The 144179-nt window shown below is 41.0% G+C and overlaps 1 protein-coding gene and 1 pseudogene across 2 annotated transcripts; both read left to right on the top strand.

The window, feature by feature from the left end:
- Positions 1 to 26189: 26189 nt before the first annotated feature.
- On the top strand, positions 26190 to 107408 carry CLCC1 (chloride channel CLIC like 1). 2 transcript variants are annotated; one of them, XM_075182604.1, is made up of 12 exons: positions 26190 to 26639; positions 37086 to 37226; positions 43155 to 43265; positions 44066 to 44176; positions 64511 to 64732; positions 66531 to 66671; positions 73213 to 73306; positions 73950 to 74047; positions 77991 to 78137; positions 88111 to 88380; positions 88559 to 88670; positions 88879 to 89128. In XM_075182604.1, exons 1-12 carry the CDS (start codon positions 26583 to 26585, stop codon positions 89028 to 89030), a joined length of 1656 nt encoding a protein of 551 aa, XP_075038705.1. In that variant the 5' UTR covers positions 26190 to 26582; the 3' UTR covers positions 89031 to 89128. The 2 variants fall into 2 exon arrangements, with proteins under 2 accessions (XP_075038705.1, XP_075038704.1); XM_075182603.1 differs by lacking the exon at positions 88559 to 88670 and adding an exon at positions 105016 to 107408 and having other exon boundaries at positions 26216 to 26639; positions 88879 to 89247.
- Positions 107409 to 115731: 8323 nt separating this feature from the next.
- LOC142100488 (U2 spliceosomal RNA) lies at positions 115732 to 115840 on the top strand (annotated as a pseudogene).
- Positions 115841 to 144179: the final 28339 nt, after the last annotated feature.

The following is a 144179-nucleotide window of genomic DNA, read 5'->3' on the forward strand; positions in this document are numbered from 1 at the left end:
TGTGCACTAACACTTTTCCAACATCTCTGTAAATAAAGAGTTAAATTGGCATTTTGTATGTGGTTTGTACTTCAATTCCCAGAATGACCAGTGAAAAATGGAAATAAAACTCATATACTGAGTTTCCACTTTCTTTAATTGAAATAAAAATCTCCCCTGTGTCACCTTCTTTATTTGCTCACCTGGGTCTGGGCTGGCTATATGATGTAAAAATCCTGGGTTTAGTAAAACAACAAACCATAATAGATGCTGCTAGACTAGCTCCGGTACGAACTCTTGTCGCAAATGAGCTCTTACCAGATATGCTGTCATAGTTTTAAACAAGGGATTTCCCGCACCCTGATGGCTATGAGAATTGAATTAATTTGTTAAGTCTATTCAAATCCAGAACAGTGTGAAAAAGCACCTACGAGGACAAATCTGGACTACACCCCTGTGCCCTCTTGACCAACAGGAGCAAAAGTAATTGCTTGAGCCTTTTGTAAACTGTTATGAAAGACTTGATGAAGATTCCCTAGAATACTGATGGAACTCTATCTTGTATCCATTTCTTACAATGTCATCATCATCTATTTATATAGCGCCACTAATTCCTCAGCCCTGTAAAGAGAACTCACTCATATCAGTCCCTACCCCATTGGAGCTTACAGTCTAAATTATCTAAGACACACTCAGACAAAGAGAGAGACAAGTCAATTTGAAAGTAGCCAATTAACCTATTAGTATATTTTTGAAGTGTGGGAGGAAACCCACGCAAACACGGGGAGAACATACAAACTCCACACAGATAAGGTCATGGTCGAGAATCAAACGCATGAACCCAACACTGTGAGGCAGGAGTGCTAACCACTAAGCCACCATGCTGCCCATGTCCAAATTCTATTGACCTGTGATAGTTGTCCCATATTTCTGCATATTGTGTGATTCTGCCCTTCACCATGATAATGGGGGCTGGTCCTGGCAAAAATCAATAATTCTCTGATTAGTCTTTCCTTCTTTAAGTCTAAGCGCTTGAAAGGACTCTGGGTGTAGTATGAATATTCTGCCTGGTGTACTGTCTTTGTGACCTATAACTTCTCACTTCTGTGAGGTGCTGATGAGACAGGAAGTCTTCAGATTACAATACTCTCCGTGTTTCCTGCTTCAGTTCTACCAACCCTAGGCCTGGTTTTGGCAATTTTGTGGGGACCTCTTGATTTTTTTCCCCCCCAGTACCAGTGTAAGCAGGCTGGTTTAGAGTTCCATCGTGATAGGGTTACACTTAGTGTACTTCTCCTTACACCAGCCCACAACTTCCCTCCTTTGAGTAGAAATGTGCAACAATGCAATATTATTATTATTATTATTATTATTATTATTAATTTTTATTTATAGGGCGCCACTAGGTGTCCGTAGCGCCGTACAGGGACAGACAGAAACACGCTATCATTTTCATGTTAAGTATCTGATCCTTTTTTCTTTTCTTCTTTTTTTAAACCAGTAAGTTTGCTGCAGCATATGTTATTGCTAATGGTATTTATTGATTCAGCACAAAAAATGTCTGAGTGATGTTTACATTTTTCAATAAGTTGCCATTTGTTTTTGTTTTTTTGCTTTTGTTTTTTTTAATACAAGCAGTGAAGCTTGAAAAATGGGCCCTCACTCTTGTTTACATACACTATCTATGTTTACCTTTCGTGCAACTTCTCAGTCTGCATTAATAATATAAGAAAATAGAAAAAGGGATGGATTGAACTAACGGCAATTGATTGATCATGGTTTTCTCTCACAAGTAAATTTAATAACTTGTTACATCTTGAAAATGCTACTGTTAATACAAGTACAATGAAAAAACATCAGTCACACTTATGAATATCTTTGAATCTTTACTACAACCACAAATTGTAATTGATGCTAAGAGATAAATAACCAAGGGTGTTATAGTGGCGAAAGAAAATTGCTTAACGACGCAATTTATCAAAATATTTCTGGGGCAGCTGCATGATAATAACTTACTGATGCGTAGGGCTGGTCTCAGGGGTGACCCATTCATGCATTGAAAGTTCAGACTTAGGATTTCAGTTTCATTAGTGGAAAAAAAGTCATTAAAATAGCTCAAACATCCATTATTGTTACCCATGAGGCTTTTCACCATCTGTTAAATAAATCCCAAAGTGTTAGTTACATCTTTACAACATATGCTGCATATTGAGAGTCTATAGGTATGATTCATTAAGGAAATAAAGCGAAAAAAGGACTAACTTTGCTCCTAGACAAACCATTTTACAATGCAATGGGTGCAAATTAGTTTATTATTTTGCACATAGGCAAAATATTGGATGTTTTTTATGTAGCACACAAATACTTGATAGCTTAGTATAACACTGAACTTAAATTTAAAGTTGATCTAGGACATGCTTTACCCCAACTATAAATCTGTCCCCATATTTTACATTTGCCTCCCCCTCCAATGCAACTTGGTTTTGCCAAGGTGCAAAGTTACTCCTTTCTTTGCTTTACTTTCTGTAGTGAATCACTCCCTTTAAGTGTCAGGAATCCTGCATTTAGATGCAGGATTCCACATTCAACTTTTACCTCACAGCATGGCAAGTTTATTGAGGTGCATTCAGGTGATCGCTGACATCACAGAGCCGAAAAGTTAGCCTCCCAAACAGTATTTAAATCTGCTCTGATTGTCAATTCCTGCAACAGTATCGGCTTGCTGTTCTGAGCTTCCCTAGGGTAGGGTGTGTGTACCTACTGTTGTTACCTGAGATGCACGCCATTTCAGAGTACATTAAAGTAAACCCTGATGAAGCCTCTCTGGAGATGTCCACATGAGCAGGTGGAGCTGGATTTTTCTTTGTCAAGAAAATAAGATGGTTGTCTTCACCCATATATTATAGGGGTTTAAACACCATTGCTATCAAGAACATATACCCCACTCCTCTGATCTCTTATTAAGTTATTTGATAGATATTTACCAAGCTGGATTTATGAGTGGAAAACTGCGTTTAATACTCAAGATGGGTACTTTGAGTACCTAGTTATGCCCTTTGGATTATATAATGCCTCAGCAGTATTTCAATAATTAATTAAATTTTCTGTGACATCCTACCATTTGTAGTGGTCTACTTGGGTGATATTCTTATATTCTTAGGAGACATTTTCTCCCATAGACGTCATGAGAAGGAGGTCGTTGGTCGGCTGAGAGATACTCATTTTGCAAGCTAAAGAGGTGTTGATTAAATACCCTTCTTGGTACACAATTTCGTCTTCCAGTCTCTATATGGATCCAGTCAAATTACATGTCATTCTGAAATAGTCTCAAATAATGGGCCTTAAGGAGGTTTTTGGGTGATGCCAATTATTACTAGCAATTCATAAGGAACTATTCCAACCTGATAGCTCCCATTACAGCTCTCACTATCAAGAGTGCTAGTGCTAAACAGTGGCCTCTGGAAGCCATTCTTGCTTTTGAGCAGTTATAACAAGCCTTTACATCAGCCCCCATCCTGCAACAGCCAGACTTGTCTCAACCCTTTTTACTGGAGGTTGATGCATTCTCTATGGGAGTTTGAGCTGTACTTCCCCAAAAGCAGCTTCTGGGAAACTGTGTGGGATTTTCTGGCATAAGATTCTCCCTGCTATGATTAGTCAGGTTTGCGTCTTCTTTTTTGCATTATATTACTTCAATTTTATATGAGGTGCAGCATTATTTAGACCATTTGAGAGTGCCTTAGTCCCAGTTTTTATTTTATCATTAATTATGGATGGCAGCACTCAACGCCTTAAATATATAACTCATCGATTGAGGAATATTGATGTTAATTATCTATCTGAGAAGGAGAATAGTCCAATTGACGAATATCAAAATGATGATTTTTGCTCACAATATCTGCAATTTGAGAAGTTATGCATAATAGAAACAAGACAATAGTGGGAGGTAACTTCTATCACTAAATACTTGGAAAAGAATATCACTCCAAGGGGATTAAGGATACAAAAAAAAACACTTTTGTAACATATCAGAAAGATTTCTATACTAAATGGACTACTATTTTGGACAATTGCTCAAAGCAACTTATGACTCTAATTATTGAGGATAGGTCTGTACCTCTTGATGGTATAGAAACACAGATTAATACCTTGGACTCTAATTTTCGGTGGTAGTCAGAATATCGATGCTGACTACCCGACATAATGACTCCAAAGGGCTCCTTTCCGACGAGGATTGATGACGACTGCTGTGGGAAGCAACTGCAACCAATCCTTATGCCTGAAGAATCCATTTCGACTTGATGACATCACTTACATCCGCGAAGCTGTCATCGCTGCTTTTACGGAGGTAATGTAAGTATGCGGCCATGGACAATATACAACTCTTTGTAAAGTACATTGTCCATGGCCGCATACTTACATTAACCCCTTAACAGCAGCGATAACTGTGTCGCAGATGTAAGTGATGTCATCAAGTCGTGCTGGATTCTTCAGGCACAGGGATTGGTTGCAGTCGCTTCCCACAGCAGTCGTCATCCATCCTTGTCAGAAAGGAGCCCTTCAGAGAGTCATCATGTCGGGGTAAGTGTTGTTGGATTAATCAGTGTACTTTTAACGTACCCCACCCCTAATTTTGAACCACTTAAAAATATGGAAGATTCTAAAACATTAAGTACTTTGACCCAAGACAGGATTGATAAATTGGAAAAACATATTATTACTAGAAAACAATGGAAATTCAAGAGAGATTTAGAAGAGACTAAGAATGACAATATCACTAACATGAGACAGAAACATTTACCAAATCAGGGTTATATGTCCAAAAAAGGAAAAATAAGGGAGCCTTCAAAGCTATATAAATGATGATGATGATGATGATGAAAGAAACCTCTCATTGAGCACATCCCTAAGAAAGATGCGAAAGAAAAAGTTTATCCCCCATATAATGAAAAGCATTTTAGTTATTCCCCACGGAAAACAGAAAAGAGAAGAGAATCTGTTATAAGGGGATCATATCTAAAAGCTGAAATTTTTGCAAGAAAGGAGAAGGAAGATACCTCTAAATCTCTAATGGAAAAAAATCAGTATCCAATTACCAAAAAACAAAAAGAGAATTTTATCTGGAGAATCAGAGGATTTTTTAGAGTTCCTATTTGGGCCAGAAATTCCTCCGTCCCAAACACAAGTGACAATCACTCCCCGAATAAAAAGAATGAGAAACATACAGCCCCAAGGAGAGGAAAGAAAAAACTTTTAAAGGCAATAGAGGATGATCATACTTCTCAGACTGGGATCTTCAACATTAGCTCGAAGATTCTTTCTAGAGATCAAGTCAGTCTCCTTAAGAAAGGATTAAAATTTGCCCCATAATCAAAACCAAATAAATTCAATGTCTACATTGATTTACATAAGTTTATCAGAAAAATATGTTTAAAGAAATATTTCTTAAGTAACCCTATTATGAGTGGACAATATAATAATAATTGCTTTATTCACACAGATTTGAAAAAGAAAAGTAACTTTTATCCCAGTTTTTCTAAAGGACACGTAATAGAGACATTTCAAAGACTGGTGGAAAATGACTTGGAGAGCCTCCCAGAAAAAAATAACATCAAACAAAATATTTCTGAAGAAGAGTGCCAAGCATTACAAGATTTGAAGTATGATGACATCGTAATTAAGCCCGCCGATAAGGGAGGTGGCATTGTCATTATGGACAAAATCAAATATCTAGAGGAAACTAAACATCTTTTATCAGACAGTAACACTTACCATGTATTAGATAAAGCACATTGCATTATCAAAATGAACTCCACAATTTGCTGGAAGAAGGATTAAATATAGGAATTTTGACAAGAAAAGAATTTGACTATAAGTTGCGAATCCCAGGATACCAGTATTTTATCATCTGCCCAAGGTTCCCAAAAACATTGAGAAACCACCAGGGCAACCGACTGTGTCAGGGATTAGATCAGTAACGTCCAATTTGTCGGGATATATTGATTTTTTTTCTGCAGAATTTAATGACCAAACAAAGGAGTTATTTAAAAGACACTACAACCATTCTACAACTTTTGGAAAACATAGAATGGAAAAGTTCCTATATATTGGGTACATGTGATGTTAAATCACTTTACACCTGTATCCAACATGCAGATGGCTGTTCGCACGCTTATCATTATTTGTGCACAGACAGAGACTTGAAGAATGAATAAGTAAATTTCATCATAAGTCCAATAGAGCTTATTTTTCAAAGAATTATATTTGGTATGGGGGAACATTCTTCTATCAAGTAACAGGAACTGCAATGGGGACTCATTTTGCACCGAGTTATGCAAACCTATTTGTAGCTAAATGGGAAGATGACCAAATATGGGCCAGTAATCCCTTTGAATCAAAGTTAAAATGTTGGACAAGGTACATAGATGATGTGTTTTTCATCTGGGATGGAGATAAGGAAGAACTGTTTGCTTTTATTGAATATAGCAATATGAATACATTTAATATGGAATTCACTGCCAAATTCAGTCCCACCCAGGTCAATATCTTGGACCTTACCATTTATGTTGAAAATGAGACTATAAAGACCAGAAACTACACAAAGGAAGTGGACTGTAACAATTTCATATTAGCAACAAGTAATCATCACCGTAAGCGGATACGTAACATCTCCATGGGTCAATTCAAAAGGTTAAAAAGGAATTGTACAGATTCCTGTATATTCGAGATACAAAGCAAAGAGTTGAAATCAAGATTTCTAGAGAGGAATTATGATGAAGTTAATTAGTCAATACCGCATTAGAAAATGTTAAACAGACTGAAAGGAAACAACTTCTGCAATATAGCAAAAGAGAACAAAGATCCAGATAAAACATTAATTTTATAACACAATTTAACAGCAATTCAAGTTTGCTGGAAAATATCATCGCCAAACATTGGCATATATTGGAGTTAGATGAGGAGTTAAAGAATTTTCTTCCGAACAAACCGAGGATTATATACAAGAAAGCCAGCAATTTAAGAAAAATGCTGAGGAGTAGTTATGTTATGTATCTAAAAGCAGGAGAGATGGGGGTGGAACACCTGGATTCTATTTTTGTCTGAACTGTAAGGCTTGTAAGAATATGAGACTGAACACCACCAAATCTGTAACGAGATTTAGATCCAATTCTAAAGGAAAAGACTTTAAGATTAACCAGTTCATTACCTGCAGCACAGAAGGTGTTATTTATATGTTAGAATGTGAATGCAGCTTGCAATATATAGGCCGGACTAAACGTACTTTAAAGATAAGAATAGTGGAACACATGACTAATATTAGGAAAGGCTTGAAAATACATAGTGTTCCTAACCATTTCCTCAATTCACATAATTGTGACCCTAGCAAACTTAAAGTTGTGGGGATCCAGCATATAGAAAAGTTTTGGAGAGTTGGTAATTATCTGTAAAATATTTCACGGATTGAAGCCAAATGGATCTATACCATGAAAACCTTAATGCCATACGGTTTAAATACAGATTTCGATCTAGGATCATTCCTTAATGTATAAATCTCATTAAGTATATATCTGGAAGATATCTCAATTGATTTTATTTCCCTCTTTGTTTTTATATTTGATATTTATTTTAGTAATAGTCTCTCTGTAGACAGAGAACACTGCACTTCTATCTTTTTAATGGACCATTTTTTAAAGTATTGTATTTTAAAGTATTTATTAATAAAGTCTATTGAGGCTGAGTTTTTATAGCCCCACTTGGATAGGAGATCCTTTACCATGACAAAGTCCGAACTGAGCAGATGAAACGCGTTGGTGATTTGATACACTACAGCCACCATATGTTTGCGTTCCATGAATCACTTCCGCATTTCATATGCGGTAGGATGCCAACTTCAGTAGCGTGAACTTAGCTTGCTGGGATACAACTATCCGGACCACCGAGTAGAGACAAGTAGGATAAGATTAAGTATTTTTATTGTGGATTTCCCTCTGTGCTTCCTTTTCTCAGCCAGTACACCGACGACTACTGTGTTCTTTAAAAGGGCTGTAAACATTATGTACGGCATTTTCCTTTTGTTGTCTGTCTATTACACATTTTTATCTGTCATTTATTATGATTTTGGAAACCTTCATTCTATGATTAGTCAGGTTTGCGCCCTCTTTTATTGCATTATATTTCTTCAATTTTATATGAGCTGCAGTATTATTTAGATCATTTGCGAGTGCCTTAGTCCCAGTTTTAATTTTACAGTTAGCACATTGTCTGACTCCAAGCCAAGCTAGGTGGTCATTGTTTTTCTCTCAATTCATCTTTGAGATTACTTTCCGCTTTGGTACTCAACACTAAAGTCGACACTCTCTAGATCCTTTAATTCAGATAATGTTGAGGAGTCGAACAAATCCGAACTCACACTGGTGCCCGATTGCATTTGGGGTATTACTATCATAACCAAAGAAGTTCTACGGGGAAGACTTTAATTGTGCCCAAATTAAGACCTAGGCTATTACAGTGGGTGCATTAGTCTAAATTTTCTAGTCATCCAGGTGTCAGGAAGATGTTATTATTATTATTATCATTTATTTGTTAGGCGCCACAAGGTATCCTCAGCGCCGCACACAGTACTAACAGTAGACTATACAGGGTGAAACCATACAGAACAATGAACAAAAAGTACCAATACTTCAGAAACTCCGGCCAGTCATATGCAGTAAAGACGGAGCAGAAGAACAGGTATGGAGACTGGAGGGGAGGGGGCCCTGCTCATACAAGCTTACATCCTAAGGGAAGGGATGTTATGATTTGTTTCTGGAAGCTATTGATGGCCTACTCTCTGCAAAGATATCCTAGGTTTTGTGGCTTTCTGCGACACTTGTGCTCAACATAGAGTGGTCAACTAAAAAGTGTGAGACTATAGTAACCCCAACCTAGACCTAAAAGACCATGGACTCACATCCCTATGGACGTTGTGGTTGAGCTCCCATTATAAGCAGGATTATGAGAATTCACAACTCTAGCTCCAGATGTCAGCTGTCAGAAAACAATTAGTGTAAGGATTCACACACTAGCTCCAGAAGCTACAAACACATTTTCTAAATTCCTGTTATCCAGCTAGTCCCCTCACCAGGACTACTGCTCACAATTCATCTCACCTGTTTGTGGCCTTTATAAGTCCAGTACTGCCAAAGCTTTGCAGAAGCAAACTTTTGTTTTGGATCTCTCTACTTGGGCATGAAGAAGACTTGTTTTGTTGCACTGGACAGCATGATTTTACCTTCTCCAATCCCTTGACTTTGGCCTCATCCATCACTATCCTACCTTCTGCAATACATTGACTTCAGCTGGTACCTCACTACCACCTCTCTTAGGACTAAGCAGCTTAGCTTGATGTAGTGTGTCTCTGATAGCTACCTCAGCCAAGTGGTTCTTTCCTGGGAGCTGCCAGCACTGTGACAATGATGCAATACTATATGGGTTGTGGTAGACAGATTCTCTAATATGGCCAATTTTAGTTAGTCCATATGTTAATGAGATCTTTCGGTTTCATGGATGCCCAGTGGAGATCATTTCAGACCGAGGAACACAATTTACATCTAACTTTTAGTGAGCTCTATGCAACAATATGGGTATTAAGCTTAAATTCTCTTCAACCTATCACCCTCAGACCAATGGGCAAACCTAGAGAGTAAACCAAGATCTTGAGAAATAACTTATGATGTACAGTATGTCTCAGCTAATCAGGATAACTGGGTAGAGTGTTCTCATATTTTTCATACTCATGGTAGTACCACTAGGTCCCTTTTCTTTACTCTTTATGGGTATCATCCGTGCCCACTCATACTAACTTTCCTCCCAAAATCTGAGGTTCCTCAAAGCAGCAAATGCAAATTGCTTTATGCAAATTTGCAGATATTTAATCTCAAGTCAGGAAGGAATTGGAAAAGACTTTGAGAAAGTATAGTAGCTGCTGATAATAACAGGCATGCTGCACCATGTTTGTCTCCTGAAGATAGGGTATGGGTATCCATCTTAGACTTGGGATACCTTCAATGAATTTGCACCTAGATTCATAGGACCCTTTAAGATACTTCAAAAGATAAATCTAGTAGCATATAAATTGGATTTACCTGCAGCTCTGAGGATACCAAACTCCTTTCATGTTTAGTTGTTGAAACCGTTAGTTATCAACAGTTATTCATCCTCCGGTAATTGTTCAGCAACAGGAAAAGTATGAGGTAAGAAAATACTGGATTCCCGCATCTCTAGGGGAGTCTTGCAGTTTTTGGTGGATCTGCAAGTATACAGTCCTGAGGATCATTACTGGGTCACGACCTGCATCTAAAGCCTTGAAAACATTTCATGAGAAATATCCAGGGAAACTTTGTATTGGGTGTTGTTAGAAATCCTGCATTTAGGTAGACACAGTATTTAACTTTCACTTACCAACATGGAAAACACAAGCAGATGCAAGTTTACTGATGTCAGGCGCCGTCCCCGCTGATCCCCTGTCAGAAGGGGACGGACGCCTGTCTTCCGGGCCATAGCGCTGCGGCTTCCGCTTGGCTGCCTGTCGGGCGCATGCGCCCTGCTCCGTCCCGTTGCCTAGCAATGGGACTCTACCTTCTCCCCTGTAGTGCCACCTCCTGGCTCCTCCAATCACTGCCAATTCCTGCTCTATTTAAACCTGGCTCTGGTGCCATTAGGGTGTCAGAATAACAGGTTCTACACCTAGTGTTCCTGGTTCTTCCTGCTCCATTTCCCTGTACTTGCTCCCAGTGTTCCTGCTCTCTCGTTGTGACCCGGCTTGGCGCCCATTCCTTTATCTGTATGACCCATATTGTTCATGCGACCTTGGCTTGTTGACTATTCCTCTAGATTATCCCTGTTACCTTACATTCCCGATTGGCTTGACCCGGACCATCTGACCCTTCTACACTACACCGGCAACTGGCTAGTAGGACCGTGACTTGCGTGCCCTGTGCAGCGAAGTCCAAACTTCCTTGTGGGGGTCCCTGGCGAATACCAGGGGTACGTTAGACTCCGCACCTGCTAGTTCAGTAGTGCTAATACCGGTTAGTGTTCTGCTGATTTATTATAGTCCTCAGTAGGCCTACGGCCTGACAGTTTACTCTGGCCATGACAGACGGTGCTGGGGAACCTTCTGCTCGAGACCTCCTCCTCCATTTAGGACAGCAAATGGAACAGCCAGAGTCTAACCAGGCCCAATTCCTGCAGTGCATACAAGGTGTGATGTCCCGCCTGGATTCCCTGAATCTTTCCCAGGCAGCTTCTCCGATTACTCCTTCTCCTCCTAGCGTGAATGTCGCTACCTCCAGGACTCTACGGATTCCCATTCCTGAAAAATATGATGGTAATCCCAAGGGATGTCGAGGATTTCTCAATCAATGCTCCATCCAATTCGAACTTGCACTGGAGAATTTCTCTTCTGAGAGAGCCAAGGTAGCCTACATTATTTCTCTCCTCACCGGACAAGCCCTGGTCTGGGCCTCCCCGCTTTGGGAACGTAATGATGTATCTCTGTATAATACTGCTATATTCATTGAAAATTTTCGGAAAGTGTTTGAGCCCTGCCGGGTGTCTTCTGCCGCCTCTAGTCTTCTTGCCCTTTGACAAGGATCCCTCTCGGCTGGTCAGTATGCAGTACAATTCCGTACCTTCGCCTCTGGACTAGGGTGGAACGATGAGGCCCTGACAGCTACCTACTGGCAAGGGTTGTCTGATCCTATTAAGGACGCCTTTGTTTCCCGGGATCTCCCCACTAAACTTAACGAGCTGGTATCACTTAGCATCAAAGTGGACATCCATCATCAGGAACGCTCTTTGGAAAGAAATCAGGACCGCCGCCTTGTTCGTTTGGCTTCTCACTTTCAGTCTCCGGCTCCTCCGGCCGAAGAGCCTATGCAGATTGGGCGTTCTCGTCTGTCTTGGGATGAAAGGGAGTGCCGGATTAGGAACCGCCTTTGTCTGTATTACGGTGAACCCGGTCATCTACTATCAAGCTGCCCAAAGAGGCTGGGAAACTCCACCTCCTAGGCAATAAAAGGGAGGTTGTCCTAGGATCCAGTCTCCATACTCCCTACTCCCTTAAGGATACCAACTTTCTGATGCCAGTCACCCTCAAGTCTACAGATTTCTCCCTGGAATGCTCCACCTTTGTGGATACTGGATCCGCAGGGAACTTCATCTCCGCCACTCTGGTGTCCAAACTTCGCATACACTTTCATCTATTGCCGCAGCCATTGGTTTTCACCGCAGTGGATGGTAACCGAGTCAGCAATGGTTCCATCACCTGTCCAGTTCGGTTGCAGGTAGGGGTTCTTCACCACAAGTGGATTAAGTTCCTGGTCATTCCTCAGTCCTTAACTCCATCATCTTGGGTTTACCCTGGCTCAGGACGCATTCACCACAATTCGATTGGCTTCATGCTCAGGTATCCTCCTGGGGTACTTCTTGTTTCAACAGATGTCTTTCTAAGGTGCACCCACCCACCCACCTTCCTTGTCTCTCCCTTGCCTCCCAAGTCAAGCTTCCAGAACCGTACTTAGAGTTCCTTGATGTATTCAGCAAGACTGCCGCTGAGAGTCTACCTCCACATCGTGCGTGGGATTGTCCCATTGAACTCATGCCCGGTAAAACTATCCCCAAGGGTAGAGTTTACCCGCTATCTCTACCTGAGACAAAGGCAATGTCACTGTATGTCTCTGACAATCTTCGGCGAGGATTCATCAGGAAATCCTCCTCTCCTGCGGGGGCTGGATTCTTTTTTGTGAAAAAGAAGGATGGCTCCTTAAGACCCTGTATAGATTACCGTCATCTGAATGCAATCACTATCAAAAACCACTATCCTCTTCCCCTTATTACGGAACTATTCGCCCGCATCCGGGGTGCCAAGATCTTCTCCAAATTGGATCTCAGAGGAGCCTACAATCTGATACGCATTCGGAAGGGCAATGAGTGGAAGACGGCATTTAACATCCGCGATGGGCACTACAAGTACCTAATGATGCCCTTCGGGCTCTGTAATGCTCCTGCTGTTTTACAGGATTACATCAACAAGATCTTCAGGGATCTTCTGTACCAATCCGTGATTGTCTACCTGGACGATATCCTAGTATTCTCACCTGATCTATGCTCTCATCGTCTTCATGTTAAGACGGTCCTCTCTCGTCTCAGAGAACATTCTCTGTATTGTAAGCTGGACAAATGCCTCTTTGAATGTTCCCAGGTTCCCTTCCTCGGTTATCTGGTCTCTGGTCTCCAAATGGACCCGGAGAAGGTAGAAGCTATCCTCAACTGGCCACTACCCGCTGGTACCAAAGCTACGCAACGCTTCATCGGGTTTGCCAATTATTACCGTCAATTCATTAAAGTTTTCTCTTCCATCATCTGTCCCATTACGGCCTTGACTCGCAAAGAAGCCTGCTGTAGACCATGACCTGCAGATGCAATAACGGCTTTATTGATTTCTGCTCCCATCCTCAAACAACCAGACCAAGGGAGACCTTTTCTTCTTGAGGTAGAGAACCTCCTCTGTAGGAATAGGGGCTGTCTTGTCCCAAAGATCTTCATCCGACTCTCTGGAGACATGTGGATTCCTTTCTAAAAAAAAATCCGGTTGCGAGTTAACTTATGGGATCGGAGATAAGGAGCTCCTGGCTCTGGAAGAATGGCGCTACCTCCTTGAAGGGGCATTACACCCCGTGACTGTAATGACTGACAAAAAGAACCTTACTTACCTCCAGGAGGCACAATGTCTCAACCCCCGCCAGGCTCGCTGGTCTCTTTGTTTTTCTCGGTTTCAACTTACCCTTACCTTTCGTTCTGGTTCCAAGACTGGCAAAGCCGATGCATTATCTAGATCATTTGATAATACGGATTCCCTGCCCTCCTTGGACAACAAGACCATTCTTAACCCTATTCAAGTAGTGGCAATTACTAACTCCTCCTCCGTCTCTCCTCCTCCTGGACGTTCCTTCATAGATCCACATCTCCATCTCAAATTACTGTGCTGGGCACACAAATCTAAATTTGCAGGTCATGCCGGCTACGAGAGGACTAAAGAATTCCTTTCCAGATACTACTGGTGGCCTTCACTTGGTTCTGATGTTCGTAAGTTCGTGTCAGCATGCTGTATATGTGCGTGCCACAAGACTCTTAGACAAAGTCCTTCTGGTCTTCTACTTCCTCTTCCCATTCCCGACTCTCCCTGGAGCAGTATCACAATGGATTTTATCACCGATCTTCCTCTTTCTCCAAGATGTCCCACGTCATCCCTTGTAAAGGCCTTCCTTCAGCTCCTGAGCTCGCAAATCTGTTTTTAAGAAATGTATTCCGTCTCCACGGGTGTCCCCAAGAGATCATCTCCGATCGGGGAGTACAATTTGTGGCTAAGTTCTGGAGAGCCTTCTGCACCAAGATTGGGGTCAAACTCAAATTCTCTTCCGGGTACCACCCTCAGACTAATGGACAGACGGAACGAGTGAATCAGGACCTGGAGTGTTTCCTGTGATGCTTTTCTTCTGAATATCAGTGACCTCCTTTACTGGGCTGAATTTGCTCATAATAACCTCTTACACGCTTCCTCAAGCTATTCTCCTTTCTTCATTATCTATGGTAGACATCCTACTCCTCCCTTCTCATCAGAGGCTCCAGCATCTCCTGTGCCTGCAGCCGACTCCCTCATCCACGATTTGTCACAAATCTGAACCAAAACTAAAGCGACACTTTCTACTTCTGTGCAACGACATAAGACAGCTGCCGATCGCCATCGAAGAAATCTTCCAGTATTGAAGGTGGGAGACTGTGTGTGGCTGGCAACTCGCAACCTCCGACTCTGAGTTCCGTCTATGAAATTGGCTCCCCGGTTTATCGGCCCTTTCTCTATATCTCAAGTCATTAATCCTGTTTCCTACAAACTCTCTTTACCTCCTTCCCTCAGAATCCACGACACCTTCCACATCTCCCTGCTGAAACCTCTAGTCCTCAACGAATTCTTCAAAGAACCTGTCTCTCCTCCACCCATCAAGACCTCTCTGGGGGACGAATTCGAAGTACAGAGAATTCTGAAGACCCGCTTTGTTCGAGGCAAACCCCAGTATCTAGTACATTGGAAAGGCTATGGCCCTGAGGAGAGATCCTGGGTTCCGGAGGCTAATCTTCATGCTCCTCGTCTCCTTGCTAAATTTCTAATCCTTCTTTGAGGTAGAGTAAGAGAGCGGGTACTGTCAGGTGCCATCCCCACTGATCCCCTGTCAGACAGGGACAGACGCCTGTCTTCTGGGCCGTAGCGCTCTGTTGCCTAGTAGTAGTAGATATAGAAGTTTAATAGTAAATATTTTTTATTTTCTTGTTTCCTAGATACCATCATCATATCTGATGAAAGTTCAGAGGGAGAAAAAAATGTTTCTAAAGCTCCAGGATAATTTTAAAGAAATGAAAGGGAATATAACTGAAATCAAAAACCTTGAGAATACCTTTGTTGAAATGTATATGCTGTTTAGAACTGTTCTGCCACAAACCAGTAGCACCTTTGAAGTGTAATACTATTTTTTTGCCTTGTCATATTCAACAATAAAACTGTTTGTACTTTTTCCTGAAAATAAACTGTTGCATTAACACTGTCTGGTTTATTCTGGGTATTTTACAAATATTAATCAATAAAAGTTAATATGACTTTATAAGTTTAATAGTTTACGAAGGTATAAGTTTATAAAGGGTAAATATGAATAGGTTCCCAATATAGATGCAAAGGGTAATAACACACATGCTTTACACAAGTGTAATGGTCTACAACCAGACAGGTGCAATATACATGTATACAAAACACAGGTGAGTGATGTGTGAATATCGCACCACATGGGACTGGTACAGGCATCACAAATTTACATACACACGCCCCCAATGGAGCCCCAGGTCGAGGAAGTATCGGAGGATTGTCGTGGATCGGTCGGAAATTTATACACACTACACAACGGAAAGGAGATTGGAACGAAAATATTGAACGTAACAACCACCAAATGAGGCAACAATCGTCCATTTGGGCAGACTTTCGACCATTGTGTCAATACACACACTGACCCGACTTTCGAACGAGCGGTCGTATGTCGGCTGGTTGAGCCGATTATTGGCCGAAAACCCTGTACTGTATACCCAGCTTAACTGTTAATATTTTTTTTTTTTTTAAACATATTTTATTAAGGAGATTTTTCAGTTTTCAAAACAGTGTAAAGGTTAAGTTACATTGATTAAACAACAAGTACCTTGCAAATGAGAAGAACAATGTGAACTTTGTCAATCAAAGTAAAAACATAGAAAGGGAATGAGAAGAGAGAAAGCAGGGAACAGGGGGGGGGGGGAAGGAAAAAGGGGGAGGAAAAAGGGGGAGGAAAAGAAGAAATGTTAGTGTGGTAAGAGGGGGAAGGAAAAGGGGCACCTGAACTGGCATCTAGATGTATTACATGTATATATCATATATTGAACATCTTCTAACTCTATATTCAATAGTTTCCATTCTAATCAGGCTTTGGTTGTTCTGAACCATAGGAGGCGAGCCAAGGATCCCAAATCGCACGAAATTTATTGGGACGGTAATTGAGAATGCTTGTAATGTGTTCACATCTATATGTCTGCCAAATTCTGTTGATAATTTCAGGCAGCGATGGGGATTCTGGATGTTTCCTATTTGCTGCTATTGCGCATTTAGCCGCATTAAGTATATGGCCTATGAGCGCCATTGTATATTTGTTAACATCCGGTATAGGCCTATGCAATAGCGAATATGAGGGGCAGGGGGGGAGTTTTACTGCGGTGACTCTATTAATTAAATTGTGAATTTTCCGCCAGAATTCCACAAGTCTCGGACAGGACCACCAAACATGTTGGAATGAGCCTTCCTGCCCACATAGTCTCCAGCATTGACTAGAGGAGTCAGGATATATGGCTTTCAAGCGGGTTGGGACCAAATACCATCTATATAAGAGCTTATACGAGTTCTCCTTGGTACGGACACAGATAGAGCTCTTGGCGACTCGTGACCTGATCTTAGCCCATTCTTCTATCTCTAGCTCAACGCCAAGGTCTTCTTCCCACTTCAGCTCGTAACGATCTTTGGCAGGTTGACGAAATGCCACCATGATACTGTAAAAAGTAGATATTAAACCAGTAGGAAGGGATTTACGTCTGCAAAAAGTTTCTAAAGGTGTACGTTGGTATATAAGCTTGAGCGTTGGGAGCGATTGATATAAGTGTCTCAACTGAAGGTATTGATAGAAACGGTCATGGGGAATGCCATATCGTCAGTGTAAGTCCGCAAATTCGGGGAATATCCGCATGGGCGCTATGGCAGTAATAAATCTTAGACCTTGTCGGGACCAGTGGTGAAAAGAGGATTGTTGTTGCCCTGGTGGAAAAGCTGGATTGTTCCACAGTGGGAACATAGCTTCCGAGTTTTTTATTAGCTGAAACGTGCGGGTACTGTAGTCCCACATCTGGAGGGAGAAACGGGTGGTGGATAAGAGTAACGGGAGTGGTGGTCTATGTTTGATTGATATCCAAAGTAGTGTATAGGGCGAGAGTAATTGCAAAAAGGTAGCCTCAATGTCAACCCATAACCTAGTGGAAGATGGAGAGTGAAATAAGACTAGCTGGGTCAAGTGTGCAGCATTATAGTATTTGGAGATGTTTGGGAGGCCTACTCCTCCTTCTGAATTTCGTCGGAAGAGCGTGCAGGCCCTTACTCTGGGTCGTTTGCCTGCCCAAACAAATCTAGTAATTTGCTTCTGGAGGGTCTGTAGCACAAGAGAGGGTACTCGAACAGGTAGGGTTTGAAACAAATAAAGAATTTGTGGCAAGAGGTTCATTTTTACCGCCGCCATGCGGCCGAGCCAAGGGATATATAGTTTATCCCATTTTTCAAGATCACGCTTGAGTGAGTCTAAAAGCCTGGGGAAGTTAGCTGCATATATCTGATTATAATGGGTCGTTAAGTGAATTCCCAGGTATTTAAGTTTATCTCGTTGCCATCGGAAGTTTGTTTGGTTCTTCAGGGTATCTAATAGGCGGGGAAGTAGATTAAGAGGGAGAATTTCTGATTTGTCCATGTTGATCTTGAAGTTAGACACTGCGCCATACTCATTGAGTTCTTTTTGAAGGGATGGGATGGAGGCAAGGGGGTTTGTAACCGTAAGAAGAATATCATCTGCGTACATAGATATATTATAATTAGTCGTCCCCATTTGAATTCCAGAAATTGTCGGGTTCCTGCGTATACGCGACGCCAGTGGTTCCATCGTGAGAGCGAACAGCAAGGGGGAGAGTGGGCAGCCCTGTCGAGTACCATTTGTAATGTGAAAGGGAGACGATGCGGCGCCATTAGCTATAACCGTAGCTGAGGGATTGTGATAGAGGGACGCTAGTCCGCATAGGAAACGGCAACTGTTAATATTTTATTTAGGTCCACACCATGACAAACTTTAAATAAAAATATAGAAAGAGAGGAAAAGGTTGAAAGATGTTAAGTTAATTTGTTCAGGGCTACCTTTACTTTCTGTCTCAAGTCATTGTATGTTATTTGTTTGTATAATGATTCCCTCCATGTACAGTGCAATGTAATTTGCTGTCGCTTCATAAAGGATAATAACAAAAATGAGGAACAGCATGCAGTATAGAAAAGGTAAACAAGGAAAGGAAACAGTGGAAAGTGACATAAAGTAAAAAGGAAACATAGGATTAGAACAAGACCCCACTGGGCCTCCAGCAATGCACCCTCATAAAAGAATCTGGTGTACTAACTGCACCCAAGGTCTCCAAGCTCTTAAGAATTTGAAATATTTTCTTTGAGCATGAACCAGTTTAGCCTGTTCATCTCACATAAAATCTAATGTTGGGAACTTCCAAGTCTGGTTTATTACGTGAAGAAAAACAAAAATTATGAGTTTCACTCCAAATTTGTTTGTTCTATTTTTCTCAGTGGACATGGGCTTCCAGATGGTTCTTCCTAAAGTCTGTATTTAAAGTAATTGTCCATCTTCTGATGACTAATGTATTGCTTTATGCATACACACCTGAGACTTGTGCTAAATACATTGCTTCATCTTTCTGACTTCCTGCAGTCCTTCAAAAGCTGGACACATGCAGGCTAATCCTGCCAGTCTGCCCGAGTGCCAAACCACCGGATCACTAGCCTCACATGGAAAAAGATCTGGTTGATAAAGATCTGGTTGTTTAGCATTGGGGATTTATTTCTGACTTACAAGGGCCTGTTTGTGTTATCAGAAGATGACTGCACACAAAGGCAACACCTATCATCTCTCAACTGTATTGTCTTACATCCTGAAGGATGTACTCATTTTGGGGGAGATGCCATGCAATATTGTTACAATATAGCCAGTGATGTTACAACATGTGTGGCCAGTTAAAGCTATGTGTGCACATTATTTGGCAGAGTTGTATATTTTTGTATGACACAGTTCTGCTGTGTCCCTGCACTAAATGCAACCATATCCAGAGACCAGCTATGAGACACATAGCAGGGAAATTAATAAAAAACTATGCCTAATTGTAGATGTTAGTGAAATAATACTGGATGACACTTGTTGTGGTTGAATTAATTTTTTACTTTCCTCTACACGCTGGGTAGAGAACAGAAAACGTTGTGCGAGGTCACCTCCTTGCAGGTCCATGACCACTGCATGACATTGTGAAATGCATAACTCTACAACCCTCTTCTCAAAGAAAAGATGCAACAGTGTTGCAAACAACAATAAATAACAATGGATAAACAAGACATAATATGCATGAGAAAACATAAATATAGTGGTATACAGTGCTAAGCTATAAATTCTTGAAATAGGTTTAGACACTGTCCCAGATCTAGTGATAACAGGTAATTGTGATGGCTCATGATCCATAGTCCCGGCGGATTGGCTGGTGGGGCAATTATCACTGGGGTAGGGGTTGTAGTGGATCAATCAGGAACTTGTTGGAGATGGCCTTTGGTACCCACATATGTGTTTTTGGCTGTTTGGTTGTATAACCTTCCATTGTACAGTTGCCAGCTGGTCATACCAGCAGGGAGTCAGCATCTGCTTAGTCTGACCTTGTGAGAGAGGCATTAGTCTCCTTGCAGACTGATTGTACAATGCATTTTCTTGTTGTCTTTTGTTTATTAGTGCCATTTGTAGATCAGTTTCCACCTTTGGTTTTAGTGAGACTTGATAATGGAGATAATAGTTCTAATGCATTTTGATAACAGTAATTGTGCTAGTGATGAAAGCCATTTCTGAGCAGGATTAAGGTTGAGAAGGGCTGCATATATGTCCATGCCATTACATGAACATCTCTCCGGTATGTGCTTGGTGGAGAACACAGCCTTCTCTGCTAGGCTGTTGGATTGGTGATATAGTGGACTAGTAGTCCCATGTTCAAAATCTCATTTGTGTGCAAATTTTCAGAATTATCTGATCATAAATTGCATGACTTGTTATGGATGCCATTTTTGAGGTTTGTAATACTGTACTGGTGCGGTTGGGTAAGTAGTCAAATTCAAATCAGCCTGAATATGAGTCCAATAGAACTATGTGTTATTTTCCGCTCTATTCGAAAATGTCCACCACAGTGAGTACCCACAGCATGTCAGGGATCTTACGCAAAATGCATCTAGTCCGTGCTGAGAAGCATCTACATACAGTACTGCTGGCTGGTGTACATTGAAGTGTTCAAGCACAGGGAGGCTTGTGAGTAGTACCTTTAGCTTGGCAAATGAAGCATCTTGATACTCTTGCCAACACCACTGTACATCTTGGTGAAGTAACTGGGTAGCTGGTAGTGTGGTCAATTCACTGTAGTTGGGTATGAATTTGAATAGGTAGTTGGTCCCTCTAAGGAAGCGCTGGAGCCATGTTTGACCTCAAGGGGTGGCATTATACATATTGCTTCTGTCTTACTAGGGTCAGGTTAAACTCCTTTGACAGTTAGCAAGTGGCCCACTTATGGAACCTCTAAATTTGCATCCAGTGTTAGGTGGATTGCCCTTTTCCATTCCAGGCTCTGGCATAAGTGTTCATCGTGATCTTCAATGAAACGACCCCATGCCATATGTTCACCGATAATGATATTACATGTCTCTCCAGCAAAGGGTGCTCCATGTATCTCTGGAATACCTCGCTGCCTATTAAAAATCCATAGGGCATACACAGCAAAGAATATATATCTGCCTGCCAAAGGGGCATGAATGTGGCTAGTTTAGATAATTCCTCAACCAAAGTAATTTGCCAAGTATCCAGTGTGTCGAATACCTTTGTGTCAGGCATGTATGCTATCACCAGCTGTATCATTCCCATAGGATGGTGAGGTTGTAAAAGAGCCTTATTTAGCTGTACCGGGTCAATGAAGATCCTCACCATGCCATCTTTGCTGCAGCTACCATGGCTGAGACACATGTGTTTCTTCTTCAGTGAGGTCAATAACCCCAAGTTTTGTAATTCTGTCAAGTTCTGCAATGGCCTTACCTTTAATGGTAAGTGGTATTCTTCTGTGCACACAGACCATAGATGGGAATGAGTCTTTAATCACATATGATATAAGACTGGGAGTTTTCCTGTTTTGTTGCAGTCAAATAGGTCTTTAAATTTGTTGAGCTCTGGAGGTTTATGCTGGAAATTACGTACCTCTGCTACAAGCTGTATTATGCCCAGCTTGATGCCCGACCAACTTCTGACGTCTAGATGTGGGTGAAAGAACGCTGAACGACACTTGTTTTGATTGAATCTATTATCTTTTATTATCCTCTGCATGCCAGGTGTGATGGTACCAGAAACTCTATAACCGTCACTAACTGTGAGGGGTCATTTCCCAGATTTACCTTGTAGGCCCTGCAACCACTGCATTGCATTGCACGATACATGGGCAGTGTTCTCCTCAGCATCTATTTCCGGGTGCTCCACCTGACTGTTTTTAGTTGCCACCCAGCTCTTGGAGCCCAACAGAGTCCTATTATAATTAGAGATGTTCACTGACCCCCGTGTTCTGGTTTTGGATCTGGATTAACTTTGTGTTTTGGTTTTAGCAAAACCGCCTTTGCGTGTTTTAGTTTTGGATCCCTATTTTTTTCTAAAATCCCTATATTTTTGTTGCTAAAATCACATTTTTTCTTCTACCTCCCCCCCTTCCCTGATTCAGCCTCCGTTCCCCCCTTCTCTGCCACTCACCCTTGTGTCTCTCTGTCTGCCTACCCCTCCCCTTAGATTGTACGCTCCTTTGAGCAGGGCCATCTCTCCTCCTGTTTCCACCACTTCTAACTGCTCTCCAGCAACTTAGCCCTCCTCCTCGAGGACCTTCTGCCCTCCGACCCCTCTCGCTTTTCTCTTCACCCCTCTGGGACTCTTCCTGTCATCCGCGCCCTCCCTCTTAGGCTCAGGCGTATGCTAATCTTTCCTTTCCCCCTCCCCCCTGCCCCACTCTAGCTGTGTTTTGAGCTTCCTGAGTTACTGTGCTTATTGTTAATTGTACCGTGCTTTCTCACCTCACACTGTGATATTGTGTGTCCCTGTACGGCGCTACAGACACCTTGTAGCGCCCTATAAATACAAATTAATAATAATAATAATTTTGCTTTTTTTCCCCCTACAATATTATTAACCTCAATAACACTAATTTCAAGTAATTTGCAGTCAATTGTGACCACCTCACAAGTCACAATATTATTTTCATACACTTTCAAACAAAGACTGCAGAATTTCTTGCCAGTGATAAGAAGAAGGCCATTGTCATGCCTGGGCGTAAGACCAAAAAATCCACCTCTTATGTGTGGAATCATTTTTACCCAAATTCTGACAACAGTTGTCTAGACATTTGTAGCATTGTAAAGCCACAGTCGGTAGAGGTATGGACCTTAACCACCTAGGAACCTCATCCATGTTACGCCATTTGAAGCGAGTTCATGGAAAGCTTTTGTGAAACTCAGAAACTTATGCTAAAAAATAACAACAAGCAGTCCAGCATTAGCTACCACCCTTCTCTCAGCTAGATCCGGGCACCTGTAATCTACACCCCCAACACCATACAATTAAATTACTCAGATAATGTCAATACTATGTGGATCATGTCTCCTTGTTTCCTTCACATTCTAAAACAGCTACTAGTTAGCAAGAGTAAGTTATGTCAGTTGGCGATACCAGAGCCGTAACTAGGCAGGTGCGTGTGGTGCCGTCGCCAAGGGCGCAAGCCCAAGGGGGCGCAGCAGCCGGTCGCTACCTGCCTCTGTACATTTAGCCTTTTCCTTTCGCAGTGGAACGTATGTGCGTTCCACTGACAGGAAATTCGGCATCTGGAACGCAAACATGCGTTCCATTGCGAAAGGAAAAGGCTAAAGAATAATAAATAGTAGAAGAGGGGAGAAGAAATGTTGCAATGACACGTGATACCTTTTACCTATCCTTTTACTTTTGCTTGTTTGCGCACTCTTACTGTTTTATCTGATTTTATTATATATGAGGTGCTGCATTACATTTATCCAGTGAGAGCGCCTGTGTCCTTTGCTGTTTTATCTTAACAATCCATCTGGGTTTAGGCCCCTTTTCTTTATTACAAGGGTCCCTCATACAGCCAGCAATGTCTCTGATGCAGAGCCGTAACTAGGGTGGTGCGGGCGGTGCCGTCGCCCCGAGCGCAAGCCCGAGGGGGCGCAGCAACCGCCCGCTACCTTCCCCTCTATGGCACAAAGTAAAAAAAAAATATATAAAAAAAATAAAATAAAAAAATATTGGGGCCCCCGCCCGACCCCCCCGCCCGCGACTCATGCAGGTGGGGGGTGCCGCGAGTCGGGGGAGGGGGGGTCGATTGCCGCGAGTCGGGGGAGGGGGGTCGGGTGCCGCGAGTCGGGGGAGGGGCTAGTGTGGTGGCTGGTCAAAGAATGATCACACTGTCTCTCAGACAGTGTGTATAAAGTTATTTGTCAGGACCCGCCCCCTCCCCTTCCAGGATGCTGTGCTCCGCTCCACCCCCCCTCTGAAAAGAAAGTGAGGAGCGGCCATTGCTGAGCAGAGAGAGTGAGTACCCTGCATCTACTGCTGACTGCTATGCTGACCATCCAGGAGGGAAGAAAAATAGGTAAGTAAATGTTATATTGTAATTAAAATTTATATTTAAAAAAAAAAAAAATAGGAAATAGGGTGCTCCATCCAGGAGCAAAAACTGAGGGAGTGTAGTGGGGAAGCAAAAGCTATGGGGGCAGGGGACATGAAAATGTATAATGATTATTTTTTGGTATTGTATTTTTTGGTATTTTGCATTTATGTATTCTCCCCTGTCCCTCTCATCTACCCCACCTGTGCCACCTTCTCCCCAGTCCCTCTCATCTACCCCCTTGTGCCACCTTCTCCCCAGTCCCTCTCATCTACCCCCCTGTCCCACCTTCTCCACAGTCCCTCTCATCTACCCCCCTGTGCCACCTTCTCCCCAGTCCCTCTCATCTACCCCCCTGTCCCACCTTCTCCACAGTCCCTCTCATCTACCCCCCTGTGCCACCTTCTCCCCAGTCCCTCTCATCTACCCCCCTGTCCCACTTTCTCCTCAGTCCCTCTCATCTACTCACCTGTCCCACCTTCTCCACAGTCCCTCTCATCTACCCCCCTGTGCCACCTTCTCCCCAGTTCCTCTCATCTACTCCCCCCCATGTGCCACCTTGTCCCCAGGCCCTCTCATCTACTACCCCCTCTGTGCCACCTTGTCCCCAGGCCTTCTCATCTACTACCCCCCTCTGTGCCACCTTGTCCCCAGGCCCTCTCATCTACTACACCCTCTCATCTACTACCCCCTCTGTGCCACCTTGTCCCCAGGCCCTCTCATCTACTACCCCCCTCTGTGCCACCTTGTCCCCAGGCCCTCTCATCTACTACACCCTCTGTGCCACCTTGTCCCCAGGCCTTCTCATCTACTACCCCCTCTCATCTACTACCCCCTCTGTGCCACCTTGTCCCCAGGCCCTCTCATCTACTACCCCCCTCTGTGCCACCTTGTCCCCAGGCCCTCTCATCTACTACACCCTCTGTGCCACCTTGTCCCCAGGCCCACCTTCTCCCCTGTCCCTCTCATCTACCCCCTTGCACCATCTTCTCCCTTATTCCTCCTACTTGTCATCCTGCAGCCCACTTCCAGCACTGGGTTTATATGTATTTAAAAATCCAAATTTATATAGTGTATGTCGTGTAAAGTACAGGAAATAGAAAATTTGTCATTTTCATATTCATAATCTATGATTTCTATTTTCCTCCACATAGTGTCTATTGCAAAAAATACAGGTGTAGCCAAGGGCTCTTATATTTCTTCCCTATAGTGAGAGAAATTTGTATAGGTTACACCTGTATTTTTGAGGCTACCAACTACACAGCAATACAAAAGAATTCATTTAGTAAAGTGCTAACCACACCCCCACATTAGGTTGGCCACACCCACTTGGCAAATGTCACTCCCACTTAGATGGGGGGCGCCGGTCCCCTGTCTCGCCCAGGGCACTAAAATGTCTAGTTACGGCACTGCTCTGATGTATAGACCTACAGTGCCGTAAGTAGACATTTTAGTGCCCTGGCCGAGAACCGGTTGTTAATTTATTTGAATCCCACCACTGTGTGTGTGTGTGTGTATATATATATATATATATATATATATATATATATATATATATATACATATATATATACACACACACACATGCATTTGCAAATATGTGTAACAGAATTCTTTCAGTAAAGTGCTAGCCACACCCCCACATTAGGTTGACTGCACCCACTTGGCCAATGTCACTCCCACTTAGATGGGGGGGGGGGGCACCGGTGCCCTGTCTCGCCCAGGGCACTAAACTGTCTAGTTACGGTACTGGGTGATACTAACCTAAGCAGATACCTCTATTCTTATGCACTACTTTTTTGTGAAATGTCACAGGACAGACCTATGGTCATCATAAATTAATGCAATTTTTTCCACACATAAACGTTCCCTCCAATTTTAAATGTGCCTCTCTTATGAGTGACTGGTTAGGAAATATACTCACAATACTGCAGACTAGAAGACCAACGTTAATTTAAATGATAAGCTACTATTCACATGGCGTGATGTTAATAATTGAAACTACATTCAGTTAAAAAAAAAGTACAATAAGTATTGGATAAAAATCGCCCACGCCGGCCTTTTATTTTGAAATGAAATCACTGTATTTAAACAACGTCATTAGAGCTGGGATCTTTTTACACCGTGGGAGTTACAGACATTTGGGTGGGGGATTATTGGGAAAGAGACAGCAAGCAGGTAGTTTGGTTACTTGCTTGCAGCCAAGCGATACGGTGACATCTTCTTCATATAAACTTCTTATTACACTATAATGTAAACGAGCAGGAATGCAGCGCAGCATTTAATCCTTGCAGATTTTTATACTGCACAGGAATAAATAATTTTGCCCCGTTGCTTGCTGGGATATGTAGTTTTCTAGTACAGATACTGAACAACAATTCCTTGCAGGCCTGTGAATGACGCCGCTGTGTGTTTTCAGGAAGTGTTATTTGATTGAGTTCTGACTGTTACATGTAAGCAGCGAGATGTCACTGCTGGAGTTCCATGCTCTGTTTCCTGCAAAGCGCGGACTCTTTGCACAGGTGGGATATTATATTCATTTGTTAATATTTATACTGTTGTTTTACCGGTGTCACGTTGCTTACTGCTGCTGCTTATAAACGCTCAGGAAACATGAGCGTTATATCTGTTACAGCAAACATTACTTAATGAAAATTGTTGTTAAAGCTTTTTTGTGACAGGTTAGAGACGTTTTAAACGTATTTCAGTGTCTACTGACCTTTGATAGTGTTTCATTGAAGGCAGTAGGAGAAGTGGCATTATGGCATACAAGTATATACCAGCCCACTTTTACCTGTGCTGCTAGGTGAAAAATCTAAAAACTGAATGCGGTTTCCAAAATGCAGATGTGACACCAGCCGTAGAGGTCTATTTATGACCCATCGTATTTTTCTCACGGTTCATTGACCTTTCTTATTGCATTAATTAGAAATAATATAACTTGCCTATTTATTAACGGATTTGCGGTCATGGCAAATAGTTTATAGTAAAGTGATTGTAATTCTGATCACTTTACTTACAGGTTCCTATGGCCAGGCAGAATTTTGCGATGGGGAGAGCATGGAGTTTGCCGGGGAGGGATCCGAAGATCCCTCTCCTGCGATGTTCTCCCCATGTACTAACGCCATATCTGACTTAGCTGTTGGGGTCATGCTCTGAATTGTAGAGCTTGATAAATAGAGCATAGTAGTAGTCCCCATAGTGACCTATGGGGACTGATTTGCAAACGATGAGCTTTGTTACTAATTAATGAAGTAATCTCTTCGGATGTTGATAAATAGGCCCCCTTAAAAGCTTTGGAAACCACTAGTGTACAAACAAACAGCATATCCCGTAGGATTTAGTGATATGAAATGCTTGCTGCTGCATCTAAAACGTAAGTGGGACATCAGCCTAAGAACACCAGGGGGTAAATGTATCAAAGTCCGGTTTCTTCATCTCGCGGGAGATCGGCGTCTTTGCAGCTAAAATTTAAAGGGGCGATGGCTTGTAAAGGCAAACTTGCCTTTACAAGCCATCGCCCCTTTAAATTTTAGCTGCAAAGACGCCGATCTCCCGCGAGATGAAGAAACCGAACTTTGATACATTTACCCCCAGGTGTTGCAAAGTTAACATCAAAATCCTGAAGTTTAGGGGGGTATTCAATTGACGGCGGGATCGCCGAAAATCCTGCGCTCAAAGAATATTACCGTTAATACGGTAATCCTGCGCGTAAATACTGTTAATACGGTAATTTACTCACTGGATTTCAGCTCCCAGCTCAGGGAGGACGTGGGCAGTGTGAGAGACTGATTTGTTATGTGGACAGTGTGAGAGACTGATTTGTCTTGTCTCGTGATCTCCATTATGTTGGAATAATATATGACTAGATTTCACTATTACCCATAATGTTATTCTTTTTTCAGTTTAGAGCTGGAGAAGGTTGATGACAGGGAAACCTGAAAAAAAAGTCTAGCATACTCTAAACATTGTCCCAAAGACCGCTGTGTGTTTTACAGTATTACATTGTTTGACATTGTTTTTTTTCCCCACAAGTTGAAGGAATTGTGCCAGAATTATTATACAGAATTATTTTTTCAGGTGGGTCAGCTTTATACTATAGCTATTCATCATCTAATTGATTAAGCATATAAGAGATCCTGAAAACCTGAACTGTTAGACCACTAGTCCTGGGGGAATATCTATCACATTTTCTAACTATAGTTTACGTTGATACAAAGTTATTTGCTTTTTTGTATTTAATAGATGCAACTTACATGTGAGTACGGTATGGTAGTGCTTCTTGTGTCTGGACACATTTGTGTCCTATTGCTACCCTGTGTGGTCTGGACACATTTGTGTCCTATTGCTACCCTGTATGTGTCATAAGAATCTCTGTGCGATAGGTGAAATATGCTTGGGGGGAAAAAAGTTGGGGATTGTGTGCAAATCATTCTAATGTTCAGCTCTTTCATCCTGCCCGCTGACTAGTTTGCCTGAAAGCAGCCTTATGCGTCAAACTGGCGCCCCCAGAACCCCTAAGTGGGTATGGAATTACATAGACAGTTAGTGAGTAAAGTAATGTATATTATTGCAAAGAACAATGCACAAGATTATAACACCGTTAAATGAACAGATATCATTGGGTTCACCTTTATAGCTCCTTTTACGTAGGGTTGTAAGGTAGGTTTGTAGTCACCGTTCCTTGGTAGCGCTGTCCTGGCTGATGAACCACAATCTTTCACTCCTCTACCTGCTTTGGGCAGACACTCAAAGTGCAGAGTCCATGAAGACTTCCATGGTCATAGTTGCTGGCATGATCAACAATCAGTCCAACAAGAGCCATAATCCCTAGTGAGAACTATCTGGGCTTTTCCTTAGCCTCCACCAAGTGCTGTTCTCGACTGATCAGCATGTCCTGGACAGCATGGCCCACCGCTAGCGGAGGAAGTCCTGCACAATCTTAAGTGAACAGTTAGTGTAAATTCTTGGGGTCCCTCAATTGGCTGAATGCCCTTGTGACAATAAGTGTCAGTACTTCCTTTAGTATGATGTCTGTCACCCTGCTCTTGCCACAGCGATGATTATTACAAAACCGCTGTGTTAGCAGATGTGTTGCGACTTGAGAAATGTTTAGAAGACCTGTTCTATAGCATAGTTTTCTACTAAGGGAGTTATGCACTGCATTGAGTTAAAAGTATAATAATAAAATTTTGCACATTTTGTTACTGCACCTAATCATCATCATCATCATTTATTTATATAGCGCCACTAATTCCGCAGCGCTGTACAGAGAACTCATTCACATCAGTCCCTGCCACATTGGAGCTTACAGAGAGAACATACAAACTCCACACAGATAAGGCCATGGTCGGGAATCAAACTCATGACCCCAGTGCTGTGAGGCAGAAGTGCTAACCACCAGGCCACTGTGCTGCTACCTAAGGCTGTTAACCTAACTAACCCTTGGCGACCTAAACATTAGGTCTCTCCCTGTGTCTCCTTCTGCTCAGTGTGACAGCTTATCATGCAGTGTTGATAAACCAGTAATAGTGTACAAAATATCTAATAAAGTTTTAAGGGTAATAAGTTACGAATACCCCTTTCATACCAAAATCCTTGGTCAGACACGGGATAATGAACACAGCTTCAACCCGTGTTGAAACCCATACACCGCACTTTGGACCCGAGTATATCCCGGGTCGCCGCCTTTCACACTGGACCGGTGTATTATCAATGATCTCAAAAAATAGAGGGATAATTTAGCGCTTCCTTTCAACAGAAATAAATATTTAATCTAGAATATAAAAATAAACCAAGTGATATGATATGAAAAGAAAATCGGACTTATCTAGTCCATATAACGGAAGTCTTTTCCAATGTTATATTCCTGCAGAAAGCCGTGTATAATCAGTCAGTTCCTCCGTTCCTTGTTCTCTAAACCGATTATATATATATATATATATATATATATATATATATATATATATATATATATATATGATCTCAATGTGACTCTCCGACCTGCCACCTCTATATATGGAATTTATGAGAGATTTTTCAATATATCTTCTATTGTGGGACAGATTGATAGGAAGCTCTCATGAGCGTCCAGGGCGATGGTCATATGCAACAAAACAGGAAAAGAGGACAAACATTGTTTTTATTAGTTTGATGTTCTATATTAAATGTGAGTTTATACATTTTTACTTACGAGCAGTTTTATTCATTTATACGGAATTACACTGTGTTTGTCCTCTTTTCCTGTTTTGTTGCATATGACCATCGCCCTGGACGTAAAACTGTTACTTTTTATTTTTTGCGGTGTATTATCAAATTGAGTCATTAAAATGGGAAGCAGAGACTCATATGGATGACATAGCAGGCCATAAAATGAGTTATAAAAAGATGAGTCATAAATGATAATGAGTCATAAAAAGTGGACAATGATTGCATTGCTGTAACCATGGCCGACGAGAGATATCAGCAGCTACTGTGCAGTATGGAGTTCCTATATTATTGTGGATTCCTTCTGTTTATGGATGCAAATGACAGTTTAATGTAGCTCTTCACAGTCTGTAATCTGGCCCAGTGTTATTTCCACAGGACAAGGTCAGAATTTTTGACTGAGAGGGCTAAAACTCAACGCCAATACTTACACAGGAGGAGAGCCTTTATGTTGACCACAATTGGCAGCGTATTAAAATTCAGCAATGTGACAAACTGGAGAATGTGGGTCAGAGAACGACCTCGGGGACAAGCTTTCTGGTCTGCTGTGGAAGGTTTTGATGATGAGCAGAGTATGGCACACGTTTTCACACGTCATGTGCAACATTTAACTATTTGTTAGAACTCAGCACCCCAGCTCTATCAAAACAAAATACAAAAAACAAGTAGGAGACTAGCCATTGTGTTGTGGTGGTTTGTAACCCTGGGAGAATGCTGCACTATTTCATGTTCGGTGCACAAAGTGATAGCAGCATTGTTGAAAACCCTGTACCACCGTTTCATCTGCATGCCACATAGACAGCGCCTAGATGACACCATAAAGGGTTTCAAGCAGCGGTGGTATCGACAGTGTGCTGGAGCCATAGATGGGACACACATCCCAATTACCGCCCCCAGAGACAACCCGGCAGACTACTACAACAGAAAAGGCTGGCATTAAATTATTCTACAGACTGTAGTTGATTCCAATTTCAGGTAACTATTATATATTCTTCTTGTTTCGGTTAAAAAATGGATAATACACAATGTATCTCCTCTACCGTTACATTTGTATACTAAAAGATATTCTTTTCAGTTTTACAGATGTTTATATTGGCTGGCCTGGTCATGCACAGAATGCTTTCAAATGCAGATCTACCAAATTGAAGAGTAGCAACATGATGGCTAACTTTTCTCCAGAGCGAAATCCAAGATGGTCCATGGAGTTGAGATCCCAGTGCACATAATTGGCGATGCTGCCTGTCCATTGAGGCGATGGCTGATAAAGGATACACCCAGCATCAACAACTTTCACCTGAACAGAAGCGCTTCACCCATACCGTCAGCTCTGCCCAGATGGTGGTTGAAAATGCATTTGAACAACTAAAAGGACGTTGGCGTTGTTTGTTAAAGAGGAATGACATTGACATAACCTAATGACAAATGTAGTTGCTTCTTGTTGCGTTTTACATAATATATGTGAAATACAAAAGAGCAGTTTCTTCCAGAGTGGAATATAGCCTGAATGAGGGAGAGCAACCTAACAGTGCTGAAGTCATTCGGAACATTATTGCTGCCAACATCACAGAAATGCTAGACACATAGACGGCATGGGGAATGATTGTTAAGACAGATTGAGTAGTATTTGCAAACTTTTTGTTTTATTGTCTCAAGTCACACCTGTGAAAAATTGAACTTCACTTTGGTGCAGCCTATTTCTATAAACAAATTTAAATTTAAACCCATTGTTTCATTGTAAATATGGTTGTGTACACAATACCGTGTGTTTCAAATAAAGAAGCATTTTGAAACTGCAAAACATTTGTAATGATTTCCACAATAAAAAATGACCAAATATTTTTATAAAAAAAAAATTATAACTGAAAAAAAGCAATAAAACTATTGCAACTGCCTGTACATCTTTACATCAGAATTGGGAGGAGTGTCCATTGTGCTGGGTTCAAAATAGCTTGGACCTCCACCGTAATTGGAATAATTTCCAGCAACATAGTGTATGTGCTGTTGGACCTTGCACTCTAGTAATCAAATGATCTGGAAAAGACATCTGACTCTCTCTCTATTTTTTCTGTTGATACGCTCATGCATCTCTGTGAAAGGGAGTGATCCAATATTTTCATATTAGATATTCACCCCTGATCATCTCCTATTTTTTTTTTTTATTTTTTTTTTTATTACCTTCACCAGTTAGTCCCACTATGGGGTAAGCTGCTAGGGGAAAAATACATTTGTTTTTTATTAAACTCTTCATGGCACATAGTTTAAAAAATATATATAGATTAAAAATTTAATCGGCATCTTGGTGACCTAGATGGTGGATCCAGCCAGTCCCCTTGGTGTACAAAGGGTATGTGCATTCCATATTAATTCACACAAGAAAAAAATTAATGAAAAACATTGTTGAGACTCGCCAACAGCATAAACATTATACTTGCAACATATAAATTGAAAAAGCAAATTTATTGGTACCTTGTAACAAAATGACATACCGGTATATAAAAATAAATAAATCAGTAATTGCTGAAATTATGAGCAGAAACAACATATACCTGCTAAATTGATATAAGTAAAATTATCCACAGCATGCTGACATATGACTCTTAATGAATGAAAGTATAAGAGTGGTCTGCCTCTTGGTCTTAGTTGAAAACTAAAAATGACACCGCTTGATGTAATGAAGTATGCCACGTGAAAAAAATCAGTACGACCTGAATGACGAGAATGGAGAACAATTGATGGTGAAAGTGAGATTCTCACTAAGCTTCTATTAGTAGATAATAGGAAAATGTTCTACATTGCAAAAAGAGACACCCATTAGCTAACTGTAGCACTCCGTTGTCAATTAAATTAAACTTGAAATGTATCTCTATCGGGAGCTAGTGAACACAGACACACAGATGATAGGTGATAGTATAAACCAGTCAAGAAAGAATCAAAGATGATGTGGGTGTATACTTGCAGGAAACGTACATTACCTTCCAAACATCGACTGGAAAAGACACATTGTTTACGCTGTGGATAGGACAAAACTTTCACACTTTATTCTCCAAATCTCAGTCAAGTGGTGAGGACTGTGGGCAATGATATGATGCTAACAATTGCCACGCTCCACGTGGTGAGTGTTTTTTCAGCAGTTTATTTCTATTTAGAGACCGCTGCTTCGTATGCAACGTGCAATGAATGAAAAAGCTCTATGTCCTAAGCCGCTGTAAAAAGACTTGTTTAGTAGGTAGGTGCTGTCGGCAATATAATATTCACACAAGCCACCAGTATTATATGACTTATACACACCAAAAGGGTCTTTTTAAAATCACTCAAACCCCTAAAAAAATAATATAAATATAAATACACATTGATCAAACACATCAAAATTATTTCTAATAAATGTTATTTTCTGAACATTCCAGAATAAATGATAATATGCAAATTAGGAAATGATGGCATTCAATTCAAAATTTTCAGTGAGTCCACAAGGGCTCAAAGTATTAAGGGTATGTTCTTGATAACCAAGTCAGTTGAACCTATCCCCGTCTCGATAAGTAGATTCAATATGCTCAATAATTGAGACCTCTGAAAATAGTCTTATACCAAAGCATTTTTAACATTTTTTTATTTGTGAGGTAGACATTAACATAAAGCACATTGGTTACATTGAGCAAAGTATCACACAAAATGTTTACAGGTGTTAGGACACTTAGATAAATGTTACACACGAATTGCTTGTCCAAATAGCATGTACAAAGAATGCTTATTTTTTTTTGAAGAACAGATAAATACTTGCATGAGCAAAAGGACACAGGCCAGCACCCTCTGACGATTACTGACTAATCGGATGAAGTTTGTTCAATCGGAGGATCACCAGCACACATTCGTAACTTGTACCATTCTGTGTTGTGAAAGCTCCTCCACACTTGTATACGTACGTCTTGCGGCAATAAACCTATTAAGCTCTCCCAAGTGTTGAAAACATATTCAACCCTACTCTCTTTCTGTAGTGAAGTTTCAATCCAATCCATATGAAAAATATGGTAGAGTTTTTGATGAAAAAGTAAGAACGTGGGCGGTTCTTTCTGGACCCAGACCTGCAGGATGCTCTTTCTTGCTGCCGCCGATATAGCAAGCAATAATTTTCTACAACCTTTATCCACCTTGATCTCTGAAGGCAATATTCCAAAGACAGCCCACTCTGGGGACAAAGGAACGTAATTTATTAAATGAGCAAGTGAGTATCTCCAGATCTGAACCCAGAAACGTCTAATAGGAGGGCACTCCCAAAAACAATGTGACAGATCTGCCTGATAAGCTCCACATTTTGGACACAGATGACTGTCCAAGCCAATTTGGAAATGCCTAGATGGAGAGAGATGAGCTCTATGAATTTTTTTTTTTTATAAACATCTCTGTATAAGTCATAGCTGGGATAAGGCGTATCTGCTTTGCCAAAGCTTTTAAATGGAGATCTGGGGTCATAGAAGGAAAACATTCCTGCAATTTGGCGATACCCAACTTAGAATTATCATAATCAAACCAATGATGTAGAATAGAATAATGTTGTGAAATAGCTTGGTGTAGCGGAACCGGTTTAGCCAGAATTGGGTCTAGCGGGTTATCCCAATCTTTCGGGGAGAACTTATTTAAAACAGTTTTAATATAATGTTGGCATTGAAAATAGGCCAAATTGTGAGATCGAAGGGGGGGGGGGGGGAAATACAGAAGAGGCCTGGTCATGGGACATGGGTTTACGAGTTGCCTTATCAATCAGTGGACGGATTGTAGAGATTCCCAGTTTTTCCCACATTGTGAAAGGATAGGAAGCCATGCAGTCCTGAAATTCGGGGTTATGTAATAATGGAAGATGTGTCGAGGCACGCGGGTTTAATTGAAATTGTCTACAAAGTTGTTGCCAGTGAGAGTATTTTTAATTTTATATTTTTAATGATATGGAAATATGAATAAATGCTTTTTGCTTTTACATGCTGGATTCTGTCCAACTTTATTGTAACTTTGGTATATCGCTATTTGAGGTCATTTCTTTCCTTATTTTTTTCCTTGCATTTCACAAATTTGAGAGACCGCAATACCCTTTTTGCCTGCCATTTTTTTTACCTTTTTATTTGGTCTATATTGTTATTACTATTTTTAGTGAGAATTGTGCTACGTTTCTTTAGCGCCTGAGTTCTGTTTTTAATTCAATATCAATCCCTACAATTTCGAAACAACTCTCCACTGTAATGGGGTTCTACATTATGGAAGTTGTTTTGCAACTGCGTTCAGATTTCAAGCATAACAATATCTCTCTGAAAAATACATTAAGGTTCATGTACAACAAGGTATGCAGCATAAGTGTAAATTAGTAGGTTTTGCAAAGGATTACAAGTCGACATTGTCATTCTTTACTGTTGTAATAAGGGAAAAATTTATTCTGAACTATGCACAAGTTGTACAAAAAATGAAATTTCATACAGTTAAATGATCAGGATGGATTGAAGATCAATGCATTTATGTAGGCGTTCCTGATTTTGTTAGGCACTTCTGCAGGTATGCAGTTTATTTGAAGTACTGGTAACTCAAAATAAACAAAACAAAAAGAACAACACAGTAAACAATTGCTGCTCTTTGAAGATAATACCATACAGACATGATTTCCAAGCACTTGAGGAGTACTGCTAATAAATTGCCCCTTATGAAGTCCAGGGATGGGGAGAGAGGCACAGATCTGGCTTCCATAAAATCATTTTATAGAGGGGAATTCCCTCTCTTAAATTATATGGCCCTTTAGTATTTATTGTCTGGTGATAACAAATGAGAGGAACGTATAGAGGTTGGCTGCAATTCTCCAGTCCATGCCACCTTAAGTCCTTTTTAGAGGATGTTCTGCACTCTAGAATACGAGGCACTGTAGGGTCAGTTCACCTCCAATAGTTTATGAATTAGCCAGGAGTTCTTTGCATTCACCGGATTCTTTAAATTCCATCCAAGGAAACCATATAGTAACTAGCTTTGCTGAGATCCCTCTGAGGGAAATTGTAAGGTCCACCATTATCATAATATTGTTAAGTCTAGTAATACAATGCTTGATGAGCTATGTGGTTTTTTTTTTGTTTCCACCCCTCTTCTCTCTGATAAGAGGAATCATACTTCTGGCCACATTGACCAGGTGTATTTTAATTTAGCCATTGTGATGGAATACCAGGTCTAGCAGGCACTCTTGTACCAGTGATTTTCTCAATAATATTACTTCCATTCAATATGCTGTGAAACAGGGACCATTCCAGAATATTATGCATTATCTAGGCTTCCCTCTTGCCACAGTGCCAACAAAAGGCAGTTTGCTAAAGATGTTAGGTGTACAAGAGTGAGGATATTGTATTATTATGTTGTACTGTTTACCACAGTCAGTGTCCCAGATATCTCTCGGTCATCAAGATAAAGGCTACAGTAGCTACAGTCTGCCTAGAAGATCACTTTCTACACCAAGGATAATGCTCCTCTGTCATCATGTGACCACTTAGGAGGTCTATGAATTTGAGGAAGCTGAGTTATAGTAGAACATCCTGGAGAAACGGCTTCACGTTACAAAGGTACAAAATGTACTGTTGTACCAAAAATATTCTTAGAAAGCCGTTAGTAGGACAGCTTTAAAAGTACCTTCTATGGTGTTAAGAACACCTTGAACATAATTTGTCTGAAGTCTTGAAAAGAAAACACAACTGTACGCAAGAACCCCCATGATTAAGAAAGTGTTCTGTTTTGTTTTCTTTCAGGACTGTAAAATGCATATACTCTTACTTCTATCATTCTGCCTGTTACCATGTTATGGGGAGTACCAGGATGATGACTGGATTGATCCGACAGACATGTTAAATTACGATGCAGCTACTGGCAGAATGAAGAACCGGCCACAGGTATGGGATTAAACCCTTGTATAGAAGTTTTCGTTTTAAGCATATTTGTTGCGGGGGGCAGGACCAAAATGACGAGTTTGGCTGCGCCCCGCCCTCTAGACACGCCTCTCTCCTGGATACAACTTACCAAAAGTAGGCAAGTATGCCTTTTATGTACAGCATTTGGTTTAGCATAGACGGAGATTAGGGCAGTTTATGAGGTATTAGATTTCCACAACCCCTTCTAACTGTTCTAAATGTTATTCTGAAATGCTGGAGGGCGGTACCCACCACCTAGCTGTACTTTTTTTTTTTTTTTTTTTTCTCCTTTATATTTGAACCTGGCAGCATTCTGTGTTACACCCCTTGCAGTGTAGAACCAGCACTTGCCTTCTCTCATTGCTTACTTTAGTGTCTGGTAGATTTTCCTAAACTTTTACAGTATACTTACCAGTGCTTGGGTGCAGAAACATGCTATGATCTAGTCCAGAGATCTCCTAAACTCCATCCTCAAGATCTACCAACAGTTCATGTTTTCAAGTTTTCTTTAATTATGCACAAGTTGGTTAATCTGTTATCCTATTTGTTTTTAGAGACATAAATCCTGAAAACATGATATGTTGGTAGCTTTTGAAGACTGGGTTGGAGCACCTCTGATCTAGTCCCTTGCTCCCCAATGGCACTTCTGTAGTAGAGTTGTGCATACTCCAGCATTTGCGTCAGAACAACATGTGGTTTACCTTGGCTACCATTATGATGGAGGGAGCAGAGCTCCGTTCCAGGCCTCGGTGTCATTTGATCAAGCCTGCCTTAGGTTTGAGGCCTTTGTAACTTCATTACTGATTTCTGCATGCAGATTGACTCTGTTAGGGAAATAAACATAGCAGAAGAGGAATTTTAATTCTAAGTACTCTACCTCCTGGTGGGTTTAGCTTGACCACATCATGTCTATGTCCAGCATTGGCTTTGGATAAATTGGTTTATTGATGACTAAAACAAATTCCTTCTGTCTTTCTATCTTTGCACTGGGTGCTCTTAGAGAGCTACCTGTATATGCGGGCCAGCATATAGGGGTAGGTTTGTGTGTCCATTTGCAGCCAGCTGCCAGGGGGCCAGTGTATCCTCTCTGTCCTCTCCAGTGTGGTACCAGGTCTTCTGGGACTTCAATGCTCCTTTACGTTTCATTAGATCTCTTGCGGTGATAGGGAGAGGGCCTCCAGCGGTGATGTTCACCAGGCTTGAGACTAGAGGGGCATCAATCTAACACCGTTAGGGTCTTCCTGACTCCACTAGACTGCCAGGTGAGTGTTTTTTTGCATATACTTACAGTTTTACATTTGCAAGGCATTGTGGGGCAGTGTTGGTCTAGTTAAAAATTTCACCTCATTATGTGTAGGGATGGGGACGTAGCCACAGTATCCTATTTTCAGGTTACCTTAACAATACCATGAAGCCCACAGGTTATTCTCCTGCACCAACTGGCAGAGAATGTACCCGGAGTTAATTGGCAGAGACTCCCCTGCACCAAGTCAGCGCACTGCGCTACATTTCATCCTACCACCCACCTCCAGTACCGTTGACGTGGGAAAGTATTTTCACTCACTGGTAAACACCTGAATAAAGAAGTATTATTTAACATAAAATACACCAACCGCGCCACAGCACTTTTAAAGAACAGTTTAAGCGGTCACGCTGTAAAGCACTGTAGCATAATAAACTGGGGAACACAATACTACAGTTACCAGTCTCTATAGCCAATCCCTTTGGTATCTGTCTCGGGCACTGTACTGTGGTAATAAGGGTTCTCGCCGTCTTACTGCCGGCAAGGCAGCAGCTCTTTTTCAATGTCACCCCGATACACCCCCCACAAGACCTGCAGGGTAGGATGACAATTGATGGTCCTCACAGTCCTTTGCTGTAGCTTAATCACAGGGTCTTTCTTCTGGTCTCTGGTCCTGGCTCTGGTTTTCACGCTTGGGGTTTCTTTGTGCACGGATGGAGTTATCTCTCCAGTCCAGCGATAACAGTTTCAAAATGGGTAGCCAGGAAAGTGACTGAGGCGTTGCCCATCTCACTTCTGGACCCCCTGCCAGGGCTGACTCTACAAAGTCTCAACAAAGGAGCCTAATCACTGCTGATGAAGTTAGTTGAATTAACACCTTGCTGTCTTTTTGTGAGATCCAGACTCCATGGCACTTCCTGTGGGTGTTAGCCGGTACTCTGTATGCAAAGTCCCTTTATTGGCTGTTGCAGGAGCTTAGAGCACCTATGGAGCAGGCTGCTCTCCGATCAGTCTTTACAGGAACAGTCTCCCAAGGTTGGCTACAGCTCTTTCTGAGATATTGTTACTGTGCATGCAGAAATCACCGTTTAGACGCAGCATACATAAACTGTAAATTCAAATATGGAAAACAGTGGTTTCTAAAGGTTCCTGGCAGGCTTAATTTAAAACATGCAAGGTACTTGCCTCTTCTTGAACAACAGGCAAATGGGGAACACTAAAGAGATAAAAGGTATCTTGCAACAGTCCGTTAAAATTGGAAATGTGGTACATCAGTTGTATGGAAAGTTAACTCCTAGGTTCGCCACAATAGCATATTTACAGTATTTGTTTCTTTTAATTATAATAATTTTGTATAATATAATGTGGTGTTAACAGGCGTTAGTGCTTTTTTGCTAGAATAACAGTATTCATGAGTGCTCAGTGCTGCCATGGTGATATGATAGTGACTAAGATTTATTCAGCTTAGCAGACGGTGCATGTAACGTCTTCTTTGCTTACCAAGGCTGTATTTTTGTTTTTTTTGCTAAAAAAAAAATAAAAAATATGCTAAGATTTAAAGCACCTATGTAACACCACTAATTACTTAACTAATAGTAGTTAATATTTTTAAAAAGTAGCCACTAACTATATCCAAAGAACAAAGGATATTAACTGTCAAATATGGTGTACTTCTGAACATGTTGAATAGTTAATTGAATTGAAAAATATCTATCCTCCTCTAGATACACACTCTCTATAACATAGTCTTCTCATACCCATAAAATTCACATACTAATCTACTTTGTATACAGAATTTAGTGACAATTTTCAAATTTATCTTCTCATTTATGTAAAAGGAGCAATCTTCTTGGAGGCAGGTCTGCCGCGATTAATGTAGAGGTGGTCTGAAATATAAAATTAGTTAGACCAATATTGGATTAGGATTAGTATCTCTCTGGTTGCATAGCTCCGCAGAATAGATGATTATAGAAAGATGGACCTTTGTGGGGAGTAGTATGAGTAACATCTTGGTACTTTCCAATAAGAGCATTTGATACAGTGTTTCTAATTAGTTTATTGAGAATGCAGATAACTCTATTTTAGGAGTAAAGCTGAGTGCACACAATTGCATTTTACTTCAGATTTCTGTAACTATAATGTAATGTAATAACCCCAGTTCAGGCCATAGTTATAACAGCTTAGCTTATTGCACATTTGAGTTAATTGATGAGTGGCAATTGGAGACGAGCAATATTTAATGGAGAAAATAATTGTGAAAGTTGTCTCTAAACTATATATAAAAGTAGATTAATTACAAAAACGATGTGGGTATGAGAAGATTATGTTATAGAGTGTGTGCTACTAGGAGAGAGGTGTTTTTATTGTACTTTTTAAATTGGTAACTGACTCAGATCTACTATCAAATTATGTATTTATAGAATATATTCTCAGACAGGATTGGGTTACTTTACAGATTCTTTTTGTAAATAATATGTCACTCACACATTTGATTGCCATATTTTAATCACTTCATTCTTTCATTAATCATGATACTATACATAAAAAAGTAGGGGTGACATTTGAGCAACACCATACAATGCAAATATTACATAATTTCCATGGAATATAGCCAAGTTAGCCATTATTAAGATCACACATGTACTAAAGCATTTGTTATAAATGTCTGATCTTACACTCGCGTACACTAATGGAGAAGTTAGGGGCATACACAATCCATAAATATTGGGACATCGACACAATTCTCATATTTTGGGCTTTATACACCACCACAATGGATGTGAAATGAAACAACTTTCAGACGTTCAGCTTTAATTTGAGGGTATTTACATCCAAATCAGGTGAACGGTGTAGGAATTACAACGGTTTCTATATGTGCCTCCCACTTTTTAAGGGACCAAAAGTAATGGGACAATCGACTCAAAAGCTATTTCATGCACATGTGTGGGCTATTCCCTCATTATTTCATCATCAATTAAGCAGGTAAAAGGTCTGAAGTTGATTCTAGGTGTGACATTTGCATTTGGAATCTGTTGCTGTCGGCTCTCAATATGAGATCCAAAGAGCTGTCACTATCAGTGAAGCAAGCCATCATTAGGCTGAAAAATCAAAACAAACCCATCAGAAAGATAGAAAAACATTAGGTGTGGCCAAAAAAAACTGTTTGGAACATTCTTAAAAAGAAAGAACGCATCGGAGAGCTCGGCAACACCAAAAGACCCGGAAGACCACGGAAAACAACTGTGGTCGATGATAGAATAATTTTTTCCCTGGTGAAGAAAAACCCCTTCACAACAGTTGGCCAAATCAAGAACACTCTCCAAGAGGTAGGTCTGTATGTGTCAAAGTCAACAATCAAGAGAAGACTTCACAATAGTGAATATAGAGGGTTCACCACAAGATGTAAACCATTTGTGAGCCACAAAAACAGGAAGACCAGATTAGAGTTTGGCAAACAACTTCTAAAAAAAGCCATTACAGTTCTGGAACAACATTCTATGGACAGATTAGACAAAGATCAACTTGTACCAGAGTGATGGGAAGAGAAGAGTATGGAGAAGGAAAGGAACTGCTCATGATCCAAAACATACCACCTCATCAGTGAAGCATGGTGGTGGTAGTGTCATGGTGTGGGCATGTATGGCTGCCATTGGAACTGGTTCCCTTGTATTTATTGATGATGTGATTGCTGACAAAAGCAGCAGGATGAATTATGAAGTGTTTTGGGCAACATTGTCTGCTCATATTCAGTCAAATGCTTCAGAACTCATTGGACGGCGCTTCACAGTGCAGATGGACAGTGACCCGAAGCATACTGCAAAAGCAACCAAAGAGTTTTTTAAAGCTAACAAGTGGAATGTTATGCAATGGCCAAGTCAATCATCTGACCTGAATCCTTTTGAGCATGCATTTCACTTGATGAAGACAAAACTGAAGGGAATATGCACCAAGAACATGAAGGAACTGAAGACATTTGCAGTAGAGGCCTGGCAGAGCATCACCAGGGATGAAACCCAGCGTCTGGTGATGTCTATGCGTTCTAGACTTCAGGCTGTAATTGACTGCAAAGGATTTGCAACAAAGTATTTGGATGTAGGATTTACATCATAAAGTTTGATGTAGGATTGTTTAGTTTGTCCCATTACTTTTGGTCCCTTAAAAAGTGAGAGGCACATATAGAAACCGTTGTAATTCCTACACCGTTCACCTGATATGGATGTAAATACCCTGAAATTAAAGCTGAAAGTCTGCAGTTAAAGCACATCGTGTTTGTTTCATTTCAAATCCATTGTGGTGGTGTATAGAGCCCAAAATATGAAAATTGTGCCGATGTCCCAATATTTATGGACTTGACTGTAAATTGGGTGGCTAGTGGGGTTTGTAAGTAAGGGAGATATGGAGGGGACCCAAGATGTGAGGGTTTCTTAAGTATAAGGGTATTAGAAAGCCGTGTAAACGTGTAGTGCAGGCTGACCAAGTGCTGCAGAAAATGTTTGGGCAGTCGTGTTCAATTCTAGTTATATACTCGAATCGGAGTATCTGCCATACTTGGAAAAAGCACCATTCCAGTAGTTTGGACAGTTGTTATTTATATGTAAAACTTGGAGTTTAATTCTGCATGTAGGTGTGTTTAAAATGAAACCTTGAATGTTGAATTCTGTTTTCAGTACACCTCTGAAGAAGTTGCATTAAAAGAGATCACTGAAGAGAAAACGGAGAGTACCTGTCTGTCAGAAAATATGGAGTGTAAGATGAGCGTGGAAAATTTAAAACAGGAGGTAAGAATCTTATAATGTGAGGAAAGAGGTTGAAATCCATAAGTTTGAACAAAGACATTAATTTTTTTTTTTAAAAATCCAAAAAGTTAAACATGTATGTTGCAACTTCAAGAAAGGGGCATTTGTAAATAGTAAATTGGTAATATACAGTTCTATACATAGGTTTTCTAAAGTGTATGATGTGCTCATTCACATTACTTATATTTTATTTAAGTAAAATGTTCTAAGAAATTGCTTGATTGAAATATTGTGCTTATATTGTCTACGTTTTTGTAGACGCATTTTCTTCATGAATTTTCCTTCATACCCAACCTAAGTTGTTGACTAAAGTTATTGGCCCTACCTTCTCAACAATATGTCGGCATCCAATGAACATAAACATCTCTTGAATTTCCTGTCAGCAGGGTTGTCCTGACAGTGAAGGAAATGCATGGATATGCAGTAGCTATCCCAAAGTGGTACCTTAGGCTATCCCAAATAGATATCTCTAGAACCATTTGCTAATCTTTGTTCCTGGGTGTTAATGAGATTATAATGAATCCAAGTAAGCTCAGTTATTTGGAGGTAAATAGTGGTCTTTATAGTGGTATGTTAGTCAGGGCAGTTCACCTTTTTCTTAAATATATCAACATGTTTGCTTTAGTTGTGCTTTGGTCAATCTAGTGCTAATTGGATAATGAAACAAATGTCTTATTGACCATGGACTTTGTTATTAAATAAGTCCTACTGGTTGCTGTAATAAGTTAAGAACTTGCACTGAATGTAAATTTAAAAATATCTATTCCTCTGTTACCTTTGAGATTGAGGATTGCAGAAATACCAAGGACTTGAAATTGCCTCCGAGCAACAGTGACCCGGTTTTCAAGCGCTACCTGCACAAGATTCTAAATGAGGCTGAACGTGTTGGGTTTGTAAGTACAAAAGAAATGTTCTTATTATATAGAGCATACTTAATGTTCTTGTTATATTTGCATAATAGTCTATGATTTTTTTTTAAATGTTTTTTCTTGATTTTCTATCACAATCTGATTATTAAATTGCATCAGTGTCTGAATACATAAAAAATATTGAATAGTAGAAAATAATTTTGTTGTTATATTACCTCTGGATCCACAATACGGCCTGCAAGGAATTTAATTAGGGACATTCAAACAGACCCAGTTAGAGAGTGAATGACTGACTGGACACTTCAACAGCGGGGCTAGTTGGCTAAGTGATAAAAATAAAATTGCGGTAAACCAACTTCCACCCCCTTAACTGAGGTCCAAAAAGTACCTTTCAGGCAGTCCCGTGGAATTTCTTTGACCGAATTTAACAATCATCCGCTGCAGCTAAAGTATACACTTTTTAGTGACTCCTATAGATAGGAAATCAAGAAAGATTTTAGGAGAGTCATTTTGATTGCTTAGATGTTTGGTAACTGCATCATACCTCTCATTACTTTCCAAGTTTCAAGAGCACCTGTGAAAATTGGCCTTGTATAACCAGTCTTATTTTGGTGAACACCAAGATGGCAATTTACTTTAAGAAGGGAGTATAGGATATTGGGACATATAAACTGACAACCTTGCAAAGAATATCATCCGTGTGAAGATTAATCTTTTACTAATGGTCTGAAACATAGACCAAAGTATCTGGATGCAAGAGTATATCCTAAGCAAAGGCTTGAGTAAGGAAATTAAGAAAGGATGCAACCTTGCTTCATGCCCATAAAGATTAAGTACTTTCAGCTCTGGGTCTAATCCCTGCCTGGCTTGCAAATCAGATGTAGCACCCCCTTTCCTGTAGATCAGCTGGGTGTCTATCTAAAGTGTATTGTGACCTGTGGTGCTTCCTTTACTTCTATTTTCAGTTATCGCAGTGCCTCCACCTTAGTCTAAATGCAGTAGGCTCTTCGTTGAGTAGTGTTCTTGACCAGCAACACCAGAGAGAGACCAAGGAATCCTCCGCCCCTACTAGCAAAACCACAGGCACACACAGAAAAAGACAACAATAGGCAAATAGGTCTTTTATTGATTGGGTGCGTGCTCTCAAGTGATTTTCATGTCTAATTAGACTTTATATATACCAAAATAGAATATCTCTTATATAAACGGTATTTTAAAAGTATCCCTTTAAAACCGATGAAATATAGTGAATGTACAAGAATACAATGCAATAACTAGACCTTTCTTACCCTAGCCAAGAGGTACCTCTACCTTAAATGCTTACTTGCAATTATTCTCCAACTGTAATCCTGTCTAGCAATAGTGCATTCTAAACTCAACACATATCCACTAACTTAACAAGTTATACATCAATATATGCATTTAGCTTTGTCAAACATAAATCTCTTTTAATGGCAATCTATAGTATCCCTCACTTTTCTAATAAGCAAAATCTCTAGTCTGTCTTTATCCTGGCGGAATATGAAGTGAAGAAGTTAGGCATGTACAAACTTTCCTCTTTGTCTCTTCCTATTACACAGACTCAGTCCTGCAGTGAGCTACCACTCTCCTGTACTTCACTGTAACAAATGTCACTTGTCTGAGGTAAATTTTGTTGTTTAGTGCAGATTTTCACAGTATATCTCAGTCTCTGATCCTAACTGTCTTTCCCTATCACCCCCCCTGATAATTTGCACACCCCTTTGCAGGACTGTGATAAACTATCTTTGGGTCTTCCCACCAAGTCCCTATCTACCTAATAAGATTCTCAATACTCAGTCCCGTCAAATAATAAACAGGGGTTACTTATCCATTTAGATTCAGTTTTCTCCTTAGACCTCACACAGGAAATTTCAGCAGTTTCTCTCACAGGACAGGGTTGACAAGTCTGACAGGGCTCTACCTCCTGTCAGAGCTGATACTCTTCTGTCCCTCCTGATGTTTCCTCTTGGGCTCATTTTCTTCAGAGACTCACAGAGCTTTTTCTGCTGACAGGGATCTTCCCTGACAGACTCACAGGTTTCACCTCTGACAGGGACCAACTGCCACACTGCAACTGCCAGTATCCCGTCATTCTTCTTGCCTAACTTACTTTTTTTTTGGCAGAGCTCTATAAATCCCTGACATTGGTGCACATGTGTGGGCCATCATGTCCGCTGCCGCTACTCAGATATATGTATATGTTTTTTTAAGTGAACAGATCTCTTCAAACAATCTAGGGCCAATTATATTTACTATGTACTATATAATATAAAATTAAGGCAGTGGAGTATTTTGAGCAAAAGGAATTAACAGTAACTATAATTCTCTATTTCTCTTACCTCCACCTGGGGGACCCTGCTTACCATGGGGCTGTATGAGGGAACTTGGAGTAGGCACTCAAATAGTTAACTTCCTGCCAACAGGCTATATCAGTGTTGGCTAACCTGTGACACTCCAGATGTTGTGAAACTACAAGTCCCAGCATGCTTTGTCCATATATAGCAGCTTATTGCTGGAAGGGTATGCTGGGACGTGTAGTTTCACAACACCTGGAGTGTCACAGGTTAGCCAACACTGGGCTATATCCACTCTGCAACCCCGTGCAAACCTCAGTATGTTTTGAGTGCCAGAGGAGTAGGACCTCAGGCACTCTGCAGCTGCTCTTCTTGCAAGGATTAGTTTATTTTTTCATTTTAGGAGCTGAGCAAACAGGTTTTTGTTTTTTTTTGTTTTTTCCAATCAGAAAAAATATTATGATTTTTTTATTTTTTCCTTAACATAAGAGCCCAGAACACTGAGCTATAACAATAAACTAAACCCACGCAGGGGTAATAGCAGTGTCATAAGGTCATATATACATTGTCAAAAACATCATACATCAGTAAATATAAGCAGCCTGTACGATTTGCTCACATACAGGAGAAAAAAAATGAGGTATTGAAATAATAATAGTAATAGTGGTTGGGTGCTTGTCCCAGACATAATACTCCTAAGAGTGGTCCACCTCTCTCAACCCCTCTGTAACCTAAGGGGGTGTTCTCCACCTATACCAGATCTTCTCATACTTATCAAGCACATTTCTGCTAGTGTACATGAATCGCTCTTGGCCTACTGTGTCATTAACAAGATCAATCCAGTCTTTCAAGACCGGACCCTCCGGAGTCATCCACTTCCTTGCAATGACCACCTTTGCCAACATAAGTATAGTAGTAATGAGTAGTCTAATAAGCTTATGAGAATTTTTGTTCAGGCCCAGACCAAATATGCATAGTCTTGGTGTGATGGCGGATACTCCCACTCCCAGTCGAATTATACAGGCACCCACCTCCCCCAGAAGGAGGACACCAATGGGCATTTCCAAAGCATGTGCCAAAAGTCCCCCCCCCTTCACTCCCACACTTGGGGACATAGGACCAATTGGCCCCCACTAAATTTAGAAAGCCGTAGGGTTTTCTAAATTTTTGAAGTAACATATCATTTACATAAAGGGCAATTGTGTCTGTCCTGCAGCACACCGTCAGACCACTGATATCCGACTGTACTCTGATAGCACAAGTCAGCGGTTCTATTGCCAAGGCAAACAGGGTGGGAGACTGGGGGCAACCCTGTCTTGTGCCTCTGCCTAGGACAAACTGGCGAAACACAAAGCCATTTACACAGACTCTGGCTGTAGGGCAAGAATACAACAGTCGCACTCATTGGACAAAAACTGTCCCAAATCCGAATTTCAATAATACCGCCCACAGGTACCTCCACTCTACGGAATCAAAGGCCCTAGCAACATCTAACGAAACCACTACCGCCTCTTCCTCCACCGGGTGGGGCAGCTGCAGATGGCAAAAATTTCTATGCAAACTTATAGCCATAGATTTTCCCGGCATAAAACCAGTTTGATCAGAATGCACAATCTCGCTGATCACCTGACCTAGACGCGACGCCAAAATTTTCAACAATATTTTAATATCTGTTGTCAACAGGGATATAGGTCTGTATGAGTCCGGGAACAGGGGATCATTCCCCGTTTTAGGAATAAGAACTATAAGAGCTTCCTACATGGACGGGGACACAGAGCCCAAATCTCTAAGGCTCGTAAATAGTTCTTGCAAGCGAGGTATAAAGAATCCCATATGCTTCTTATAGAACTCTATAGGGACCCCATCCACACCTGGAGCCTTGCCATTTGGAAAGGAAGAGATCGCAGCAGCTATCTCCTCATCAGTGATCGGCAAATCCAAACTCTCCCTACCAGCCACACTCGGTTCAGGCAAGGAAACAGTCGCCAGGTATGAGTCTAAATCAGAATATTCAACCTTAGATGCATACGCATCTTTAAAATAAGTATAAAAAAACCTCATTAATCTCCCCAGTGTGCACAACACCCAAGGTATCCGTGATCCCTGCCACTACAGTCGCCGTCCTTTCTGATCTAGCCATATATGCCAGGAATCTACCACACTTGCCTGCCTCAAAGTATTGAGTGTGCCTAGCAAACAGCAGCTTACATCTTGATTTGTCTAGTAGGTAGTCTGACCACTCCTGCTGCACCACCAGCCAGGCCTGCCTATCAGTTGCCATACGAGAAAAGAGATAGACTTCCTCCAACCGTGAGACCTCCTTTTCCAGCTTATCCCCCCGCAATCTGGATTCCTTTTTAAATCAGTTAATACTAGTAATCAGAGATGCCCTTCTTCTCCACTTTAGGTTTCTGTCTTCCCTGAGCTTGACTTAGGACACCTGCGTTACGGTTTGACAGGTGTACGGCCCCAGTCAAACTCCCCACCGGCCTTAAAGGAATCCCAAATAAGAGGTGGGGCAGCTGTATGTACATTTGTGGCAAAATAACCCTCCCACTGGGACTCCAATGTGATATTATCCTCCAATAAAGTCAACAAAAAGGGGTTTAGCTCCCAAAATATTTGCCCCCCGATGAGCATTCAATTTCAGAGTTAATAGTTGAGAATGGTCCGAGATCCCTCAGATAGATATGCAACATCCACAGCAGCCGGCAATAACCTCTTAGAGATAAATCCCAAGTAAATTCGGGAAAAAACATAATAAGAAGTAGAAAAACAGGAGAAACAAACTTCTGTCAGATGCTTCAGATGCCACACATCCAACAAACCCATCTCATCCACCAGACCAGCAAATTTTGACTTCCCAACATGCAAAGAATCTCCCGACTCCCTCCGCCTATCAAGGGCAGGATCCAGCACAGCATTAAAGTTTCTGCAGCAAATCACAGGAGTATCAGAAGTCAAAAGAGATAAAATCTCTACCTTTCCTAAAGACTTCACTATTATAAGGGGGTGAGACATATACAGCCATTGTAAAGCGCTACAGAATCTGCTGGCGCTATATAAATAAATGATGTTGATGAGATTTATACGGGTTGAATCAAAAATGCCCCTTAAAAAAACAAATCAATCTACCCAGCAGGTCAGGTTCCACTGCCTCCAAAACAAAAATGACTCTATTACGTATAAGGAGAGACAACCCCCTGGAGTGGCAAGTGTGAGAAGCATGATAAGCCCATCCAACCCATGGTTTCTTAAGAGCCAACAATCTGCCTCCCACTTAATGGGTCTCAGTAAGGCAAATAACATCCGCTTCATATTTCTTTAATTGAGACATAACCAAAGTTTAATTTTATTGCTTAGGCCACGAACATTCCAGGTCCGAAACTTTATATGACCCCTTCTCAGCTTCCCAGTCGTCATAACATTAAGGAATACACATGACACAACTCAACATAAAAACCAAACCTCCAGACCCAGGCAGGCACCCAGCCATCAGTAGATACAGAATATCAGCAAATATTAGACATACCACCCTAGGATTATCACCTTCATGAATAGCTAAACAATGTCTGTATGAACCGAAAGCATTTCAGTATGTATAAACAGAAATCAGTATATGAACTAGAGAAAGTTATTTAAAGCTTTTAACTGCATGAATCATACAGTGATCAATTAAGTCAGTTCACTCCGAAAAGCCAATACATCACCAGGAGCATCTTCAATCTGGGTGAAGGCCTCTAGGAGCTCTCCTATCCAGCCAGGAAGTTGCTTCAGTTGGTGAATTAAAGAAGAAGGTAGTTCCATCAGCAACCACCCGAAATCTGGCCGGGAAAAGCATAGCATTTGGCAGGTGCATCTCACGAAGGCACCGCTTCACCTGTATGAACTGATCTCTGCTTTTTTGTACATCCACTGAAAAATCTAGAAACACTGCCACTCTTTGGTTTTGATACATTAAGGGGCCTTTAAGCCGAGCCGGACGAGGAATAGCATCCCAATCTTTATGATGAAGGTTTCACGAACATTCCCCTTGGCCCTTTCAGGAAAACCCACCATCCGAACATTACTGCGTCTGAGTCGGCCCTCCATGTCTGAAAGCTTCTGTTTAACTGACACCATCTGAGTCTCTAAACCAGCAATCTTCTGAGGTAAAGGAGTTGTGGTGTCCTCAAGGATGGAAACACTAGCCTCCATCTCTGCGACCCGTTTCCTGATCTTCTGAAAATCAACGACAAGTCAAACTGCACCTCTAAGATTTTGTCCTTGTACCTGTAAAGGAATTGGAATATGCATATTTCTCCAGTCAGCTAGCAGCAGAAGAAGTTGCAGAGTGTTTACCCATGGTGACACCCACTATATACATATATCAATAGATATAATATTGGATAAAATATAGGTAACTCGTAACACAAAAGCAAACCACAAAGAGGGCACTCAGACCGTAGCCGAATATACAGCCAGCACTTACAGGTCCCAGAGAAGAATAAAATTATTCGTCTCCAAGATTGCGCCCCGGCTCATTCCTTGGCGGGAAGACTGGGACGCAGGTATCTTGCAATCAGATGCCTCCCCGTTCTCCACACAACGTACAGAAGGTAAGGGAACAGGTGAGTAAGTGCTCGCCCTGCCTGGTAAGTGTCCGACACCAGAGACTCGGGACGCAATCTCTCCATCCAGCTCCTGTCACAAACGCCAGCAGCAAAGCCCAATCTGCCAGCAGGATCGCGACTCTAACCAGAAGGAGCAGGGGCAACTCCACCACATATTCAGATCAAATTGGAGAAGTTAGCAGTGCCACAGGATGTTTTTAACAGATAGTTGGGCTAGGGAGCTTAGGTGCATACGTCCTACTCCATGCTCCACCAGGCCAGACATAGACATAAAGAAGGAAAAGGAATTGGAGAAAATCTGTAAATTACTGAAAGGGCAATATATAACTAGTGGAACTGAATCTACAAGGTGAGCATGGCAGTTAGCACAGAGGGAGTGGATCGACTCTGTGACAAATCCAAGGGGTACTTCCTCAGAGGAAAGTTCCCATGTCGGTCTATGTTCAGTCCGTTTGGTGTTAGGGTTCCTAGTGTGTGGATTCATTTAGATTCTTCTCTACAGATAAGTGCCACAAAATCTCCTCCTCTCCAGGGTTCCTTCACGTGTTTGATGCCTATGAGCTGTAGTCCGGATGGGTCATGGTTGGGGTGTGTCCCTAAATGTTCTGACACGCTGTGGTTCTGTGCCCCCTTCTTGATATTCCTTATGTGTTCCTGTATTCTCGTCTTTAGGTTTTTATCGTTCTTTTAGTCCGCATGGGCACTGGAGTAGGTATACTATACTATCCCTGTGTTGTCGCATGTTATCTTGTCTCTTATCCTGTGGCAGTTGTGATTGGAGCTGATAGTAGGATCAGATGGTGTTACAGCAGAGGTGTCACTAATTCTAGTCAATTCTTTTACAGTAGACAAGACCAGATGTCAAAATGTTGTGCTGAGTCATTTGTATTATCAATGGTTGTGTAAGATTTTTGCAAAGCACACAACAGTATATAGCACATGTCGGTAACATTGGCACACAGCGGTAGCTGAAAGGAAAAGTGGTGCAAGATGGAATTGTCCTTGGGATCTCCCATCCACCTTTAAGTTGGATCTTAAATAGAACATACACACTTTAACAAACCAAGCACTTCAGCAACAAGGAGTGCCATTTTTTGAGGCTTATGTGCTTGGTTTGTTTGGGCCCCCACAAAACAAGCTAACAATGGGCTTAAGGCCCCTAAGGTAACAGTGCTGTTAATGAACTCTACTGTGGCAAGATGTTGTGGTCATCAGCCTTATTCTCACCCTCATCAATTTGTACATCATCTTCACACATTATGAATTCATCACCGCTGGATTCCACCATTACAGAAGTCTCAGTGTTTTGATGTAATTGGCGGGAAAGGCCTTCCTCGTGGAAATTGAAGATCATTTTTATGAACTTCGTTTTTTGTACATTTTGAGGAAGTAGCCTCCTACGCCGATTCCTGACAAGATTCCCTGCTGTGCTGAAAACTCTTTCCGAGTACACACTGAAGGGTTGGCAGCTTAGGCAGAGCAAAGCGAGTTGGTACATGGCTCTCCAAAGTCCCTTTTTTCCTCCCAGTATGTAAAGGGACTGTCTGATGTGTCTATTTCTATACTGTCGTGAAAATAATCCCCCACTATCCTTTGGATGTTGATAGTAGGATCGGGTGTCACGTATTTTGGTCACTTCTTTTAGACCAGATGTCAAAATGTTGTGCTAAGTCATCTGCATCATCCCCGGGTCTCTTGGGAAAGCGAAGTTTTTTCCTAGTAGCAGTTGAGTGAGAAACTGAAGGAGGAGATGCCGTCCTGTCACGTAACTCTTGAGCTGTCATCTTGCTCACCAGGAGCTCCTTGCATCTCTTCAGATCTGGGTCAGTTGGAAACAAAGAGAAGACAGCTCTTAAACCGAGGATCAAGCAGAGTCGACAAAATGTACGGATCCGATTTCAAGATTTTGGTAACTCTTGGATCCTGGCGAAGCAAATAAAGTACTTGATCTACAAGTTCGACATCCTTAGCGTAATTGCTTTGTTTAATCTCCTCTTTCAGTTTCTTAAGCTGCTTTTCCAAAAGTCTAATTAAGGCAATCGCTTGACTCAAGCTAGCAGTGTCTGAACTCACATCACAGGTGACTACTTCGAATGGTTTTAGCACCTTGCAAAACACGGAAAGTATTCTCCACTGCACTTGAGTAAAATACATCCCCCCTCCATTCCCAATGTCATGGCTTGTGGAGTAAGTATGGATGGCTTTTCGCTGTTCCTCCATCCGCAGAAGCATATACAGGATGAAATTGACCTTGTCACGACCTCTTGCTTCATTTGATGGCAGGGCAAATTAAATTGCTCTTGTAGCTGCTGCAATCTCCTACATGCTGTTGCCGAATGTTGGAAATGTCCAGATATTTTACGGGCCACAGACAGCATCTCCTGCACTTCCCTGTCATTTTTTAAAAAGCTCTGCACCACCAAGTTTCTTGTGTGAGCAAAACAGGGAGTGTGATGGAAATCACCCAGCTGTAATGCTCTCACAATATTGGTGGCGTTATCAGAAATGACATATTCTAAGGAGAGTCCAAGTAGGATAATACATGTTGCAAAGACATCCCTTAGTTTTTGTAACAGATTGTCAGTTGTATGCCTCTTAGTAAAGCCGGTGATACACAGAGTAGCCTGCCTCTGAAAAATGTGATGTACTTGGGTACATACAACTGCTGTTCCTGCTGGTGAAGGCGAATTACCAACCCAGTGGACTGTCGCAGTCCTATAATATTTAGTTTGCCCAGTTCCGCTTGTCCACATAGCTGTGGTTAAGTGTACAGTGGGTAGAATGGCATTTTGTAGACCAATAATTACATTTTTCGAATCTTCTGGTAGAGGTGAGGAATAGCTTTTCTAGTAAAATGGTGTTGTGATGGAATGTGGTAACGGGGACACGACCTCAAGTAATTGTCTAAAACCAGCTGCACTAATAGTGGATATTGGACGCAGATCTAATACTAGCAAAGTCGCCATGGCGTCTGTGATCCGCTTTGGGACTGGGTGCCAGGTTTCATACTTGCTTCTTCTTGCAAAGGATTGTTTAACAGTCAATTGTTGTAAACTACTAGTAGTCTTCTTCTTGGTCTGCATCTGGGATGAGGATTCACCCGCAGCAGCAACGGGACAACACTCAAGAATTCTTCTGAGGAATCCAAGATAGTAGAGGAGTCATCTAGCGTTAGTAACTTGGATGCAGGACTAACTCTCGATCGCTACTGGAGATATTGATGAGGACGGTGTTGGGGGGGTAGATTGCAGGTGTCTGGATCTAGCTGAGAGAAGGGACCTAGTTGATGATGGACTGCTTGTTGTTATTTTTTTAGCATAAGTTTCCAATTTTCTCAACAGCTTGCCATGAACTCGCTTCAAGTGGCGTAACATGGATGAGGTTCCTAGATTGTTAAGGGCTCTACCTCGACTGACTGTGGCTTTACATATTTTACAAATGGCTAGACAACAGTTGTCAGGATTTGGGTAAAAATAATTCCACACAGAAGAGGTGAATTTTTTGGTCTTATTCCCAGGCATGACAATGGCGCCGCCTTATCTCATGCAAGAACTGCATCCACTGGGGCAGGACTTACACAAACAACATCATCCTCATTAGCGCCCTTGTCAGCTACACAAATTTCCCCCTCATCCTGTTGCAATTCCAAAGTGGCATCTTCAATTTAAGTATCACCTCCTACACTTGGGCTGTTCATGCACACATCTGCCTTCTTTATGGGTACACTATTAGACAGTTCAGGATAGCACTTACTATTTTCTTCCAGCTCGGATTTTACACGTAAAAGTATTTGGACACCACTTTTGGAGTCCGAATGACAAGGTCTTGTTTGGTCATGACTGACCTTACAAGAAGATGCCACAGTGACAGTTGCAGAACTAGCACTCATAGAGAAAGGCCAAGGCCTCATTCTTTCCTTGCCACTGCGTGAATGGTATATTGGCAATTTTTTTTTGTTGCAGATAACTTTGCCGGGATTACAGGTCTTTTTTTCTTGACCAAGGTAAAAGGTTTTTTTTGTTTTTTTTTACATTTTTGTTTCCCTGACTTATATGCACTTTACATATTTGGTAAAAGAAAAAAAGAAATTATCTAATGGGGCACTCTAATGGGCAAGAAAATATTTTTCATTTTTTATTTAAGGTATTGATAATCTGTTAAATACTTCTTTATTAATTTTAAATTAAAACATTCCATTAGCGAAATATAAAATTTGAATATAAATACCACCCTGAATAGAAATAACTGATAAAAAGACAAAAATTAATTTGTCTATCCGCGACACTGCTCCAATTATGGACCTAACTTTATTATCTTGAGTGTAAGAATACACATAAACAAGTCTTCTGTTAACACCACATCCCTATGAAAGAAAGTTATGTAGAATTTGTAAACTTTATTCATACATCATGTCAAATGACAACAATATAGAGGAAATGACTTAGGATAGTTGAAAGGCACTGCAGTATTCAAAACATATGGAGGGACTAATAAGATCCCTCTTATATCCACTATGTCCTGCACATTGCCCTTATTGATAACTTGAGGTGAATGGAATAATATTCCCTTGTAATAGCCTTATAATTTATTTGAATGGCTGTTTGCCCTAGCAGGATACACTTTATAATGTTTCTGCTTCTATATATAAAACTACCCTGCACTATTGCTGTCTCGCTTGTGCCACCTTCTAACTCAGCGGGCAGCGTGATTATCTTGCTGTCTATATAATCTAATTCTGGCTAAATAGCAGGGACTGGTGGTAGGAGCAGCGAGCGCGGGGTCCGCCGATGCGCGTTTCGCTAAGGCTTTTTGATTACCCCAAAATGACTTTTGTGTCATGGTGTCTAATTTCTCACCAAAGAGCAGGGACCCTTCAAATGGGAAAATGATTAGGCTAAGGTTTGACTTAAGGAAACCAAACAGCTTTTAGCCTCAACTGCTACTGCCATTGGCGTTGCTGAAAAAGCAATAGTGTCCAAATTCTATGCCTCTATGTATAACATTTATACTTTTCAATGTGTATTGTCTGCTTACTTTCTGTTGGACATCAGTATGACGTGTCTTTCCCCACAGTCTAAGTGCCCTGGCCACACCTGACTTCAACATGGTCCCAATTGAAATATATGTAACTTTTTAAAACCGCTCTATAGCTTCCTTTCCATGTCGGACCCCCTTCTTCAAGAGCCCTAGTAGTTCTGGCTGACATACTGTCCCCTTTTGGAATCAAGCTCCAGTGATGAGAAAGCACAAAAGTGAACGAATACATATACGTTTTAATCCTATTGAGTAAGAATAATGCTTTTTCGTCTGCACCCATTCCTTTTAGATAAGTTCTTTCACAATCTGGTGTATGGGGAAAACTCTACCCTTCTGTCTCTGATTTTAAAAAAAGTATTTATGAGCCTCTGTGGAAGTAGCTTATTTATCCATACCTATAGATTTTTTTATATGCAAAATTTCTAGGGATGAGCGCACTCGGATTTATGAAATCCGAGCCCACCCGAACGTTGCGGATCCGAGTCGGATCCGAGACAGATCCGGGTATTGGCGCCAAATTCAAATGTGAAACTGAGGCTCTGACTCATAATCCCGTTGTCGGATCTCGCGATACTCGGATCCTATAAATTCCCCGCTAGTCGCCGCCATCTTCACTCGGGCATTGATCAGGGTAGAGGGAGGGTGTGTTAGGTGGTCCTCTGTCCTGGTAGATCTCGTGCTGTGCTGTTTAGTTCTGTGCTGTGCTGTGCTGTGCTGTGCTGTGTTCTGCAGTATCAGTCCAGTGGTGCTGTGTGCTGTGCTCTGTCCTTCTGAGGTCAGTGGTGCTGCTGGGTCCTGTGCTGTGTCCTGTTCAGTCCAGTGGTGCTGTGTCCTGTGCTCTGTGCTTCTAAGGGCATAGTTATTTCCCCAATATTCCCCTGTGTTTAAAAAAATAAAAAAAAGTTTTTTAAAAAAATACCAAAAACTACTTTAATTTTTTTTAATTACCACAAAATTTGCACAACCAATCCTGCAGTATAAGCCCATTGGTACTGCAATATTACCAAGTTCACACATTCAGCAGTAAAAGTCCAGTGGTACTGCAATATTACAAAGTTCACACATTCTGCAGTATCAGTCCAGTGGTGCTGTGTCCTGTGCTCTGTCCTGCTGAGTTCCGTAGTGCTGCTGGGTCCTGTGCCGTGTCCTGTTCAGTCCAGTGGTGCTGTGTCCTGTGCTCTGTGCTTCTAAGGGCATAGTTATTTCCCCATTATTCCCAAGTTTTTAAAAAATAAAAAAAAAGTAAAAAAAAATAAAAAATTAAAAAAAAAAAAATATATATAATAATTATAACCAAATTTGCAAAACCAATCCAGCAGTATAAGTCCATTGGTACTGCAATATTACAAAGTTCACACATTCTGCAGTATCACTCCAGTGGTGCTGTGTCCTGTGCTCTGTCCTGCTGAGTTCCGTAGTGCTGCTGGGTCCTGTGCCGTGTCCTGTTCAGTCCAGTGGTGCTGTGTCCTGTGCTCTGTGCTTCTAAGGGCATAGTTATTTCCCCATTATTCCCAAGTTTTTAAAAAATAAAAAAAAAGTAAAAAAAAATAAAAAATTAAAAAAAAAAAAAAAATATATAATAATTATAACCAAATTTGCAAAACCAATACAGCAGTATAAGTCCATTGGTACTGCAATATTACCAAGTTCACACATTCTGCAGTATCTTGTGCTACATATAATGGAGACTAAAAATTTGGAGGATAAAGTAGGGAAAGATCAAGACCCACTTCCTCCTAATGCTGAAGCTGCTGCCACTAGTCATGACATAGACGATGAAATGCCATCAACGTCGTCTTCCAAGCCCGATGCCCAATCTCGTAGTACCGGGCATGTAAAATCCAAAATGCCCAAGTTAAGAAAAAGTAGCAAAAAGAGAAACTTAAAATCATCTGAGGAGAAACGTAAAGTTGCCAATATGCCATTTACGACACGGAGTGGCAAGGAACGGCTTAGGCCCTGGCCCGTGTTCATGACTAGTGGTTCAGCTTCACCCACGGATCTTAGCCCTCCTCCTCCTCCCCCCCCCTACAAAAAATTGAAGAGAGTTATGCTGTCAGCAACAAAACAGCAAACAACTCTGCCTTCTAAAGAGAAATTATCACAAATCCACAAGGCGAGTCCAAGGATGTTGGTGGTTGTCAAGCCTGACCTTCCCATCACTGTACGGGAAGAGGTGGCTCGGGAGGAGGCTATTGATGATGTAGCTGGCGCTGTGGAGGAACTTGATGATGAGGATGGTGATGTGGTTATTGTAAATGAGGCACCAGGGGGGGAAACAGCTGATGTCCATGGGATGAAAAAGCCCATCGTCATGCCTGGTCAGAAGACCAAAAAATGCACCTCTTCGGTCTGGAGTTATTTTTATCCAAATCCAGACAACCAATGTATGGCCATATGTAGCTTATGTAAAGCTCAAATAAGCAGGGGTAAGGATCTTGCCCACCTAGGAACATCCTCCCTTATACGTCACCTGAATAACCTTCATAGTTCAGTGGTTAGTTCAGGAACTGGGGCTAGGACCCTCATCGGTACAGGGACACCTAAATCCCGTGGTCCAGTTGGATACACACCAGCAACACCCTCCTCGTCAACTTCCTCCACAATCTTCATCAGATTCAGTCCTGCAGCCCAAGTCAGCAGCCAGACTGAGTCCTCCTCAATACGGGATTCATCCGAGGAATCCTGCAGCGGTACGCCTACTACTGCCACTGCTGCTGTTGCTGCTGTTAGTCGGTCATCTTCCCAGAGGGGAAGTCGTAAGACCGCTAAGTCTTTCACAAAACAATTGACCGTCCAACAGTCGTTTGCCATGACCACAAAATACGATAGTAGTCACCCTATTGCAAAGCGTATAACTGCGGCTGTAACTGCAATGTTGGTGTTAGACGTGCGCCCGGTGTCCGCCATCAGTGGAGTGGGATTTAGAGGGTTGATGGAGGTATTGTGGCCCCGGCACCAAATTTACTACCGGGGCCACTCCACTGTGCAGTCCATATTTAGGTGTATCAGATATTAAACAACGGTGACAGTTGATGCCCAATTTTTTAATTATATTGTGGCCTCGGTACCAAATTGTGTACCGGGGCCACCACACTACGCAGTCCAGATACTTGTTTGGTGGAATTCAGACCAGTTGAGGGTTTTATTATTATATTGTGGGGACCACTCTATCTATACCACACTACAACTCTATACCACTCTATTTAATACTTTAATTCTATTTAATACTTTAATTCTATTTCATACTTTAATTCTATTTCATACTTTAATTCTATTTCATACTTTAATTCTATTTAATACTTTAATTCTATTACTAATTACCATAAAGAGGAACTGCCGCTTCTATTTAATACTTTAATTCTATTAGTAGTTACCATAAAGAGGAACAAAATAAACCAATTTTACCAAAAGTATAATATGACTTAGACTTACAAACACTACAGTTGAAAGATGGTGCCTTTAAATGAAAAAGTCAGTCTTCATTGCACGACTATGTGCAACAGGGACAGTTTTTTGGATTACAAAGTCAATCAATAAGACAATAACACTTGGACCCTGTCTGTCTTTAACATACTTGATGGGATCTCAATGACGAATTGTCTGTACCATGTTTGGAGGAGGTATTGTGGCCCCGGTATCAAATTGTGTACCGGGGCCACCACACTACGCAGTCCATACCCTTTTTTGGTGGAATTCTGACACGTGGAGGGTTTTTTAATTATATTGTGGCCTCGGTACCAAATTGTGTACCGGGGCCACCACACTACGCAGTCAAGATAGATAGATGCGTATCATAGATAAAGTACATTCAGTGGTGTGGGGCAAATTGAAAAATATTCAAAATGCACTGACATTATCAAAAACAAGAGGTTGTCACACGCTAAAACTCCAACATGTATATGATGGAGAGGATGGAGGAGCAGCCGTATGTGTAGTGTAATGCAGACCTGTTGAAGGTTTTTTATATATTTTATTGTGGTGCCCAGTGCCCACTCCTCTAGGCAGTCCAGGTACATTTATTGGTGCGATTCATAAAAGTTCAGGGTTTTTAATATATATTGTGGTGACCCACTCCTCTACGCAGTCCAGGTACATTTATTGGTGCGAATCATAAAAGTTCAGGGTTTTTAATATATATTGTGGTGACCCACTCCTCTACGCAGTCCAGGTACATTTATTGGTGCGAATCAAACAAGTTGATGGTTTTCTTATTATATATATTGTGGTGACCCACTCCTCTACGCAGTCCAGGTACATTTATTGGTGCGATTCATAAAAGTTCAGGGTTTTTAATATATATTGTGGTGACCCACTCCTCTACGCAGTCCAGGTACATTTATTGGTGCGAATCATAAAAGTTCAGGGTTTTTAATATATTGTGGTGACCCACTCCTCTACGCAGTCCAGGTACATTTATTGGTGCGATTCATAAAAGTTCAGGGTTTTTAATATATTGTGGTGACCCACTCCTCTACGCAGTCCAGGTACATTTATTGGTGCGATTCATAAAAGTTCAGGGTTTTTAATATATATTGTGGTGACCCACTCCTCTACGCAGTCCAGGTACATTTATTGGTGTGATTCATAAAAGTTCAGGGTTTTTAATATATATTGTGGTGACCCACTCCTCTACGCAGTCCAGGTACATTTATTGGTGTGATTCATAAAAGTTCAGGGTTTTTAATATATATTGTGGTGACCCACTCCTCTACGCAGTCCAGGTACATTTATTGGTGCGATTCATAAAAGTTCAGGGTTTTTAATATATTGTGGTGACCCACTCCTCTACGCAGTCCAGGTACATTTATTGGTGCGATTCAAACAAGTTGATGGTTTTCTTATTATATATATTGTGGTGACCCACTCCTCTACGCAGTCCAGGTACATTTATTGGTGCGAATCAAACAAGTTGATGGTTTTCTTATTATATATATTGTGGTGACCCACTCCTCTACGCAGTCCAGGTACATTTATTGGTGCGATTCATAAAAGTTCAGGGTTTTTAATATATATTGTGGTGACCCACTCCTCTACGCAGTCCAGGTACATTTATTGGTGCGATTCATAAAAGTTCAGGGTTTTTAATATATATTGTGGTGACCCACTCCTCTACGCAGTCCAGGTACATTTATTGGTGCGAATCATAAAAGTTCAGGGTTTTTAATATATATTGTGGTGACCCACTCCTCTACGCAGTCCAGAAAGATACCTTGTTGCAACGTTTTGGACTAATAACTATATTGTGAGGTGTTCAGAATACACTGTAAATTAGTGGAAATGCTTGTTATTGAATGTTATTGAGGTTAATAATAGCCTAAGAGTGAAAATAAGCCCAAAAACTTGATTTTTAAACTTTTTATGTTTTTTTCAAAAAAAATCCGAATCCAAAACCTTAAATCCGAACCGAGACCTTTCGTCAAGTGTTTTGCGAGACAAATCCGAACCCCAAAAATAACGAAAATCCGGATCCAAAACACGAGACCTCAAAAGTCGCCGGTGCACATCCCTAAAAATTTCCAAGTAATCTAGATTAAACATTTAATTTCCCCAGATTCTTTACTAGAGGAGTCTTATAATTTCCACTAACCATCCCACTATGACTGAGAGTATCTATCTTCAAAATACATACTTGTCTGAGACTTTACACAGAGCACACTGATACTCGGTTGCAAAAGACTCCTACATTCAGACTATAAGTTCTTTAAACTGTTCAGAGGACTGACTTTTTTAAATGCTTGAGAACTTTATATTGTGCAAAACCTTCATTTGGTTGTTAAAGGTTTATCACAGACTCCACAAATACGAGCTCTACAAGAGCACTGAAAGGACAAGATATTACTAACTTACTATAATGGAAATGTAGGAACAATAATGCACCCCTAACATAAGGGCTCACTTAGAGCGAGTGCCCTTCAGCCGTTTGGAGTTGATTTCTGGCTCCATTCTGCTGCAGATAAACAGCTGTTTGTACAGACACAGTTAAGATGGAAATCCTCTTTTGTCCAGAATCAGTGAATGCTGAGAGCAATTCCTCAGTCCTATACATACCTGGTCCTCCACTTTGGTACCCTCTGGCCTGTGATGCGTCAGTGAACTTGCGCAAGATTTGAATCATGCAGCAGATCAGCTCCTGGAGGTAGCAGACTGGTGTTTCCTGGGTAGTCATCACAGCCCTCTGCTTATGTCAATGGTGCAATCCTGGGATTGCAAAATAAGTAAGACCCTGCTTACAGAAAATAACAAACCCTACCTGACCTACCTCTACTAGAGTCCATAAAAGACATAGGGGAAGAGGAGGAACTGCATTATATACTGTCTGTCGGTGTTGCTGTTTAACCTGTCTCTACCTAATCTAGAAGGTAATTTACCCATTGTAATAGCTGCCATAGAGGATTGAACAAGAAAATGAATTTGGCTGAATCAAAAGCCATGCAGATGTCAATGTAGGCCACCACACTTGTTTCCTTTGTGCAGCAGCATTAATATACAAATGGAGTGGGTTCTAAATAGCGTGGGGTTGTCCAACATAGTCATAGTGCTATAGAAAGCTATGCATGCAAAGTAACAAGGCACTTATGACTAGGGTGGTTTCAGAAGATGTGCAACCACCCAAGAAAGACAAGATGTGGAACCATCTTTCAAACTTGGATGTAAGTGCCCCGTGTATAAAACTTCTAAAAGAGTCACAATCCAAACATTACAGGGTCCTCCAGCAAGCAAGCATGTATTCCGATGACAGGGAATAAGATCCCCTTACTGTCCACACAAATTTGCTTTTTTGGACAATCTGTAGATTTAAATTTTGGATAAGTCCTCTTCCCTGTAAGTCATGTATTTGTTCACTCTGCCAAAGTTATAAAAGCTAAAAAGTAGATAGCCGCTGATGACCCCTCTTGTGACTGCTGGTTTGCCTTAGTAAATGTTACATTTGGCCATGATCGACAGTCATACAGACAGGAACTCCATGCCTAAATATTACAATATAGGGTCCCGGTGGATTAAATCACGATATGCATTGCCGTCTATCTGAGGATTCTTATGATGATTCATCCTAAGCACCCAGTCTGGTCCTTCCCTCACCTTTATTGTATTTATATTGCTTATTGTATGCAGTCTATCAAAAATGTTTTTTGCCCTCTTCCCTTGTTATGTATATGTTGCTCTTATCATGTGCTTTTGATGCCTTGCTGGTCTTCTTTTATTTCGAGGTGTACCCAGCTTAAATTTCTTCTTTTTGCCTATGCATCACTTTGTGTCTTGCATCAACGTAACAATTTGATCTGCTGCCTTTGATATGATGTTGTATGCTGTATTATGGGAAAATGGTTTATTTTCTTTTCCTTTTTTTTTTCCCAGGGGAGTTACTTTTGTTTTTGAATTTCTAATCTTGAGCATTTCAATAAGAAAGATTTGTTTTTTAAAAAAAAAAAAAAGTTGCCACTGTCAATGTGCACTTGAATAACTCAACATAACCTAATTTCTTTAACTTTTAAAACTAAATATTGTTTGATCCCATATTAATGCCTTGATATTTAGGGGCCTAGGGCCTGATTCATTAAGGATCTTAACTTCAGAAACTTCTTATTTCAGTCTCCTGGACAAAACCATGTTACAATGCAAGGGGTGCAAATTAACATTCTGTTTTGCACATATGTTAAATACTGACTGTTTTTTCATGTAGCACACAAATATCTATTTTAAATTTCAGTGTACAAATAAGCTATCAAGTATTTGTGTGCTACATGAAAAAACTGTCCGTATTTAACTTGTGTGCAAAACAGAATACTAATTTGCACCCCTTGCATTGTAACGTGGTTTTGTCCAGGAGACTGAAATAAGAAGTTTCTGAAGTTAGGATCCTTAATGAATCAGGCCCGTATTTATCTATAACCCCTAATCACCACAATAATACGCAGCTGGCGTAGCAAAACTGTCCTGCAGTGGTAAGGGTTCACTAGGCGTACCACTTTGCCAGGCCACTATTTGCCACTGTTTGCACACTGGACCTGAAAACCCAGATTTGGAGCTTGAAATGGTGATAACAGAGCAGGTATTGTTGTGGTATAAGAGAGTAAATAGGCTTCCCATGCAAAGGCATGTTTTCACTAGTGGTAACCCTTTGATATGTTGGAGGAAAAATAAAGATAAAGCTGAGGAAGCTTGGCATCAGGGCTTTTCACTTATTTAGAAATCAGCCCCTTACTGCTGTTTAGACTTCTGTGCATTGAGAGAGGCTAATTTGTGCTAATTTGGGAAATTAGGGATAGAATGATTAGTGGAAGGCCCTAAAAATTATGCAATTTTGATTGCTGGTAGAAGACTGCGTGTTATGTTATTTTCAGTCTATTTTTTGGGAAAATGCACACACAACTTTGAATTATTTTCGTCAGCCAGATAATTCCCAGCCAGAGGTCCATTATGATGCAGAGGTGGTCCTTACGAAGGAGATGCTAATGGAGATCCAAAAGTTCTTACAAAATGCTGACTGGAATCTGGGTGCTCTTGATGAGGCTCTGAGTAGGACCCTGGTGCACTTCAAGCATCATAATGTGGAAGAATGGAGGTGGAAATTTGAGGACTATTTTGGGCTAGACGTCTTCACAGCTTTCATGGTAAGGGATTGGTGGTAGTTTGTTGTCTCATGGACCAAATTTAAAGACTGTCTAATAAATCTACATGTTGTAGGATAAACGTTAAAATATTTTTAAGATCAACTTTGGTGATCCGGTATAAATTTATATATATGTACAGATGTACGGCCTGATTCATTAAGGGAAGTAAGTAAAAACAATGCAAGGGGTGCAGATTAGTTTATTATTTTGCATATAAGGTAAATACTGGCTTGTTTTTCTTGTAGCACACAAATACTTGATAGCTTTATATTTACACTGAAATTTAAAGTTGATCTAGGACATGCCCTACCCCAACTATAAATCTGTCCCCACATTTTAAATTTACCCCCCCCCCCCCTCCAATGCAACATGGTTTTGCCAAAGTACAAAGTTACTCAATTTTTTTTGCTTTCCTTAATGAAACAGGCCTGTAGTGCATAAATCAGCCCAAAAGGGCAGGGGATATGCATTACATACCCACTGGTGTTTTGAGATTATTTTTTAACACAAGTAGAAATGCATTTGTGTTTCATATGCTTTTGATATGGGGTTCCATTTTAGACCTGATTTATATATAAAAAATGGGGATATACAACAAGTAGCATTCGAAAAAGAAGAAATGCGCTCACTTGGAACAATGATTTTTGGTGTTGCATCTGTTACATTCAAATTCCAGTGAAACCTTAAAGCAACAGGTATTGTTTTTAAAGAGAGACTGTCGGGCCCAAGTAAAACCACATGTGTGTCTTTAAACTTTTATTTGTCTAATTGACCTATATGAACTTTTATTTGTGTCATTCCTTTCTCTAAAATGTTCTGTAGTGACCACTTCTTTACAACATCTATTTGTTCTACTTGTATAGAGTAACCCTGGTAGAGAGTTGAACTGTTAGCTAGCTAGTTGGTAGGTGTTTTTTGTTTTGTTTTTTTTTGTTATTTTTTTTTTAATTCGTGCACCTATGCACTATTTTTATTTTTGGTAGAACAACAAAGCACCAGAGGAGCGTGCATTACATGAAAAAGTCAATCAGTTAAAATAATGAAACCTTAAATGACAGCTGTTAACCATTGTGAGCAAAGACCTCTTGGAATGGATGCAATTCATATTGGTTTGGTGGTGAGGTGGTTGCGACCTCCTACATTTAGTTTTCATTTGGATCATGTCTGAGACACTTCTTGCTACATGGGTCTACATTGTTTCTTAAAAGAGCGTAAACGTTTTGATAATCCAGCGATGTTGTGCCCATCTGCAATACACCAGAGACCTACAGACCTCCATATTGTTCTATGGGACTCTACTGTTCCTGTTCCCAGAGGTTAACCGCTGTAATTTACATTATATAATTGGTTCATTAAGTTCGTCTTTTGACTTTTAATATTGGATCATTATTTACAAGTGAACAATGCCACTTAAGGTATTTTTGTTTCATCGAGTAGTACAATTAGGTGCATCTACATTTAAAGCGGCAAAACTTTTTTTTCTTGATCTTTTTATTGTGGGTAAGCGGACTACCCTTTTTTTATTGCAGCAGCTGTTCATGCATCTTATTGTTGGAGCGCATCTATAGGGTCAACTCCTTATTCCCCTAATTCATTATGTTTACTTTTCATTTGTTTTATTTAACATTATATATTTTTTCCTTAGATAATGCATTATTTTTATACTGTCATAGGATGTGCAAAACTTGTCATTTTAAAAGAAAATGAAGTAGCATTATATTTAACTTAAATATTATTAGAGTAACTTGATCTCTCAAACCATAACTGTCAAGTAACCTCTATGTTTGCTCTTCTGCAGATCAGTTTGTGTTTACTCTGCATAGTGATAATGATCACTACAGAGATGTGGACACGTATAGGATGGCTTACACAGATAAAAAGACTCTGTGTTATAAGCTTTGTGATCAGCCTTGGTTGGAACTGGATGTACTTATATAAGGTGAGCACTGAAAACAGAGATGTCCTGCACCTTTACAGCTTAAGAAATAAGTCTATGTATAGAAGAAAAGTATTATGCCCTTTTCAAATTTAATACTATTCAAGGTGGTATCCACCGTTGAAATATTTTAATATAAACTGCAGACCTTTTTTGCAAATAGTTTTGAGCTAAGCATTTAACATCCTCCCTATTTGCTAAAATGTTAACCTTAGAACTGACTGGCTGGGTTCCATGTTAAAAGGGTTTCTCCTGTTTCCCTGGTTATAGTCCAGATATAGCCATTCAATGGGAGACCCTTACTGTATCACATAATAGCATTAGTTAGTATAGTTTGATTTCCAGCATAAAGCAGAGAGAAAGATAACTTTATAATTAAGAATTTCTTGTTGAAACATGTCTGCAGCTTATATCATGCTGTTTTTATTGTATTTTTGAATGATAGAAGACTGCAAACAAGCCCTAAAACAGACTAATGGGGGAGACAGAGCAAGAGGGGAGGGAAGGGTTGGTGTATAATATAGTGAGGTAAAGTGAAGATCAGCACTTGAATTGAAAACTCCAAAGACACAGTTCACAATTCGCAGCCAGAACTAATCGGGAGTTCTAGAATTCTTCTCATAAATATGAAATGTATCAGAATTGTCTGGTTTAGATGAAAGCCTATAGGCAGCAAGGTTTCTTATAGGGGTCTATCTGGATCCCACTGTGTTCCAATGGTGTGGCATTTGTAGGTGTCCTAAGGTGGTGTTGTGTATGTATGTTTTTGTTTGTAGCTACTAAAAGAACAGCAAGGACCTTCTCAATTTAGTCCTAGACTAGTGTGACACCCAATTTTTACCAGGCCTCAGTTCAATTTAAACTAGATAGTTTTGTAAGAGTTTTGTTAGACCAAAGGGGTGTTTGGTGAGATTCTTGAGTGTGTAGTTAAGCACATGCTCATTTGCCAAATTTTAACAGTTGAGTAATGTTTTGCTAATGAATGTCAAGATTACCTGATGGAAAGAACCATCTAGAGGTTGGCACAGGACACATGCAGAGCTCCCTCCATGTCCCTCCCACAGACCCTGCCCAGGATAAGTGCTAAAGTTGAACTTGTTCAGATGTAGCAAACTTTAAATTGACATTTAATGCATCATATGAAATTGAAATGAGTGGCATGTGATGTGTTACATATCAATTTAAAGTTTGCTACATCTGTATGAATAAAGTGAACAAATACAGTAGCTGTGACAGCCAAAGGGGAGGAGATTGAAGTATAGCAGTTGAGGAAGAAATGTAATTATACTAATTCAACCATCGGTTGGTGTGTTAGCGAGTTAGGCTGCCAGTGCTCATCCTTGCTCTTGAACTGGTCCATCAATGTTGTTCTATTTTGCTTATCATAGTCCAACTAGTCTTGGAAGGTCCATGGTGGGATTCTGGCTGGATATCTAGGCAAAAGATGATTTACCTCAATTAATTTTTAGTCCAGATGATCTGTAATCTGAATTTGTTCTTTGTTGATAATAGTAGTGATGTCTTTATGCAGTTACATGGGTAGGATTTTGCCAGCCATATTTATAAGGGTTATCTGGCATTAATGTTCACAGTCTTTTGACTCTTGTCTTTCTTGGGAAAAACAATGGTATATGGGCTTCAGGCATTGTTGGGGCAGTGTTCTAATTTTTCAGGCTGACGTGGGGGCACTCGAGCAAATGGTGAGCTAGTAGGGAATCGGCATAAGAATGCTCAATCACACTTGGGGATTTACACTTGGAGACCATCTCGTTCCTACTCCACAAGTCTCTTATTCGATTGTTTTCAAATCTCCCCTGTTTGGAGGCACATTCCTACTTTTGATTGGTGTTTGGCTCAAGTTTCATCCTGTCCTTCCATTCCATTATTCCTCAATTCTTTCTCGTATGGAATTTTTACCCATTCCTCCTCCATACGCTACATTTAAAGATGTCTTTAGCAAAGAACAATCCGAAATACTTCCTCCTCACCATCTCTGGATTTGTCCCATGAATTTACCTCCTAGAAATCTACTTCCTTGGGATAGGGTGTACCCCATCTGAGTACCTGAGACTCAAGCTATGTCGAAATATATAGAAGAAAACTTTTGTAAGGTTTCTTTGTAAAAAGCATGCTGGGGCTTGTAGTTTCACAACACCTGGAGTGTCACAGGTTAGCCATCACTGATCTAGAGCCTGTGAGTACCTCTCATCACAGAACTATTTGATGACATAAAAGGCGCTTGTTTATTCACTGAACTGGATCTTCAGTGTGCTTGCAATATAATTTGCATTGGAGCTGGAAATGAATGGAAGACTTATTTTAAGTAGAGATATTACTTTTAAATACCTTGTCATGCCTGTTGGTCTCTGTAACACTCCTGCGGTATTTTCCGAGATTTTCTGTGGTGGTCTATCTTGATTACATTTTAATTTTCTCTAAAAATCTTTCTGTTCATCGCTCCCATGTGAAAGTATGCTCATGCTTCCACAAGCATCACTTGTATTGTAAAGTTGAGAAGCATTTCTTTCCTTGAATATATTATTTCTAATTCTGGATTGAAGATGGATCAAGAGAAGGTTCAGTCTATTATAAACCCACTCCAACCATCTGGAAGGTGATGCAACAATTTTGGGGTTTCGACAATTATTATCGACAGTTTATTCAAGGCTTTTTGACCATTATGGTGCCCATAACTGCTCTCACCAAGAAAGGTGCTAATGATAAGAATAGGCCTCCTGAGGCTATTCATATTCAGTCTTCTAAAAACATCCTTTGTCTTCGCTGTGGTACTCAGTTAACCCAACCCCTCTCAGCCATTCTTTGTTGAGGTTGATGCTTCCTCAGTGGGAGTTGAGACAATTCTCTCCCAACGCTCTTCTTCAGGAAAAACTCCATCCATGTGGTTTCTACATGCTGAGATTGATTATACCATAAGAAATAAGGAGTTGTTTGCTTTTAAATTAGCTTTTGAAGAGTGGAGACATTTTTTGCAAGGATCTCTTTCTTGTTATTCTGAGAACAAGAATATTTTGTATTTACAGAATGCTCAGTGCTTAAATCCCCACCAGGTGAGATGGTTGCAGTTCCTCTCTCGATTCGGTCTCTGCGTCACTTTCCGTCCTTCATTCATCTAACAGCATATTCTTCTTCTCAACATCCTCCTCTAGGGATATCTTTCGTACCCAAAGATCTCTGAAAGAAAATTATTTTCTGAGTCCATACCCTTTGCTTCTACGGACATGCTGGAGCTAAAAAGACTCTTGACTTAATTGCTAGGAATCATTGGTGGCTGTTTGTTTGTTTGTTAGGATGTAAGAGAGCAGGGCTGTGTGCCTAATCTGTGCCCAGCAAAAGTACCCCAGCAGACTCCTTATGATCCATTACTCCCTCTACATCCTCCTGACAGACCTTTGTCTCACATTACCATGGACTTTATCACCAACCTTCCCAACTTTGGTTTCAGTAACAATTCTTTTATCATCCACAAACTTATGGTAAATCGGAGAGAGTCGATCATGATTTGGAGACCTTTATAAGATTCTACTCGTTGTCCAGTCAAGACAACTGTTTCGATTTGTTGCCATGGGTGGATTTCGATCACAATAATAATCATCATGAATCATCATTTTCTCCAATTTTTTTTTTTTGGGTTATTTACAGATTTCACCCTTGACTCCTGTCTTTTAGTAAAGCATCCTCTGAATTCCTGGTTGTGGAGACTGATTCGTAAATTATGTAGTATTTGGTGTACAGTCAAGAGACGTCTTCTGATATCATTCTTCTCCGACAGGAAATGTCAGTCAGTCCCTAATCTACAGCCAGGTGACAGAGTCTGGCTCTCTACTGGAAACATTCGCCTGCGACTCCCAAGTATGAAATTTGCTCCAACATTTGTTGGGCATTTTAAAATCCTGAAGGTCATTAAACCAGTGACATTCATCCTTCAGTTACCAGCTACATTAGGAGTCTCTAATGTGTTTCACGTCTCTCTACTTAAATCTCTCATTAATATTTTTCGAAACACTGGTGGTCTTTGGAGACTCTTCAATCTTATGTTTTTGAAATGAGACAAATTTTAGATTCCCGTATTTTTAAAGGAAGACTACAGTCCTTATTAACTGGAAAGGATATGGTCCTGAAGAAAGTTGTTGGGTGAAAGCTGATTATGTCCAGACCCTCTATTCCTTACAGGAATTCCATGAAAAGTTTCTGCTCAAACCCTTCTTAAGGTGTTCTGAGTACACCTCTAAAAGGGAATAATGTCATGTGGGCGCTTGTGCACGTCGATCTCTGCTTATACCTTCTGGCACATGACCACTGCGTGCCACTTCCCCTTTCTCTCTCTACACTATATAATTCTGCTCTGGCCACCATTAAGGTGCCAGAGCGTATTATTATTATTATTATTATTATTATCATTTATTTGTTAGGCGCCACAAGATTTCCGCAGCGCCGTACACAGTACAAACAGTAGACTATACAGGGTGAAACAGTACAGAACAATAAACAAAAATACCAATACTTCAGAAACTCCAGGCAGGCTGCTGCAATAAGCATGGAGCAGAAGAACAGGTGAGGAGACAGGAGGGAAGAGGGCCCTGCTCATTCGAGCTTACATCCTAAGGGAGGGTTGACAGACCAGGCACAAGAGGAGCAGGTTGAGGCAATGGGAGAGAGGGGAGAATGAGCGGAGGAAATAGGGGTTAAGTGGATGGGTGGTAGGCTTTGAGAAAGAGGTGAGTTTTGAGTGCAAGTTTGAAGGAGCACAGAGTGGGAGAGAGGCGGATGGAGCGAGGGAGGTCATTCCAGTGAAGGGGGGCTGCACGGGAAAAGTTCTGGAATGGGAAGAGGTGATCAGAGTGGAGGAGAGGTGACGGTCATTGGCCGAGCACAGGGAGCGGGCGGGAGTGTGAATGGAGAGGAGGTTGGAGATATAAGGGGCAGTAGAGTGGGAGAGAGCCTTGTAAGTGGTGGTGAGGAGTTTGAAAAGAATTCTGTAGGGGAAGGGGAGCCAGTGTAGGGCAAGGCAGAGAGGGGAGGCAGAGGAGGAGCGGCGTGAGAGGTAGATGAGTCTTGCGGCCGCATTGAGTATAGAGCTCAGGGGGGAGAGACGGGAGTGGGGGAGGCCGGTGAGGAGGAGGTTGCAGTAATCCAGGCGGGAGATGATGAGTGCGTGTATGATGGTTTTGGTGGCCTCCTGAGAGAGAAAGGGAGGAATGCGGGCGATGTTGCGTAGTTGGAAGCGACAGGCTTGGGCAAGGGAATGAATGTGGAAGGCAAAAGAGAGAGATGAGTCAAGGGTGACACCCAAGCAGCGGAGTTGGGTGACAGAGGAGATGGTAGTGTTGTTAACGACAATGGAGAGGTCATGGTGGGATGGGTGGTTGGGAGGAGGAAAGACAATGAGTTCAGTTTTGGAAATGTTGATTTTGAGAAAGCGCTCCAACATCCAGGAGGAGATGGCGGAGAGCCAGTCAGATACCTGAGCGAGGAGGGTGGGGGAAAGATCAGGTGAAGAGATGTAGAGTTGGATGTCGTCAGCATAGAGGTGATACTAAGGACCAAAGGAGGAGATGAGAGCGCCAAGTGAGGAAGTATAGAGCGCGAAGAGTAAAGGACCGAGAACAGAGCCCTGCGGGACTCCCAACAGGGAGAGGGTGGTGGGAGGAGGAGGAGCCAGACGTTGATACAGAGAAGGAGCGGTTAGCAAGGTATGAGGTGAACCAGGCAAGGACAGATCTAGAGAGGCCAAGAGAGAGAAGGGTTTGCAGCAGGAGGGGGTGGTCCACTGTGTCAAAGGCTGCGGAGAGGTCGAGGAGAATAAGTATAGAGAAGTGACCCTTGGACTTGGCCGTTAGGAGATCATTAGTAACCTTGGCCAGGGCAGTTTCGGTGGAGTGGAGGGGACGGTAGCCGGATTGGAGAGGGTCAAGGAGGGAATAGTCAGAGAGATGTTTGGCGAGGCGGCTGCAGACAATCCGCTCGAGAAGTTTGGAGGCGAAGGGGAGTAGTGAGACAGGGCGATAGTTAGCAAGAGAGGTGGGGTCAAGATTGGGTTTTTTGAGGATAGGGGAGATAAGAGCGTGTTTAAAAGAGGAGGGGACTCTTAGTATGTCTTAGTATGTCTTAGTTTCCTATCTAGGTGTTCTTGGCTCCTTTGTATCTTCTGTATCCTGGTGCAGTTCATATCGCTAGTATCCTGGTGAAGTACTATCCTGGTGAAGTACTATCCTGGTGCTGTTCCTAGCTTATCACGGCGTTGTTCCCTTCTGGCACTGAACTATACTGACTATTACCACTATAGCACCTTATTCAGCCAGTGTCTGCCCTATATCTTATTCAGCACGCCTTCATTTATACAACTACCCCAGGGGAGTGACACAGCCAATTCCATTTGCTTTACGGTGGGCTTTGGTGAAGACCGGCATGGTGTTAGGTTCTGTGCCTTGGGAATAGGTAGCGGTAACTTGGACTGGTTGTAGGATCAATCCTTGTGCTTCCTGATTATATTTGCTTACTTGATAACATCTGATTATCTTTTCAGGTTGCTTTTGCTGAACGACAAGCAGAAGTTGCAAAAATGGGCATGTTTGACGGCAGCTGTGGAGAGAAGATAAGCTGGTATGAAAGTCTGTATGGTAAGACTAATAATGTACACAGGTCAACTTACGAGGTCTGTTAGCTTCCTAACAAGTGTTAATTTATCTAGAGTAAATGCCGTCTAGTACCAAAATGTAAATGTTGAGACTAGGTAAACTTGGTAGAGTCAGTATATTATTTAAAAGATAAAGTAAAAAAAAGCAAACACTGTTTTATGTATTAAATTTTTTTTAAATTCTTTATTTTTGTAGAAAGGTTTTTTTTTTTTGTAAAACTGTTGAAATATTGTTGGTGCATTGAAAAGTGAATGCCATGATGAACAACACATTGTGACATGTACTTGAACAGTCTGTTTATCAAAGCAGAGCATACTTCCTCTGTATGTAAACAAGGCTCCTGTGTCAGAATATCAATTACTATGTAAAACAACGGGAGCTTTGAAATTAAATGCATCATGGATAAAAATATTCCATTGATTGTAAGTACTTTGTCATGTTATGTTTACGTTGACCAAATGGGTTGTTATGCTTGTGTAATGAATTGGATGACCTCTGTGGAATTATATATTTTTGCATTTCCATACATTATTTACCTAAAAAATAATAATTTAGCAACATGTAAGTGTGGCATTTTGGTGTTTTAGATTTTCTGTGTACTTAATCTTATTTTGTTCTGCTGCAGAATGGTGGAAGACCTCTTCCTCTTTCCAAAATGATCCATGTGAGGAGTATTTTAAATCAGTGTTGATACATCCTGCGTTGATGGTCCCACCTACAAAGGTGAGCTCTGAGTTCATTGATTGGTTTTGGGGTAATTTCTAACCAGGAATTAATTAAGTATGTTTTAACTTAAAAGGACACATCTATGTTAATTTTTTGTACTCGTCTTGGCCTAATTGGGGAGATCCCGATGACTGACACTCAGTACAAATGACCAGATATTACTTTACATTATTATTGTGGTTGAATGATGACTGCTAAGATTACTGGTCATTTTGGGCCCATACACACTGCAATTTGAAGCTAATTTGGTCTAAAATGGCCATATTGGCTGTCAGAATTGCAATGCACATGGACACTATTACTGTCCTGTGTTTACTTAAATTCTATATTCATTAAATGTACAAATCCATGACATATATAATGGAAACAACAACAGAATGTATGTGTGAAATGTGGGTGAGATTGTCCATAGAAATTATTAAGCACAAGCATACATCCCAACTGTCTGGGACAGTCCAGATTTTAGGCGTTATCCCGCTATCTCACCCAGGGACATATTTGTCCTGCAGGTGGAAATGTTGGGGGGAGGGGTGGGGTACATGGCAACACCCCAAGCCTGATGTCCTGCTGCCGGGGACAGATATATTGGGAGGTGTGGAGACGTGCTCGGTAATCCTGATGGCCCATATGAACACATTAGGTCTTTACCGATAGACCTCTGTAGAATATATCCATTTTCCATGCTAGCTGTGCTGCATATATATGTATTACAAGTGAACACGTGCATGATACTCATGCATTCTAGTCAAATCAAGCTACTTAAGGTGTTAAAAAGGTTCTTGTCATGCATTTGGGCCATAGCCCAGGCCTCCTCAGGGGAAGAGCGTTACTTCCCGATGCAAGCGCCCTTTTTTAACGTGGTTTTGTCCACATGTCGCCACCTCATCATTTTTCTCCATCACCTCATCCTTCATCTTTATCGCCACATCTATCCAGATGTCTATCCAGACACAGGGATCTCTCTCAGCGGTCCTGAGTATCACACTCCTCTCGCTCTGTCACCCCTGGCAACCACCAACCACTCCCCACTGTCACCCCTGGCAACCACCAACCACTCCCCACTGTCACCCCCGGCAACCACAAACCACTCCCAACTGTCACTTCTCCTTCAAGAAATATATATATATTTTTTTTTAAATCTTTATAAACACTTTTAACAATTAACAAATTAAATTAACAAACTAAAAACATCTTAGTATACCAAATTTCAGCCCTTTCTGAGTTTTTTTCCCCCACACACACTAAGAATTTAGTAGGTCAGTGTATAACTTCGCCCAGCAGGTGGCGCTGCAGCTTGTGGTTTTTTTTCCCACACACACACACACACAGACTAACACACGCCACTAGGCTTTTATATTATAGACAAGTTAACCCGTGCATGATACTCATGCATTCTAATCAAATCAAGCTACTTAAGGTGTTAAAAAGGTTCTTGTCATGCATTTGGGCCTAGCCCAGGCCTCCTCAGGGAAAGAGCGTTACTTCCCGACGCAAGCGCCCTTTTTTAACGTGGTTTTGTCCACATGTAACCACCTCATCATTTTTCTCCATCACCTCATCCTTCATCTTCATCGCCACATCCTTCATCAAGCTACTTAAGGTGTTAAAAACTCCCCACTGTCACCCCCAGCAACCACCAACCACTCCCAACTGTCACTTCTCCTTCAAGAAATATATAGGTCAGTGTATAACTCTGCCCAGCAGGTGGCGCTGCAGCTTGTTTTTGTTTTTTTTTCACACACGCCACAAGGCATTTATATAGTAGATCCTGATAGCTGGTAGATTTAAAAAACAAATAAACATCCTCTTCTTTACTGGGATTAGTTTTGCACAAGTGTGCTGATCCTAGTACTGCCTCGGCTGGGCTAGAGATTAAACAAATAATTTAAATTACTCTTTCACAGTAAAGACATGGTTGCCAAAATAAATTGCCATATACTTAGTTTGCAAAATAATTTTTCTGGCAGTAAATGAAATATGGACGTCAGTATAAATTAGTAGAACACCTAATGTTTATCAGGCCAGCAACTTTAGAACTGGTCTGGGTTGTGAGTTCCTTGCTTACAAAATCTACGCACCCTTGTTTTCTAGATGCTAGTGCATTAACATTTCAACTTGGTGTTGCACGAATACAGTTAAAATTGCATCTTTGGATATTCTAAAGTACTGTGAGTATTTTTGGAAAACTATAGCTGCAATCATGTGCAAAGATGCTCCACAGTGCTGACATAGGTCCACAAAGAGTCCACTAATCTTAGCACCTTCACTGGCTCTCAAAGACCATCTATTCATCAAGGCCAACCAGCCATCCACCTATCCTTCTCCTTCCTTGTTATCCTCACCTCTCTATTCCATGTCTCCTCTTGTGCTTGATCCCCTCCACTGACTCCTTTCGTACCTGCTGTCTGTTTCCCCTCCCCTTAGTATGTAAGCTCTTAGGAGCAGGGCCCTCTTCCCTTCTGTCTCAATACCATTTCTTCTTCTCCTACGTCACTATACTTGCTATGCTTGGTGCTATTGAAGTCTTAGTTATACTCGTTTTACTCTGTATTCTTGTACCCTGTTTGGTCTACTTTTTGTACTGTATTTTGTACGGCGCTGCGGAAACCTTGTGGCGCCATATAAATAAAGAATAATAATAATAGAGCATATATGATGAAATTATCTTATTCTCATATGGAGTGCCAACTTTCAGAGGCAGATTTATTTCACTGGCAATGGAATTGCAGTTTTACACACAAGACTACATTACAACTCCTATACTAAACTGTACTGTATACGATTGACATTGGAACGGGCAGTTTTCACCATGTGTGTAACCCTCCCATTGAGAACTATGTAGAAATACCTGTGATACAAGATACAACTTGGTGATTGAAATTCTATGTATAAATAATTTTTGGATGGAAAAGCTTTACACTTTTTTTACAATATTTATGTCTGTTTGAGTGGGTAATTCTGAAGATACGTGGTTCCCAAATCACTCAGACAAGGTATTAGAGAAAAAATAGAAGGATTATTTATATTGCAGAACAGGATTAAATACAGCACGTCCCCCTTAACAATAGCAGGTCCAACAAGTGAGGAAATCAGTCCCAATAAATCCAGTGAGATGTGTTCCATAACGAATCTCTGGCAGAGCATCACCTCTTGGCCAAAATCAGTCACACACATGTCCAGCTCCCAGGGTAGCCTCTTTTATCACTTTATAATCCCACCTTGGGACCTGCCTGCCCAGAGGAGTTGCAAAAGGTCTCAATTGGTGGGTTGCTTACACTATCCAGCCCCCTCCCCTACCTCTCTCAGGTGTCCTCTCTCAGGTGTCCTCTCTCAGGTGTCCTCTCTCAGGTGTCCTCTCTCAGGTGTCCTCTCTCAGGTGTCCTCTGCTTGGTCCAGCTCCTGGCTGACTGTAAAGCCCAGTAGTGGACAATAGGGAGCAAACAGAAGGAACAATGGTACCTTAATCACTCAACTCCTGAGGGTTACCTGTGGAGGTGGAATTTAATCCCTGTAGTGCTTTTCCATGGAGATGTTACATTTCTATACAATAACCTTTATATTGAGACAGTGTTCTGATTACACCAAATCTAAGCCACACCTCGTAACAATGGTCATTTGAGACAAATGGTAATTACATTAGCTAACACAAGCAAAGTGACTTATGCTGACCTGTTATTTTCACACACTATGGCAATATTCTTTGTCTTTCTAATACATACAATATTGCAGGTAATAGCAAGGGCAAAATGTACCTAATAACTTGAACTAATATAACTTGAACTAATAATACACATAATACACCTATGCTCTGGTGTATATACTTACAGTGGGCCAAGGATTAAATGTACATTAAACTGTGAGAAACGGGTGATGAATAAAAAGTTCTCAGTCCAGTAGCACCCCATTCCCTCACAGTAATTTTTTTATCTTTCCTGTATAGGCACTGGCTCTCACTTTTACAGACTTCATAACGGAACCTTTAAAACATGTGGGCAAAGGAATTGGAGAGTTTCTGAACAACTTGCTTGGAGAGCTTCCATATTTCTACCAATTGCCAGTACTCATCCTTCTAGCACTTGTTGTGCTGGTGAGTATGTTTTAGGTTTTTATAAAGTAGGATATACAAAATGAAAAACACTGATGTTTTTAGGATCTCACCAAAACAATATTTTCTATTAGATGACTGGTCAATAGTTCTTTTTTTTTTTTTTAGCAAATTTGCAAAAATTTTGTATAACTATATTGTTTTGAAGTACACAGGAAATAACTGTTTTCTAGTTCACAAATGTGTTGACGGCAAGAATTTAACACACGTCCTTAAAACCAATTAAAAGTCCTTTTATTCTGATTATCCAAAAAATGTTCATACTTCTGACAAATGTTCGTTTTGCTTTGCATCAATATCTGTCAGAAGTGTTAAGACTTGGTAAAATACTGTGCTGTGATAACACTTTTTAGTTACCTACTGCATATTGCTGTTTATAAGCACTAAGAGGCGTTAATCAGTGTGCTTTAAACACTGTTAAAAGCTAAGTACAAGGTTCTGTACATACTTACACTATTTAAATGCACATCAAAGGAAACTAGAGGTACCTATTTTTCCATGTAGTGGCTGCAACCAGGACCATCCATAGATGTTAAACATTATTGGATACCCTGTAGTGTCCCCAGTTCAAGAAAGGATGGTTAAAAAGCGCCCACTTCCCCTTCGGCTCTCTCACCCCCTCTCCCAGCGCCCACTTCCCCTTCGGCTCTCTCACCCCCTTTCCCAGCGCCCACTTCCCCTTCGGCTCTCTCACCCTCTCTCCCAGCGCCCACTTCCCCTTCGGCTCTCTCACCCTCTCTCCCAGCGCCCACTTCCCCTTCGGCTCTCTCACCCCCTCTCCCAGCGCCCACTTCCCCTTCGGCTCTCTCACCCCCTCTCCCAGCGCCCACTTCCCTTTCGGCTCTCTCACCCCCTCTCCCAGCGCCCACTTCCCCTTCGGCTCTCTCACTCCCTCTCCCAGCGCCCACTTCCCCTTTGGCTCTCTCACCCCCTTCCCCTTTGGCTCTCTCACCCCCTCTCCCAGCGCCCCCTTCCCCTTTGGCTCTCTCACCCCCTCTCCCAGCGCCCCCTAAGCCCTGGCTCTCTCACCCCTCACAGCACCCCTTCCCCTTTGGCTCTCTCACCGCCTTTCCCAGCACCCCCTACCACCTGGCTCTCTCACCCCTCGTGGCACCCCAGCGACCAGCCCCCCCCCCCCCCCTGAAAATCGCGGCACCCCCTTGACCCCCTCTTCAGAGAAGGAAAAAAAAAAGAAAACTCACCAGTGTCACAGTATAATGGGGGACGGAGTTTAGGAGCGCGCAACAGAGGTGGCTGGTTCCCGGGGAGGAACCAGCCACCAGGTAGACAGGAGGAGTCGGGCCGGCCCATCCAAACATCGGCCCTTCTGGCATTTGCCAGAGGTGCCAGATGGCCAGTCCGGCCCTGTTGGTAGTAATGCAGGAAAAGTCCCGACTCACTTGCTCTAATCAATGTACGTTAGCTTTAGGTTGCTGGGAAATTTTTCCACCAGGAAACGTTTACGGTTGTGCTGTTCATATTTATTTATGATATTTTGTTATTATTCAAAGATGTATGGGTGTGTAAGTAACATTCTATTTCACTAAGCCAAATACATGCTAAACATGTTTTTTGCAGATAAGGACACACAAAAATAAAAGTAAAGTTATGCCCATTAGGAGAGTTGTATGGCCATACATGAAGTTTTAACTGTAGACCTCTTCCTGACAAGTTTATTTTATCTGATTATACAATAACTTGCAAAAAATGTTGTTCAGTTATGGCCATATCATTAAACCATAAACCATTACATTTATCATTGTTTTGTATTCACGTTGAAATAGTGGCATAGGAGTGATTGTTGAACTAGAGATTCACAAGCTGTATTTCCTCATATGGCATGGAATCCATATGAGGATTAAAGATATAAAAACATAGTGGCTACGCCCAGCGTAGCATTAGTAGACTACTGATGACAGAATAGAAATAAAACAGAATAGAATGAGAGACCAAGAGATTATATTGTGGAGTAAGGAGGGGAGAGAGAAGTAGGGGGGAGGAGAAAGAGAAGAAGGAAGAGTGGCTATTTCCATATAAAAGGGAGCAGAAAGTGAGAACAAACAAACAAATAAAACTAGGAGGGACAGACGGCAGTGAGAAATTATATGAATGGCGAGAGACCTTGAAAGAAAGAGATCCTCGGGTCCCAGACCTTGGCAAAAGCCCTTGAGGAATTGCGAATGATGCTGGTCATATGTTCCAAGCGTTGCATCTGCCAGACTCTACTAATTATGGTCTAGAGAGAAGGGGGAGCCAGCTGCAATTTGACAAGTGGCTGCCGAGAGAATGTGTCTAGCTAACTTATTCTGATGCCAAGTTGTCGAGGGAACCCCCAAGATGGAGAAGAAAAAATTTAGGCTCCAGGGGTACATCCACCTGAAGAATTGCTTGAATGAAGAGTTTAATCTCAGACCAAAAATGTGTCCATTTTGGACAGGTCCACCAGATATGAAGAAAATAGCCCTCATGGGAGTACCCCTGCCACCAGCGATCAGAAGAGTTGGGTAGGATTTTGTGCAGTCGTGTAAGCACGTAGGGCCAGTGAAATAGAATTTTGTAAACATTCTCTGTTATTCTGACACAAATCGCATTGGAGGCAGCGTTCTCGTGAATCTCCTACCATTCTTCATCTACAAAGGTTTCGCCAAGGTCGCCTTCCCAAGCTAATTTATGGGGGTCTTGGAGGCCTGAAGTAGAGGGAGAAAGTTCATAGTATAAAGTAGAGATAAGTCCCTTCGTAGAGGATTGGCGTTAGCAGAGAGATTGAGAGGATATGGAAGCGAGACTGAATGTCAGACAATTGAGGAGAAGTCAAAGAAGAAGATAGGTGGTTGAGGTATCTAACTCCCTGCGAGTACTATGTCTAAAATGCATTATGGTTAATTCCAGGGGAGGAATCTGGGGAATTAAATAACGGAATCACAGGAGATGGGTGAGGCGACAGGCCATACTTTTGATAAGAGGAATCCCATATCCATATGGGAGTGCGAAATGACAGGGTGGAATAGGGAGCGTTTAGGGCGACGAGCCCTGGGGAGCCATAAAAGGTGGATGCCAACAGCAATCCCAGACCTTAAGCCTCAATTTTAGACCAGACTTTAGAATTTAATGAACTGCACCACAGGACACATTGAGCAAGTTGGGCGGAGAGGTAGTGTCGTTGGAAATCTGGAATCCCCAGTCCTCCACCCCGGGAGAATCTCTGCAGAACTTTAAGCCTAACTCAAGGGAGCTTACCAGCCCAAATTAATTTGGAGACATGAAATTGGAGAAACTTAAAAACATATGGGGGAACACAGATGGGTTTGGAATAAGTAAAGTAGTCTAAGAAGAATATTCATCTTAACAGTATTTATACGGCCGATCCAGGAAATATAAAGATGCGACCAGATGGAAAGGTCTGATTTTATTTGGGCAATGAGATAAGGGTAATTTGCTTGATAAAGGTAACTGTAGCTTTTGGTAATAAAAACCCCAAGATATAACATTTTTTGTAGACGCCAATGAAGTGGGAAAGAGCGCTCTAATTGTACTTTGTCAGGGGCAGGGATATTGAAATCCAGAACCTCCGTCTTGTCCTAGTTGATCTTGTAACCTGAAAAGTGACCATTAAGATCCAACTCGATCAAGAGAGAAGGCAGAGAAGAGGTCGGATGTGTAATAGACAGTAGGACATCAGTAGCGCACAATTTCATGGGTATTTGGGCCCACGGGTATATCATGTATATCCTAGTTGGCACGGATCCTGGCAGCCAAAGGCTCAGTAACAAGAGCAAAACTAAGGGGGAAGAGGGGACCTGTGCCGTTCGAAATAGCAAAGGGCGCTGAGGTCAAACAATTCGCAGAGAAAGTGGCCGAGGGGGAATGATACAAGGCCGAGATGCCATTCATAAACTTGCCAGAGAATCCCATAGCTCCGAATACCCCATTCATGAAGGACCAGGAAATGTGATCAAACTTCTTTTCGGTGTCAAGCACCATATGAAGAGATTGTAGGTTATCTGTATTAATCGCATGAATTAGGTCAATCACCCTTCTGGTATTATGGGACCTGTCATGCTGGGATAAAACCCACCTGGTCAGAATGAATGAGGGAAGTGAGGCAGTGGTTCAATCTGGAAGCCAAGATTTTGGTATAAAGTTTCAAATCAATTTTAAGTAATGATATAGGTCTGTAGCTGGCACAAAGAGAATGATCCTTCCCCGGTATCGGGATAACAATGATGTTAGCCCTAGTGGTGGCAGAGTCAAAGGAAGCCCCTTCGAGCACCTCATTAAAAAACTTTGTTAGGTGTGGACCGAGAAACCTGGCAACCTGTTTGTAATATTGAGGGGTAAGGCCATCGGGGCCCAGAGCCGACGATGATTTTAGAGACTTAATAGCCGCCAGCACCTCAGGCAAGTACATATCTGAATTCAACACAAATTGCTGTCATGAGGAGATTTTAGGAAGAGCAGTGGTTAAAAGGTAATCCTCCAGGGTAGGAACCAAGATGTCTCCACGAGAGGGTGGGGCTGAGGAGAGATTGTAAAGGGAAGGGTAAAACTCTCGGAAATATCGTACTATAGCCGAAGGGTCATAGGTAACATCTCCTGAAGAGGACTGTCTGATTTTTGTCAATGTGATTTAGGGCTAATTTTTACAGAAGTTTTCTAGCTAACATCGAATCAGCCTTATCAGCTTTATCATAATAATGCTGTTGGAGTTTCTGCATAATGATAGTGGCTTTGTGAGAAAGGAGTGTGTTGAGTTGGCCCTTCAAAGAGTCAATCTGAGAGAGTACAGTCGGGTCATAATGAGCCTGATGTTGGGCAAGTACCATGCCAATCTTGTGTTCTAAAGTGGCAACCTCTTCCACAGCTTTTTTCTTAGAGGACTCAGCCATACTAATCAAGAGCCATGGATGGTAGCTTTATGGGCCTCCCATATAATCTCTGGGCCTCTATCGGGAGTTGCATTCTCCTGGAAGTAGGTAGTGATAGAAGTTTTAATGTCTAAGGTGCAGACAGTCATCTAGCAGCTATCTACCCCGTTGTGGTGGTGCCTTAAGGAAGTCTAGGAGGATAAAAACACCCGAATGATCAGTCCGTGAGAGGGGAGTAATGCCTGCTAGAGTCACACGGGGGGTGAGAGAATGGGATACAAATAACATGTCTATACGCGAGTATAATTGGTGGGGGTACGAAAAATGGGTGTAGTCCCTGACATCAGAATTACATAATCTCCATGAGTCGTACAGTCGGTTTTGGGTTAGCAAAGTTGTAAGTGAGGTGGCCTCAGGATGGGAGAGCTCCTCGCCAGGGTGGGGAGGGAGGAGACCTGTCCAAGACGGGATCCAGAACGACATAGAAGTCACCATCCATGAGAAGGTGGCTTCTTGCCAACCGCTCAATGCACTTAAAGATTTTGGTGAAGAAGGGTTTTTGTTTCTGGTTCGGGGCATAAACTGAAACCAGAGTCACAGGGGCGTAATGAAGAGTGCCGCGAATTAGTAGAAAGCAACCATCTGGGTCTGCTAATTATTGGAATGCAAAAAGGGTACTTTGCTATGGATCAGGATAGCCACGCCCCGTTTCTTACAATCCAGCGAGGCAAAGAAGGTCTGAGAAAACTGCTTACCCAGAACTTGGGAATGAACTCCAGTGAAGTGTGTTTCTTGTAAGAAAATGATGTCCACTCTACGGGCTCCCACCAGGATCGTACGTTTGCCTGCCGAGTTGAGGCCATTAACATTTACGGAAAAGACATTAAGGCCGCCATGACATAGAGCAGGGGCCAGTTCTCAAAGGTATGGCTAAACACAAAGGAGAAGGAGATTCTGTCCCATCTGAATCTGAAAATATGAAAACATGGAAATATATGGAAAAAAGCTACAAGAGAGAAAAGAGGGAAAGGAGAGCCCCAATTGGGTGAAAACCCTGAGGGAAAGGAATCCCATGAATATTCAAAGACATTAATAGGTGAAGTATATATATACAATAACGTACAATGTCAAGGGTGCATGGGAGGTGGCCCTGAGTCTGTAAAAGAAGGTGACCAGGACCTAGGGACCCACAATAAATTCTTAAGGAAAAATTTGCATTAGATATATCTCACCGTAAAACAATGTGTTGGTGGATAAATGTATAAATAGAACATAGATTGAACTAAACATACTAGTAGGGAAGGGATGGTAGATGAGGAAGGATAATGAATATGGCCTCGCCTATCGATGGAATAGGATTGTCGGCAAAGTTAAAGCTAAACAATGTAATATTGAGTTACTAGGTGCAGTATAACAGGTGAAGAAAATGGTAAACATGGAAACTGAGTATCAGAATCAAGAAGTCAACTACATGGTAAAATTGAAACATTCGAAAACTGTAAACAGCAGTGTCAGGCAATCAAGGCAATAAGTTCCATCTATTGTTAAAAGTCCACCTGAAAAATCAGAACGAGTGAGAAACAAACACTAAGCAAAACAAGACGATAGACAAACTATGGCAGCTCAGCATCCCGGTGACGTCGGCGAGAGGCAGGGGACCACTCTGCAGAGCGTTGGGTCATTGAAGATGTTGAATGAAGATCAGACGACTCCGGGAGTATATCCAGCTTGGCAAGGAGGCCTGACCTTGATCCAAGGTTTTAACAAAGGAAATCACCAGTGGTAACGGATACTGTGTTGGCAAAGGATTCTAGTGACAGGTTGAAGGTCCCTTCGTTTTTGCATTGTGGAAGAAGTAAGGACCTGAAACAATTGGATATCCATGTCTCTGAAGGAAAGAACAGATTGATATCTGGTAGCTGTGAGGATGCGGTCTCTAGTGTGGAAGTAGTGCAACAGAGCTATGATGACCGCTAGAGGGTTTGTCTCTTATGGCTCGGTGAGCTCTGTCCATGAGACAGTCCACCTCGGAGAGATCCGGAAGGAGGTGTATTAAAAGGGCCTTGAGAAAAGCTTGGAGATTCGTTAGCGCAACATCCTCCGCCACCTTTCTGATGCGCATGTTGTTGCGGCGGGAGCGATTTTCAGAATCCTCTTGCTTCTCCTTTATGGTCTTAACTTCATCATGGAGATGGGAGAGTTCTTTATCAAGTACAGATTGGAAACGGCAGAGGTCATCAGTTTTGGATTCCAAGACATCTATCCTGGTGCCCAACGAGTACAGTTCAGATTTAATATCGATGACCGTTTTAGACAGTTCTTGGTGAAATGCCACTTTAGCTCCCTCCAGGAGATTAGTCATCACTGCTTGAATCTGGGGGTCAAGTTCCACCGCGTTAAACAATGAGGGGCTCGACGAGCCATGGTGGTCAGACTGAGGAAAAGAGGGTTTCGATTTTAATCCGAAGAAATTAGCCGAAGCTCCTTATGTCACTTTCTTTGGTTTATTAGACATAATGAGATCGGCAAGATCAAACCAGCATTGAGGTGGAGTAGGGAGGGCAGGATAAGATGAGGAGGGCAGAGAAGAGATGGAGGGAAAATGCACACTGTTCCCAGCTTGAATGAGAGGGGGGGGGGTCTACCCAGGTTTGGGTAGCATGATGAAAATCATAGCCCACTGAGTCAGTACAGGCTAGGTGTCCCATTTACTGAAATAGGGCAAATCAGGCAGTGCAGTGCCAATAGCAGCCATAAGATGGCAGTGGTGCTAAAAGGAATGATTCAAGAAACTGTCTATTAGAGACAGGGCAAGTATGGAGGGAGCTGAAAAGTTGTCTCTAGGCACAGAAGATGTTCACAGGTAGTGGGGACAGGCAGATGGCACTTTGAATAGGTGGCAAGAACGCTACCAGGTCAGCTCTGTCCAGTGCACTATCCTGGTTGCTGATGATGTGGACACTGTTAAGCTGATCACCGGCCGGATCCTACACAGGCACAGTTTCTATGCGTCCCGGGCGGCGCAGACAGGAGGCTCCAGCAGGTGTCTTCTGAAGAGCGCAGCTAACAGAAGTCCCGGTAGCAGCCGCCGAAAGTGCTGGGTCAGGAGCATCCGGTCAAGCAGTGGAGATAAACTGTGCCCCGAGATCCCCTTCAGAGCAGTCGGCAGCTCTGTCCAGGGCAACAGAAGCGGTCCGAGAGCAGGTAAGAGCCCAGGGGCATAGCAGTAAGTCCAGCGGTCTTCCTGGCTGGGAGGCGGACCAGTTGCACCCGTGTACTGTTGCAGCTGAGCTGTGCAGCCAAAGTATGGGGAGCGTCAGGGGGCAGGTAAGGGAACATTATCAGCCTGCCAGCTGCAGGAGCCGGGGGGAGGACAATTGAAGTCAGGCCACGGATCCACAGGCGGTAAGGCTCAGGTCTGTGTCCAGCGGTATAATTGTCTGCCAGAAGCTTTGAGCGAACACCCCAAGATGTAGGGAGAAGGATCTGGGTGATGGCTGAAAATGGGGGTCGTGTAGAAGGCAGTAAGGCACTGATGGCAGAACATTAGTAGCCTGCAGGCGAGGAGCTAGTAAAAACTCCATCCAGCCATTATGGCTGTCAGGCCACGCCCTGTCCAGGGGAATTCTTTACTGAGGGGTTGGATAGTGTTTTGTTGTTATTAGTCCACTCCATTGTCCATTTAAATTCCAGGGCCATAGCTTTCAGTGCTGTTTGATACTAACATAGGTATTTATATTTTCATGCTGCTGTTGCCACAGAATTATTGCTAAAAGCTAGTAACATGTCCTATAGACACTTCCTTCTTGACCACTGTTCTATTCCTTCCAGAGATTCCACTTGCACGTCACCTTGGCTCAATACAAACCACTAGTTATTTTTGGGAGAAACCTTTATGAATAATTATTACCATAATTGTGTCCACTCCCCTTCTTGAATCTTAACTAAATATTTTGTCCTGACAGAGTAGGGTGTGGCTTCTCAGGAAATGGCTTGACCTTATAGGTTTAGAACATGGTCTGGGTGTATTTGACAGTGGAGGAGGTTGGCAAGGCATAATTTGTTACCGCTTTCCTGTCAGAATGTTGTGAGGTATTTAAACCTCCTACCTCAGTCAGTAACAACTGAATCTGAAAATTAAAATTGCAGAGCACCACATGCAGCAATCCTCACTGTTCTGCAAGGGGTGCGGGTAAAATTGAATAAAATAGAAATTTCTTATAACTACAACTTAAGGGCAGCATGAAATACAGTCTTACCATTCACTGAGAACAGCTCTGTTAGGATTGAAAACTCTACTTACTGGATTCTGCCATACTTCTGTGAGAGCCCAGTGTTCTGCTGACAGAGCTGTTTAAGTATAGATCAGCGCATAGTACAGCACACTGTTTTCCCTTTTTACATATTGGCATGCTACAAGAGACATCATGGTAGCCCAAGTTTTGTGGGTTTTTGTTAAAGCATCTGCTTTACCCCATTTTAACTGATTGGTTGTTTAACCCAATATGATTCCCATTTGTAATTTTTAGGTGTGTTTAAATATTATCAGTGCACAGGTTGCCTTAATTTTCCAAATTTAAGGCAGCATGGACGTGCAGGAGCTGAAATTGGTGGGATAGGACAACTTGTAGCCCCCATATGGATGTGCAATAGATGAAGTGGACCAGCATAGGACAACTTGTTGTCCCACATGGATGTGCCGTAGATGAAGTGGACCAGGATAGGACAACTTGTAGCCCCACATGGATGTGCAATAGATGAAGTGGACCGGGATAGGACAACTTGTAGTCCCACATGGATGTGCCGTAGATGAAGTGGGTGGGATAGGACAGCTAGTAGCCAGTCAGAGCATCTAAACATTAATAGCAGCATAGAGTAGCGATCTGAGACTCCTGCCAATCTGAAGCATGATGATTGCAATGATAAATTTGCCTGTATGTGAAATACATTCAACTTCTTGTCAGTGATTATTGCTTTAGTTTTTATTTATTTAAATACTTCAATGGATATCTAGATGTTAGTCTAATTTTTATTAGGATTTGCCCTTTTGCCTATAAATGATTGTGCTGATTAATTTTTATGCTTTGCAGGTCTTTTGTTATGGGACAGGCAGATCTATTGGCCAAATAGGTACGCTTCGGAACAATCGTGATAGACACGAGAGATTGCCAATTGGGGAGCCCCACAGACCATTTTATGGTCAGTTTATTGAAGGTGGGAATCGGCAACCCTACCATGAGCAACTTCCACATCAACCAGCGTATGTGGTGAGGTACGGAGATCCCTCAAATCAGAGGCCAGAAATCTTGCGAGCAGTGGATTATGTAGAGGTCACAAATCACCAGAAGCCATTGCCTAGTGTAAGTTTTAATAACCAATCATTGCTCTGTGCTGGGATGAATATCTTAACGATTCCCATCTCAGTCTAGCTGCTGGGATTAAAAGGCTTCATGTTCAAGTTCTGAGTTCTTTATATGGAGAATCTACCTAGGGGCTGATAAATACCTAGGTTAGTATAAAACTATTTTTATGTTGCAGAGTTTAAGGAGATGGTGCATATTGTTTGGCACAGTGGTTGGCATGACTATTCCGGCCGGGGCACAATCTGAGTTTGTATGTGCTCCCTATGTGTGGGTCCAAACACATACTGGTAAGTTAACGTCTGTGTGTTAAGAGAATTTAGACGGTAAACTCACCTGGGACTGATGTGAATTTTACATTCAATATAAATCACTGTGGAATATATTAAAGCTGCATAAGAAAATGTTAATAATTATTCATTCTGGAAAGTATTGTTTTCAGTTTGTTTTTTGAAAATAGATTGAATTGCAGAACTTAATATAAATGATCCTTTACAGTGTTCAGGCATGACCTCCACTTTACAAGAAGGCTATACTGGGGAACAGCAAAGAAAAAAGGAGACTCTAGAGGAGAAATCTTTTGGGCAAGTACAAAGCAAAAATGGAACAGTAGAGGAAAAAACCCTTGGACAGCCACAAAGGAAAAATGAGATTCCAGAGGATAAATCTTTTGGGCAAAAGCAAAGAAAAGATGAGACTCGAGAAGAACAAACCTTTGGGTTGGAGGATAAAAAGCAAAAGTCTCTACCTAATAATGAATACTCAGATAAAACACTTGTTCCCAATGACTATGAACAACAACCTTTCCCTGCAATACATAAAGAAGTCATATTAAAACAAACAGATATTGAGACTCTAAAGAGCACGGTAAGCAGATACTCCTAAGTCTATTATATAATAGTAAAGCTGTTACGTCAACGTGTTGTTTGTATTCGAGACAGAAGGTTAATGGTAAATAACACAACTCTCTTCTCTGCAAACTTTGTCTGGAAGTTTGTTACAATACAATCCTTGTGTGTTTTGTGTTTTTCAAATATAGACTTATAACATCATAATAATAATTTTACTATTTATTTATATAGTGCTAATATACTCCTAAGTACTTTACAATTGGGAACACCGTAATAAAACAGGGCAAGGAGTAAGAGGGCCCACAAGCATACAATCTATCATATAACATGTAGGCATTATTAATTAAAATTAAGAAACGATTAAATAAAATATATATGCTGGAGACTTTCCATTATTCTGTAATTTGTGATCTGGAAATTCAGAGTAAAATGAGACTTAAGGTTTCGAATTTGTTGACCGCAGTCAAGAAAAACCTTTCTTTTTCTTTTTTTTTTTAAAAAAGAGACTATTAAAGGGAAAAAAAAAGTCCACTATTTTTTTTCCAAATGTTCTTCAAAAGACCATATGATCTGGATTTTTTTCTGCTGCATTATGGGTAAATAAAACAAACTTCTTTGCATTTTGAGGTAACCGTTTTGCAGAGCGCTGCAGCAGTGTTACATCAGTGTAAGTGTGACAGCTAGATTGCTTTCTGACAAGTCAGCCTAAGCTATTTTTTTTATTTTCAATCATTTATTTTTTGGAAGTTTTTGGGGGTAATTCAATCTGTCTAAACCTCCTTTCTTAATTGATTTTCTAATGTTAGGCTCCATGAATTTCAAATACTTTGTACTAAATTCAGGGCTAGCAAATTTCTTGGGTCTGGGGGGGGGACGGACATTTTTGGGGATCTGCATGATAAGCATACAGTATAGACACATTTTTGGGTATCTACATTATAAGCATACCATATGGTATGATAGAAATGGCTATGCAAACGGTGCCCAGTACAGTGAGCAAAAATAATCTTGTAACATATATAGACAAAAAAACAAATACCTTCTGGTGCTTGTTGAATTCATTTTCAGAATAAATCAATATTGTCCAGTCGAATTGTAGATTTTGCAATAAAAAGATTTACTTAATATTAGATCTTAAGTTAGAGTTACAAAAGAGAGAGCTCAGTTTCCATACAACCTGCAGGCCCATGATTTTGTGGCAGAGAGAGCAAAGTTAATGGTATGCTAGCGTAAATACCGTTATTTTAATCAGACTAGCTATACAAATAACAGATTGGCTTACCAGAGACCTGGATATGTCAGTCAGATGTGTCCTCACCGCTCCATATGTGCTGATGCCATGCTGACCGCCACAGACTGCTGAAAATGCTTGGCAGTAATGCTCCTTCCTCTCCCTCAACGGGAGCGTTCCTGTTAGGTCTGCTTTTGCTATCTCCTTACAAATGACCGCAACTTGTCTGTGAAAAGCTAACGAACCGTCACAGCAACACAAATTGGTTTCCAATGATGATGAGTATTATTATTATTATTATTATTATTATCTTTGACTTATAAGGCGCCACAAAGGGTCCGCAGCGCCGTACATTACATATACAGAGAACCAAGACACAACATGATACAAAAATATATACAAACACAGGTGACAGGGTAAAGCAAATCAGATTATTTCTGGGACAGATAGTGAATATAGATACAGTCTTCCAGTAAAAACAGGTGCTCCCAAAATTATCCAGAGTATCATAAGTCCAATCTTACACGTTTCATCACCTTAGGATGATTTCATCAGAGACATAACTATCTAAATACTCACTTAGCCTCTCTATATAGCCTGCAAAGTACTAATTAGCATTGTTTTCACCTGGAACTATCTAACCCCATATTATCTGCAGAACACCTCTTATACCCCATTCATACTGCACCAAAATCCTGGGTTTTTGCCGGGGCGAGCTCAAACGACCCGGGTCTTGGTGCAGTATGAATGGTACAAGTCAAAAATCCCGGGTCTAAAAACCCGGGTCTTCAACCCGGGATTTATCGAGGGGTAATTCCCGGGTCGGACCTGGGTCGCCTGCACTATGAATGGTGCAACCCGGGTTTTTCAACCCGGGTTGCACAGAAAACAAGCTGATTGGCTGTCTGCCTGTCTCTGGAGGATGATGTCATCGGTGGGAGCCCGTGGAAGATTCGAGAAGGAGTTTAGGAGAAATGGTGGAGTGCAGATCAAGCTGAAGCAGAATCGGAGTTTGTTGGAGAAAATTGCTTTTATTTCACTGAAAAAGTGTGTATTAACGGCAATTATGACACACTGGATGGACACAAGTGAGTCGTCGGCCATGATGAAAAGTAATGTGGTAAATAATCACCACCCACTTTTGCATCATCTTTATGCGTCAAAAAACCAGTCACCTTTCAATGACATCACCATTTTTCAGCCAATGAAAACTGCTCTGGTGATGACTCCCACAAATTGCCAGGGCACAGACTTGTGCAGTATGAATGGGGTCAACCCGGGAAATTCCCGGGTCCGAGGTGCAGTATGAATGGTGTTTCTGAGCTGGGACGCTCCGAGCCCCGGCAAAAACCCGGCTTGAAAAACCCGTGATATTGCCGGGGCGGCAGTATGAAAGCGGTATTATTTAATTACATTTATACCTGTCTTGTATATAAAAAAAAAAATGTCCAAAATTGATACCCAAGGGAAAAACCAAAGAATAAATTATTAATTAGTGTTTAAAAGAATACAAATAATACAAATCTAAAAATGTAAATCATCAGATATCGCATATTACAATAATCTATAATAGATATCAAATAGAATAAAAATAGATAAAAATATAAACAGAAATAGGTAAGAACGCAGTAGCAAAAAAAATAACATATATTAAGAGATATAAGCAACAGATGAACTTTATACATATATATATATACATATATATATATGTGTGTGTATATAGATATAGATATATAGATAGATAGATATGTGTGTATATGTAGATCTTACCGATTTTAAATACTTTTCATACTTTACAGATTCGCCATGCATAATACCCATGGGAGAAAAACTCTATAGGGAAAGTCATAGATTATTATAATTTTACCACAATCACTAATAGCATGATACTTTTGAGTAAACTTAAGGCTATAATATATATAGTATTCTTCAAATTCCAGTGCACATGTTTCCCACCTCTCCAAATAATAAAATCATGTAACATACTTGGTAAGGGTAAAAAAATATGTGCTTAATGTGCCATTGAAAAAAATAGTACGTCAAATTCTGTTCATAGTGCACCCATGGCCTCCAGATACAGCTTTTGCTCTCCTGGTTTATGGACTACTTACCATGAGTTATATCTAGAAATGGTGCTGTCTAAAGATATAGACTGAGGGTTTGCTCAAAACCAGACTGTCAATAATTATATTGGCTTCAAAGTAATTGATGCAGAGAAAGCATCTGTCACGAAATTCACGGGTAATCTTAGGATGCCCTGAATCGGCCTGATTTGGCACAACTCAACCCAAGGGTGCAGGGTCTAACGGAACAGGCAGTCTTCGCCAGAAGCCCCGTTCCCGCAGGCCCCTTGAGAGAATACCAGGTAGATAAATTTGGGAGAAAAGTGAGCAGGTAGTGGAGTCACTGGAACAGCGTGGAAGTCCAATATGTGGTCTCCGGACAGGAGGTACTGAACAGTAGCTGTACACTAGTAGGTAACTCAGAGTAGGTAACAACGGAGTCACTGGAACAGCATGGAAGTCCAATGTGGTCTGCTGACAGGAGGTACTGAACAGTAGGTAGGTCAGGTGCTTTTAAACATCCCTCCAGCAGATTTGGACAAATGAGGGACAAGTTGGAGGTCTTAAATGGAAGAACGGGTCTGTGCATGAGCAGACCCGAAAGCAAGATGGCACCCGCCATCGAAACGATGCGGCCGCGATCGCCAGGACTTCTGCCTGCACGGGACAGGTGTGTGACAGCATCTTTGTTGAATTACTTAATCTCTGGTAAAATATTGCTAGGTTTGTGGGGGTTGGAGGACCGGATATCTCTTCATGCGAATATGTAAAATATATTTTTGTTGCTGGTATCTTTTTTTTTTTTATTTATGAAGCACCAGCATATTACGCATTACTGTACACTGAGGGGATCATGATGCAAACAAATGTAGTTTACAGTGACTTGAATCTGAAGTAAATATGACATTGCACTAGCAAGCTTATAATCTAAGATGTGTGATAAAAAAAAGGTAGCAGAATAACAATTGTAGCAGTTGGTGGGGTATATGTTCATAGATACAGGCACTGTTCTAGCTCGTGAGTTGCTGATTACAGGGGCTGTGCTGGTTGCTGGCTCTAGTGAGTTGTTGATTACAGGCATTGTGCTTCCTGTCGTTCCTGACTCCAGGTTGTTGGTGATTACAAGTATAGCACAAGTTTCTGGCTCTGATTGATTAGACACTGTGCTAGGTCCTGGCTCGAAGGCCGTTCGATGGTTACAAGCTATACCTAGAGGATAGCACAAGTTCCTGGCTCTGGTTGATTGCAAGCTATACCTAGAGGATGCCGGCCCCTGTTCCATCTGCTGCCCGTATTTTTTCCGAGCTACACATAAGTGAAAAAAAATGAACACTTACATAAGATACCAATTTCATTGTGTCTCTGTCCCCTAGTTAACCTGTGAAGTTGACAGAAGAATTTAAACAATGGGCTATAAGTCCAAAAGGACTTGGCTAAATTCATCTTTTAATCTGAAACCAGTTGTGCAATTTTTCTAAATTGTCAATTTTTATTGTGCAATATACAGAAGCAAATCAGCCAATTAAATAGAACATAAACATGCAGGTCCATGCACATTGATTAACTAGACTGAAGCAATTTTCATATAAGTGATTATAGAAGTGGTTCCACTGATGCAGATGGATGGTTTTGTGATATAGTTCTTCAGAGTCTCTTTCACTATCTGCTGATTTTTTATCTACAGTTTATTTTTCCTGCTCCAAGGGAAAAAGCAACTGATATAAAATATTTATTCTTAATATATTTTATAAGAATTGTTAAAATAAATACATAAGATATTAGCAGAGAAATTAAGGAGAAGAAGAAAAGGGAGAGAGGAAATAGGTAAAGAGATTTGCATCTCCGCTCGGTTCAACTGTTTAGATAGATGGTTGAAAAGGGTTTGAGTTGAAATGTCTGTTTTTACAATCATCAATCAGGGTCTTGTGTGATGCAAAAGTATCAAGTGTGTTTGCCACTGAAGCTCTTAGTTCCCCCTATAAAGACAATCCACTAAATATTATTTGTGATCAGCTTAATTGAAGGAACTTATCTATTCCATGATTTATCAATGCGGTACCGGGTAGCTAGGTAAATCCTGGTAATCAATTTGAAAGTAGTCTAAGGCATTCTTTTGGATTTAAAGGCAAACCAGTAAAATACTTTTTTTCCATGAAGAAGATACTGGGGATTCTAGTTCAACACATAAGCATGACAGTACAAACTCTGTAGCACTGTGGTGAAGATTTAAATATATTTGAATCTTTCCTTGGAGTTGGATCCCAATCCATGCAAATATTGTAAGGCTGTTTGTCTGTCCCAAAGGATGATTTAGATATTTGCATAAGGATGAACCCCCATTCCTTTAGTTCTCTCTTTAGTCTGGTTACATTTTAGGATAATAATGCTTCATTCAATCAGTGAAGTATATGTCTATAAAGCCGACTTTTCACTTCAAATGCCTTCTCCCATTTAATACTTTTGACATTGTGTGAAAGTTGTGAAAACTGTAAGTCTTCTTGACGGTAGGATGTTAAAATTGTGCTGTAGTCTCATATCCTATAAGAGTATTTAAATGGTAAATGTGTGTTATTCGAGTGAGGTCTTGAGATCCAGCATTCATAAGCTGCTGGTTGGAGGTCAGATTGTTGTATAGCAGCATCTATCTCCCATACCATGTAATCAAAATAAAGTAATAGATCAGGTTAGATCAGTGGATATTAAATACAACAAATCATGCATGGTGCTCAATCACTCAGAGAATGAGCAGCAGCTGTTATAAGTGTACTGCTGATTCCCAATGTAGGGGATAAAACAGCACTAGTGCTCCAATGAGTGTTAAATTAATATTAAGCAACTTTTAAAACCATTTTATATAGATTCATGTAATTAATAAATATAATTAATAGTGATGTATTTTTATCTGTTTAGACTGTCGAGTTGATCTCTCATTATAATGGGTATAGAAAACTTACAATCAGTGCTGGTTATAAACCAGATAAATAATAAAGGTTTTGCTAAAGTACAGGAAACAGAGTAGTCAGTGGTCCACTACAGAATCCTTTTCAAACTCCTCACCACCACTTACAAGGCTCTCTCCAACTCTACTGCCCCTTATATCTCTAACCTCCTCTCCATTCACACTCCTGCCCGCTCCCTGCGCTCTGCCAACGACCGCCGCCTCTCCTCCACCCTTATCACCTCTTCCCACTCCATAATCCAAGACTTTTCCTGTGCAGCCCCCCTTCTCTGGAACGGCCTCCCTCGTTCCATCAGTCTCTCTCCTACTCTGTGCTCCTTCAAACGTGCACTCAAAACTCACCTCTTCCTCAAAGCCTACCAACCATCTACTTAACCCCCATCTCCTCCCTTTGCTCGTCCTCCCTTCTCTCCTCTTGCCTCCACTGGCTCCTCTTGTGCCTGGTCTGTTTACCCTCCCTTAGGATGTAAGCTCGTATGAGCAGGGCCCCCTCCCCTCCTGTCTCCATACCTGTTCTTCCGCTCCGTCTTTACTGCATATGACTAGCCGGAATTTCTGAAGTATTGGTACTTTTTGTTCATTGTTCTGTATGGTTTCACCCTGTATAGTCTACTGTTAGTACTGTGTGCGGCGCTGCGGATACCTTGTGGCGCCTAACAAATAAATGATGATGATGATAATGATGATAATAATAATAATAATAATAATAATAATAAGCTAAGATCAAAGGTCGGTAACCTGTGACTAACCTCGAGAGGCCAGCCCTGGGTCCTGTTTTGTTTAATGCATTCATTATGGTATTTGTGGGCTACATTACAAGGTACGTCTTTTTTGTAGACGATACAAATATTTGTAAAATAATTAATACTACAGAAGGGGTAGATCAATTGAGTAGAGAATTTTAGAGAAAATAGAAAAATGAATTACAAATATTAAATGAAAACATCAAAATGTAGAATAACGCTCGTTGTTCACAAAAAAAACAGAATTAATGGTCATATAATGTCACTAACAACAGAGGAAAGGGACCATGGGGTTTTAGTTTCAGATTATGTGAAGGGAAGCATACATTGTAATTAAGCAGTGGGGAAAACACATTGGGATACTTGGTGGTAGCAGTAGCAGAAAGAGGGAAGTTATTTTGCCACTTTATAGGTCACTGGCAGACATCACATTGCATACTGTATACAGTTATGGAGGCCCTATCTCCAAAAACCCATTAGTGAACTAGAAATAATCATTTAGAAAAGGGTTATTAAACTGTTGTATAGGCTGGTTGACAAACCTCATGAGGAAAAGACTTCAAGAGCTGAATATGTACATCTTAGAAAAGAAAACTGATCAACTTGATATGATAAAACCATTTAAATATATAAACTATAAACTATAGTTTAGAAAAACAGTATTTATAATAATGAGGAATTCTAGGACAAGGTGTCACATGTTGAAATTGAAGGGAGGAAGACTAATAGGTAACATAATAACACTTTACAAAAAGGGTGATAAATTCAGGAACACTCTCCCAGAAATGACCCCTACTATGCCATGGTCTGACCATGTAATTGGGTGTATTTTAGATGCATGTAGCTGAGAATTAGAATGCCAATTATGTAAAAGTTAATCAGTTTAGTTGTACTTGTTATGTAGGTGAAAATAGTAGGTCTTTATAGAAGAATTAACTAGTCTTCCTTCATCAAGAAGGCCAAAACAGCAGATCTTGTGGGCGGTGTTCCTGTTGTGCAGTTGTTAGTACCTACCAAAGTGGTCCAAGTAAGGACAACCAGTGAACCGATGACAGGGTCATGGGTGCTCAAGTCTCATTAATGCACGTGAGGAGCGAAGGCTAACCCATCTGGTACAATCCCAAAGAAGAGTTACTGTAGCACAATTTGCTGAAGAAGTTAATGCCGACTGTGATAGACAGATATCAGAGCACACAATGCATCGCAGCTTGCTGCGTGTGGAGCTCCATAGCAATAGACTGGTCAGTGTGTCAATCGTGACCCCTGTCCACCACCTGGAGTCTGGGCTAGGGTACTATTATGGAATTACCTTGTTGGCTAGATGACAAAGGGGAAGATATGGACTTTGTTTACGCTCATTGTTTAGCCCAGACCTCTTGCTCTGTCTTATCCCTGAGTACTATTCCACCTGGTAAGATTTAAGAAAAATATCTGTCTAAAGTATAACCAATAGCCTAAACTACACATGGCATATAATAGCATATATGAACACAAATTACAATAAACTAACAGCAAGATTAGGACAGTTTAATCTGCAGAAAGACGATGGAACGCAAATGTCTTTGTGTCTTAGTCGCTCGAGTTCAAATCCACACTTCTCCTCTTCTTAAATCTGGGACATGTGTATATTTGTCCCACTGCCGTAAAAGCGGTGGTGGCCAGGCCAGGTGGGTAAAATGAATAACATTTGGCTCTTCCTGACGAGATTGCATTGGCATTCCCATTTTGGCTATTCTTTTTGTGGAAAATGGAAAAGTCAGACTCCATCACAGCAGCCATCCATTATCTCCTGCGGACCTTTTGATCCAGCTGACAGGATTATGGTCAGTATCAACCTAGAACTATCGGCCATATAAAAAGGGGTTGAAACTTTTTAAATCCAACAAACAAAATAACAGGGGATACACCGCGCTTCCTAAACCATATATAGTGTGTAAGCATGCAAAAAGTGTAAAATACAATGCAGTAATGAAAGGAATATTTAATACAAACTAGTACATATTGAATGGTCCGGACCAAACCTTAACCAAAAATACAGAAATTGTATAGTCCAAACAGCATGCAGAGTCCAAAAAATACAGGATGGTGAATACAAAGGAAAGTCCAGAACACCACCTATCCTACTAAAACCATATCCAAAAGAGTTTTCCTCTCTTGAACAGGCCAAATTTACAGACAGGTAGCAGAGAGATCACACTTCAATAGAGTTAAAAAAAAAAAATACAAAAGTCAACAAAAAATACTGATGGTCAGTCAGGCGTTTGCTATGTGTCTAAGCACCTGGTAGACATGTATTAAATGGTCTTCAATGAGTCATTGAAGATAGCTATATTGTCTAAATATGCAAATCTAGCAGTTCATCTATTGTCCTCTGAAACGTGTCTGGAAAATTTTTCATACCAAAGGACATTACAAATTGCCAAACGGGGACAATGCAGATCGCTGTTGCACCTCTTTGGTGAGGGGAATTTGTTAGTATCCCTTGCTAATATCCAAAGTGGTCACATAGGGAGCGACTCCAGGCCAGTCTAAGAACTCATCTACTCTAGGCATGTTGTATACGTCTGTCATTTCATTTAACCACCTATAGTCTATGCAAGAGTGTGTGGAACCTTCTTTTTTGGGCACCAAAATGACACCAGAGGCCCAGGGGTTGCAAGATGAGACTATGACATCCATGGCTAGTATGTCACTTAGCTCTGACCACTTAATGGCCAGTACCTCCGGGGGTACCAGATACGCGACATCCCACAAGGGTTTTGCATTTTCAGTATCGACATGGTGGTTAGGAATAGCAGTGATGGGATAATGTAAGAGAGAATAACGGAGGAGCAGATCCACTGGGGGATTTTCATGCAGATAGCTAGGTGTCATGAAACGCAAATGTTGTGAAACGCGCCATGCAGTCTGCCACACAGTTACCTTGAAATTAGTCTGTTTGTTCCCCTTTTGTATTTGAGTAATGGATGAATGACTGGTTATGGTAGGAATTTAAATGACTGTGACCAGGTTTGTGGTAAATTGCGGTCGCTGCGATTTCAACACGTCTCTCATCTGGGTGGTTTGATTTTCCTGCAACTTTTTCCTAAATGTACCACCTACACCCCTATGTTTCTTTGGGGCTCTGCCCGCAAATCAGGAGTATTGTCTATCTCAGTGTCATCCATATGGACAGCATATTGCCAAAACCACTACCTCCCGGTCGACATACATTTTTGGTCAGTTAATGTAATTTCTAGTACGATTACGTGCTGCATCTAACGGCACAACATAATCTATATCCCCTTGTCTCTGGTCTACTGAAAATGGGCCAACCCAGGTAGCTTGTAGCTTTCTCCGAGCGGATACCATTACCATAACCTGTTGTCCTATAGTTAATTTGCTGTGTCTGGCATGTTTGTAATACTGCGTCTCTGACGCATTTGGACTACTTCCAAGTTGGCTCTGGTGGGGGTCTTGTGCCTCTTAAGTCTGTCCCATAACTTGGCTACATATTCAAGTATCTGTTCTTATGGTTCCTGGAACGCCCCTACCAATTCACCTGAATTAACTCTAGGGTCCTCGTACCCTGCAACCATATCGCAACTCAGTGATTGATGCGATTCCTCCCTCCGAGTGGACATATGCTTTTAATAAATTATTCAGGGTACCGTTGAATCTCTCATAAAAACCGTTTGTCTGTGGGTGGTATGGTGTGGTACGCATCAATTTTACTCCAAGTTTTTCCCTCATGGTTTACATGAGTTCACCCTGAAACTACGTTCCATGATCATTGACAACTTTCTGCGGTAAACCTACCCTGCTAATAATGTCCATCAGGGCCTGAGTAATGTGTTCTGCTTTGGGTTTCCAGGTTGTGTAATCAACTAGGGTTATAATAAATTGTATACCGGTATGACTAGATTTTGGAAGGGGACCCACAATGTCCATGGCTACTCTCCTGGAAGGCTTCTTGGTGATGGGTGCTTTGCTAGGAGCTCCAGCAAATCTTTGACATACTTCACAGGACTTGCAATATTTAAGCACATCCTGAGACAAGCCTGGCCAGTAGAAGCTGTGCAGTAATCAGACTTTGGTTTTCTTAATTCCCAAATGCCTAGCTACTGGGATGCCATGTGCTAGAAACTGGAACCTGTATTCTCAATGCACCATGAACTGCTTGTGAGCCTTACCTACTGCTGGCTCTTTGGCTACTCTGTAAAATAAATCATTCTCCCATACTATCTGAGCCTGCTCTCCTTCACCAAGGTGTCAGTCAGCTCGGCTGCGTATGCCAAAGGTATATCTGTCCATTCGGCGTGTCTAAATTCTCTTCGGTCCACCTCCCCCAAGTCCCCTTGCGTTGGGCTTGCATCAGGCGTACTTGCCAGCGATGATTCAGGTTCTACGGTTGGTGATACATCCAGTACTTTCGAACTGGTCTGAATATCTGGCTGGGATATAACTGGCCTGCTCTTGTTTGGCTGCGAGTCACGGCGTTCGCAGGGCTCACAAAGGGGAACCCTGTGGATGTGGTGTTGGGGAACGATTTGGGACACGGGATACAAGTGCTGTGGTTTTCTCCCCCACTTTTGAGGGTTCTGCTTAGACACAGCCTTATTCATCGTTCAGCGGACCTACCAACTTGGCTAATATCAAGGAGTCCTGTTATTTTATTATCATAATAATCCTATGGAGTAACTCAATGGAGGGTTATTGAACTTATGAACTTTGAGATGTATTGATACACTGAGTGTTGCTACTATAACAATATATACTCTGATAGCTATAATATTATGCAGAAAAACATACATCAATGAGAACTTATAAAAGGAGCTTCTGTTTAACCATTATCCATTTAAACTTTGTGTGACATATATTTGAATGCAAGCCGCTACAGCATATCTTTATATGTTTTATATTTTTATTGTGTTTTATTATTACTGATAAAGTATTAAAACTTTATAAATTTATAATATCTGGTACCAGCGCTCTCCTTTTTTCCTGTTTTACGTTATCTATTAGTTGGGTACAGATCCCATGACGTGGTGAGCTGCGGTTCAGATTACCACTGTTTTATAATATTGGTCATTAGCGCCCATTTCTCTATATATACCTTATTTCTGGAGCCAATTTCAAGAGCAGTTGCTCCAATTTGAACACATCCTGCATCTGTTCCATTGAGGGAATTCGTTTAGCTTCCAGCCTTTAGGTCTCTGGCATAACCTTGACTCCCCGCACCACCTCGTATTGCTGGCATGCTGCAGGGCTGAGTGTCTAGTATGCTTTTAGTGCTTGCCCGGATAGACTAGGACCCAAGTAACATGGCCAGTCTTCCTCTTTGATACCAACGACCACCATTGTGTTCTAAACAACTTGTAGATGTGTGTCAATGGTAATTTCATTAAAGGTTGACACATCCCGATATCCTAATTGGGATCACCTGTTCAGTCTCCATCAGTTCTGGAGTCCTCTCCTGCAACCGCATCGGTACATATAGTACTGCTTCCTTTAAACATAGCTTGCATCTGTTCAGCTTGGGTCATAAAGGACTGCCCTGAGTTCACACTGTTCCCAGATGCATTCATTGGCCCATGCACTGTCTCCAACATCTTCTCTATATCCTCCTCAGATTGACCCGTCAGATGCTCCTACTCCCATTGAAGCATCTTTGCTACCAACACATTCTGTGTGTCACCTTCTGTGACAGCAATTTCTCTGCATCTACAAATGTCTTGTAAGTGTCCTTTTCGTATCTTTTTGTGCTCCTGTTCTTGTCCAGCCATTTCTCCTGTGCCATTCCTTACTGACATTGTTGGCCCCGACTGTTTGCGTATGGTTGTGCACTAGGTGATCCCACTGTAGCTGCCACCAAATGTGAGGTCTGTACGTCGTGGTGGGCTCTTGGAAAATCACCCAGGCAAATTGTTGCAACCAAAGTGTAGTTTATTCAGCAGGTGACAGAACAAGCGAGTTAATGTACAGATACAAGGCAGAAGAATTCCTTACAAGCACAGCTTATTCACGAGACGAATGCACAGCTTCTAATCGCCACAAAACCAAGATCTCTCTTTACAGCCCAAAGACACAGGTTATATATCCCTTATTATTTCCACAGTGATTGAGCTAATGGGGGGGGCATGTTAGGGCGGTCCAAACTCACAGGGTGGTTTCCACAATCATGTGGGTGGCCGGGTGCATGTGCATAGCTTACCTGTGGAAGTGCTGGCATCAGGATGCACTATTCGAAGAATGCAGGCCGGCGGAGGCATTGTGATGCACCTTGAGTCCTGGCATTCATGTGGATGTCACTTTGACATTTGCCACCTACCTAAACATTGTTGCAGATGAAGTACACTCCTTCATAGTAATAGTATACCCTGACTGCAGTGGACTTTCAGCACAATAATGCGTTCTGCCACACTGCAAAAATTGTTCAGGAACAGTTTGAGGAACATGACATGACCTCCAAATTCCCCAGATCTTATTCCGTTCGAGCATCTGTGGGATGTGCTGGAAAAACAAGTCTGAGCCATGGAGGCCCCACCTCACAACTTGCAGGACTTAAAGTATATGCAGCTAAAGTCTTGGTGCTAGATACCACAGGACACCTTCAGAGGTCTTGTGGAGCCCATGCCTCAACGGGCCAGAGCTGTTTCGGTGAAACGATGGGGACCTACACAATATTAGGCAGGTGGTTTTAATGTTGTGACTGATTGTTGTATATTTCAGTACAGTTGGTATTATCAACTGTAATTATTATTGGTATTATTATTATTGGATTATCACAACAGTAAACTAGAATCAACCCAAGAGGGACATCAGCACAAAGTGATTTCAAGCAGTGTCCAAGTGAGCAAATGCTAGTATTCCATTGAGAGTTTCAAATAAATGTTTTTTCCTGTTAATCGTGAAGCTTAATTACATTTCAGCTCCGTTCTTCACATAGATATCATCATCCTTTCAGACGAAAGTTCAGAAGGAGAAAAGCAGGGGTCAGACATCAAAAGTTCACAGGCTTCCAGTGATGCAACTGGGGTAGTCAAAAAGATGACAAAGCTGCAGGAATACCTCAACACATTGAGGGGAAACATTACTGATGTGAAAAAATGGTGTTAAACTAGAATTTTTTTTTATTTATATCGCTTATATGAGGAAATTCTGCTGAAAGGCTCAAACTAGCTCAAATATTAAATTATCAATATATTTGAATTGATATTGTGTTGGTTTTGTGGATTTATAAACTCTTCTCTGCTGGAAGAGAGTATAGGAATTTAAGCACCTGACAACATCAATAATGGCTATACAACATAAGCGCTATGGAATTTGCTGGCGCTATATAAATAAATGTTGATGATGAATGATGGCTATACAACATACATTTATGGTTATATGTATATATAATGTGTATATTTAATATAAAGAAATGGTTCAAAAATATATATTTATAGGGCATACTTATAGGACCACAGTAGAGAATACATGTTGTACCCCGTGTACAGCATGTGTACTTGAAATGGTCATATAGGTATGCCTTTTGTTATATGATTATATTGAGATGACAAATAATCAAATCTATACAGCATCCAGATATAGTAATTTATTGTGAACAGTTCATATATGTATATATATTTTTATATATCGTTCATTGCATTCTATATTGTAAAGGAGAGTCAAAAATTAAAATATTTTTCTTGAAAACAAAAGTATTTTGAAATAAAATTCTGGTTTATTTAGTGGCATGAGATAAGCCTGCAATAAAGGCCTAGATTGCTGACATGTGGTGGGGTACAGCTGCAGGGTCTAAACAGGTGTACGGAACGTATGGACTTGTCCATATCTTTTATACTGCCCATAACAGATAATAGGATGTAGCTTCATAGTGGAAAAGTGTAGTGTGTTTCTATAAAAATATAAAGGGTAAATCATCAAGTGAATGAACATTTTCAACTTTAATGCATTTAAATTCGATTTAATATATCATCTAAGTTGATCTGGTGCCTTTGTTTTATGGAAGTAAGTCATTAATTATTCACTGGACTTGAGCATTCATTTGATGGTTTTGGTTGTTGAATCACTGGTAATTTCTGTGCCTCTCCTTTTTTTGGTTGTACAATTCGAACTATTCAATTATTAAACAAAATATTTATTTTCAAAATAGACGCAGTAATGACAATGGTACATGTCTAAAAATACTTTTTATTTTGTATCATCCACATACACTAAAACACATTCTCTTAAACAAGAGAATTACCTTAAATGTTCAAGCACAGGCAAAATAACAATACATACAGGTAGATAATACAACATTTAAGAAATGTACATATAGCACACAAGTAAATGACTTTATTGAGAATCATTATGTAATTGTACATGTGTTTATATCTCATGTTCTATACACTTTGATACAGGAAGAAGTAGATGATCTATAAAACATGTAAAGAACGTTTACTATTGATTCGCTATGAAGACATCGCTGGTTTATCCCATGTGCTTACGTTGTACATTCAGACAATAGAGCATGTAGATTTAAATATGCACACCTACAAAGACAGACCTGTTTGAGGAACTATCGGCAGAAGTGTTGGCAGTTTTTAAAATAATAAATACATTTCTTATTTGTAGTCTTTCTAACACTCTATACCTGGTGAATTCCACTCAAATAACCTCACTTTTTCAGATTCTGTGCTCTTGTAAATGTTTCTGAGTGTAAACAGCAGCTCAGTGAGTAATGTCAAATGAGTTGTCCCTGTTCTTCCTCTATTTGTACCTGGTGTGTTTTAGTAAACTATATTTCTGCTTTGTACAGGAGACAAGTCAAGAAGAAAATGGACACCTGGAAAAGCAGCAGCCCGATACAGTCTCTCTCTTAAACACATAGTCAGATTAGAATTGAGTTTTTCAAAGGTTGAATGAGTGCTGTATATTGCAAGCCACACCCATCGCATCTACAATTTCAGTTGCTCAAAGTGGTCGTCTGTACTCAATGAAAAAAAACTTTTTTTTTTCAATCAAGTAATTTTGTATTGAGAATTTTTTGAACATATGAGACAAACATGAATAAACAAAACTAAATAAAAATACAAACAGATTAGTCATAGTTTCAAAGGGGTCGATACAAAGCAATCATTATTGTATCAAATGAATTGGATAAGTACATAGGTGCATTTACAGAGATAAAAAAAAAGGTCAGACACAATAAGTGTATGCAAGGGAATGGCAGCACATGTGGTAAGCAAATTTTGTTATTTACAATAGTCCTCACAGATGGGAATGGAGATCAAGCAGGGGGTCCTGGGTCCAGAGCTGGGAGGCGCTGCAGAGGGGAGAGAGAAAAAGAGAACAGATTTAGGGAGAGGGGGGGATGGCTGGGGTCGTGTTCTGATGTGAATACTCTGTGCTAGAGTCATACCAGGGAGACCATATTTTGTGGTATTTATGTTTCGCCCATTTGTGTGTAAATATACCTCTCATGGCTCATAGTGTCATTTACTAATGCTCTCCATTTATAAAAATCTGTGTTTTCCTCTGTGAGCCAGGTGCACGCTATGACAAATTTTGCTAAGGTCGTAAGGATAAAAATATTTTAAGAAACATTTTGTATAAAATTAATGAATTATTGATGTATAGCCTAATGTTTTGCCCAAAGAATATCTATTTTAATTTATGTATCATGTTCCATCCCTACAACTTAAATGTTAACTTGTAAAACTATATTATTAGACTTAAACAGCGTTGTTATAGCTTGTACACATAAGAGTTCATTTTACATGTCTAGTGTGTGTTTATCATCATCATGATCTGTTTTTACAGCCAATTGCATCTTCATTAATGAATAATTAGATTAGTCAAAAAATAGTGTGGTTGAGTTAACTTGGGGACACACTTTCTGCTAAGCGGTTTCTTCATGTTGCTTCATGTCAATTTTGCTGTGTAAACACTTGGTAAAATATATTTCTATGGGAGCACCTATGAAGTATATAGTATGTTGTCATGCAGAGATGCTTTGAGAACAGGCTTTGAATGCTTGTTAAAAGCATAGCCAAAACTATGTACTTTTTTCTCACTTTTAATAGACTTTGTTTTTTAATGCTTTGTGTGTGAGACCTGAGGTCTGCTGTGCATGCAACAACCAAATATTATGGTTTAGTATTCTTGAAGGAAGAGGAGGTGGGAAAGGATGAACTTGGGTTTAAGAGTTAATTTCCAAACTTCAAAGTCCCCATTTTCAGTTGAATGGTACAATCTATTGTTGTATACTTTATAACATTTTCATTCCGATACACTGCTTCAAATAAGCAGGAAAAAAGCACTTTCACTTTGCTACACTGAGTAATAACAAAAGGGGTTACTAACGGAAATGTAACATATTTCTTTCTATATATGTGGGGTGGTGAAACCCTAACGTGAAAATGTCTGTTTTTATGTTGCTTCTTCTTTAGGAAATGGTCAGATTGTTTACACACAGCTGGCAGCCATGCCTGGTGCAAACTGCTCACTTCTCCCTCCCATGCTCCTCCCCTCTAAACAAATAACTGATAAGAAAAGTAAAGTCATTCTTTCTGCATTAGGAAAGGGGCATTTCGACGTTGGCAGGAGTTTTTGAAAAACAAATGAAAAGCACAATTGGGGTGTTTAACTGCTATTTGTAGCTAACCCGTTCCCAGAATGCACAGAAATACTTTTATATGAACATTTGTACAGAAAGTATTTCTTTATAGGTTCATTAATTAATCATGTGAGGAAGCTTTTAAAACAATTGGGTTAGCTTTCTTTTTAAATCCACCCCCAACTAAAAATGTACTTTGTGTTGAGTTAACTAACATAAGAGAAAATGCAAAGATTTTTCTAACTTTCTATCTGGCATTACTCCAACTTTCTAGTGCTGCGATCACTTATCTTGTAACTGATTTAAAATGAATAATGGTTCCCCTCCCTCAACCTTAGACCCTTCCCCACAAGAATTTAAAACCCTGTTTCAATCTGATTTCTTATATTTACTACGCACCTGCTTGTCCGATTTTTAGTCATAAGACACAAAAAGTTACGTAACTATAATGGTACTTTGTTTACCTATCAAACTGCTGTACCTATATTTTGTTATTGGACTGTTCAACTGCCTTTTATGCATTGTGTTCTGATTTTCTGTCTTTTTATGGGTTGAAAATAAAAAGTTAAAAAACAGACAAAAAAAACAAATAATGGTGGTGTCTGTGCCTTGCTTCTGAACTCACTGTTCATGTGTATCCATAGTCTCCTGCTTCATGAACTGTTCATTCATGTGTAGGGAAGCTTTATGGGGGAGGTGCATTGGCAGCACCTGTTTTTTTCCATTTTTTATTTATTTGTAAGGTATACATTAACATAATGCACATTGTTACATTGAGCAGAGTATCATACAATATTCTTACAGGCATAAGGTTACTTACATATATGTTACAGGTGAGTTGCATGACCCAATATCACGTACAAAGAGCGCTTTGGTTTTAGCATCTGAAGAACAGATAAATACGTGTATGAACACAGGGACACAGGCTGACACCCTCTGACGATTACTGACTAATCGGATGAAGTTCAATCGGAGGATCACCAGCACACATTCGTAACTTGTACCATTCTGTGTTGTGGAAGCTCCTCCACACTTGTATATGTACATCTTGCGGCAATAAACCTATTAAACTCTCCCATGTATTGAAAAAATATTCAACCCTACTCTCTTTCTGTAGTGAAGTTTCAATCCAGTCCATGCGAAAAATATGGTAGAGTTTTTGACGAAAGAGTGAGAACGTGGGAGGCTCTTTCTGGGCCCAGACCTGCAGGATGCTCTTCCTTGTTGCCGCTGATATAGCAAGCAATCATTTTCTTCATCCCTTATCCACCTTGATCTCTGAAGGCAATATTCCAAAGATCGCCCACTCAGGGGACAATGGAACGTAATTTACTAGATGAGCAAGTGAATATCTCCAGATCTGAACCCAGAAATATAACAGCAAAAATATGCGATAGTATAGCTGCGTCTGCCACATCACAGAAGAGGAGCGGTTATACACAGTTGCTGGACTGGTATATATACAACATGTTTAGCGTGTAGGTGCACCTACTTCGCTACAAGCTGAAATTTGCACTGATATTAGCACATATGTGTTTCTATTTTGCATTTACCAATTTTTGTTTTTTTATATGTGTTTTAATAAATAATTTTATTATCATATACTTTGTGCATGAGTGTTTTTGTGGCAGACCCGGATATACCATCGCATATTTTTGCTGTTATATTTATTTTTATATTTGGGGTGCAGATCCCCAGCGTTGGTACAGTGTCTGAGCAGTCATTTTCAGTGCCGGAATAAGAGATATACATATTTATTGAACCCAGAAATGTCTAATAGAAGGGCACTCCCAGAAACAATGTGCCAAATCTGCCTGATGAGCTCCACATTTTGGACACAGGTGAGTGTCCGCCAAACCAATCTGGAAACGCCTAGATAGAGAGAGATAGGCTCCATGAATTTTTTTTATAAACATCTCTGTATAAGTCATAGCTGGAATAAGGCACATCTGCTTTGCCAAGGCTTTTAAGAGGAAATCTGGGGTCATAGAAGGAAAACGTTCCTGCCATTGGGAGATACCCGTCTTAGAATTATCATCAAACCGATAACGTAAGATAGAATAATGTTGTGAAATAGCTTGATGCAACGGGACCGGTTTAGCCAGGATTGGGTCCAACGGGTGGTCCCAATCTTTCGGGGAGAACTTGTTTAAAATGGTTTTAATATAATGTTGGCATTGAAAATAAGCCAAATTGTGAGGCCGAAGGGGGGGGGGGAAATACAGAAGAGGCCTGGTCATGGGACATGGGTTTACGAGTTGCCTTATCAATCAGTGGACGTATTGTAGAGATTCCCAATTTTTCCCACACTGTAAAAGGATAGGAAGCCATGCAGTCCTGAAACTCTGTGTTATGTAGTAATGGGAGATGTGTCGAGGCATGTGGGTTTAATCGAAATTGTCTACACAGTTGTTGCCAAAGTTTGTAAATGGTGAAAAGGATTGGATTGTTATAAATCGAATCCGTCAACTCCTGTTTTTTGCATGTGGATAAAAGCTCGAAGATTTATCTCCGGTAGAAAACTGATCCAATAGAGTACAGGTGTATATATAGATGTATTATGGATCCAGTCTCGAAGATGTCTCAACTGGGCAGCCTGATTGTATTGGGCCACATTTGGTAAATTAAAACCTCCCCTCTCTCTTGATTGTTGCAATTTTATAAGTCCAATTCTGGCCTTCTTAGAATTCCAGATAAATTTACGGAATATCGCATTTATTTTTGTCGAGTCTGAATTGTTAAGAGTATAGGTAGGATCTGAAGAGGGTAAAGGAGTCTCGGAAATGTGATCATTTTTATTAATCCGGCCATCCAAAGATAGATTTAGTCTACCCCACCCATTTATTTTGTGTTCAGTTTCTATAATTGTTTTAGTAATGTTTAAGTGATAGAGCAAGTGAATATTCTTCGGAAGACTGATGCCCAGATATGTCATGGTAGATTTTACCCATACAATAGGAATATCATGCGCCCATAATGGTTTAGTGACATCCTTTGCAAGATACATGGCTGCCGGTTTTTCAAAATTGACCATAAAGTCAGAAACACGACCAAAATCGGCTATTCAAGCCATCAAAGGTTGAAGAGAAGATTCTGTGTTAGAAATATAGACCAAAACATTATCAGCAAAAGCTGATAGTTATTTCTTGAGTACTACAGCACCTGTTTTTTTAATAACATAAAAAAGTATGTCTTTAAGTAAAGGAGCCTTCATAGGGGACATGCTAGACCAGGGTAAAGTCACACAAAATCAAAGTAATAAAAAAAAGAAGTATTTTCTCTTGGTTGAAATTCACCAAAGCTAAAACCTGTTCGACTTTCAGTTTTCTTTTTAATTCAAGATTATCTGATGAATGAATGTCTAAGCATTATTAGAGTAGACTAGACTCCACAAAGATATTTCCATTAGCTTTTTTAATTCAAGATTATCTGATGAATGAATGTCTAAGCATTATTAGAGTAGACTAGACTCCACAAAGATATTTCCATTAGCTAACTTTCTCTTGAAATGTACTGGGGACAAAGTGAACTCTATATCCTATTTTTGGAATGGTTTGAAAATCATTGGGGTTTTTTTGTTTGTTTTTTATTATCACTGCATTATAGCATTAACGCAACTTCCAACTGTCCCAATTTAAAGATTTTTTTTTTATTGTTGAGAGGTTTGGCATTAAGGCTGCGGTCACTAGCTGTATTTAGTATACTTTTGCCCAATACTAAGCAAGAACCAGGGGGTAACGAATATTTACTACATAAGCCACAGGAGATGTTCTCTTGTCTGAGACAAACACTTTACCAAAGAAAGTATGCAACATTTCAAACGTGTCCTTTGAGAACCACTTATGTAGCTAATAAACAGGAAACTTCATGTCCGAATGCTTTTCTCCATAAAGCCAAGTTTTATATAACTAATTATTTTGTCAGTACAGCTTATTTACAAGAGTGAGAGCACAATGCAAATGCTGCTTGGTCACATCACATACCTAAAGCACCCAGTTTTACAGGTAAGCGGAGTGCTAAAGTTTGTATCATCCAATTGCAGCTCCGGGACATTACTTGATAAATGCGGATTTGGTGCATGAGTGCAATAAGTTTTGCAATGTGCAATATTTAGAAAAATTAAATTACATTTTACAGGATTGGATTATTTAAATTTAAGTTAATTGGGGATGGAGAACAACCATTAAGGGGTAGGTGTTGCCCAGGTTCAAGGGGCTCACAAAGGGATTTCAATTCTCCAAGTGGTCAGAGGTGTTGTAAACTCAACCTCATTCTTATATTTTATATGGATGCAATTTTGCAGGAAACTATAATAAAAACATTGACACACACACAGAAGTGACACGTAATAAAGACCTCATGATTATTTTAAAATGGAAATAAGCCTTAAGTAAATCTAAACAGTATTTTAGGAGAAAAAGAACATCAATTTTAACTAAAGAAGAGGGGTATTATAAAGTGAAAGTAGGTTGGACTTGGAAGTGACATTTTTACTGTTTCCACCATGTACAAATGTGAAATTCAAATTCATTTTACAGATGTGTTTCTAAAGTCTGGGAAGTGGGCAGCCACTTTGAAATGTGAATGGTGGATAGTTAATTGCACTGGCACAAAAAAGAGAAACTGTGCTGGCCCATGCTCTTTCATTAATTACTCCCTTTTGAGTAGATTCTTTGCTCAGATCCCAATAGTTATCTTTAGCGAGATGGATCACATCATAAAACATATTTTGTATCAGCCCATACTGCTATAAGGCCTGGCAGTGAGGGGGTTCCATCAATGTGAGGCAATATGCTCCTGCGGCCCCTGCTCTGTTTTCTCATGTGTGAGTGACTTCAACAAAAAAACAATTAGTTAATATATGCTGCAGAAAGAATTTATTTAGTGGCTGACTAAAGAACATGTCTGCTGGCTCCTTTTTAATCAGTCATCTAAAAGTGTGCAGGATATTCTTACCTGCAGGTCCTTTTAATGCAATACTCTGGCCAGAGAGGAAACCACATTTTTGCAGTGGAGAAACGCGTAAGAGGTTTTATGCTTCATTTGCGGTTTTAAAAAGCTTTATTTCTGGATGGACTTATTACCACCTCAATACCCCCACAGCTGTAATTAAAAGAGTTTTATTGGTAACACCGCACGGTCCTTATTTGCAAAGGTGAGATATTGGCGGCTATTGCCGCAAGAGTCTGCAAGCATTGAGTATTAGAGAAAATCTCTAGCCAGAGTATTGCTATAAAAGGACCTGCAGGTAAGACTATCCTGCTCACTTTTAGGCAACTCCAGCAGGAGGAGTGATTTTCATTTCACACTAAAGGAGGAATTGGAAGGTTGGTTACCAGCGGTTGGCAATTAGCTGGAATATTGCTTTGCATCCATGAAAGGTCTGTTTTTAAACTCATTTGCACTTTGAACTACATCAGTGGATTGTGAGCACCTAGAATTTATTGAAGTATAAGTGGCTAAGGAACTAAAAGATCTTATCATTGCTTTTTCAACCTGATTTCACATTGTCTGAGCTATTATCAGACTGCATCTGATACCTATGCTGGTTTTCAACTGACCCCCTTTTTTTTTTTTTTTTTTTTTTTTTCTTCTCTGTGGGGAGTGTGTAAAATTTACTTTTTGGGGAGTGCACCCCCAGGATTGAATAAATAGTTATCCTAGAAATAACTTACAAGCGCTTTAAGAGGTGGACTTTTGCTATTATGTTTTATTTATGATATCTGATTAATTGCAGTGGATGAGTATTTTATATGTTGTGGAAATGCAATGGTTATGTGTTATTGATGTTTACTTATATTAAATTAATGTTTTAATTACAAATTGGTGTTTTGAAATAGTCAGAGAACAGCGCCTTTTCTTTGTCCCCCTTTTTTTCTTGTGATTTATCTAATACCAGAAAGGAATTAATAATGCAGAAATTACTAAAACAAATTAAGGAGAAACATGGAAAGAAAAGAAATAAATTTCAAGTACAGAAGTGTTGTTCAATCCTAAAAATAAAGAACAACGGAGACTGATGCAAATTCATAGAAACATTAAAAAATTTGAGTTTGACTGCTTGATTGACTTGTAAATGAATTTGTAGATAAACGACTGACAATAGTATGTAGAATATTAAAAAGTTTGTATTATTTCCAAAAAAAAGAATGCACGATGACATGTGCTGCGTAGGTACCGAAAATGTTAAAGCTAAACACGCACTTAATAAAGCTAAAAAAAATAGATACCGAATTAGAAGTAAAAAAATATGTATTCAAAGAAGGTTTTTGAAGTCACATGTGGAAACTGTAAAATGTTTTGGTGGGAAACGTATACCGTTATAATAACCAAAATGGCACTTGTTTTACAGAACCTATGGAGGTAAAGGGCACCTTTGCAGAGATGCAACAAGAGGGACAACAACATAAAGTTATTACGAGCAGTGTTGAAGTTGAGCACATTAGGACTTTACTTGTTGTTGGAAAAGAACTAAACTTTATTACAGATAGAGAAGTTAAATGCTAAACTCTTTCTTTTCCTTTTGTAGTAGATACCATCGTCATATCGGACAAAAGTTCTGAGGGAGAAAAGAATGTTGGTAGTCCTTTGCAGGGTGTGGTAGAGAAGATGGAAAAGCTTGACAAAAAAATTATAGACTTGAGGACAAACATCAATAATGTAAAAAAAAATAATCAAAAACCTAGAAAAAAACTTCATGGAGATGTTTCAGTTTTTTCAGAAGCTTATGCCACAAAGCACTAGGCAATTTCAGCATTAAAAATTTAAAATTTATAGTAATAATAAAAAAATGTTGAAACTTTTTATTTTTTTATTTTTTCACTTTAGTTTTTGAAGCATTCAACAATAAATCTATTGGATGTACAATGTGTTGTTTATTCTGTGTATTTTACAAATATATGCATTAACAATTAAATAAAGGTTGGAATATAACACATCTTAAATGTACATGTAAAGGGTTTTACAGAACACAGGTGCAAGATGCAGAACAATTTACACAGGTGTACTAATATGCAACCAGATAATTATAAAATACACATCTATTGTGCTATACAAAATGTATTTAATTATGCAGGCAGACAAATGTAATACACAAATTTAACCTTTTAATTAATGTGTATCAAGTGACACATAGCTATAATTAAGGAGGCAGCCATAAGCAATACACATATAAATAAAACTTTGTTATAAGAGTACACTGACAAAGGTTTATAATTAAACGCAGACCTATGCTATACGCATTAATGCAATAGACACCTGCTATTGGCTTTACTGTTAGAAGCACCTAATTACAAAATAAGTGACGTGCTCGAGGAACTATCAGCACTTGGCTGTGGATCAGTCGGAAAATTATACACACTACATGATCGTTACGTGGATTGGTCGGAAAATATTAAACAGTATGACCAACCAAATGAGCTGATAATCTGCACTTTGGCATGACTTTAGACTATTGTGTCACTATACACACTAACCCAACTTTTGACCGAACGGTGGTATGTCGACTGATTTGCCCGATTATTGGAAGAAAACGTTTCAGTGTGTACCTAGCCTAAGATATACAAGAGGGTTATAAAAGCATGCTGTGTAAATGAGAGCACCGTTTGCTTAACCCATTCTTCTGTTTAGTCCTGAGACACACAGGATTGTTACAGCTGTAGAAGCAGGCTACTGCAAAACCACAAACAAAGCTGAACGTCTGATAGCAACAGATATAGGCTGTTCATTTTACCTGCACTTTGCAATAAAAAGGATGAATGAGTACACGTATTGAGAGTATACAGCCCTAGTAATAACTGTGCCTAAGCCTTAGATAAGCAGGATAGCTATAGAAGTATGCCGCTGAATAAGATCCAACAATGCTGGATATGAGCAGTGTGTGATTGTGGATTCATTTTTTCTCATGTTTAAGTCTTAAAATACATTGGATCGCAACAGTTCAAGAAGTAGGTTACTTAATATGATCAAACAAAATCAAGTAAAGTTGAATAATTGAAAACAAACAATACAAACAGCAATTCTCTCGCTGTACGGCAAAAGGGAGTACTAATAAGACTACATTATAATGAGTGTGCTTTATTAACATTTCAATTATATGAATAATCATTGTTATCGGATTGTGGATTAATCATCCTTAAAAAGTAAAAAATGTCATCAATTGCACAGCAGATCATAATTATTGAGATTATATAGTATTCATGGAATATAAGAATGACAGAATACTGCCACCTATCATAAATTCCATATTACAAAATATCCAGGGGTCTAATTTAACCAGTATATAAAATAATAAACATAGAGGTGATGGTAGCTTATTATATAACTATTCTCTATAGGTTTCCAAATGGAAGTTTCATCTAAATGTAAGTTATTACCCTACTGGATTACATATTGTATTATGATATCTAATAATATTAGACACTCTGTTCTAAATACAAATATATGTATTGATTATATGTAAACATTACATTTTGGCTCTAATACATCAAGAACGTAGAGGATTCACAGGGGGATTATATCTTCTTTTTTTACCCAGATTTTAATCTTTTCACACTATTTCACAACTTTATCACAATTTTAGTATATTTTGGTAATTTAATATAGTATTACCAAACCCACCGAGTCTCTGTTTTAAATATATGAAATAAAAATTGACATTTTTAATTATAAATATTTATAAAAAGGAAAATTACAATCAGGAAAGAACAAATACATTGGTATATATTAGAGTGCCTTGAATTCTAGAACTTTCGTTTCTTGTTGTTATAAGTATATATTTATTGTTCTGAGAGAGCACCCCTTATATAAATGATGAAAATAATAGGGAAATATACAAATTTATAAGAAATGTATAGTTTCAACTAGTGCAGTTATCTAAATCTAATAGAAGCAGCTAAGCTAACAGTGCTGTCAATCATCGCTTCTTGGCCTTTTGGCTAAGATCAAGTGTAGTATCAGTTCTTATCAGTTTACCAACTACCCGGTGGAGGTTATGCTGAGTGTGGCTCATCCGATAGCACACTCTAACATCGGTGAGGGGCTGATGTAGACTCTGCTGCATGGTGCACTTGTCTCTCTCCTGCCCAAAACCCAGAGGACATACCTGAGTGTGGCTCATCCGATAGCACACTCTAACCCTGGTGAGGAACTGTTTGAGACTTGTGTTACCCGATCGAAGCCGGCCAGGAGCAAGAAGACCGACCCCGGGGAAGAAGCGCTGCCGACCCCTGCCTGCCGGGAGCACCTCCAGCTGAAGAAGCCCTCCCTCTGGGTCTAACTGGTGGGAGTATGTCAAGGGCAAGTTTCGCAGTTTCTTTCAGGCTAAAGGCCGCCAACAGGCGTGTGAGAGGAAGAAAAACTTCAGGAGGCTTCAGCGTCAGCTGCAGTCCCTGCTGGATCTCCAACTTTGCGGCTGGGATGTGAAGGATGATCTGGCTGAGGCCAAGGGGGGCCTAAAAAAGGCACTTCGAGGAAGAGGCCAGCCGCATCATCTTCCGTTCCAAGGTGGAGAATCTGGAGAAGGGTGAGAAATGTAATTCTTTCTTTTTTAGAAAACTCCACTCCGGCCACACGCCCCTGACTGAATTGCGGGACGAGTCTGGCACCCCCAGGAGGGGGAAGGAGGGCGTCATGGGAGTCATCACAGACTACTACGGCAAACTCTACTCCCCTAAGACTACAGACGACAACGCGGCTGAATCTTTCCTGTCAGGTATCACTAACCCCATTGATCCTACAGGTAGAGCAGCTATGGATGCCCCCCTCACCTTGGGGGAGCTGCACTCTGCCGCTAAATCCTTTAGGCCGGGCAGGACCCCGGGCAGTGATGGCCTCCCAGCCGAGCTCTATGTAGCGCTGTGGGACCTCATTGGCCCGGACCTGCTAGAGTTGTATGAGGAGATGGTGGTGGAGGGCAGGATGTCTCCTACTCAGAGAGGGCTTGATCACGATTTTGTATAAGCGCAAGGGAGAGAGATGTGACCTCAAAAATTGGAGGCCCATCTCCCTCCTGAACGTGGACTACAAGATTTTGGCCAAGGTACTAGCCAACAGGCTAAAGGTTGTCATTGGGCGAATTGTTCATCCTGATCAGACTTGTGGCATTCCTGGTAGAAGGATTGCAGACAGCCTTGCGCTGCTGAGGGACACGGTTCATTATATCAAAGACCGCCATGCACATGTGGCCCTGGTCAGTCTTGATCAGGAGAAGGCCTTTGATCGTGTCTCTCATGGTTTTATGCGTAAGGTTCTGTGCAGGTTTGGATTGGGTGATATGTTTTGTTCTTATGTTAACCTGATGTACCTTGATATTTACAGCTCGGTGTTGGTGAACGGCTGGAAGACTGACCCCTTCTCTGTACTGTCTGGGGTCAGACAAGGCTGCCCTCTTTCACCTCTCCTTTTTGTCTGTTGTATAGAGCTCTTTGCGATGTCCATCAGGCGAAACCCAGAGATCAGAGGGATCACCGCACCGGGTCTAGACCGACTAGAGGCCAAGTGTTTGCTCTACATGGACGACGTCACTGTCTTCTGCGCTGATCAGCGTTCGGTGGCAGCACTCGTCCAGACCTGCAACAACTTCGGCCAAGCTTCAGGGGCAAAGGTCAACTGCGGGAAGTCAGAGGCAATGCTGTTTGGTCAGTGGCACCTGTCATCCCCCGCTGCATTCCCCTTCACAATCAAGCCAGACTTCATCAAAATCCTAGGAGTTTGGTTTGGTGGAGAGGAGGCGGCCCTGAAGTGCTGGGAAGAGAGACTGGCGACAGTCAGGCAAAAGATTGGACTGTGGAGCCTCAGACTCCTTACCATCGAAGGGAAAGCACTGGTGCAGCGCAACGAGATTCTTCCCGTTCTTCAGTACACGGCCCAAGCTTGGCCACCTCTTGCTGCCGTCTGTAATACCATCACGAGGACAGTCTTTCACTTCATCTGGGGCTCCAAAATGGACAGAGTGAAGCGGTCAGTTATGTACAAGGAGCCCCACAAAGGTGGGAAAGGGATTCCAGACATCCCCACCATGCTGCGGGCTTTCTTTGTTTGCAACTGCATCTGCAGGACACTCCTTGAAAAGAACGTTTGCTCTGCTGGGAAGTCCATGTCCCGCTTTTTCCTTCTTACTCTTTGGAGGAAACTTGGTTGGGACAAGTGGGACAGCTCCTTCCCTTACAACTGGACTACACCTTGGTTTTACCTGGATGTTGGACAATTTGTGAGGGAGCACCATCTGGAGGGACTTAAACCAGACTTGTGGAAACCTAAAACTATCCACAAGCTCATCAGAGCTAAGGACATTATGGAGTCTGTTCCAGGGCTCCCTGTGGCCACGGCCAAACATGTTTGGGAGAATGTGGCCTCTTAGAGACTGACTAATGGACATAAAGACATTGCATGGATGGCCATTCAGGGGGGTTTTCCTCTCAGGACATTTATGCACTCCCGGAACCTGTGCAGATATGTTCACTGCCCCTTTTGTATTACCAAAAGGGAGACTGCTCAGCATATCTTTTGGGACTGTCCCACTGCACAGGCATTGTTGGATGCCCTGGAACATGAACTTAAGGACAGTGTGCCCAGGACTTGCCTTTCATACCATTCGGTATTTTATGGATTATTTCCTGGGACTCACACCGTTGAGGCAATCCAGGAGGCCTGGCGCCTTATGAACTGTTTTAAGGACGCTATGTGGCTTGCCAGGAACCGCCTCATCTTGAAGTGGGAGAAGATGACCATCCAGGACTGTCGCAGACTTATCCATAGCCTGTTAAGAGAATATAACACCCTTGACAGTCCTGAGGAAGATGAAGACGACGATTGATTGTAATTGATTGATTGTTGTCTCCTCTTCACCTTCTCCCCATTGTGTCTATTTCCAATAAAAAACTTTGGTTTGTGCTCCCCTCCCTCCCCCCCTCCAACCCATTCCCCTTCACAGCATGAAGTATTATTGAATGTCATGTCTATTTATACACCCTTCCCTTTGTGTCTGTTCTCAATAAAAACTTTTTGCTCGTGACTCCATCACCCTACCCCTCTCACCTACCTCCCCCTCACATCCAACGTTATTTCATTGCACTGTGAAACGCTTTAAAGTTTGAATGGTTAGTGCAGTACTTGATGTATATAGTGTAGGATGTCATGTCTTATACTTTATGCCCTGTATTGTACTAAAACGTATGCATGATCATGTCTTACGGTGTACTGTGTACACTTGAATGAAACGTATGAACTGTGTTTTTGTACTTTATACAAAATAAAGCTACTTTTTCAATCAAAAAAACAGTGCTGTCAATGAACTCTACAGTTGTCATCAGCCTCATCCTCACCCTCATCAGTGTGTACATCATCCTCGCACATTATTAATTTATCCACGCTGAAATCCACAATTACAGAAGTCTCTGTACTTTTATGTAATTGCCATGAAAGGCCTTCCTCATGGAATTTGTAGTTCATTTTCATGAACATCATCTTTTCCACATTTTTAGGAAGTAGCCTGCTATGCCAATTATTATTATTATTATTATCCTTTATTTATTAGGCGCCACAAGAGTTCCGCAGCGCCGTACACAGCACAAACAGTAGACTAAACAAGGTAACACATCACAAACGGTTAACAAAAAATACCAAAACTTCAGAGACTCCAGGCAGGCTAATGCAGTAAAGACGGAGCAGAAGAGCAGGTATGGAGAACAGAGGGAAGAGGGCCCTGCTCAAATGAGCTTACATCCTAAGGGAGGGTAACCAGAACACAGGCACACAGGGAGCAAGTTGAAGAAGTGGGGAGAGAACAGGGGGCGGGAGGAGAGAGGGGAAGAACAGGTGGAGGAGAGGTTAGGTGGAAGGTTGGTAAGCCTTTAGGAACAGGTAAGTTTTGAGTGCCCTCTTGAAGGAGGACAGATTGGGAGAAAGACGGATGGAGCGAGGGAGGTCGTTCCAGTGAAGGGGGGCAGCACGGGAGAAGTCTTGGATTCTGGAGTGGGAAGAGGTGATCAGAGTGGCGGAGAGGCGACGGTCATTGGCCGAGCGCAGGGAACGGGCAGGGGTGTGAATGGAGAGGAGGTTAGAGATATAGGGAGCAGTAGACTGGGAGAGAGCCTTGTAAGTGACGGTCAGGAGTTTGAAGAGGATTCTGTAAGGAATGGGGAGCCAGTGTAGGGCAAGGCAGAGAGGGGAGGCAGACGAGGAGCGGCGAGAAAGGAAGATGAGTCTTGCAGCCGCATTGAGTATAGAGCGGAGGGGGGCGAGATGGGAATGGGGGAGGCCGGTAAGAAGGAGGTTGCAATAATCAAGGCGGGAGATGATGAGTGCGTGGATGATAGTTTTGGTGGCATCCTGGGAGAGGAAGGGCCGGATGCGGGCAATGTTGCGTAGCTGGTAGCGACAGGCTTGGGCGAGGGATTGGATGTGGGGGGCGAAGGAGAGAGAGGAGTCGAGGGTAACGCCCAGGCAGCGGAGTTGGGTGACAGAGGAGATGGTGGTATTGTTAACAGTGATAGAGAGGATGTGGTGGGCGGGGAGTCTAGGGGGAGGAAAGACAATCAGTTCAGTTTTGGAGATGTTAATTTTGAGAAAGCGCGATGACATCCAGGAGGAAATGGCAGAGAGGCAGTCAGATACACGAGAGAGGAGGGAGGAGGAGAGATCAGGCGAGGAGATGTAGAGTTGGATGTCGTCAGCGTAAAGGTGATACTGAAGACCGAATGAGGAGATGAGAGCCCCCAGGGAGGAGGTGTAGAGCGAAAAGAGTAGAGGGCCAAGAACAGAGCCCTGAGGGACACCAACAGGGAGAGGGAAGGGGGTGGAGGAGGAGCCAGACGTGGATACTGAGAAGGAGCGGTTAGCGAGGTATGAGGTGAACCAGGCAAGGACAGATCCAGAGAGGCCAATAGAGAGAAGTGTTTGTAGCAGGAGGGGGTGGTCCACGGTGTCGAAGGCCGCAGAGAGGTCAAGGAGGATGAGCAGGGAGAAGTGACCCTTAGATTTGGCTAAAAGTAGATCATTAGTAACTTTGGCCCGGGCAGTTTCGGTGGAGTGGAGGGGGCGGTAACCGGATTGAAGAGGGTCGAGGAGGGAATTGTCCGAGAGGTGTCTAGTGAGGCGGCAACAGATAGTTTGCAAGAGAGGTGGGGTCAAGATTAGGTTTTTTGAGGATGGGAGAGATAAGAGCGTGTTTAAATGAAGAGGGGACTACACCAGAGGAGAGTGATAGGTTGAAAAGGTGAGCAAGGTAAGAGCAGGCAGTGGGAGAGAGAGAGCGAAGGAGGTTAGAGGGGATAGGGTCGAGAGGACAGGTGGAGGGTGGAGAGGAAAGAATGAGGGAGCGAACTTCATCACCCGAAGTGGGGCAGAAGGAGCACCAGAGTAGGTTGTTGGAGAGAGAAAGGATGAGGGGGGCGGGTGAGGGATGGGATGAGGAAATGTTCAGTCGGATGATCTCAATTTTAGAAGAGAAAAAAGTGGCGAAGTCAGAAGCGGAGAGGGAGGGCGGGACAGGAGGGGGAGGGGGAGAGAGGAGGGAGTTGAAGGTGGCAAAGAGGCGGCGGGGATTGGAGGACTGAGAGGAAATCAGGGACTTGAAGAAGGATTGTTTAGCCAGGGAGAGGGCGGAGCAGAATGAGGTGAGTGTAAATTTGAAGTGAAGGAAGTCGGCCAGGGAGCGAGATTTCCTCCAGAGGCATTCAGCAGTGCGAGAGCACCTTTGGAGGAAGCGGGTGAGTTTGGAGTGCCAGGGTTGGGGAATGAGGCGGCGCTGGCGGATAGAAGAGGCTGGGGCGACAGCGTCTAGGGCAGTAGTGAGGGAGAGGTTGTAGAGAGAGGATGCCTGGTCAGGGCAGTCCAGGGAGGGAAGCGGTGATAGGAGAGTATCAAGAGAGGAGGAGAAGGAGATGGGGTCGATAGCCTCAAGGTTGCGCCTAGTGAAGGTAGCTTTAGGCGAGGTGGGAGCAGGGGAGGAGGACAGAGTGAAGGAGAGGAGATGGTGGTCAGAGAGTGGGAAGGGAGAGTTGGAGAATTCAGTGAGATCGCAGAGATGAGAGAAGACAAGGTCCAGGGAGTGACCAAGACAGTGGGTGGGGGAGGAGGTCTACTGAGTGAGGCCTAGGGAGCTGGAAATGGCGAGAAGTTTGATGGTGGCAGGGTCAGACGAGTTATCAATGGGGATGTTAAAGTCACCAAGTATGATGGAGGGGAGGTCGGAGGAAAGGTAGTGTGGGAGCCAGGCAGAGAAGTTGTCCAGGAAAAGGGAGGTGGGGCCGGGGGGGCGGTAGATGACAGAGATGCGGAGGTGGATGGGGGAAAAGAGACGGATGGAGTGTACTTCAAAGGAGGAGAAAGAGAGGGAAGGTTCAGTGGGGATGACCTTGAAAGGGCAGTTAGGGGATAGGAGGAGGCCCACTCCGCCACCCTGACGCCCATCCAGCCTGGTGGTGTGGGTGAAGGAGAGGCCCCCATAGGAGAGAGTTGCAGGTGAGACGGTGTCAGAAGAGGTGAGCCAGGTTTCAGTGATAGCAAGAAGGTTAAGAGACTTGGAGAGAAAGAGGTCATGGATGGAGGAGAGTTTGTTGCAGACGGACCTGGAGTTCCAGAGGGCACACGAGAAGGGGAGGGAGGAAAGTGGGGAGATGTGGATGAGGTTGTCAGGGTTGATGGAGCGAGGGGGATGGCGAGAGATGGGACAGTGAGAGGCAGGGCGGTGGGAGGCGGGCCCATGAAGGTGGTGAGGGGAGAGGATGGGTATGGGAAATGAGCGGGGCGGCATAGTAAATATGTAAAACAGAAATCAGTGTAAAACAGTCAATATGTAAATAGTAGATCAGAAATGTGTAACAGTAAATATGAAAACCAGTATATAAGTAAACAGTCAAAAGTAAAACAGTAAATATGTAACGTATTGCATAAGGAAAAGCAGTAAATGGTGAGGTGGTAGATAAGTAGTATGTAGAAGGTAAGTCAAAACAGTAGATAGGTAGATAAGAACAGCGGAGCAGAGTAGAACAATGGAATAAAACACAGAGTGGAACAGAGAGACAGTGGCAAAAATAATATACAGTTAGGTAAAAATACGATAAAGGTTAAGAGACACGTAGATTGAAATGGAACAGGGGTAAGAGTAGCAGTGGAGGGCTACAGAGAGCCGGTACCAGCAGGGGTGGTCCGTGGGTCCAGAGTTCAGTAGCATGAGCAGGGGTAGTTTATGGATCCAGAGTTCAGTAGCATGATCAGGGGTGGCTCATGGGTCCAGAGATCAGTAGCATGAGCAGGGGTGGCCGATGGGTCCAGAGTTCAGGTGGGCCAGAGGTGTGGTGGAGATCAAAGGGTCCGAGGATGAGGTAGATCCAGGGAGCTGGAGGGCTCCAGGTGAGGCAGAAGTTCAGGTGAGGGGGAGGATGAGACGGTAAGCCGGGTCATCTGAGGAGGCACAATAGCCGAAAAGTCAGGCTCAATGGAAGACAGGAGAGGTGATAAGGACAGCTGAGTACTTTGTATGAGAAGCAGAGTGCAGCGAGTCCTCCCGACCGGAAGTGGGCCCCAGTGTGGATGCAGTCGTCACTTGAGACCAGGGATGAGGCCGGAAGTAGGCCGAAGTTGCGGGCAGGCCCGAGTAGAGAAGAGATCATGGGCCGATGTAGAGGAGTGGTGTTGCAGGGCCCGGGGACGTTGGAGGAGGAAGCAGGATCGCCGGAGCCAGGCAGGAGATGATCGCGTCGCTAGGCCGCAGACGGGGACCCGAGTGAATGTCTGGCCGGAAGTGTGACTGGAGGCAGAGTCATTGGCACAGGACAGCAGGATCACCGACACAGGACAGCAGGACACAGGACCGCTGGAGGTGGACACAGGGACCGCTGGAGATGGACACAGGAACCGCTGGAGGTGGACACAGGGACCGCTGGAGATGGACACAGGAACCGCTGGAGCCAGGCAGGTGATGACACGCTACTAGGGTAGCGCCGGGGACTCGAGTTGCCGTATGGCTGGAGTCGGAATCGCCGGCGTATCAGATGGATGGAAGGTGAGTGGAGGCAGCAGAGCAGCGGGTGAGGGCTGGGGGCAATCCCATAAGAATTAGGGCCCAGGGTTAGGCCCCCAGATGAGAGCACACCCGGCACGTCCGTGCAGCTGACTGTAATCACTGAATCACTGAAAAGGTTCCTGGCTGTGCTGAAAACAATTTCTGAGTACACACTGGAGGGTGGGCAGCTTAGGTATTGCAAAGAGAGTTTGTACATAGGTCTGAAATTGTCTTTTTTTCCTTCCAGTATGTAAAGGGACTGTCTGACGTGTCTTTTTGTATGCTGTGGTTAAAATAATCCACCATTCTTTGTATGTTGATAGTAGGATCAGGTGGAGTTACGGCAGAGGTGTCACAATTTTTGGGCAGTTCTTTTAAACCAGACCAGATGTCAAAATGTTATGCAAACTCATCTGCCTCATCCCTGGGTCTCTTGGAAAAGCTAGGACTTTTCCTAGCAGCAGCTGCCTGCTAAACTGAAGGAGGAGACGTTGTCGTGTCATATACAACTTGAGCTGTGAAGTTGCTCACCATGAGCTCATTGCATCTCTTGAGATCTGGGTCAGTTGGAAATAAAGAGAAGACATAGCTCTTAAACCTAGGATCAAGTACAGTCGCCAAAATGTAGTGATCTGATTTCAAGATGTTGATAACTCTTGGATGTTGGCAAAGCAAATAAAGTACTTGATATACAAGTCTGACATACTTAGCAGAATTTTTGTTTCATCTCCTTCAAGTTCTCAAGCTGCTTTTCCAAAAGTCTAATTAACGGAATCACTTGACTTAAGCTACAAGTGTCTGAACTCACTCACTACGCTGGACTAAAGTACAATTCCCCTCCTTTCCCCATGTCATGGTTTCTTGAGAAAGCGTGGATGGCTTTCCGCTGTTCCAACATCCTCTGAAGCATATAAAGGGTGGAATTCCACCTCTTTAGAACCTCTTGCTTTAGTTCGTGGCATGGCAAATTAAATTGCTCTTGCAGGTGCTGCAATCTCCTACATGCTGTTGCAGAATGCCGAAAATTTCCCTAAATTTTTCAGACCACAGACAGCATCTCCTGCATGTCCCTGTCATTTTTTAAAAAGCTCTGTACCATCAAGTTGATTGTGTGAGCAAAACAAGGAATGTGATGGAATTTACCCAGCTGTAATGCTCTCACAATATTGGTGTTATCAGAAATCACATATACTGAGGAGAGTCCAAGCGGGATAAGACATGTTGCAATGACATCCCTTAGTTTTTCTAACAGGTTGTCATCGGTATGCCTCTTAGTGAAGCCAGTAATACACAAAGTAGAAAGATCCAGCGTTGTTTGGTAGATGCTGCTGCTATTTCTGTTGCTGAAGGCGATTCACCAACCCAGTGGGCAGTCACAGTCATATAATCTTTAGTTTGCTCAGTTCTGCTTGTCCACAATCTGTGGTTAAGTGTACACTGAGTAGAATGGCATTTTGTAGTCCAATAATTAAGTTTTTTCTAATTTTCTGCTACAGGTGAGGAATTTCTTGTCTAGTAAAATGGTGGTGAGATGGAATTTGGTAACAGGGACACAGGACCTCAATTAACTCTAAAACATGCTACATTAATTGTGGATATTGAACGCAGATCTAATGCTAGCATAGTCGCCATGGTGCCAGTGATTCGCCCTGCGACTGAGTGACAAACTTGCTTTCTCTTGCAAAGGATTATTTAACAGTCAATTGTTGTAAACTACTAGTAGTCTTCTTTTTGGTCTGCTTCTGGGATGGATATCCACCCCCAGCAGCAGCGGGCTTAACATTCAAGAATTATTCAGAGGAATCCTGGATAGGGGAGGAGTCATCTAGCCTTAGCAACTTGGATGCAGGACTATCTCTGATCACTAGTGAGGATATTGATAATGAAGGTGTTGTCGGTGTAGATTGCAGGTGCTGGGATCTAGCTGAGAGAAGGGAGCTAGCTAATGCTGGACTGCTTGTTGTTATTTTTTAGCCTAAGTTTCTGATTTTACCAAGCTTGCTATGGACTCTCTTCAAATGGTGTAACATGGAGGAGGTTCCTAGATGATTACGGTACCTACCTCTACCAACTGTGGCTTTACAAATGCTACAAATGTCTATACAACTGTTGTCAGGATTTGGGTAGAAATAATTCCAAACATAAGAGGTAGAATTTTTGGTCTTATGCCCAGGCATGACAATAGCTTTCTTCTTATCAATGGCAAGAACTGTTTCCACTGGTGCAGGACAACAGACAACATCATTAACATCCTCATTAGCGCCGTCGTCAGCTACACAAATATCCCCCTCATCCTGTTGCAAATCCAAAGTGGCATCCTCAGTTTCTATATCACCAGCTACACTTGGACTACTCATCCACACATTTGCTCATATGCCGAAAAGAGGCTTCTTTATGAGTTTAGTGTCAGAAAGGGTTAGGCTTAGACATAGCACTCGTGGATAGACTCTCCTCAGGGATTTGTGACATTTCCGAATATACAGTTTCTTCCACTGCCTTACTGATTTTATCTAGCTCAGCTTTTACACATGTAATGTTTTTGACACCTCTTTTTTACTCAGAGTCACAAGGTGACAAGAACACTGCTACCCTTTCTGTCTCAAGATGTTTTACTGTTGGCATGACACAGGACTGACGGTAGCGCTCACCTTTCCATCTCACCAAACAATCTGAAAAACATTCATCAGAGAAAATGACTTTACTCCAGTCCTCAGCAGTCCAATCCCTGTACCTTTTGCAGAATATGAGTCTGTCCCTGATGTTTTTCCTGGAGATAAGTGGCTTCTTTGCTGGCCTTCTTGGCACCAGGTCATCCTCCAAAAGTCTTCGCATCACTGTGCGTGCGGATGCACTGACACCTGTCTGTTGCCATTCCTGAGCAAGCTCTGCAGTAGTCATGACCCGCAGCTGAATCAACTTTAGGAGACGGTCCTGGCACTTGCTGGATGTTCTTGGGTGCCCTGATGCCTTCTTCACAACTATTGAACCTCTCTCCTTGAAGTTCTTGATCATCCGATAAATGGTTAATTTAGGGGAACCTTACTAGCAGCAATATCTTTGCCTGTGAAGCCCTTTTGTGCAAAGCAATGATGACTGCACATGTTTCCTTGCAGTTAACCATGGTTAACAGAGGAAGAACAATGATTTCAAGCACCACCCTCCTTTTAAAGCTTCCAATCTGTTATTCTAACTCAATCAGCATGACAGAGTGATCTCCAGCCTTGTTTTGGTTAACACTCTCACCTGTGTTAACGAGAAAATCACTGACCTGATATCAGCTGGTCCTTTCATGACACGGCTAATATGCAGTGGAAATGTTGTTTTTGGGATAAAGTTCATTGCCATGGCAAAGAGGGACTTTGAAATTAATTGAAATTCATCTGATCACTCTTCATGACATTCTGGAGTATATGCAAATTGCCATCATAAAAACTGAGGCAGCAGACTTTGTGAAAAATAAAAATTGTGTAATTCTCAAAACTTTGCCATGACTGTACAATGGCACTGGAGAGTGAAAAGAATACTGCTACCCCTTCTGTTGCTGTGTGAGCAATGGCACAGATCAATGGCACCGGAGAGTGAGAAGAATACTGCTACCCCTTCTGTTTCTGTTTGAGCAATGGCACTGAGCAGTGGCACGGGATAGTGACAAGAACACAGTTACCCCATCTGTTTCTGTGTGAGCAATGGCACTGGAGACTGGCGAGTGACAAGAACACTGCTACCCTTTCTCTGTGAGCAATGACACTGGAGACTGGCGAGTGACAAGAACACTGCTACTCTTTCTCTGTGAGCAATGGCACTGGAGACTGGAGAGTGACAAGAACACTGCTACCTGTTTCTGTGTGTGCAATGGCACTGGAGACTGACAAAGACACTGCTATCCTTTGTGAGGATACCACCCTTAGCTGGAATGGCAGTTACCCTCTGTGGGATTCAACTCACTCGGGTAGACCAGAGTATATCCAAAATAAGGCTTTATTATAACAGCACAACACCACAAGTTGCTCACAATATACAGGATAAATGGAAGCGTGTAACCTCCAGTAGCCTCTTGCAGTCAGCACTCCAAAGTAATAATCTCAGTCTCTTTCAGAGTCTTATCCTCCCACAATATTACCACTACCATTTAGCTAGACAGTTACAATGTCGCCCAGCTTGGGATACTGGCTCACACAGACCCTGTCCTAGTAGGGTTTCCTCCAGTGGCATTACAATGCCTACTCAGAGTCCTTTTTGCTGATGTCTTGTACACCAGGATCCTCCAAGCTAGAATATCTCTCTTGGCATTCTGCTCTCCTTATTTTCTTGGCTGTATACACAAGGAGTAAGGTCAAATGTCTGAATCCTCCCCCTTTCAGCAGGGGTCTTCCAGTGAACACTTTAACTGTTAGACATACAGTCTCTGTTACCTTGATTATACAATGAAATGGCTTGACTTAATTAGCTTTTTGGCTGGATACACTAAACAAAGGGTTACAATATTACATCAGGGAATCACACTTCACTCTTACGTGAAACAATAAGATATTTGACACATTGTATCTGCAGCATTACACTATCTGAGTCTGATACATTTTGATACAATAACATTTATATTGATACATATTAATACTATTACCAATGCTATTTCAGCCAGTATATTACTGGGGAGGCACATTGCATATCATCAAGAAGTTCTAACCTAATTATCTCTCAGATTACCTGTTGGCCTAGCTAATTAACTTGGGCTGCCAGCTAGTTAACTCAGATATTGTTCCGATTACAAACCAAATCTAAGCTGCACCTCTGTCACACATTGCACCAGCTACCTTTCATTCCAGTCACTTTTCTTACCTGTTTTCTTAGTTCTCACTCCCTGCATTCACTTGCTGGTCTGAACTGAGCATGTGCACAACCGGTCTTTTCAAAACTTCATGCATTCTCTTGATTGGTTAATTGCCTGTCAGCTCTGTCTATTTAAAGCAACTGCTTCTCTACTAAGGTGCCAGATCTTCAAGTCTGCTTACCTGTTAGGATGCTGTTCTCTCTGGCTCCTGTCTGCACATCGGTATCCTGTGTTACCTGTTACACGATCAAAACCTGTGGTATTATTGCAAGAACCTCATGCTTCATCATCGGTCCTGTCCTCAAGCTATTAGCTTTCCAGGGATCTCAGTGCATCAGATCTCTGCAGTTCACCACCTCTCTTTTGTTATTCTGTAATTCCTGTTCCACAATCAAGACCTGTGGTGTTATTGCAAGAACCTTGTCCCTCATCATTGATCCCATCCTCCAGCTATTTGCTTTCCAGGGATCTCAGTGCATCAGTTCTTTGCACTTCACCACCTCTCAGTTGGTATCCTGTGTTATCTGTCCCACGATCAAGACCTGCGGTATTGTTGCAGGATCCTCGTGCCTCATAATCAGTCCTGTTCTCAGCTATTCGCTTTCTAAAGACCTCAGCACTTTGGTTCACTGCCGTTCACCTGAAACTCTGCATTTATTGTTCAGTAGTCCTGCTCTACTCCACAGTTTCATCTTACCCTGCTCTAATCACCCTTAGAGGATCGCGACCTGCGGCTAGAGAGCAGCTAATTCCATATTCCTGTGCGGGGATCCCTGGAGATACCGCTCTACCGTTAGACACCACACCTGCCATCTGCTGTCCTGTTATTTTCACACAATATGGCAATATTCTTTATATTTCTAATACATACAGTATTGCAGGTAATAGCAAGGGCAAAATGTACCTAATAACATGAAATAATAATACACATAATACCGATGCTCTGGTGTATATACTTAAACTTGGCCAAGGATTAAAAAGTTAATTAAAGTACGAGAAATAGGTGCAGAATAAAAAGTCCTCAGTCCAGTAGCACTCTGTTTCGTCACACCGCTTCTGTTTCTGTGTGAGCAATGGCACTGAGCTGTGTCACGGGAGAGTGACAAGAACACTGCTACGCCTTTTGTTTCTGTGTGAGCAATGGTGCTGGAGGCTGGAGAGTTACAAGAACACTGCTACCCCTTCAGTTTCTCTGTGAGCAATGGCACTAGAGACTGAATTAGTGACGAGAACATTGCTATCCCTGTGTCTGTCTGAACAAAAGTGCCATATCTCCCATGGAGGTAGGTACTTATGGAATCCAAAACCCGCAAGATCCGACAATGCAGAAACAATCCCTGCAGGTCTGGGATTCCGGTACCTGTTAGATCCCTAGTTCACACGGAAACCTCCATTACAGGTAGTGGACTGCTCCCTGGTGGGAGAGAAGAGACGAAAGTACCGAAACCTGGGTTGTTTAGGTTTAGTGTGGCTAACAGACAGAAAAGAGCTCTTACCACCCGTGGCCAATTGAATGATCCTTGACCTAAAAAATCCAAATGTGTCTCTCAAAAGCTAACACATGCAAGTCAGTCCACGTTCAATTTTCTTGCAAACCCTTAGCCAACTGTTCTGGCCATGACTGAGTAGCCTTGTTAACCCAGTATTAGACATGCCTGGCCTCAACAGGTTCCCAGCCATCACATAAGCTGGGCAAACAGAAAATCACATTTTTGTATCAGTGGCGTCCCACAGTGAGACACCACCCTGTACAGGGACAGTGGTAGTTCTGGTTAAATGGGCAATGGGAAGATCCACCTTGGGAAAATTCTCCAATTTTACAGACTCCTCCAATGGCAAGGGGTAAAAGGATTTAATTTTCCTGGCATATGAAACTTTGGGTCATGCTTCTGCCAGGCCTCCGAAAACAACTCTAATAACTGAGGAGACAGAGGGCAACAAACCACCTGTTTCTTCTGCTGCTTAAAAAAGGGAAAGCCAGCAGAATCTGAAATCTCAGGATCTACAAACTTTAAAGTTTGCTGAACTCCCAAAACTAAGTCATCCATGTTCTGAGCAAGTACGCACTCGTCAGGACAATGTAGAAGGATTATTAAAAAGCATTGTCCTGGGGGCGCATACTTGTATTGTCCACTTAACACCACCAATACTAGTGTCACGTTTAGAACTGATGTCATTCTGTATGCGGTATGACTGTGGATACGTGAAAATAGTTGGAAGTCAGCATTTTCAACAGTCGGGAATACGAAGATTTCGGGAATCACACTTTCGTTATCAGAATGTCAGGGTAAGTAGTGTCGGTGTTATCAACATCGATATTTAGTACTCAACCAGTTTCAAGGAGGAAGAAGCCCTAGCAAGACACAATGCCAAAACAGCCTCAGCCTGCGACACCCCACTAATGGACAGTACCGGCTGCAAAGGTGGAATGTGTGGTGCAGTAAAAGAAAGAGACGGGTCACATATATATAGGTGAGCTTGGCAATGGGCATCCTCACAGCCACCGGTGCAGTCGCAGGTAACCATTGATCACGGAGCTCTGCATCACACCTTGCACACATGGCATCTGGGTCTGATTTTCTACAAGTATAATGTAGCACAGACTTTACAGCAGACCCTTTAGTTTTGGAAATCCCTTTCTCAGACATAGTGGTAAAGTGAAAATACAAATTTTACCAGACAAAGGACAGAAATCAAATAGTTTCAGTAAACACAGAAGCTGTGAAATACAAACAGACTGGTCACTGACACCTATATAGTAACTATATAAGAAAGAGATATATAGGTGGGTTCACTCACACATACTCACAATGCGCAAGATTAATAGGGTAAAAACGAGTATGAAAACAGAAAACAGAAAACTAGACAGGTATATGTTAGGAACCCCTCCAGCCGGCACAGCACAACCCGAAGTCTGCTCTGCCAGTCTGGTGTTCACTGCAGCCCCTAGTGGTAGGGACAGACTTGGCCGAAGACTAACAGAGGGTCATGAAGTGCGTACCGGCTGGGGAGAACCCAGGAAAGTGGAGAGAAGTCCAGGCAAGAGTCGAGGGCCGGCAGCAGACAGCGAATCCAATAAACAAGCTGAGGTCAAGGGTCACGAGCAAACAGGAAAGTCGGTAAACACGCCAGGGGTCAGGGTCATAAAAAAACACAGGCAGGGTCCAAATCCAGGCAAGGGGTCATACACAAGCAATGCAACAGAACATCCACAGGACAAGAACAAGTGGCAGAGCAGGTCAGCAGAACAGGTAACTGAAAGCTATAACCGGCAGTGAGGCTTCAGACCTATACAAAACCAAAAACAACTGTAGGGCGCTGCAATCACCCTTAATTAGGACTTGGGCTGCTGCTCTTCTAGGACAGATTCTGGCTCTGTCAAAACATAGAAAAACTGGGCAAAAAAGAGGAGCGCAAAGCACCAAGTACTTAAAATAATTATTTAATACAAATAAAAAACATTGTTAAAATGGATTAAGCATATAGCCAGAGGCTAAATTTATCAAACAGCTTTACATAAACAAGCTTATCCTAATAATACAATCAAGCTGTTGGCCAAAAATAGATATCATATGGTACCATATGTTGAAAAATGGAAATGCCACTAATGAGATCCGATCCGAGGACTGCTGAATATGATAGATAATAGAATTGCTCCTTTGTTGCTGTATTGGAGGATAATGTAGATTACTTATATTACTAGTCCGGAAAAGAAGCCACCATTTAGATACAAGCTTTTCTCGATATCAATCCGTTTAGTAAAAAGCAATTTATAATAATCATTTCCTATGCGGGCTCAATTTGAAACCCAAACATTTGCTTGAATCATATAGCAATAAATGGATCCACCGCAAGGTGCAATTCAGGCACCAAAAGAGAAATTGATTACTTCAGATGTTCTTATACTTTTGTATTGTCAACGTTAGCTTGTCAGGTTTAAAATAGGCATAGTCCTTATTCATAATCTGTAACTGTGCCAGAATGGTAGTAAATATTTATAGGCACCAGAAAAGAATATATAGGTTTACTTAGCTCCCCTTTGCAGATTCATAAGTCCCGAACTTCCGATGTTAGTAACCACTCCAGTGAATGTTGATGGCAGTCAACGAAAGAAAATCTCAACATATATCACAAAAGCAGCTTGTAATAAAAGGCTGGCCAGCACTTGATAAAAAATCAGCATATATCAAGCCTAGCGCGTTTCTCTGCGAAACGCCGCTTCATCAGAGGTGAGTGTAATGGCAAGATCCGGCCAAACTGATTTAAATATCTCAAAAAGGTCACATGAAATGAATCACATGATCGGCATCTATCCATCCGTAAATGTTCGACCAAAATAGCAGTCGTTTTCGGAGGTATCCGGACTCTATATTTTAAGTCACATGATCGTCAGTGATCCTCCGGAATTAACCGACAAGCTGTCAGCCAGCATTCGTTTTCGGAGGTATCAGGACTCTAAATTTCAAGTCACATGATCATCAGTGATCCTCCGGAAATAACCGACAAGCTGTCATCCAGGACAAAAAGCTATAATCTCTTGGAATCCGGATAACAAAATCAGGAATAGCCAGATTTTAGCAAAAATGCTTATCCATATATATATAAAATAAATAGTAATACAAAATGGGTAACAGATCTTCACTAGAATAAAATGTATAACTACACAGCCTGTAAACTAGAAAAGCTCCACTTATACATATATATCAGAAACTTATTCCCGAAACACATATATAAATATATAAACTCCTAACATGATCCACAGATAAAACTAATTATAAGACCTAAACAAATATTCATATAAAGCCATGTGGTAGTCTTGATGTTATTCACTATACTTCAAATATACAATGGGTTCAAATTATAAATATACTTGTCTCATATGAGATGGATAATATCCTCACCATAAGGAATAATCAACTTCCCTCTGTCCTCAATAGGACTATCGGATATATAGAGGTATGGTAAATCACCTATATAGATAGAAAGACATACGTGAGGTTACAAAAAAACTCAAAGAGCTAAACAGATTAAACACAGCCTATAGAACTAACATATATTGTTGAGTTCAATACTGTCATTAAGTCCAAATGGTAGCAGCGTTTTTAATCTGAAGATCCAAAAAGCTTCACGTTTGCAAAGCTTATTAAAACGGTCACCTCCTCTAATGATTGAATCAATCTGTTCGATTGCTCGAACTTTCAGACCCTCTAATTTACCTTTTTGGCATTCATTAATATGTGACGATAGGCTGTGTGATCTGATATCTTTTAAAATGTTGCGCCGATGTTCCAAAAAGCGCACATTAAGTGTGTGAATAGTACGTCCAACGTACTGAATACCACATTTGCAATTTACAACATAAATCACATAGAAAGAACGACAATCCAAGACTTTCTCAATGGTATAGCTTTCACTTGTTACAAAAGTATAAGAACATCTGAAGTAATCAATTTCTCTTTTGGTGCCTGAATTGCACCTTGCGGTGGATCCATTTATTGCTATATGATTCAAGCAAATGTTTGGGTTTCAAATTAAGCTCGCATAGGAAATGATTATTATAAATTGCTATTTACTAAACGGATTGATATCGAGAAAAGCTTGTATCTAAATGGTGGCTTCTTTTCCGGACTAGTAATATAAGTAATCTACATTATCCTCCAATACAGCTCCAAAGGAGCAATTCTATTATCTATCATATTCAGCAGTCCTCGGATCGGATCTCATTAGTGGCATTTCCATCTTTCAACATATGGTACCATATGATATCTATTTTTGGCCAACAGCTTGATTGTATTATTAGGATAAGCTTGTTTATGTAAAGCTGTTTGATAAATTTAGCCTCTGGCTATATGCTTAATCCATTTTAACAATGTTTTTTATTTGTATTAAATAATTATTTTAAGTACTTGGTGCTTTTCGCTCCTCTTTTTGTGCCCAGTTTTTCTATGTTTTGACAGAGCCAGAATCTGTCCTAGAAGAGCAGCAGCCCAAGTCCTAATTAAGGGTGATTGCAGCGCCCTACAGTTGTTTTTGGTTTTGTATACATCTGTCTGGTAGTAGGGCTGCAGCCCAGATCTTCTTTAACAGCATTAAGATTGCTATTTGTTATATTGTTGTGTCGCTACCTACATGATCCACAGTTAGAAGTTTTAATATAAAGTATTTAATTGAATATTCCGAATATTTGGTAGGAATTTCAATATGTCCCCATTAAGATGCGTTACCGAAAGACTAGAAAGAAGGCACGGGTATATCACCCAGCCAAATAGTTCTATAAACAATGATAAAGGTGACAACAATTTGGAAATGTATAAACTTTTTAAAAAATTAGAAGCTTTATGTCTGACTGAGACACGCCATTGGTGGGACCAAATTACACTTCAAAAATATCTTGATGGAGGGATCATCCCTAGGGGCTTACGATTATTTAAATCTGCCTCCTTTCAGGATGATTCTAGTTTCACTAAGGAATGGAACACATTATTAGACAATTGTTCCTTTTCCTTGATGCGACTTTTAATTTGTTACAGAAATAATAAGGTTGATTGTTTACAAGAAGAAATTGAAGCCCTACATGGATCCCTCAAACAATATGAAGGGGTAGAGGGTTTTAAGGAAAGAGATCATAAGATTAATCTGAGGGTAGAGGAATTTGAAAAATCCCTTATAACACAGAAAGATAATAAATTAGATAGAGATCGAGAAGACTATAAACTTGATCAAGTCAGATCCTATAACCTCAAAAAATCTAAGGCTCCATTCAGAGGGAGGGACACTTCACGTACAGGATTTCAGTATAGAATGACAGATCAGAGAAGATTTCATTCTAGAGATCAATTCTCCCCATATAGATTCGAACATCAGAGGTCCTCAATAAGGAATCCTTCTAAGTCTGATTACGGTATTAATTCTAGAGCACCACCGAACAGGGGTATGTCCAATATGAATAGAAGGAATAACAAATTTTGAGAGGAAAACATAAATAGAGGGAATAATAGAACTGGAGAGAAATCTTCATTTATTCGCAGTGAACATGTGACAAATTATAAAAGCCCCTTGGTAAAGAGTACTAGTCGTAATGATCAACATGGGTGTAATGAACAGGTTGCCTCTGCTGCTTCCAATTCCTCTTCTTTTTTAGGAGATGGAATGTTCGCGCCAACTTATGCACAAAAGGCGCAAGAAAAAGGCTTCCTCTCCTTCAAAAGAACAAGAGAGGAAGAATCAGGGGATCCAGAGGAGGCACTGCTAAGTCACGTAAAAAACACACGCCGGTACTAAAAGGCAAAGTTGTTTTTAACCTTTCATCCAAGACTCTATCTCAAACAGAATTAAAATTACTCGAAAGGGGTTTAAAATTTGCCCTGTCGAGTAAACCCAACCTTTTTTACTTGTTTGTTGATCTAAATAGATATGTAAGAACACTAAGCAGGAAACGCTATTTTGCTTATAAAGCATTCAGGAAGACCAAAAGTGAGGCCTTACCGATAGTGTTGGATAAAGATGATAGACAGGCACTTTTACAACTAGAATCCTTAAGGGAGGAAAGTCTTTATTCCGGAGGTCTTTCAGAAATTGAGTTATATGATATTAATTCTTCAAATAGACTTTCAACTTTCCGAAAGAAATCGGATTTTTACCCCCTCCAGTTTAAAGGTCCTCTCATTGAGAGTTTTTACCAAAACACAATGGATGAATTTAGTGTGCCAAGGCTGAAAAAGAACCACTAAGGGATAACTTAACTCCCAGGGAAAGGAAAGCCCTGAAGGAACTTATGAGTGATTCTGGAATTATTGTTAAATCAGCCAATAAAGGGGGGGGGGTTAGTTATACAGAATGTGATGGATTATCACAATGAAGCTATGAGACAGCTAAACAATAGTCTTTTTTACACCAAATTGGACAAAGATCCCACTATAATTTTTCAGAAAAATCTCAAATGTCTGTTGGATGATGCACTGACCAACGGTGTAATCTCTAAGGATACTTATGCTTTTCTATTTATTCAAAACCCAATTATTCCCACGTATTATCATTTACCTAAGATTCATAAATCACTTATATCACCTCCTGGCCGTCCTATTATTTCTGGTGTTGGGTCTCTGTCTAGCAACTTATCGTTTTTTGTTGATTCACATTTGCAACCTATAGTGACCAAGTTGAAGTCACATATTAGAGACACTATAAGTTTTTTGAACTTAATCAAAAACATTGTCTGGAAACCCTCATATCAATTTCTAACATGTGATGTTGAGGCGCTGTATACGAACATCCCTCATTCTGAGGGTATAGCTGCAGTTAAACATTATTTATCACAACAGGATACAATAGATCAGTCTCTGTGTGACTTCATACTTGACGCTATTCACTATATATTGTATCAGAACTATTTTTAATTTGATCACCAATTTTATTTACAGGTAAAAGGCACGGCGATGGGGACCAGGTTCGCTCTGAGCTTTGCTAACCTTTATATGGGTCTGTTCGAAGAGCAGTACATATGGGGTGCGGATCTTGGGGCGAGCCTGGTCCTCTTCGGACGGTACATTGACGACCTTTTTTTTTATTTGGGATGGGGATTCATCATCTATATCTTCTTTTATATCTCATTTAAACACTAACAATTTTGGTCTTAAATTTACCAGTAATCATCATCCAACAGAAATCAACTATCTAGATATTACTCTGTATATAAAAGACTTATATATTGTTTCGGAGAATTATTCTAAACAGGTTGATTCCCATAAATATGTACACTATAGAAGTAGTCATTTGAACTCTTGGAAGAATAGTATACCCAAAAGTCAATTCCTTCGCATGCGAAGAAATTGCTCAGACATTAAAGATTTTGATAAACATTCTGAGGAACTATATGAAGTGTTTTTAGAACAGGGCTATCCAGATGAATTGGTACAAAAAGCCTACATTGAGGCTCGAGACTCAGATAGAGATCATCTTCTTACTACGGGTCCAAAAAAGACCAATATAGATAGATCTGTGGTTTTCATTACTAAATATAATAGTAATGCAGGCGAAATAACACGGATTATTACTAAAAACTCTGCTTTATTAGAATTGGATGATTGTGTGGGTCATTTTATTGATAAGGGTAGAAACACAATCTTTAGAAAATCAAAGAATCTTAAAAATAAATTATCTCCAAGTTTTTTAAAAAATAATTTAGAAGCTAAACTGTATGTACCTAATCCATCTTTAGGAAGCTGGCTAACATCTAGACCCAATGGCTTTTATAAGTGTGAAAAAAAAAAATGCATTACCTGCTTATTTGCTGATCACAAGTGTACGAATTTTGTTTCTTTTTCAACAAGTGAAAGCTATACAATTGAGAAAGACTTGGATTGTCGTTCTGTCTATGTGATTTATGTTGTAAATTGCAAATGTGGTATTCAGTACGTTGGACGTACTATTCGCACACTTAATGTGCGCTTTTTGGAACATCGGCGCAACATTTTAAAAGATACCAGATCCCACAGCCTATCGTGAATGAATGCCAAAAAGGTAAATTAGAGGGTCTGAAAGTTCGAGCAATCGAACAGATTGATTCAACCATTAGAGGAGGGGACCGTTTTAATAAGCTTTGCAAACGTGAAGCTTTTTGGATCTTCAGATTAAAAATGCTGCTACCATTTGGACTTAATGACAGTATTGAACTCAACAATATATGTTAGTTCTATAGGCTGTGTTTAATCTGTTTAGCTCTTTGAGTTTTTTTGTAACCTCACGTATGTCTTTCTATCTATATAGGTGATTTACCATACCTCTATATATCCGATAGTCCTATTGAGGACAGAGGGAAGTTGATTATTCCTTATGGTGAGGATATCATCCATCTCATATGAGACAACTGTATTTATAATTTGACCCCATTGTATATTTGAAGTATAGTGAATAACATCAAGACTACCACATGGCTTTATATGAATATTTGTTTAGGTCTTATAATTAGTTTTATCTGTGGATCATGTTAGGAGTTTATATATGTATATATGTGTTTCGGGAATAAGTTTCTGATATATATGTATAAGTGGAGCTTTTCTAGTTTACAGGCTGTGTAGTTATACATTTTATTCTAGTGAAGATCTGCCACCCATTTTGTATTACTATTTATTTTATATATATATATGGATAAGCATTTTGCTAAAATCTGGCTATTTCTGATTTTGTTATCCGGATTCCAAGAGATTATAGCTTTTTGTGCTGGATGACAGCTTGTCGGTTATTTCCGGAGGATCACTGATGATCATGTGACTTGAAATTTAGAGTCCGGATACCTCAGAAAATGAATGCTGGCTGACAGCTTGTTGGTTATTTCCGGAGGATCACTGACGATCATGTGACTTAAAATATAGAGTCCGGATACATCCGAAAACGACTGCTATTTTGGTCGAACATTTCCGGATGGATAGATGCCGATCATGTGATTAATTTCATGTGACCTTTTTGAGGTATTTAAATCAGTTTGGCCGGATCTTGCCATTACACTCACCTCTGATGAAGCGGCGGTTCGCCGAGAAACGCGTTAGGATTGATATATGCTGATTTTTTATCAAGTGCTGGCCAGTCTTTTATTACAAGCTGCTTTTGTGATATATGTTGAGATTTTCTTTCGTTGACTGCCATCAACATTCACTGGAGTGGTTACTAACATCGGAAGTTCGGGACTTATGAATCTGCAAAGGGGAGCTAAGTAAACCTATATATTCTTTTCTGGTGCCTATAAATATTTACTACCATTCTGGCACAGTTACAGATTATGAATAAGGACTATGCCTATTTTAAACCTGACAAGCTAACGTTGACAATACAAAAGTATAAGAACATCTGAAGTAATTTCTCTTTTGGTGCCTGAATTGCACCTTGCGGTGGATCCATTTATTGCTATATGATTCAAGCAAATGTTTGGGTTTCAAATTGAGCCCGCATAGGAAATGATTATTATAAATTGCTATTTACTAAACGGATTGATATTGAGAAAAGCTTGTATCTAAATGATGGCTTCTTTTCCGGACTAGTAATATAAGTAATCTACATTATCCTCCAATACAGCTCCAAAGGAGCAATTCTATTATCTATCATATTCAGCAGTCCTCAGATCGGATCTCATTAGTGGCATTTCCATTTTTCAACATATGGTACCATATGATATCTATTTATGGTCAACAGCTTGATTGTATTATTAGGATAAGCTTGTTTATGTAAAGCTGTTTGATAAATTTAGCCTCTGGCTATATGCTTAATCCATTTTAACAATGTTTTTTATTTGTATTAAATAATTATTTTAAGTACTTGGTGCTTTTCGCTCCTCTTTTTGTGCCCAGTTTTTCTATGTTTTGACAGAGCCAGAATCTGTCCTAGAAGAGCAGCAGCCCAAGTCCTAATTAAGGGTGATTGCAGCGCCCTACAGTTGTTTTTGGTTTTGTATACATCTGTCTGGTAGTAGGGCTGCAGCCCAGATCTTCTTTAACAGCATTAAGATTGCTATTTGTTATATTGTTGTGTCGCTACCTACATGATCCACAGTTAGAAGTTTTAATATAAAGTATTTAATTGAATATTCCGAATATTTGGTAGGAATTTCAATATGTCCCCATTAAGATGCGTTACCGAAAGACTAGAAAGAAGGCACGGGTATATCACCCAGCCAAATAGTTCTATAAACAATGATAAAGGTGACAACAATTTGGAAATGTATAAACTTTTTAAAAAATTAGAAGCTTTATGTCTGACTGAGACACGCCATTGGTGGGACCAAATTACACTTCAAAAATATCTTGATGGAGGGATCATCCCTAGGGGCTTACGATTATTTAAATCTGCCTCCTTTCAGGATGATTCTAGTTTCACTAAGGAATGGAACACATTATTAGACAATTGTTCCTTTTCCTTGATGCGACTTTTAATTTGTTACAGAAATAATAAGGTTGATTGTTTACAAGAAGAAATTGAAGCCCTACATGGATCCCTCAAACAATATGAAGGGGTAGAGGGTTTTAAGGAAAGAGATCATAAGATTAATCTGAGGGTAGAGGAATTTGAAAAATCCCTTATAACACAGAAAGATAATAAATTAGATAGAGATCGAGAAGACTATAAACTTGATCAAGTCAGATCCTATAACCTCAAAAAATCTAAGGCTCCATTCAGAGGGAGGGACACTTCACGTACAGGATTTCAGTATAGAATGACAGATCAGAGAAGATTTCATTCTAGAGATCAATTCTCCCCATATAGATTCGAACATCAGAGGTCCTCAATAAGGAATCCTTCTAAGTCTGATTACGGTATTAATTCTAGAGCACCACCGAACAGGGGTATGTCCAATATGAATAGAAGGAATAACAAATTTTGAGAGGAAAACATAAATAGAGGGAATAATAGAACTGGAGAGAAATCTTCATTTATTCGCAGTGAACATGTGACAAATTATAAAAGCCCCTTGGTAAAGAGTACTAGTCGTAATGATCAACATGGGTGTAATGAACAGGTTGCCTCTGCTGCTTCCAATTCCTCTTCTTTTTTAGGAGATGGAATGTTCGCGCCAACTTATGCACAAAAGGCGCAAGAAAAAGGCTTCCTCTCCTTCAAAAGAACAAGAGAGGAAGAATCAGGGGATCCAGAGGAGGCACTGCTAAGTCACGTAAAAAACACACGCCGGTACTAAAAGGCAAAGTTGTTTTTAACCTTTCATCCAAGACTCTATCTCAAACAGAATTAAAATTACTCGAAAGGGGTTTAAAATTTGCCCTGTCGAGTAAACCCAACCTTTTTTACTTGTTTGTTGATCTAAATAGATATGTAAGAACACTAAGCAGGAAACGCTATTTTGCTTATAAAGCATTCAGGAAGACCAAAAGTGAGGCCTTACCGATAGTGTTGGATAAAGATGATAGACAGGCACTTTTACAACTAGAATCCTTAAGGGAGGAAAGTCTTTATTCCGGAGGTCTTTCAGAAATTGAGTTATATGATATTAATTCTTCAAATAGACTTTCAACTTTCCGAAAGAAATCGGATTTTTACCCCCTCCAGTTTAAAGGTCCTCTCATTGAGAGTTTTTACCAAAACACAATGGATGAATTTAGTGTGCCAAGGCTGAAAAAGAACCACTAAGGGATAACTTAACTCCCAGGGAAAGGAAAGCCCTGAAGGAACTTATGAGTGATTCTGGAATTATTGTTAAATCAGCCAATAAAGGGGGGGGGGTTAGTTATACAGAATGTGATGGATTATCACAATGAAGCTATGAGACAGCTAAACAATAGTCTTTTTTACACCAAATTGGACAAAGATCCCACTATAATTTTTCAGAAAAATCTCAAATGTCTGTTGGATGATGCACTGACCAACGGTGTAATCTCTAAGGATACTTATGCTTTTCTATTTATTCAAAACCCAATTATTCCCACGTATTATCATTTACCTAAGATTCATAAATCACTTATATCACCTCCTGGCCGTCCTATTATTTCTGGTGTTGGGTCTCTGTCTAGCAACTTATCGTTTTTTGTTGATTCACATTTGCAACCTATAGTGACCAAGTTGAAGTCACATATTAGAGACACTATAAGTTTTTTGAACTTAATCAAAAACATTGTCTGGAAACCCTCATATCAATTTCTAACATGTGATGTTGAGGCGCTGTATACGAACATCCCTCATTCTGAGGGTATAGCTGCAGTTAAACATTATTTATCACAACAGGATACAATAGATCAGTCTCTGTGTGACTTCATACTTGACGCTATTCACTATATATTGTATCAGAACTATTTTTAATTTGATCACCAATTTTATTTACAGGTAAAAGGCACGGCGATGGGGACCAGGTTCGCTCTGAGCTTTGCTAACCTTTATATGGGTCTGTTCGAAGAGCAGTACATATGGGGTGCGGATCTTGGGGCGAGCCTGGTCCTCTTCGGACGGTACATTGACGACCTTTTTTTTTATTTGGGATGGGGATTCATCATCTATATCTTCTTTTATATCTCATTTAAACACTAACAATTTTGGTCTTAAATTTACCAGTAATCATCATCCAACAGAAATCAACTATCTAGATATTACTCTGTATATAAAAGACTTATATATTGTTTCGGAGAATTATTCTAAACAGGTTGATTCCCATAAATATGTACACTATAGAAGTAGTCATTTGAACTCTTGGAAGAATAGTATACCCAAAAGTCAATTCCTTCGCATGCGAAGAAATTGCTCAGACATTAAAGATTTTGATAAACATTCTGAGGAACTATATGAAGTGTTTTTAGAACAGGGCTATCCAGATGAATTGGTACAAAAAGCCTACATTGAGGCTCGAGACTCAGATAGAGATCATCTTCTTACTACGGGTCCAAAAAAGACCAATATAGATAGATCTGTGGTTTTCATTACTAAATATAATAGTAATGCAGGCGAAATAACACGGATTATTACTAAAAACTCTGCTTTATTAGAATTGGATGATTGTGTGGGTCATTTTATTGATAAGGGTAGAAACACAATCTTTAGAAAATCAAAGAATCTTAAAAATAAATTATCTCCAAGTTTTTTAAAAAATAATTTAGAAGCTAAACTGTATGTACCTAATCCATCTTTAGGAAGCTGGCTAACATCTAGACCCAATGGCTTTTATAAGTGTGAAAAAAAAAAATGCATTACCTGCTTATTTGCTGATCACAAGTGTACGAATTTTGTTTATTTTTCAACAAGTGAAAGCTATACAATTGAGAAAGACTTGGATTGTCGTTCTGTCTATGTGATTTATGTTGTAAATTGCAAATGTGGTATTCAGTACGTTGGACGTACTATTCGCACACTTAATGTGCGCTTTTTGGAACATCGGCGCAACATTTTAAAAGATACCAGATCCCACAGCCTATCGTGAATGAATGCCAAAAAGGTAAATTAGAGGGTCTGAAAGTTCGAGCAATCGAACAGATTGATTCAACCATTAGAGGAGGGGACCGTTTTAATAAGCTTTGCAAACGTGAAGCTTTTTGGATCTTCAGATTAAAAATGCTGCTACCATTTGGACTTAATGACAGTATTGAACTCAACAATATATGTTAGTTCTATAGGCTGTGTTTAATCTGTTTAGCTCTTTGAGTTTTTTTGTAACCTCACGTATGTCTTTCTATCTATATAGGTGATTTACCATACCTCTATATATCCGATAGTCCTATTGAGGACAGAGGGAAGTTGATTATTCCTTATGGTGAGGATATCATCCATCTCATATGAGACAACTGTATTTATAATTTGACCCCATTGTATATTTGAAGTATAGTGAATAACATCAAGACTACCACATGGCTTTATATGAATATTTGTTTAGGTCTTATAATTAGTTTTATCTGTGGATCATGTTAGGAGTTTATATATGTATATATGTGTTTCGGGAATAAGTTTCTGATATATATGTATAAGTGGAGCTTTTCTAGTTTACAGGCTGTGTAGTTATACATTTTATTCTAGTGAAGATCTGCCACCCATTTTGTATTACTATTTATT

This window comes from Mixophyes fleayi, chromosome 8, assembly GCF_038048845.1.
Source record: "Mixophyes fleayi isolate aMixFle1 chromosome 8, aMixFle1.hap1, whole genome shotgun sequence".
Lineage (NCBI taxonomy): Eukaryota > Metazoa > Chordata > Amphibia > Anura > Limnodynastidae > Mixophyes > Mixophyes fleayi.

Bases quoted from the DNA above. Each gene is read 5' to 3' on its own strand.
- CLCC1 (XM_075182603.1), top strand. From the start codon at position 26,583: ATGTCACTGCTGGAGTTCCATGCTCTGTTTCCTGCAAAGCGCGGACTC. The intron at 64,733-66,530 runs GTAAGGGATTGG...GCTCTTCTGCAG, and splicing joins ACGTCTTCACAGCTTTCATG to ATCAGTTTGTGTTTACTCTG. The intron at 89,248-105,015 runs GTAAGCAGATAC...TGCTTTGTACAG, and splicing joins TTGAGACTCTAAAGAGCACG to GAGACAAGTCAAGAAGAAAA.